Here is a 144,179-nt window from a genome sequence, read left to right as displayed (position 1 = left end):
TAGGAATGTGGACACCTACAATAAACCACTATCAACAACCTTTTGAGATATGGGGTCGGGTGGTGGATTTGCGAACCTAGCTAACAATCTGTTTGTATCTTCATTAGTGAGGAAGGTGTCTTCCATGCCAGGGAAGACATTACTTATCACTGAATATCTAATCTTGTCAAGGAGTTTTGGATGACAAGGGATAGCCATGACAGGAAACAAATAGAAAAGAAAGATACAAAATGAATGTACAATCTTAAAGAAATGCAGAAGGAAAAGGCACCTTGAAAGTGAAGGACTAGGGACTCGCCAGGTTTAGCACATGCAGATTTGTAGGAAAGTAAAGCTCAAACTATTGCCACATACATCCAGACAAGAAAAACCATTTACCCATAAGTGGAAATAATAGGGAATGAAAACAAGGCAAGTTGCTTTTAAAATGGGAAGCCTGGACTTAAAGGATACATACAGATGAAATGACTGGTGATAAGATAGGAGTTACGATCATTACCAATTCACCTAAGTTTGACACACACCACCACATACCTTTTCATTATTACCCTTAACTTCTCATTAATGTAGATCTTTTTCATAGATTTAGTAACTTGCACCGCTGTTGAGTTGTCTAAAAAATATGTGGCACTGGAAGCATGTATCTTTATGACTAGGTGAACATGAACAATTGAACTATGAGGCAGTTAAATGTTCAAGTTCAAAGGTCGTGAAATATTGGAAACTATTCTCATGACTTGACTTGTAATGAAAACGCACTAGTAAACCTTGAAGCTTGAACACCAAACAAAGTGTTTAATGTTCACGTTCATTCTAGCAATGAGCATTAGTATTCAAACATGACTAACTTCCTTAAAATAACTAAGGTACCCAGTGAACCTTGAACGTTGAACACAAAACAAAGTTTTCAATGTTCAAGTTCATGGGTTTGTTCAACCGAAGGACTTTTGAGACAAGAAAACTAAGAGGATTAATATTGACAATGGGAAATCTATAAGACATGACTCTTGGTTAACACTTATGTATTATTACATGACCATGCACCACTAATCATAATTGAGGACCATTCATGGGTAACAGTTAGCTCTGAATGGGGATTTGGACTGTGAAGGACTGAAAAGGAATTCAACTATCTCTAGTTTCGCACAAGACCAACAAGAAAGAACAAACTAAGCTAAGACACACAACAAAATGAAAAGAAACTAACCTGAGACACACAAAAAAATTGAGAAATGAGGCTTCTCAAAGCTGGAAGAGCTTCAAATCTTGCATGTTATAGAACAAGGGTAGGTCTATACCATCCATGTACCTGAGCCTGAAGGAATTTGGTCCAAGAACTTTGTTGATTTTGAATGGCCCCTTCCAAAGAGATTTGAAATTTCCATGTGTGCCTCTAGGCTCTCTTCTTTTGTCCCAAAGTAATACTTTGTCATTCTCCATAAAATTCCTAAGCTTGGATTTCTTGTCAAAAAAATTCTTAACCCATACTTGGTGGATAGTTATGTGGTCCACTACTCTCTCCCTCTCTTCTTCAATATTTGTGAGGTAGCAGATTCTCTTCTCTAGTGAATTTTGAAAAACTTCATCTCCAATCACCTTATTTAGTTTGATTGTGGCCAGCTCCAATGGTAAGGATAGTTGTGCTTTGACATACACCAATTCAAAAGGTGTCATCTTGATTTCTCTTTTAGAAGTAGTTCGATCAGCCCATAGTGCTTCATATAACCTTTTGTGCCAATCTTTAGCTTTTTCACTCACCAATTTTCTCATGATTGAAATTAGATTCTTATTGGAAGATTCTACTTGACCATTTCCATAAGGAAAATAATCAGAGGAATGGGATAGGTGGATTCCATTGACTTAGTAGAACAACTGCATTTCCTTTGAGGAGAAATTCTAGGTGTTATCAATTATTATTTTCTCAAGGACACCAAATCTGACTAGGATATTCTCCATTAAGAACTTACTCACAACTTCAGAGGTAGTCTTTTTAATGGGTGTTGCTTCAACCCACTTGGTGAAATAATCTATGGCGGTTGAGATATGAGTGTGGCCTGCACTCAAGGCTGGATTAAGTTGTCCAATAAAATCCTGACCCCATTGCTCGAAAGGCTCTTCGATGACTACAGGCCTCAAGTGGAGTGCTACTAATTTGGGTTTTCTGGTAAACAGTTTGCATTTATCACATTTCCCTGCCCACTTCTACGCATCCGCAAACATTCCAAGACAATAGAATCCACTTCTTAGAATCTTAAAAGCAGTTATAGTGGATGAGAAGTGTCCTCCACAAGCTTCATTGTGGAGAGAGTTGAGTAATTTCTCCTGTTGATCCTTATCTACACATCTTAGGAATGCACCATCGAGACCTTTCTTGTAGAGTATATCATCAACGATGGTATATTTAGCAGCTCTCAATCTCAATTTTCTCTTCATCTTACCAGTGAGGTGTTCAGGGCATTTGCCATAAGTGAGAAAATACGCAATGTCTGAGAACCAATCATCTTTAAGGCCTACCAGCAATGCACATGAATCATCTTTTGTGATGTCTCCTTCACCATCTACCATCAATTTACACAAGTCCTGGCCCCTTACTAGTTTTGTAGGTTTAATCTCAAGATCAAATTCTTGTACTTCAGATACCCAAGTAGCTCTATTATTAACTTACACCTCCTATCGGTAAGAATACTCTTTATAGCTAAACTTGGAACAAACACAACCAAATGTGAATGTAAGATATAATACCTGAAGTGTTTTACCACTTTTATGACTGAGAAGGCTTTCTTTTTTGCCAAAAAATACCTTAGTTCATGGTTCTTTAAGGGCACACTCATAAAGGATATGGGCACTTCAGATCCTATCGCATCTTCTTGTAGCAAGACTGTAGACATGGTATGTTCACTGGCATAATAGTGGATGGCGAAATCTTTCTTATAATTTGGGTGAGCAAGGATAGGCACTTTAGCTATGGCAATCTTGACCTCATCAAACGCTTTCATGGCCTCTTCACTCCATTTGGAAACCAATTTCTTATTGAGCTGATTGGCCATGGGCTATGTTGTTTCAACAAAATCTGGGATGAACCTCCTCAAGCAGTTAATCTGGCCAAAAATAGAGCGAATGTCATTTCTGTTAGAGGGGAGGTACAATTTTTGAATAGCTTTAACTCACTTTGGGTCTATCTGAATCCCATCTCTTAACACTAAATGGCCCAAGAGTTTCCCTTCGATAACGTAGAGTACTAACTTTTTGGGGTTCAAGGAGATATCGTGTTCTCTGCACCTCTAGAGAACCAACCTTAGATCATGCAAGTGCTTCTTACTTCTCTTGGAGAAAACTATCATGTCATCTAGATATATGACAATTATCTTGTTCAACAAGTGCCTGAATGATGAATTGATTGCCCTTTGAAAAGCAGCTCCTGCATTGATGAGGCTTAAAGGCATCTTGTTGTATGCAAAGGTTCCCAATGGCATGGTAAAAGCAATTTTGTGTTGGTCATCAGGAGCTACACTAATCTGGTTATATCCAAAAAAAACGTCAAGCATAGACATCATTTCTAAGCCTGCTACCATTTGTAGGATTTGGTCCATATGAGGGAGGACAAAATTATCCTTCAGGTTCGCTTGATTCAAATTCCTGAAGTCGACGTAGATTCTAATCTCCTCACTCTTCTTTCTGACTGGAACTATGTTTGCCACCCATGTTGAATGATGAACAAGGTAAATTATGCATGCCTTTAGCATCTCATCCACTTCTCTAAAGATTGCGTTAGCTACCCTTGGGTTATAAGATCTGAGCTTTCGCCAGAAAGGCGCAGCACTTGGTTTTAAGGGAATCTCATGTTTAAATTTCCCTTGGCGGAAGTCTTTCAGATCTTCATAGGACCATGTGAATACATCTTTGAATTCTTTCAACAACTTTAAAAATCTATCTTTCTTTGATTCTGTGCAACATTTTCCCAAATCGACCCACTTAGCTTTGAATTGGAAATTTACTAGAATGTAAGGGGTAAACTATTCTCTTTAGACTTGGCCAAGAGGGGGGGAACCACTTTAACCCTCACTTTCTCACATTCCCCTGAAATCTCTTTTGTTTCATCCATATTTTTATTGAAGCAACAGTCTTTTTGATTGAAAAGTGACTCTAATGCAACCGGGCCTTTGGAAATGTGATTGTCTTTCAATTGAATAATATCTTCTTCATATTCAAATTCAATCTTCGTGTGTAGTTCAGGATCTTTAGAGTCAGATCCTTTGGACTGTCAAAATTGAAATGGTGCAGATCCTTGGAGAAGAGCGTTGATGTGAGCGTTATTATCAAAAATTTGTTAAGAGTTTATATTATCAAGCACAATCAGATGATGAACCAATTCGATTGTATAGGTATCAGTTCAATATCAGTATTAATATTAGCCTTGGAATTATTATCTAATTTTCTTGATTGAACTGGACTTTTAACACATTCAAATAATCTATTTAGTTCATCAAGATTTGATCTCCAGTAATCAAAAGGGGAAACTTGAATTTGAGAGGACTTTAAAAATTCTACAATGTCAAAACTTGACTTGGGACCAGTCTTTTCTTCATGTGTCAGATTCTTTTGGATTTTGAATTCAGCTTTACGTTGTCTAGACTGGTCACGTCATTTGTTCGTAGGTATGCAGGAAGATGAAGTGAGAGGACCCTTGTCATTATGATTACTCTTGTTGAGCACTGTGCAAGAAGGGTCCTCTAGAGTAGTATATACATCACCACCTCGTTTCGAATTAGATTCGTATTTAAAGTAGTAATTTCCAAAGTCGCCAGGTCCTCTAGGGGATTCCTCACTGATAGGTATTTCTTCTATGACTTCCTTGTTCATTCTCATTTCTCTATAGGGAAACATTTCTAGACAAGACAATTCATCATGTTCATCAGCCAAATGAAAAATACACATGCTTGTCTTCTTTGGGGAAGCTCCTTCAATTGCTAGTCTCTAATTTTTGGGAAACATATATGGTTTCCTTGCTTGCATTCTTGGCTAATTATTGTTCCTAGGGATATCGTGATAATTCATCCTAGGCATCTTCCTTTTCATCTCTGAAACATCATTTAACGATTTCTAAACTAGAGGGTCATTTGGACCAAAAGTAGATGTTTGATTGTTAGGTTGTTACATTTAGTCTCCACTTCCCTGCGGCCAAAAAGTTATCTTCTAGCTACACTACTAACCTCTGTGTTGCATCAACGTTTACTACCCTATCTCTTCTCAAGTGGAAGCTGATATCGGGAGGCATAGCATTCATAAAGAAACCCTTTTAGTTTTTTCCATTGGGTCTTTTTGCGGTAGGGATTTTGTGAAGAATCTTGTTGAATTTAGCTATAAAATCCTACATGGGCTCTTGAACTTCCTTTTTAATTGTGAGAGTTGTAACAGAAGAGTGTGTTCATCCTCATCCACTTTGAACCTAGATTCAAAGGCAGTCCTAATGGTAGCCCAATTGGTGATAGATCCATTAGGGAGATGATGAAACCGGTCTGTCACGGCTTCTATTAGAGTTTGGACAAATAATCTGACTAACAACAATAACCCTGCAAGCGGTGTGGAATGCATTCAAATGTTCATCAATGGATTTGTTCCCGTCTCCATTGAACTTAGGAAGAATCTCTTGAGCTCCTTTAGGTAATAGATCAATATTTTCTCCTAGGGCTAAAGGTCTTAGTTGGGCACCCTAGGGATTGGCAGCCATGATTGGTAACCAAAAATTGATCGATTGACTATTAAAGTATGAAGGGATGAGGGTACCAGGTGAAACTAAAGCATGTAGAGATGTGGGAACGAGTTGAGGTTTGGTGGGAGAGGCGGGGCCACTCTTACACTAAATATTTTTCTTCCTCTTGAGGGTATGGTTGGGGGAAAAATTTAGGGATTTTACAAACTCAAAAAATTTGTTGTGGTGCCTTTGTTTTTATCATCTCATGTATATTTTCCTCTAGGAAACCTAACAAGGGAAAGACCAACTACTAGGCTTATTGAGCAAGATTAGGGTTTGGAGCTTTCTAAGCTAACCTTCTGACAATCACTTCTTCTTGTGCAATAGGTACTCCCCTAATTAGTTCATCCCTTTTTTCTTCACCTTCAAGGACCTGACTGACTTGCAAGTATTGTTCGTTGCTACTCCTACTATTCCAGGCTAGGGTATTTAAGTCAGAGATAATGTCTTCTTGAGTGTTATCAAATCCTAAACCAAGTTGGAGAACTGGGATAATGTCTTGATGAGGCAAGACCATCTTAAATCGATATCATGTACACTCCCCAGCAGAGTCGCCAAAAACTATTAGTGAACGCTTTTTCCCCCCATTTACTTATGCTTTATTTGCAAAACAAACCTACCAGTACAACAACTGAGTCTTTATGATTGCAAAGATTCTTTGTGCCTTTGAAACACAGAGAGTCTTTGCAATCATAAAGCCACAATTATTGTGAAAGTAGGTTTTTCTTGCAAATAAAGCATAAGTAACTTGGGGGGGAACCATTCGCTAACAATATGTATGAAATGGAATGTCTTGAAGATGATGAAAAAATATTTAAAATAAACATTAAAACCCCATTGAAGTACACAAGCAATTCCTCTTTCATGCAATATAAATTGATTTAAAATGTGTAATGTAAATATGAAATTGAACTAATTGATTCACTGACAATTTTAAGATAGATCTAGGTGTTGAATATATGCATTTAGCCCAATAAAAATATGAAAATACTTCTATTCTAAAAGATGAAATAAATGATGAAAGACTTACCTTGAAATGTGCAAGTGAATATACCTTTTTTATTTCAAAATTGTATATCTACAAATGTGACTATAACTACAGATTTATGATCACAACAAAAAACCCTATTATTCTCAAACCTCTAGGATCTATTCAACTTAGTGGTAAAGTATTCAGAAACTTTACAAGAAGATGGACATGTTCCCAGGACACTATAGTGAAGTCAACCCAACTTCTTCGAAAAGGTCTCGGTGAGTAGTTTCCATATCTGTGGTCACAATTCGAATATCCTACTCCTACACACTATAAAACTTTCTTTTGTTTTAGTTTGATTAGAGCTTGCATTGGTCAAGCCCTCGATTAAGGAATCAACCTCTAAATTGAGATGTAAAATATTGATAAAGGAAATGCTAGCATGTAATGAGACTGAATATATCAATGAGAAATACAATTACCTTTATCAATACAATGGAATTTGATATGTGATTAAGTATGAAAATTTAATAGCCTTAACTCAAAGAAACCAAAAGGAATCCATAGAATTCAAAACCTCATGAATAGAAATGTATGAGACATGCCATGATGAAGGATGGAAGAACTTGAATGATTTGGATGATAAATCTCCTCCTTAGAGGTTAAACTTCACCACCACCTTGATGGAAGAAGCTTGATGCAAGAAGGAAATGCTTGAAGAATTCCTTATGACGACATGTATGCTTGTTGTTTTCTTGTAAGATGATCATATGTGAAAATAAAATGCCCAAGCCTCCTTATATACTAGTTTTTGGAATCGAGAATTAAATAGGTTAACTTGGGAGAAATATTAAGATATTTAAAGACTTGGAACACTTCAGGCCCCAGGATTCAAAATCCTCAAGAGGTCAACCTGGGTCATCATCTTCCATAAAAAGTTGACCTAGGTTGAACTCTTCTAGAATAGGTCGATGTGGGTCAACCTATTCCTAAGGAGGTCCAAAAACATAGGTCCCTAAGGTCACGGAGGAAGTGCAAAAAGATCAAAGAAATAATGTGTTAGATTGTGGTGACTAGTCAGGAAAGTACTGTACATCATAAAAAAAATTGGGTCATGGCCGACGTTGTAGCCGACATATGGCCGACATGTTGTAACCTTAAAACGGCATAAAATACTTGTATAAAAGGGTTTACGGTTAGGTATTTTCGTTATGTTGTGATGCAAAATTGCTTCTTGTGGTGGTATTAAGCTATAAGGGATTACAGATTGTAATCAGGTTGTAATCACTAGATTGTAATAATATTAGACTTGCAGTTTGGTGGACGTAGCCCAGGGATTGGGTGAACCACATTAAATATTGGTGCCTTGTGTTCATTTCTATGTGATCTATTATTTTTTGTTATTGGTTATATTTGCATGTAGTTTTTATTTATGTCTGTGGTTTTATCCTAACAAGTTGCAGCTGGATGTTAAAATAGCCTTCCTTCATGGTGATTTGGATGAAGAAATATATATGGCTCAGCCATGGGGATTTGAGGTCAACGGTAAGGAGAACTTAGTGTGCAAATTGAAGAAAAGTTTATATGGCTTGAAGCAAGCACCTTGGCAATGGTATCTGAAATTTGACAGGTTTATGCATGAGCATGGTTATAACAGGTGTCATTCAGATTATTTTGATTATTTTAAGAGGTTGGATGATGATAGCTACATTATTTTATGTTTATGTGTTGATGATATGCTTGTAGCTAGGTCTAACATGGATCATATTAAGGGGCTAAAACGCCAGTTAGCACATGCATTTTCTATGAAGGATTTGGGGGCAGCAAAACAAATCATTGGTATGAAGATTTGTAGAGATAGGAAGAACAGAACATTGACGCTATCTCAGGCTGATTATGTTGAGAAGGTGTTGCAACATTTCTCTATGGAGAATGCTAAAGCTGTCAGCACACCTTTACCTAGTCATTTGAAGTTAACTAAGGAGATGTGTCCCAAGACATAAGAAGAGGAGGATAAGATGTCCAAGGTACCCTATGCTTCAGCTGTAGGAAGCTTCATGTATGCTATGGTATGCATGAGGCCAGATATTGCACATTCAGTGGGAGTCATTAGCAGGTATATGAGTCATCCAGGATTTGAGCATTGGAATTTTGTCAAGTGGATTCTCAGATATTTGAGAGAAACATCCAATAAGTGTTTACACTTTGGGGGCTCTACTACTAATTTACAGGGCTATGTTGATTCAGATTTGGCAGGGGATATTGATACCAGATGGAGTACTACAGGTTATGTCTTTACTATTGGTGGGACAGTAGTGAGCTAGGTTTCTAGGTTACAAAAGATTAATGCTCTATCCACTACAGAGGCAAAGTATGTTACTGCTATAGAGCCAGCCAAGGAGATGATATGGCTTCAGTTCTTCTTGGAAGAATTGGGACATCCTCAAACAGATAATTATTTGTTCACAGATAGTTAGAGTGCCATTCATCTTGGAAAGAATTCAGCTCTGCATTCTAAAACCAAACACATACAGTTGTGGTACCATTTCATTTGGTTAATTTTGGAGGATGGACAGTTAAAGCTGGAGAAGGTACATACAAATGACAATCTAGCAAATATGTTGACAAATGTTGTAACAAGGGAGAAGCTGAAATCCTCTTTAACTTTGGTTGGTCTTCTAGACTGAATATGAATAAAAGAACAACAAAGTCCAGGGTGGTTTGATCCAGTGGGAGCCCCATGTGGTAGTGGTATTGCTACAGGATCAGTCTCCAAGTGGGAGATTGTTGTTTAGTGTGGAGCTTGATCTATCCCCAAGTGGGAGATTGTTAGATTGTGGTGACTGATCAAGAAAGTATTGTACATACTTCATAAATTCATTGACATTGTAGTCAACATATGGCTGACATGTTGTAACCCTAAAATAGTATAAAATACTTGTACAAAAGGGTTTAGGGTTAGATATTTTTGTTATGTTGTGATGCAAAATTGCTTCTTGCGGCAGTATTAAGCTGTAAGGGATTACGGATTGTAATCAGGTTGTAATCACTGGATTGTAATAATATTGGACTTGCAATTTGGTGGACGTAGCCCAGGGATTGGGTGAACCACATTAAATTTTGGTGCCTTGTGTTCATTTCTGTGTGATCTGTTATTTTCTGTTATTGGTTATATTTGCATGTAGTTTTTATTTATGTCTGTGGTTTTACCCTAACATAATGAAATTGCCAAAAAATATGCACAAAATGGTTATAAAATAGCACCTAAAGGGCCATGGTAGAAAATGAGAGATGACCTAGAAATGTGAGCAAGATGGGGAGAAGAAATAGAGGCCAAAACCACATTAAGAAGGGATAAAAGGTCTCAAAATGAAGTGCTTCCATTTTGAGATGATACATAGGTTTAGGTAGGTATCTTTGTTTTTAGCTTTCCATTCTCTTATTTTTTATTTTAGGAGTTTGTGTTCTCTAGGATGATTGTCTTTATTTTATTTCTTTTGGTTCTTTATTTATTCATTAGAGTTTACTTATATATAGTTATATATAGATGAGTGAGTCTACACACAGACATATCTCTCTCTCTCTCTCTCTCTCTCTCTCTCTCTCTCTCTCTCTCTCTCTCTCTATCTATCTATCTATCTCTCTCTCTCTAAATATATATATAGACACACACACACACACACACACACACACACACACAGATCTTTTGATTCTATCTTCTAGCTTATTTTTGAGGTTTTTCACATATCCTCTCATGATTTGATATTTTCTTACACTTCTATATTCTTTTTCTGAATTTTGTCACTTACTTTGGTTAGCCTTGCTAATCCTATTTCCTTTATTAGGTTTTGTTGGCTCTTGTGGCTTGTTTTTAGTTATCTTCTATCTCCTTCTCATTAAACTGTAGTTATCTCCTTTTTGTTTCTTTTTCATCTATTTCTTGGGTTCTTACCTTTAAATTTGCATTGACTACCTTTAGACACTCTCTCCTTGCTTCAACCTTCCCCCTTTTAAGTGGGTTGAGGCTTGCAACTTATCTTGTTTTCTCCTTATTCTTTCCTTCATCCCAATCATGGATCATGAAGTGTGATCAAAAAAATTGATGAAAAAATACGCACACAATCATATCCATAAGAATAAATCAAATAAATATAATGAGTGATAAAACCCATGATTATTACATGGATTAGTAGGTGAACTACAAGGTTTTGGGAAATGAAGAATTCTAACACAAATCGAGGAAAAAAAGTTTTTAAACTATTCAAAAGTGAAAGGTTTTAAAATAATCCAAGCTTACGAGCATAATGTAGAGTGAGATTCTAGTGGATCGAGCCCCATTTTGGAAAATACGATCAAATGTAATGAAATATATATATATATATATATATATATATATATAATAGATGACTAATAAATAGATACAATAGGGGATCTTTAGATGGATGATACATGGAAGAAAAAACTTTTCATAAGATTTTTCTTATACCTTGAAAGACTTATAATCACCTTAAAATTTGCATCCTAAAAGTGTATGCTAGTGTCATTAAATATTACTCTACATTTTACTTAAGTTTACTTGAGATAATGCAGTTGCATGTTAGTTAACATGTAGACACCTAGGAGTTTTCATTTTATTTTAGCACATGATGTAGGAGAAATCCACTTGCACTTAGTTGTTGTCTCACACCTCATTGTTTGTGAGCTCCACTTGTGTTCTTATCACATTATCATCCTCTCATTGGTGCACAACTTCACATACCTAATTGCACAAGGGAGGATGATCCACTTTCAGTGGACATTTTATTACACCTTATCTCATTTATAGGTTATCATTTGTTAGAAATGCTTTAGAATAACTGAAAAGGCCGGCTAATCAGTTATTCAAGTTCCAAATGTCCAATTAAAACTTTTTCATCAAGCAAAGTGAGCCTATTAAACTGTTCATTCATCCAAGCTTTAAATGTTCCTACTTAGCAAGTTACTATAAATCAACGTGCAATCATAACACATGAAAAATCAACACATAACACAGTGATTTACGTGGAAACCCAATTTGGAAAAAATGACCAGTAATATGCTACTGAATTCTCACTCTTTTGAAGTGATACCCTGTGAAAGGTTTTTCCTATTAAGGCTACAACACACTGTTAAATGTGACCTAGTCAAAGGATTTAACCACCCTGTTAGAAGTGGGCCTGGTTAGAGGACTTTAGAACATTCACTTGGAATGCCACCCTGTTAAAGGATTTACAAATGGTTGTTAAACCAAACTAAGTCCATAGAATTTTACCCTAGCTTGCATAATTGTTTGAGAGTAACAACAAGGGCTTTTGACCTAATACAAGTCACAACTTAACTTGCGAATTTCAGATCACAGTTCAACTCATAACATTGCCTAGTTTTCAGTCTCTGTAGCTCTGACAGCTTGTCCTCTATTCAAGCATTATCTCCTTGAGTCTATATGCTCGATGTACTAGTGCAATCTTCTTTCTAACCACTTATCGAAGAAGAGTGTATGTGCTCTGTTCTTCCTTCTCCTCTTGATGTCTTCTCCTTGACACCCTTTCAACTACTTCGCAATTTGGCACACCAGCAACTCTTACTTCTTGGCCTATGACTCCTTAAATAGAAGTTTGGAATTGCTTTTCTTGCTCAACTCTTCCCTCCTGTAATTCCATTTTGAATAGATTAGGTAGGATTCATTGAATCTAACCCATATCTTATTTCTTCTAGAAACATCATGAAGAATCCTCTTGTATTCGCTCAAAAATGGTTTACATAAAATTATGTGCCACCAGCTCATCATCCTTATCCTCCAATTGGTTCACAAAATTCAAAGTAACAAATTTGTCGACTCAGATTTGGCGAATCTTTGACTTTTCTAATAATGCAGCAACTCGGCACTATTGAAATTCTAGTGCTCGACATATACTATGTTACTTGACATCAACTACATTTTACTAATGCTCAACATATTATGGATTCACTCAACATCCACTAAGTTTTACTGATGCTCGAAACCTATTACTTTGCTCGGCACCTGAACACGCTCGGCTCCTTCTGTATCACTTGGCACATACTAGATTTTGCGTTTTCTCGACACTAACTGAAAATCTACTTGGCTCGAACTAGCTTACTTGGCACCCACTAATGAACTTAGTTAAGCTTTGTAGATAGCCTTGCTGCAACTTATTCTTCCAGTGTTTCTAAGTGTGACCAACCTCTATATCTCCAAGTATATTATCAATACATCATTTTACCAGTGTCTTAACTGATCCTTGCACTTCATTACAAAACCATAACTCAACCTTTCCTTGAGGTACTCTTGTTACATCTTGTTGGTTAAATCCTCTTCATCAATCAACTAAGTGATAGTGCTTGGATCTTATAAGCAATTTTCATTCCAACAAATAGTAAGTTTGACATCAATGACAAAACAATAATTGAAAACATTATTTTATCAACCATCTTCCTTCTTTGCAACAATCTCCCTCTTTGATAGTATTCTTTTTCAATCAGATTTCCAACAATCTCCCTCTTTGACATTGATGGAAAACCAAACTGATCAACCAAGTTATCAAAATGCTAACTAGGTTAAAACAATAAATCAAATGCCAAAAAGAAAACTTTATTCAAAACTATTCATTCTAGTAGCAACATAAACTAGCTTATGACTCCCTCTAAATTATTTTTTGATAAACTGTCTTCTCCCTGATTGATCCTTGTCTGTATTGATTTCTCCCTCTTAGCTGCTATTTCTTTTTACATATCTAAACTTTTTTTTTCTGCTACACCTGACTCCCTCTTACATTATTTCTCCCTTTGTATGCATTGATCATGTTCTGCTATTCTGGTATCAGCTACTTCTCCCTCTGTCCATTTGATCCTGTAGATTGGATCAGTTTCTTGCTACTTCTCCCTCTATCCAATTGAATGTTGTTGATCAATTTCTTATTACTTCTCCCTCTTCGACAAAAATGCCAAAGACTTATTGTTTCAGCATCTTGACATGCAAGTGTAGCATCTGTAGGTACTCCAATTTCTCTCTCTGTCACCTTGCTTGTGACTAATTTGGAACTTTAGCACTTTGATTACTTTAGGCATGATTCTAAAGTAAATATCCTCTGCATCAATTTGTAATATGCCAACAATCAACTCATTCGATGCACGGCAGTCTTGCTTTTTCTCAAATAGCCTTAGCTAGGGGTATCACCCCTAACTTACCTCTAAGATACTCAAAAGCATCTTTGGGTAGTGCTTTTGTAAAGATGTCAGCAATATATTTCTTTGAGCTAATATATTCCATCCTTATTTGTTTGTCTTCCACCAATTCTCTTACATAATGATACTTGATTGCAATATGATTTGTTTTGGCATGCATCACAGGATTCTTTGATATGTTGATGGCACTTGTACTATCACAATAAAGTATCACAGGTTAAGTTACCTCTTCCTTCATGCGTTGCAATAGATATTTAATCCATACAATATTAGTGCAGTTGATAACAATAGCAACATATTCAGCTTCTGTTATGGACTGTGAGGTACAACTCTACTTTTTGTTGGTCCAAGTAATCAATCTTTTCCCTAAGAAAAGTGCTCCTCCACTGGTGCTCTTTCTGTCATCAATATTACCTACCTAATCTGCATTAGTGTAGGCTTTCAATTCAAATTTTTCACTCATCTTGTAGTATAAACCAAAGTCATCAGTTCCTTTTAGGTACCTCGGTATTCTCTTTACTGCCATTAGATGATTCTCTCTTGTATTAGCAAAAAATCTTGCCACTATTCCAACAGCTAATGCAATGTCTGGTCTACCATGTACAACATACTACAACTTTTGAATCATTGATCTATACATTGTCTGTTTCACTTCAGCTGACTCATCATTCTTGGATAACTTATGTCCTATTACCATTGGTGTATTGATTGGTTTTGAGTCTTCTAATCCAAATGTCTTGAGTATCTCCTTGATGTATCTTGATTGAGTCACAAATATGTCATGCTTCAATTGATGTACTTGCAATCCAACAAAGAATTTGATTTCTCCAAACATTGACATCTCAAACTCATGTTTCATTTGATTAGCAAAATCTTTGCATAGAACATATTTTTCTCCAAATATTATATCATCAACAAATATTTCAGATATCAAAATGTCTTTACCTTTTTTTGTCTTGATGTATAGGTTGATGTTGTCATCTATTCTCTCAAATCCTATCTTCATAAGGTATTTATATCATCTCTCATACCATGCTTTAGGTGCTTGCTTCAAACCATAGAGTGCTTTATGTAGTTTTTAAACCATATCCTTGTTGTTGTCATCAACAAATCCCTCTAGTTGTTCTATGTAGACTTCCTCTTCCAGTATACCATTCAGAAAAGAAGACTTTACATCCATCTGATAAACTTTGAAACCTTTGTAAGCAGCATATGCAAGTAGTGTTCTTACTCCTTCCCTTCTTGCAATGGGGGAAAATGTTTCCCCATAGTCCAGTCCTTCTTCTTGTGCATAACCTTTGCAGACTAGTATGGCCTTATTTCTTGTTATCTCACCATTCTCATCAAGTTTGTTTCTAAAGACCCATTTGGTACCAATTACATTCTTATCAGCTAGTCTAGGAACTAAGGTCCAGGTTTTGTTCTTCTCAATCTAATCTATCTCCTCTTCCATAGCTTTATGCCAATTATCATTTTGTAGTGCATCTTTCACTATTTTGGGCTCAATCTTGCTCAGTAGACATGATTCATTCCTTAGTTTGTTCCTTGTCATTGGTCCAGCTTCCTTGTCTCCAATGATTTTTTCTGCAGGGTGATGTCTTCTCACATACTTGGCTAGTCTTGGTTCTGTCCTTCTTTCCATGTTTGGTTCTTCATCTTTAGAATCACTTTGCACATCACTGTCTGGTATTTCATTCTCTCTTCCATGTGTACTAATTTTAGAATCAAAATGTGCATTTTCATCATTCTGCAACTCAGCTTCTGAATGCAACTTGGCATCCACTACCTGTGACTCGGTTGATACTGAGATTTTTTGTTGATTCCCAACTCGATTGGTATCATCATCTTCAGTTGGCATTCCTTCATAGAAGTATACAAAAGATCTATAATCTTCTGGTTTCTTGGATTCAACAACTTGGACTTTAGCATGCTCATCAAAATTTACATTTGCACTCTCCACAATCTTGTTAGTGTTAGTATTCAAACACTTATATGCTTTACTTCTAGTGGAGTAACCAAGGAATATGCCTTCATCACTCTTTGCATCAAACTTGTCATTTCTAACATCTTTAAGAATATAGCATTTGCAACCAAACACTTTGAAATGTTTTACATTAGGTGAGTGATCATACCATAATTCAAAAGGTGTTGCATTTGTTCCTTTCTTGACTTGTTCTCGATTTAGGGTGTAAACAATAGTACTTATAGCTTCTCCCCAATACTTCAGAGCAACAGTTTTCTCCATCATCAAGGTTCTAGCATAGTCTATTACTAGTCTATTCCTTCTTTCTGCAATCCCATTCTATGGGGAATTTCTTGGTGCTAATGTTTACCTTTTGATACCTTTGTCATTGCAAAATATCTCAAATTCTTTTGATGTAAACTCTCCTCCTCTATCTAATCTCAAGTACTTCAGACTTTTTCCTGTTTCCTTCTCAACCTTGGCCAAATACCACTTAAACATTTGAAATGCAGCAGATTTTTGCTTTAAGAACATGGTAGTCATCATCCTAGAATACTCATTCACAAATAACATTATGTATTTGTCTCCTTGGTAGCTTTGTACTTCTATTGGGCCACATAAGTCAGTATGCACTAACTCTAGTATTTATTTGGAAGTGTAGTCTTTACTTTTGAAACTTGACTTAGTCATCTTTCCTAGTTGACATTGTTTGCACATTGTTTTTTTAGGCTTCTTCAGCTTAAGCAATCCTCTAACTTTCTTCTTTTTACTGATGCTAATCAGATTATCAAAGTTAACATGACACAACCTTTTATGCCATAACCACACATCATCAAGTCTAACAATAAGATAGGTTGCATCTTCCATATCTAGGTAAAACGTATTACTTTTAGTTTGTTCACCTTTTCCTATCAAATTTCCATCAATAACATAGATTTTGGCAATTTTATTTCCAAATTCTACTTTGCAACCTATATTGCCTAACTGTGATACACTCAGCAAATTGTAGTTCAGTACTTCTACATACTATGCATTATCACATGAAATTTTCTCTATAAGTTTAATAGAACATTTTCCCTTGATTTAGCATGGAGCATCATTTTCAAATCTAACACTATTTCCATCATACTGGGTAAAGGTAATAAACTTACTTTTGTCTCCTATCATGTGATGTGACCATCCACTATCTATGATCCACTTCTCATTCTTGTTCACACAGGTTACTAGTGATGTTGCTTCATCTTCATCTGATTCATCCTTCATGACTACATAGACTACTTCATCATCATTCTCATCAGAATCTTCTTCAACAATGTAGCATATTTTTCCTTTGTCCTTGTAATCTCTGCTATCATCTTCTCTTTTGTTCTTGTACTTGTTTCCTTCTTTTTAGTTCTTCTTCTGTGTACACCTTGCAGCAATATGTCCTACTTCATTGCAATCAAAATAAATGATAAGAAGCTTACCTTTGAATTTACCTTTGCCTCTATGAAATCTTATGGCCAGTAATGCCTCCAATTGTTCCACATCTTCCTCATCTATGCTACTATCACTAGATGCATGTTTTCCTTTTCTACTCTTCTTCTTTGATTTCACCTCCTTAGTATCTTTCAATGATAGCTTAGCCTTGAAAGCAGATTCAAGATTCTCAAGTCTGTAGTTATCAAAATTGGACAACTCAAAAGCAGTGAGTCTCCCTACTATTCTTTCAAAAGTTAGCTAATTTCCTGGGACACACCTCAGCTCTTGGATGACTGAAACTCTAATAGCATAGATGGGGAGCAGGGTTCTTAAGTATTTGTTGTTGACAATATCATGTTCCAAATGACCACCTAGACTTCTTATTGCACTTACCAAGTCTTTCATTCTAGAGGCATATTGAGCAACATTCTCACCTTCCTCCATTTTCATGTCATCAGACTTTCCTCTAAGGCTTTCTCTTTTTTCTCTTTGAACATTATGATCTCCTCCATAGATGTCTAATAGGTCTTTCCACATCTTGAATGCAGAATCACATCCTTTGATATCATCAAATTTAACATAGTTGAGTGCAGAGGAAATCTCCAGCATTGCCTAATTATGCTCCTTCCTTTTGTTCAAATCATCTGCAATAAGGGGTCCAGCTGGATCTACATGTTCCACTCCAATTGAGGTTTTTGCATAATCACTTATTGATCCAAGGTGCAGTTTCATTAGGCTTTGCCATGCAGCGAAGTTATCTTTATTGAGCTTGGGAACTTCTCTCTTGGACATCTTGATCTTCCTGCTTCTAGTACCTTCAAACTAAATCAGCAGATGGCTCTGATACCAATTATTAGAATGCTTTAGAATAAATGAGAGGGGGGGTGAATTAGTTATTCAAGGTCCAAATGTCCAATTAAAACTTTTTCATCAAGTAAAGTGAGCCTATTAAACTGTTCATTCATCCAAGCTTTAAACGTTCCTACTTAGCAAGTTACTATAAATCAACATGGAAGCATAACACATGAAAAATCAACACATAACACAATGATTTATGTGGAAACCCAATTTGGAAAAAACCACCAGTAACATGCTACTCAATTCTCACTCTTTTGAAGTGATGCCCTGTTAAAGGTTACAACACACTATTAAATGTGACTTGGTTAAAGGATTTAACCACCCTGTTAGAAGTGGGCCTGGTTAGAGGACTTTAGAACATTCACTTGGAATGCTACCCTATTAAAGGATTTATAAATGGTTGTTAAACCAACCTAATTCTATAGGATTTTACCCTAGCTTGCACAATTGTTAGAGAGTAACAAGGGCTTTTGACCTGATACAACTTACAACTTAACCTATAGATTTCAGATCACAGTTCAGCTCATAACGTTGCCTAGTTTTCAGTCTCTGCAGCTATGACAGATTGTCCTCCTTTCAAGCTTTGTCTCCTTGAGTCTATATGCTTGATGTACCAGTGCAATCTTCTTTCTGACCTCTTATCGAAGCAGAGTCTCTGTGCTCTGTTCTTCCTTATCCTCTTGATGTCTTTTCCTTGACACCCTTTCAACTACTTCACAATTTGGCACACCAGCAACTCTTTTTGGCCTATGACTCCTTAAATAGAAGTTTGGAATTGATTTTCTTGCTTGACTCTTCCCTCCTTTAATTCCAATTAGAATGGATTAGGTAGGATTCATTGAATCTAACCCATATCTTGTTTCTTCTAGAAACATCATGAAGAATCCTCTTGTATTCGCTCAAAAATAGTTTACATAAAATTCTATGCCACCAGCTCATCATCCTTATCTTCCAACTAGTTCACAAAATTCAAGGTAACAAATTTGTTGGCGCAAATCTGGCAAATCTTTGACTTTTCTAATAATGTAACAGCTCGGCACTATTGAAATTTTGGTGCTTGGCACACACTGTGTTACTCGGCATCAACTACGTTTTACTGATGCTCGGCACCTACTATGGATTCACTCGACATCCACTAAGTTTTACTGATGCTCAGCACCTATTACTTTGCTTGGCACTTGAACACACTCGACTCCTTCTGTATCACTCATCACATACTAGATTTTGCATTTGCTCGGCTCGAACTAGCTTACTCAGCACTCACTAAGAACTTAGTTAAGCTTTGCAGACAGTCTTGTTGCAACTTATTCTTCTAGTGTTTCTAAGTGTGACCAACCTCTGTATCTTCAAGTATATTATCAATACATCATTTTATCAATGTCTTAACTAATCCTTGCACTTAATTACAAAACCATAACTCAACCTTTCCTTTAGATACCCTTGTTACATCTTGTTGATTAAATCCTCTTCATCAATCAAGTAAGGGATAGTACTTGGATCTTATAAGCAATTGTCATTCCAGCAAATAGCAACTTTGACATCAATGAAAAAACAATGATTGAAAACATTCTTTTATCAACCATCTTCCTTCTTTGCAACAATTTCCCTCTTCGATAGTATTCTTTTTCAATCAAATTTCCAACATGATTTTTGTCACTCCTAGTTATCATGCATTGCCTATATGCTAAGGCACATCTACATTATACTTATTTGAATATTGATGTGGTATTCATTATCATCTAATCAACACTGAGCTAATCAATTGATCATCTTTTTTGTCTCTCGTGTGCTATCTCTTGAGCTTCTAGATCTTGACATTTTCATTCTTTGTATTAGGCAAATTCTTACATGGACAGATCAATGCTAGAGGAGTTTCATTGGTTGTCCATTAGAGAGCTATTTGTCTCACATTTTAGAGGGTCGCAATTCAATTTTGAATGTACAACTTCTTGTGGGGGCATCTAGAACAAGATCTGACCTCGTCATTGTGTTAGGGTGATTGACTTAATGAATTTTGACTATAAATTTACCTAGATTGAATGAAAGTCAAAATTGAGGCAAAAAAATTAACAAATCAAACTTGGGCAACCCCAATATGGTGGTTTCTTAATATTGTTGAATTTTCAATTTTTTGAATAATTGACCGAAACCACCTTCAATTCTTTTGGTAAAATTGTAGCAAGCTTGATATTATACAAGCCAAAGAACAAATTCCTAAAGCCCCTCCACTACATGAACTTCTTTTGCGATCCCAAATTGGAAGCAAGTCATTGGCTCTGATCTATGTCAACAATCCGAGGCAATATTAACTTTAACTGCAGCATCCATCACCAAGCCATTGCAGATCCACGCATCTTATCCACAATGATTTCACCGATCTCTTCACATCCAACATTCGTTGAGCTGAGATCATACACAAGAAAATCAAAGTTTTACAAGCCAACCCGACATTTATCTTTTGCATTTATAAAGAATTTCATTATGTTAAATTTGATGCTCACTGAGGGGTCATTGGGCATTTTTCCCTTTTCCTATGATGAGCTTTCTACTGTCAATTTTAAGTTGTGGATCACGTAGTTGGTTCTACATTTAATTTGATGGTTATGTAACCACCATTCATGAGCACTTCTATTTTACTTCGATAGTTGTTACACCATCAAATTTAGACTTGTTTTATTAATGTCAATGTGTGGTTGAATTTTTGGACCCCGTACCATATTCAATTTTGATTTTGTAGTCTACCTTTGGGAGGCCATAACTTGGTCATTCAGGCTCCAAATTGAGTGCAATATTTTATTTTATTTTGGCTAAAATCTCCTCAATTTTCCAATGGTGCATCTATTTTCCAGTTTTTGTTTACAAATTTTTCAAAATTTACAATTTTGGTAACTAATTTCAACTTCAGAGGCTTCATTCGGGATCATAAAGGCATATTTTCAAGTGTTTTTCTTTAAAGTGCATGATTTTTTTGTCTACTTTCCAAATCTTGTACCGATTTGGAGTAATTTTAAGTGGGTATATCACTTTTAGCATTTGATCTATTTTGGCCTATTTTAGCACTTGTAATTGATTAGATCCTTGAGAGATCCTTTGTATTACTTTTTTGAATTTACTATAGCTTCATATTTTCTATTGTAATCATCAAAATCATAAGTCAACTTTGAGAGATCTTTTGTCTTACTTTTTTTAGTCTCTTATAGCTTCATATTTTCTATTGTAATCATTAAAATCATAAGTCCACTTTGGTCCATTTTGACAAGTGGCAGTTGTACACATATTAAGTATAAAGTGGAAAAAACATCCATTTTGAAAGAGTTCTTTGATTGAGTGATTTTGGGGGGGTGTCTCGAGTGGTTTTGCTCCTCTGTTATGTTCTTTTATTTTGTGTCATGGGTGTTTTAATTGACTTGGAGAAAGGGAACTATAAGCAATGGACTGATCTCATTCTTGCTCATCTTAGGGAACATAATCTATTGTCATATTTATATACAAAGGAAATTCCTTGTCCTAATAAACTAATCAATTTGGACTCTTTAGAAAAATTACTCAAATTCATTTATTTCCCATACGGATGAAGATATTTTGGATTCCCTTTATGGCATGAAAAAAGAATTCAATTCATGATCTTTGGCTCTTTCTTTGGGAAGTGTATGGAGATCCATATGTTCCTTCATTCCCAAAAGATCAAGAACCTCCTATTGCAACTCATACTTCACCTATTGAGATTACATCTACTTTTGTTCCTACTGATGCTTGTATTCACATAGTCATGGATTCAAGTGATTCTGTGTGGTCGGATATTCCTTGTCTTCCAGTCAGCGCCTTGGGATGATTTCTTGACACTCATTATAGGCATGTTCATGGAGTCCTATATTGAAGATTTGTGAGACATGGTTGATGATATTCATCTTCTCCTAATTAAGGATGATCCTTCTCCATTTGTTATGAGGTAACACTCTGACCCTCATCATTCTCCAATTGGTCATTCCTTCAAGTTTGACAGGATTGTGGATCCTTTTATATAGCAGTTGGAGGGGATCTTTTTCATTTCAAAGAAGAAATTTGAGTCTTTGGATATCGGTATTCATGAGTCTCAAGCTTCACTTGAGATGACACATTACAAGGTTTAGAGTGATCCTACTCGTGTTAGAGATTCCTATTTAGTTTCCTGAGGCATCCTACATTTTGAGGGTTCTTCCTACTGAATGGGGATGACTCTTTGAAACACTTATGACACCATTTCTTCCTAAAGGGAGGAACATCATTCAATTTTCTTCATGCAGCTTCTACAGATCTAGGAGCATCTATTATGGGTGTAAGGTTTCTTTTGTTCTCTTCCCACATCTTTTGAGGAGACGTCTTTGTTGTGACAACTTCTCGAACTCCTAAACAATGTCCTTGACATACCAAATCTACCAATGAAATATTTTTAGAAAGACTTTTAAATTATATGGTTTGTGTGTCATTTGAAATGGTGATCATATTGAGTGCCTAAAATAGGAGTATGGATTAAATATTAATTTGGTGTAGTAACCCTTGTAGTATTGGGATTCATTCAAAATCATCTCTTTCCCTTTTCTTAGAAAAGATGAAAGTTTATTTTACTTTAAGGTGAAGCTATAAGGGAACCAACCCTCTTTAGAGAATTGTCTCAACTCGCAGCCCACATTCTATGAGATTTTTTCATGTTTCAAGAGGTTACTAAGTTGACAACTTAGTGAGAGTGAAAGCCTTAGTGATAACACTTCCTATTATCCTTTATAAAATTCATTTGGTTCTTCTTTTTCCAAATGCATTCTTTTGTTTGGTGGTCGCCTTCTATTGTGATGGTTGTTGGGGTAACAATGTAACTTCTATATTCTTGGGAGATTTTATATTGTACCTTCTTTCTTAACTTCTTGCAAGTATTATCTCTAATGTGAGTGCAAGTCCTATAAAATTCTAGTTGGTTATATTATTTTTATAACCCGACCTTACTATGTTCCAATGCATTCATTTGTTCTCGCTTAGAACTAATTTACTTATCTAGTCATTTAAATAGAGCGCATAGCTAGTATAATATACATCTTTGGCATATGATGTTCTCAAGTCATTTCCATTGTTTGAGAGTTGGCTAGAATTTGTGTTATCCATGCTACATTAAGTGGAAGATTTTAATTTTGTGATAACTTTTTTTTTTGACCTCATTGTCATTAGCATAATCAATCCAAAAAGTCCTCTCCATTTTTCTAACATGTTATTTCACATTGTTCTTTATTTTTCTTTGAAAATCAAAACATGCTTTTGGTTGTATGGAAGAGGATACTTACTTGTCTATCTCAAAATCTCTGTTTTTCTTAGGAAATCAAAACATGCTTTTGGTTGTATGGAAGAGGATATTTACTTGTCTATCTCAAAATCTATTTCCTTGGTATTATGTAACATTGAGTCAAGCATATAATCCTATTATAATGAGGAGTTATACCCCTTCTGTATGTTTTCACCCCCAATTCCTTATGAGCCTCAAATAATTGTCTTGCTTATTCGAAGATGATTATTTTTATTACTTGGATGCTTGGGGAGTTTATGAGGATGTGTTATGAAGACATCTACTCAAATTTAGGAACTAAGAGAATTAGATATATCGATTTCATTCTTGAATGATTATGGTGTAGGCATTCACAAGTTTTCCCTTTTTAGGGAACCCTCTAAGGTTCTAATATTGTAGAGAAACAATGTACCATTCACCCTTTTGAAAAGTATTTTTTAATACCTTTAGGTAAATTGGGGTACTATTCATATACTTTCACTTGGACCTTTCTTAAACTTAGTTTCATTTAATCTTATGAATATTCTATTTTTTATGGGGAATACAATTAGAAAAAGTGAATGTAAATACCCAATACCTTTGCACTCTAGTCAAAAGATAATGAATGATTTTGTTGGTGTAAATAAGTATTTACTTATTACACTTACTTAAGTTTACTTAGGTTTAATGCATTATTTATTATTTTGCATTTTATTTTGTGAGACACTTAGGAGTTTGCACACCTTTTGAGTTGTCATGTTGACAACACAGGAGTACGCAACTCTATTTAAGCACGTGGTGTCTACAACACAATTTTGCGTGTCACACCCTTGTAGGCTTATCCTCACATCACCGCACTTACTTCTATGCTTAATGGAGGATAACCCATATCTGGTGGACATGTGCTTGGTTGTATGACACTTCATGGTGTTGATTACTAGGCATTCTAGAAGCTCTCCTGAGGCTTTTATATTCAGGCACTTCTAGTGTACTCTTAAATCCAGTTATTGAATACATTGCTATTTTGATCATACTCTCTCTCTCTCTCTCTCTCTCTCTCTCTCTCTCTCTCTCTCTCTCTCTCTCTCTCTCTCTCTCTCTCTCTCTCTCTCTCTCTCTCTCTTGGTCTACTGTGTGCTTGTGTTTGAGTTCATAGTTCCTGGGTGAATTTTTCCCTTAGGAAAATTCTTACATGGTATCAGAGCATAGAGATTTTCTCATCACAAGTCGTTCGAGACCTCTTGCTTGCTTCATCACCTCATCCTGAATCCGGAGTGCTATAGAAATTGGGAGTGTCCAGCACCAGATCTGACCTTGCCATTGCATCCAGAACGTTGAACTGGTGAAAATCAACTATAAACTCGCCTACCTTGGCTCATAGTCGACCGTGAGGCAAAATTGTTTTGCAAATCGGACCCCGAGGCCCCGATTTGTGGTATGGGTATGATCTTATTTACAGATCTGTAATTTAATTTTTCGGATCTGAATTTATTTTCTATATATTACCTATATTTCCGTCATATTTTTCTTGCAATTTTTCAAAAAAAAAATTTAGCCCTACGGGCTAGTAGCAGAGGAAAATATTTGTGCAGTACCGGGCTATGAGCTCCCGGCCTGCACAAGGTATATCTTATTTTATTCGTAGAGAATTTTATATCAGCAGGCTCCTTATAAACCCTCGGTCGCACATAATTTTCAGCAGATCAAGCAACCGGCTGGCGGCCCAATCTCCCCGCACACACCGGCTTATTCATAACCATCGGCTGAGCCTTCCAAACCAACCGATGGCCGAGCACCTCTTAAAATCGGCGGCCCCTACACTTTGCATTAGTGAGTGCGGCAGTTTCATTTTAAACTGGGCAAAGCGCATATAACTGGTGCATGTGGGATTAAACCACGCATATGGCGACCACTAAACCGATCTCTGGCACCCGCTACATCTTTCCCGGCAACGCAATGGCAAGCATCTTCGGCTCTGCAAATTCTGGCGCATTGTCAGATACTCTGCCCGCGATCTGTGACTTTTGGCCGCATTTGGAAGATTTCGGCCCTTGTGACGTGATTCCGGCCACAGTGAAATAGACTCTTGCGAGCAGAGATTACCCAGTGATCGTTTTTCATAATTCGATGGTCGCTGCACTTTTTTCGGTGCGATGTGCAAGTTTCAACAACGGATTCACAATTTCTGGCCTAGCATCCACGGATCTGACAGCCGTTTCACCTTTTTCGGCCAGCCTTCCCACCGCTGTTTCACGTTTTCAGTAGCATTTGAAATCTTTCGCCCCCACGTGGCATGTTGCTTGCTCGATAGACACGTGACACGTTTTCTGCCACGCAGACTGTAGCGCACAGTCAACCCACAGACATGCAGAACTTCGTCATGTCAGCCGAAACTGCCACGTAATCCTGTGGAATCCGGTCAACCTTCGCCACATCATCAGTTCAGACTGCCATGTGTAAAATCCGTACAGTACAGACAACCTGTCAGCTGCCACGTCAGCCAAAGGAATTTTTTTGCTGTCGTCGTCATTTTGGTGTCTTAAATTTGACGCCCGTCTAAACGTCATTCTCAGGCGTTTTAGAATTGCAGTGACGATCGTTTGACTGTCAAATTCAGACTCGCAGTTTCTCCTCCAAACTCCTCTCCAAATTGCTTTTCAGTTTGGCAGCCTGACTTTGCGAGCTCATATCTCAGACATCCGGACTCCGATTCAGGTGTAATTTTTTTTGAAATCAGGTAGGATTTCCTAAATTTTCTAGTGGTGGTGTTGTTTTCTGGTTTTGATGCACAGATTTTGCATAATTTGTGTTTTTTGGCGACTGTACCTGCATAATCCTGCATCTTGCAACTTCAGAAGCTCCGTACGGGCACATCTGGTCACTTTTTCAGGTTCCATTTTTTTTGAAAGTGCGTATTTTTTCGTCTACTTTCCAAATGTCAAGTTAGATTCTAGGGTTGTGTGGACAAATTTCTTACTTTCAAAATTAGGCCTTCTTTGGCATTGTAAAGCTTTGATTCTTTTCAGAATTGTTGTAAAACTAAGCTACAGTGCTTAAGTGACAGATTTCAGCCTTATAAGGCAGTTGTAAAAGCAAAATTAGAAAGTCCGCTTTGTTCATTTTGACAAGTGGCCCATTGTAAACGCACTACTTATAAAGTGCCAAAAGCATCTTTTTTGGGGGGGTCTTTTGATTGTGTTTTTCATGTCTCTCTATTGTGCTCTTTTCATTTATGCATCATGGGTTTTAAATGTCCTCCTTTAACTTCACGCAACTATTCTACATGGAAAGATATTGCATAGAGTAGATTAATGGAAAAAGGATATAGTTTGTATGTTGATGGTACAATTACCAAACCTACTGATGCTAAAGAACTCATTGATTGGAAAAGACAAGACCAACAAGATTTAGGTATTATCAGGAGTTGTTACATGGGGATCTTCTCTTTCACATTAAAAATTGTTCAGAATCTAAAGAAGCTTGGGATAAACTTAAACAGTTGTATGGTAAAGTGGATGAAGAAAAGGGATTTCAGATTAAGGATGATCTACTTCTCTTGGATCCTAAAAATTATGATACAATTCAGGATTATATCATCAAAGTCAATGAGTATAGGGCACTTCTTAAAGATTGTGGAAATCTCATGAAGGATGATAGGTTGATACATCACATCCTGAAGAAGCTACCTTTTGAGTACGCCAACTTTGTTTCAAGTTTTAATACTCACAAGTTGACCATGGGATCTGCTTACCAGAAGCCTTCCTTTGATGGATTTGCAGACATGTTGATTGTTGAACAATCTCACTTGGTGGATTTTGGACTTCTCAAGTCATCCAAGTCCAAAGCCTTGGTGGCTAGTGATGGTCATAAATCTGGTCATGGGGGAAAAAGCAACAAGAAGAAGAAGCAGTGGAAGCAGAAAACACAATCTGAGACACAACATGACTCCTCTCAACAAGGTGGTTCTTCTTCAAACAAGAAGGGAAGTAATGAAAAGAAGGACAAACTCTTTTGTGCATACTGCAAAAAGCCAAATCATGACGAGCATCATTGCAAGACAAAAAGAATCAATGAGTTAGAAAATCTACTCAAGAAGAACAAAATTCAAGTGCTAGGTACTTCCAAGGATTCTACTCCTACCTCTTCAAAGGGTAAAGGTCAAGCACTTATGGCAAACACAAGTTCTTCTTTGGAATGGATACTTGACTCAGGTGCCTCTTACCATATGGGTTCTTCAAAGGGAGATTTTTCTTTATTAAAGCAGTCAAAGGTACCACACATCTCCGTGGGAGATGATGCTAAGATGGAAGTTGAAGGGAAAGGACATGTAGAAATGGAAGATGGGGAATTCAAAGATGTTCTCTATGTTCCCAATCTAAGCTCTAATCTCCTATCAGTTTACCAAATCACTCACCTTGGAGATGGTCATAAAGTTGAGTTCCTTCCCAATTCAGTGATGGTGCAAAGTTTCAAAGATGATTCGTTGGTAGTAATTGGGAAAGTCAATGATAACAAGAGCCTTTATTCCTTCTCCCACTTTGTGCCTAAGAGTCTTTCCCAAGCCTCGTTAACTCACTCTACTTCAAACAACTTATGGCATGAGCAGTTTGATCACCTTAACTTCCGCTCTCTTCAGCAACTTTGCTCAAAACACATGGTCAAAGGTCTACCTAATATCAGCTTTTCTAAGGGAGAATGTTCATCTTGTTCAGTGGATATGAATCTCAAGGAGAAGTATGATAAAGGGAAGTCTTCTTGAGCTCCAGTTGTTCTTCAGCTAGTTCACATGGTATTAGCAAGACCATTTGCAGTGACTTCAGTCAACCAAGGCCGCTACATACTCACATTTGTTGATGACTTTTCAAGATTCACTTGGGTCTTCTTCCTTCATCATAAGAATGAAGTAGTTCACAAGCTTCAAGACTTCAAGACTCATGTTGAACACAAGTCAAGGAAATCCATCAAAGTATTAAAGGTGGACAATGAGAACAGATATGTTGACAGAAGACTTAAGAACTTTTGCAGAATTGAGGAGATTGATCTTCAGAAATCACCAGCATTTAGTTCGCACAAGACAGATGTTGCAGCTAAGAGGATTAGGACTCTCAAGACCATGGCAAGTTGCATGATTAAAGCCAAGTCTCTTGATCCTACACTTGAAGTTGAAGCCATTAGCAGTGCTACTCACATACTTAACAGGGCTCCTCATTTAGCCTTAGATGGCAAGACTCCTTTTGAGGCATGGTGTAGCAGAAAACCAGTTGTGAGTCACCTTAGAGTCTTTGGTTGTCCAGCATGGGCAAACCTTTCTTCCAGGAGTTGCAAGGCACTAGAACCTAGGCCTTGTACCTTTATTGGTTATGAAGACAATGTGAAGGCTTACAGACTTATGGATCCAGAGACTCATGAGATTTTTGTGGAGAAGGATCTTCACTTTGAGGAAAGTTCTCCTAGCTTGTCCTCTAATCCTCTCCTCACATCCTACACAGTGGAAACTGATAGTGACACCAACGATAGTGCTTCAACAGGTTTAGACACGTGGGATTCTATCGATAGTTGCAGTCAGAGGTCACATCAGTCCAATCCATGTGCTTATATTGCCAAAGTGAAAGGTCCATCACAGCATGGTACATCTCGTCTTCCAGCTCCAGCTTCACTTGACTTGGGAGACAGACTTTAGGACTTACATCTTCTCATTGATGATGATTCTTCTACAGTTTTTGCGAGGGCTCACTCTGACCCTCATGTCCATTCTCTGCATGATCAATCTACGCAGGTTGGTGTGATTGTGGATCCTTATGAACAGCAATTAGTGGAGGTCTCTTTGTCAGTTGAGGAGACAGATGGTTCAGTGAAACAGGTTCAACGGACATCCTTACCAAATCTGCATTCATTCTTTAGTTTAAAGGGGTGAACTTCAGCATCAGTACAAGGATACTTGAGCAGGTTTCAGGGCCACCATACATCTTCAGGACTGTACCTTTGCCTTTGTTTCTTCCTAAGGGGAGGAACACCATTTTGCATTCTTGGACCTACTTCTTCATCGGAGCAGCTTTCACCTGTTAGCATTCTTCTTTTGGGGGTGGAGCCTATTCTGTCTCTCTTCTTTCTTTCATTCTTTTATGTATATACTAAATGTATGTCATAATGGGGGGGTCTTGATTACTCCATCCATCGATGCATCCTCTTTTATCTCTCTTTTTGGGGAAGGGTTTTTCCCATGAGGTTTTTCCTCTTTCCCCGCTTTATGGGAGATTTGCATTTTCATTATGTACATGGGTACCTAATATGGCCTAGTAGCTGGGACCCATTATGCATCTTCATCCTAGATCGTAAGCTTAAGGGCACTCCCCTAAGTTGCACTTAAAGGGGGGTGTTGGTGTAAATAAGTATTTACTTATTACACTTACTTAAGTTTACTTAAGTTTAATGCATTATTTATTATTTTGCATTATTTTATTTTGTGAGACACTTAGGAGTTTGCACACCTCTTGAGTTGTCATGTTGACAACACAAGAGTACGCAACTCTATTTAAGCACATGGTGTCTACAACACTGTTTTGCGTGTCACACCCTTGTAGGCTTATCCTCACATCATGCACTTACTTTCGTGCTTAGTGGAGGATAACGCATATCTGGTGGACATGTGTTTGGTTGTATGACACTTCATGGTGTTGATTACTAGGCATTCTAGAAGCTCTCCTAAGGCCTTTATATTAAGGCAATCCTAGTGTACTCTTTAATCTAGTTATTGAATACATTGTTATTCTGATCATACTCTCTTTCTCTTTGGTCTAGTTTGTGCTTGTGTTTGAGTTCTTAGTTCCTGGGTGAATTTTGCCCTTAGGCAAATTCTTACAAATTTCATTAAATGGTTGTGATTAATCAATAATCTTTTTATCTTCCAAAATGGTAGTAATAAACTAAAGTATCCAAGGAACCAAGTGGAGTACATATTGCTATTTTTTATATAAAAACCACTCCTAAAGGTCTTTTGAACTTCACAGATTTTTTATTTTTTTTATTTTTTTTGTCTACCTTTTGTTTAGTGCTTGAATTTTTTTTTTTATTGAGGATCATAATTAAATAACTCTGACTTGAACTATGTCCAATTGGACATCTATGTGTCGGAAGTGGAAGGCCTCTTTAATGGTTGCATGTGAGATATTTAACAATTCTTGACCATGTTGACTTCCTATTTTTTTTGTATTCATCATATACCTTTGCACAAGCTATGACTAATGTTGTTGATTTATTTGAACTAGGGAGAATAGTTGCTTCTACATTTCCATTATGAACCTTCCTTAAATATTCCTAGCCTACAATCTCCAAGTTTATATCAAATATGGTTTCCATGTTAATTATATGTAGGTTTGTTGAACCACCTCTTGGAGTCTATATTACATTTGTCGAGGCCTACAATGATCAAAAGAGTTATTAATACAAAAAATTCAATCGATAGCCTGTATAAGTTTCAAAACATTCAAGTATTTCTAGTTTTACAAGACTTTCAAAGTTTGTTGAGACATTTGCACTTTGGGATTAAAGGTTGAAATCTAATGTCTAGAAAAACCTCTCTCTTCAACTCATTTTTAAGTAAATAAGCATTATTGAACATCTGAACAGATTATTGGGACAAGTGGACTTCACCAATTATATGAGAAGTGCTAAAAGATTTCAAAGAAGAAACAACCTTGTAGATTCATATTTAACTCGGTTTTAAATTTTAATTATGAAGAATAATTTTTGAAAAGTAGAAGACCTCAAAATTGGTGGACTTCAAAAGTAGAGTTACAAGGGAGAAAATTCTTTAAAACCCTACACCATTATATCATATCATTAGGTTCCAAATATTCTCATTGAGCTCTTTGAGGATGTATAAATCAACTAGGTGTTGAGAAATCTTGGTCAAAATATTGAAAGAACTAAAGTCTAATACAAATTGTAAATTATGCATGTGACATTTATTAACTATGAAAGATATAATAATCATTTGGAGATATGAACATCTAATTAAAAATATCTTTTGTAGCCTATAGATTTATTTGCAGTAGTTGTACATGTATATATTTATTTTATTTTTGTTTATATTTTATAATATTGTTACATTTCTATCTTCTCAGTTTTGTAGGCCATTTGAAGGATAGAGTAGGGTTTTCTCCACATTCCAAATATTTCTTGTTGGAATCCAAATGAGCTTACAACACACCACTCAAACATGTACACTTGCATACTTGGCTAAGATGATCAAATTTGGATTGAAGACTTTATATCATCTATATGGTCTTTCTATAATTGAGATCTTTACTTTTATTATCTATAGTTAGATATCTTCAACAAATTGACTAGCTAGAGATATCTAATGTATGTTGCAAAATTGGTGCTAAGAGGAACATAGATCTATATTGCAAGATTATTTATAAGCCATTATAATTCCCAATATTTTTAATAATATAGGAAATTGGATTTTATTTTTATTTTTTTACTATCAATTTTTATATAAAATTTAAATTTTTAGATTGTCAACTAAATTCATGAGTTCGAAAAACTAGGGTTAGGTTTGGATGTTAGGAAATTTAAATTGAAAGAAAAACATAGTAGCATATAAAATCATAAAATCATAATTCGAACCTATAACCTATGTAATTCAATCCATTTCCATTTCCATTTCCTAGTCCATTTCACGAGACATAATCCGCATCCCCTATTTCATTCCCTTTCAAAGTTTATTAGCTCATATCATTTAATTTAACATGTTTTCCACATCCTCACAATAAATCAATAAATGTATGTTTCCACTTATTATTCACCTCACATGTGACTAAATTAATTGAATAACAATATTATTAGGCTTTTGTTACCTCAACACAATACATGAATAAAAGGAACATAAAGATGCTTATCTTTATGGTTCCAATATTCTTTCCAACAAGCTTAAAAATCTAGTCCCCCTTGCAGGCACATGCAAATGTTCCTTTTTCCTCTATGCATGTTCCTATTTCCTCTCAAGTCCAATCCAACTGGGTAAATTTACTAAGTCAATCCCACACACTCATATTGTAACTGCCTTCATCTAATCCCTCCATTCCCTCCTCGATCCTCCGAAATTCCTTTCTAAAATTGTTCACTCTTCTCTTGTACAGCCTGAGTTGGCCTAGTGGTGGAGAACTTGTACTCTTAAAAGAGAGGTCATAAGTTCAAATCCCATTAGGGGGTAGGGTATGTACGCCTCGTTTGTAGTGCAGCTATTTACCTCCCAAAAAAGGAGTACGAAGTAGTCCCATATCACTGTCACCATATGTCAACCCAAAAACTATGGCTGGTGTTGTGGAATATAAAAACCCCTTCCCTTTCCACGACGAGAAGAAAGGGAGTAGCAAAGAGTTGTAACATGAAAAGATAATCTCATGCATATTAATGTAACATTGAAAATGAAATCATGGTGTACAGTTAGGAAATCATGTTGTACAGTTAGGTTGTGTATCTTCATTTCTATTAGTTTCAATTTGATGAAGTAACTACCAGATTTATCAAACTGAGTCTTATTATTTGGAGAGAACGATTTATGATTCAAACTAAGAAGCCTCGTTTGCTGAGCATCTATATTTTATTTTACCTTGCTCTTATCTAATTATTGAACTTAGTAGTGTTGCTGTGGAGCCTAAGTTGGATGTTTTTATTGCTGCTTAGTGAGCAACTGAGAAGGCATCATACATCAATTTAGAAACTCTTATCCCACAAATTACACTAAGTCTGAGAATTGATCCTTTACCAGAGAGCGTACAAAAGTCCATATAATGACAAATCCATGGAATTATTTATCATGTTACGAGTACATGGTAAAAATACAACGTTATGATAGCAATATTCTGTGCTTATAAAATGAAATGAAAACATTAAATCATGTATATCATACTCGACGCCTTCTCTTAGGTGCACTTGTGTATTCAGGAACAGCAAGCAGAGCTGCGGCAGATGATAAAGGCTCCCCTTGACCAAAAGACACAGAAACATTTGCTTCATCTAAAACTTGTGTTGCATCTGGATCAGTTGTTTCATTTTTTAAATTTTGCTTTTCATTTTCAAAGTCTTGCTTTTGTCTGTGTGTGACTCGCTTAGATGCTGGTGAACCTTTTTTATAGGCATTCTTCAGAGGTTTCTTTTTTGAATCATCTAGGTCTGTTGTTTCACTAACAAAATTTTGTTTTTCATTTTGAGAGTTCTGATTTTCTCCATCTTTGGCTTGTGGAGATGCTGGTGGAATTTCTTCACTCACATTGCTCATAGGTTTCTTCTTAAAATCTTCATGTGCAATGTTCTTCGAGTCATCATGTGTACTTGTAGGATCAGCACTGCTTCCTTCATCATTACTTTGGTCACTCTCCTTGTCTGTTTCTTCCTCAGAGAACTGCTGCTCATCGTCTTGAACCTTCTCGGTAGCTTGTTCAAAATGCAAACATCTCTGTCGTAGATCTCGGAGCTTTGCTTTCTTGGAATTAAGCACAGCAACAAACTGCACAGGAGAAAAACACATACAGATGATTTCGACAGCATCTAGGAAAACAATACTAAGAACATGCTTAACCATCAAATATATATTACATGTAGCATGCCAACATCTCAATAATTCATTTCAGATGGTCGTAATCAATCCTTTCACAATCTTTTACATCTAATTGGATGATGGACAATAAATGACTAAGCATGGCAAGTTCGGTTAATATGATGAAATTTATTTTGGAACGGCATAAAGTAGCTTGCCTAGAGTTTCAGATATTATTTTGAGTCTATGTAATCATTAGACTTACTTTCCCGTTATGATTGATCAGGACATTTAAGTTTGAGATTCTTTATTTATTGTTGATGTCATGTTTAGAATAATGAGGTATACATTGTGAATTTTGTCAAAAACAATTTTGGATTATTTACATTTACTTAGACACTTTCTCCTTGCGGGTGGCAGGGACACATTGTCCATTGCAAGAGTGCCATGAGGGAGGACAATGTCAACCAGAAACAATGAACGATAGAGATTTAGGGTGACCACAGCACACACAACAAATTTGACCGATTTGTTTGCTGATTTTGATAACCTTGGCAATTGTTGGGAATAAAAATATTGCTTGACAATCGCCTTTTGACTTTGCATTGATGTTCTGACATATAATTCGTTTGAGTGTTCAGTTAATGATTAAGAATTTCAGTATCTTTTAAGCTACATTACTGGAATCATGGGTTTGCACCTGGGTACAGATTCAGGTTTGTTCCAGGTTTGGGTTCAACGCGGGGTTTGAACCCATGTGCCCTAGCCGAACCCTGGGTGCATCCAGGCATTTCCAATGCCATGGGTGTCCAAAAAAGGGCCCCACAAATTAAAAAACCAATTAAATTTTCAAAATGCCACCTAGGTTCAAACCCATGGGCCCAAGCCGAGCCTGGGCATACCCAGGCATTTCCAACACCATGGATGTCCAGAAAAGGGCCCCAAAAATTTTTAAACCATTTAAATTTTCAAAATGCCCCCTAGGTTCGAGCATGTGTGCCCTAGCTGAACCCTGGGTGCACCCTGATGGAGCCTAAAATGTTTGGCGAATTTGGGCCTCCATTTAAGCACCTTATCTGACCTTTTTATCTCACAGATAACATTATATTTACATGTTTCAATGATTTCCCTATGATAGGTATACAGTGACCCACAGATGCAAACCAATTTATGGAAGATCAGATCTGTCAAAGGCTTTTTACAAAAATGATATGCAGTTTGGTAGGTCCAAGCTTTGCCTCAATATGGCTTGACACGCTAGCATGACAATGATGCTTGTTGGTGAACCCATGGTAGTCTACAAAGTTCTTGAGAAAAGTTATGAGTGGATTGATTTTACCAATGCACTTTTTCAGAAGGATGTATTCTAGGTGCTTGTGGCGATGTTGATGATATAATCAATGAAGCAAACAAACTTGCAACAGATGTAAAAATCAAACTTGTGTACATTACCAGCACCCAAGTCTTTATAAGACCAGTGACATCAGTCCATGCCCTGTCATGTGAAAATTTTCTAGGAGCAATTTCAGATTGCTATTAGACAGGGTCCTCACATGAAGATGTACGTAGAATATTACTACACCAAGGCACAAGACAGTTTCAGAAATACATATGAATGTACAATAACAATGTAAAGATGTATTCTCAGGAACAAGATGCAAAACACACAGAAATAAACGTATAAATCTGTTGTTGGGAAAAAATTTCAGATACAAAAAGTAAAACGCAGTCTACATGTTTCTAAGGTTCTGTGATGTAGAGAATGGTTGTTGAACATTGAAATCCCGAATAACAAACCCAACTGTAACACCAATTTGCATGGAAGTCTATATTGTGGGAGCATACAGTGGTGAACGGTGACTACATTTCTTCATCTACCAAGGTTAGAAATCCTGATTAAATACAAAATGGAGGGGAAATGTTCATCCGTTCATCAATTTGATGTCATTGTCACACGAATCCCCTGCACAAGAAGCCAGTGATATGAAGAATATACGTCATAAGAAGCAGCTCACCCACAACAACATTCAGAGATGGAAACAAAGATATGTGCGTCAAGCATTAAGGAGATTCTGAGAAAATTTGATGATTCTAGTATTCATTGCAACACCGGTAATGATCGACATGGGTGTCGTACAGATCCCTAAGTGCCATCGCTCACATAGACATCAACCCCATACTCCAGTATATTCCAAAAGATAAAGACTTCCATCACACTCGAACATCTTCTTCATCCGTGGCAGGAAGATATTTCGAAAGGGTCATGTCTTGCTCTACGCAAGGGTAAGAATACACCTTTGTGTGCATCGGCAAACCGAAGAGAAATGAGAACCTATCGAATTTAGGGCCCGTTTGGTTGCAAGCGTAGGAATTGAGAATTAGAATAGAAAATTTGAATGAGAATGGAGAATGAAGAATAGGAATGGAAAACTGCAATCCAATCTTGTTTATCCCTTGTTTGGTTACGCAAGCTTAAGTTGGAATAGGGTTAACTTGCAATCGGCGCCATTTGTAAAGAAACAGTGGTCGAGTTGATTAAAATTAACTAGATTTATCTATATTCTAGCTGCAGAATTTACACCTAATTTTATTTTACCTGCAACAGCATCCACAACGACGGATAAAGCCGAGGAACCCAAAAATCATCTTTCGCAAGTCTGAAAGCCGAAAAATCGCCATCAAATGAGTATATTGCCTCCGCAAAAGCATGTGCAAATGCTATATTTTTCTTCATAACGTATTCGATGAAGAGGGGGATGACGGGGCGAATTCGCACATGAGATTGTAAGAGCTTGTTTGCAAGAACTACAAGCGCAGCTCTGGCTTCTACTTTGCTCAAAAACGGTCCCTTTTCTTTGCTTAAATTTGCTTAAATTTTCTGCAGAGAGAGCCGAGCCTCTGCCACCCACCACCACAGTCGCCATTGCTGATTTACAAAGCTCTAGCCAGTTAACAAAACCCTAGGTTAATTAAAAATTATTTTAAGCCTTCGCTTTAATGGAGAAGATGCATTCGGCGCCATTGGAAAATCGCTGAAATATTTGAAAATATTGAAAACTTTTACCTGTCTGTAACCACGGACTTAAAAAATTATTAAATTTAGATTCAGATTTGTTCCCAGGTCAAAGCGGATTTGAAAATTTAATCAAATTTGAGAAAGTTAAAATGAATGCAAGAATAGCAATTCTAATTACAAGTATTTTTTGGAATAGACAAAAGCTCATTTTGAGGCTAAAATGAGAATATGTATTCCTATTCCACGCACCAAACAAAGAATACAAATCATATTCTAATTTCCTATTCCTATTCCAGTCGTATTCTAGCAACCAAACGGGCCCTTAGGTGCTCGCATGGAGAAGTCATCAGGAGTTCGGATATCGTCCTATGCTTAATACTAAGAATCAAAACCTTTTAAAAATTGAAGATTACAAATATTATTAATTTATTTTTAATATATGGTTCGGTTAACAATGTTTAGGAAAATGATTTGTTAACGGCAGCACAGCTTGGCATGATCATTGGTTAGAAGGGATGTAATTTACATCTGAAGAGAAAAGGCATGCCTTTTTATGAATAAGATATAAAAGATATATGAATCATTTGTTGAAGGGGGACATTGTAAGATTCAATATCCGAACATTCACACCCATATTCTCTTAGGAGAAAGAATTTTATATTTTATTATTGTATGAAGAAATAAGGAGCTCATTATGATTTTGTAATATAAATTTCAGTATTTTATTTTAATAATAAAATAAAATAAAAAAATTTGTTTATTATTAAAGACGTAGAGATTTAAACTGTAGGCGAATTGTCCTTTGTAATTATTTTCTGGAATTTTATATACAATTTAAATATCGGATAAGTGGACATGGCCATTGGGCCTTTTAAATTCAATCATTATAGATATTGTGAAATATTTAATTGTTTATGTATGTGTATAGTTTATCTCCCTACCAGAGGAGTTAAAATTCAATCTGGACTAATTTAAGATTGCGTATATATTTGATCTGTCGCATCTTGATTATTTAATTGTTGGCAGTAAAGTGTGTAAAACATTACAAAGTTGTACATGATAATTCATTGAAGTTGACTCTATTGCCCGGATGAGCAAAGGCAGTAGTCTTTTTATCAATGAATTCAGAAAAACTGTAACTTCCTTCCTACAAGTATCAAATTAATTATTATTCAATTATACAATATTCGATATGGGAGTGATGGGGTAGGCACACTATCCAAGCATTTCTCTCTAATTGCAATCATCACATTGGTGGAACTAAACTACCGGCTGATCCGCTCCATTCCCCTCCATCCATCCATAATAACATTCAACCATTATCCAACATCCAGTTTTCATTTTGATCGAGTTCGAGGACCTTGCTAGCCGGAGAACTCCAGAGGTTTAAATTCGCTATAGAAAAGCCTTGGACCAAACGGTCAGCATTTGAGGTAAAGGTTTACCCACCTGGGTGAAGTGGAACCTGAAGTGCAAGGGAATCGACTAATATTCCCGTTCGTTGGCGAGAACTGATTGAGAAGTCCTATCGAAAAAGTGGCAAGATCTTGGATTTCCAATCTATGGTTTTGGGAACCAACACACCCAAGCATTTCTAAGCCGTGGGTGTCCAAAAAAGGGCCCACAAATTAAAAAAACATTTCAAATTTCAAAACGACCCCCCCCCAAAACCCTAATTTTGCCCTACCTTTCCATTTTGTTATGCTTGATGAGGACTCGTCCCCTACCTTGGTATCCCCTAATGTCCTCGAAACACTTTGAGGACTTGGTTCCATTGCCTAAGACAGCCCTTTATACTAGTAGTGACTCAAACTCAAGAAACAGAGGTAACAATTGCATTTTGAAAATTGAACAACAGAGGTAAAAATTGCACTTGAGGTATTTTAGAAAATACCTTGACAGTCAGACAAAAATAATACTGTACTGTCAAAAATAATACTATATCTGGATAGTTGTAGACTGTTTACTGTACTAGTAAAGAAATCAACACATATAGACAATGGAACAGAATAGCAGAATTATATTCGCATATGCCACACATACATTATGCTTCCTAATATCAGTAATGGTAGATCATCATTTACAATGATCCCAGACGGGATATAAATACTACCGCCGAACCTTCCCGAAGGAGTCCGTCGACCACAACATTACATCCGCTACAAACTATTTACCCGTCGGCTACAAAATACAAAACACCGACGACAGTCAATCCGTCAGCTACAGAAACACCGCTGGAACCATCCAGTCGGCTGATACCATCCCCCCCCAAAAAAAGTCGTCTCCTGACGACTAACAAAATTAGGAGACAACTTACAGACAACAGAAGAAATACTAGAGAGAAGGGGGCGTCCCAAAAGTGTGCTGCTAGCGACGTAACTCATACACCTGCTCTGTCCTGATGCGGAGATCTATCTGAATTTGAGAATTAACCTCGACGGCCTCCTTTAGAAGAAGCGCCGCATCCATAGCCTACCTCCTAACTAACTACATCTCGTGCTCAGTCGCATCCTTATCTCGGACCGCCGCCTCTGTACCTTGCCTAGCCACGTCCCTCTCCTGCACCACTGCTGCCATATCTGCCAGTAGTGTTGCCCGCTCTGCAGCCCATGCTGCCTACTGGTTGGCCAAGCCAACGGCTAGCTTCTGTCTAGCCTCACTCTCAACTGCCAATGATCTCTCTGCTGCAACCCTGTCCGCCTCTGCACACCGACGACCATAGTAAACATCCTTGTACAATCCCACAATCTCATGTGCCAACTTCATCATAGGGGTGTCACTGGGTCCCAACTCCGACTCAGTAGCCCAATCTGCCAACATCTCAGCTGTCTCCATCGCCGGCCAGCCCCTGTCTACAAAACAAGTCTGAAATCGTCGAGGACAGATCCCACACATATATGCTCTAATCAAATGCCACTCCCTTCGCCGAGTCAGGGCCTGAATTGCCACATCGTGTCCATTCTTCAACGCATACTTCATAGTACTGAGATAATCCCGGCACATGTCCTCATCCGACCTGTAATCCTCCTTGGCGAAGTCCTCCAATGACCATTCCGCATCACTATTCTCCTCCTCATCAGCGAGAGCCATGCCCACATCTGGTGCCGCCTTCTCTACTGTCGACACAACCACGGCATGTGGCATTCCCTCCTCCTAAAGCTAAGGCTCTGGTACTGTCGGTGATGTTCCTGAATGCCTAGGAGACTTAATGGACGGACCACGCTTGGCCGGAGTGACTCGAAACTGCTGCCTCAAAAACACACTAGCTCTATCCATCACCTTCGGTTGGTCTGACTGCGCGAGCTCCATGTTCTCCTCCGATACTTGTTGGGCTGACTCAGCCTCTGCTAAAAAAGATGACGAAACAGTGACAACTGCATCACAATCAATGACCTCCAACCGAACTTGCGGCTCAAGCTCTGGCGGTGGCAACTGTGCTCTTTGTGAGACTGTGACGGTGACATCTGTTGGTTCAACTGGAATCACCTCCAGTACAGCCGTCGGCAATATCTCAGCGACTGTCCGTGGGACAATATCTGTCGCTGTCTATGGGACCATCTCCGTCATTGTCCGTGGGACATCTGCCTCCGCTGGAGGAGTCATAAGGACCGCAGCATGGCGCTGACCAAACGGCGGAATGACTGTCGAAAAGGTAGTCAAGTGCGCCGAAGTTGACAGCTGAGGAGGGGTAAAGAATGTGGGCCCACTACCCGCTGCCTCACCACCAACTTCCGCCGATGTGCTCACCTCTTCTTCCATGGACTCATCCCCGTCACTCACCGAAGTGCCCTCCCGTCCGCTATCTGTCTCTCCGGAAGCATCCAGTCCGCAGAGTACTTTCTTGTGGCCTACTGCTAATCCTCCTGTATCCAAGTGTCGCCAATAGAATATGGGAGGCTCCCCGTCTGCTAACTTGCCCCTTGGAGGAGCCTCAAAATCATCCAGTGGAATCTGGTTAGCTGCAGCCTCTAGAAACAGCCCGATGGCATGGTGCGGCATAAAAAATGTTCGCTGCTGAAGGGTCATAAATTCCTCCATCCTGTCAGCTAGGACTGAGGCCCAATCATATACCACTCCCTGCATGATACCATTCATAAACACAACCTGCAGCAATGCTATATCTGAAGCTTGAGTGGCACCTGTCAATCGGCTCTTGATGACGTCCACGATACATCGCCGGTGACCCTCCCAAATAAAGTCCCTGCAAAGCCCTCTGCACTTTGTCCCCTGAACCGCTGCCTCCCTCTCCACGAGTGTAAGATCCCGGCACACTAGATCTATCCAATGCTCCTTCCGTTCCCGTGAGAGTTTATGGTTCTTGATCTCCACTTTCTTGCCATCGAGGCCAGGGATGCCGAAAACTCTAGTAAAATCTCTAGGTTTAAAGGACACCGTCATCTGCTAGTTCTTGTACAGGAATGTACTTGTTCTGCTCCGCGGGTTATATGTCTTTATCAAAGTGCGCAATACTGACTCGAACAAACAGATGGAGAAAATGGGAAGCTAGATGGCCCAATGAACCTGTGCCCGCATCAGAATTTGCTTAATCTGGTCTGCCTCTGGGATCTCCTGCCACCACCACCGGCATTCGCTCCCACTAAGACTCTCGAACTGGACGGTGAGATAAGTGAGTTCCTCCTTGGTCTTCTATTTCTTGCTACTGGAACTGGAGGGGCCTGCAACTCGAATCCCCGATGCCAAAACCCTTGAATTCTTTTCCATATTTGCTGCCAATTAACTCTTCCACTGCTTCCGTTTGCCTGTTGATTCCATACCAAAGTAGCTCTGTCCTTGCCTTTATAGATATGCCGATGTCTATGTCTTAATGTGTGTAGCAACAAGCTTGCATCTCCGTGGAAAAGAGTGAATGCACGGGAGAAGGCCCGCAGAAAACCTCTTATGGCCGAGAAAGATACTCTGCGGGGATGGTTACAGAGTCCGCGGGGTGCTGAATTTGGCCTTCGGAATGGCAGTACTAACACATCCAGCACCAAAAGTGGTGGTTTGGCAACTTATCCTCTTTTCTGACGGCTGCTATAATTTCCCTTGTGATTGAATCCTCCCTAACTCACCATTTTTGCCCCAATCAAGAGTCGATCTTGATGTCTTGCTGGCACAGCTCTTCTACAACCGTCAAGGTTATCTTCTCCAACCTACTCGAATCCTGAACAGAGGATTATGAAGCTGAATCCCCTCGAAGTTATGGCTGCAGAACACCTCCAGCTATGACTTCAGAATTTCAAATGTATCGCGTCAACACCACCCAATTTGAACGCCGTGAGTGAGGAAATGAAGGGGAAAAGTGGGGTACATGCTGCATCGATCCTCCTGATACGTTGGAATAGATAACAGTTTTGCTTCCAACCGCGGGCCAACAAAGGCAAGCCGTCTACTGTTATCATCCATTACCCACGAAAGAAGAAAAGGTTGCTACAAAACTATCAAGACCGGCTTTCAGCGGCAGTTTATGTATATCTGCGAGAAAAAGAAATCCCGCAGAGAAGTCTTCCGCGCTATGCCAGGCTGGAGGAGGGAGTTGACCACGGACAGAAAAAAGGAATCCCCCGCGAAGAAGTCTTCCACGCTACGCCGGGCTGGAGGAGGGAGTTTGAAGTCTGGCGAATTTTTTGTTTTTATGCCCGCGAGGCTTTTCACTTTGCTTCTTTTTACACCCGCGGACAAACTGCTCGCGGGGCCTTTCTTACACCCGCAAACAGACTGCCCATGGGGCCTTTTTTCACCCGCGGACAGGCTACCTGCGGGGCCTTTCTTACACCCGCGGACAGACTGCCCGAGGGGGCCCCCTTTGTTTTTTTTTTTTTTTTTTTTTTTATTTGGTTCTTTTCTTTTTTTTTCAATTTTTTTTTTCTTTGTTCTTTTTTTTTTTTCAATATTTTTTTTTTCTTTGTTCTTTTCTTCTTTTTTTTTTCAAATTAAATACCAGAGGTACCTCCAGTTGGCGTCGTCGCCTCACAGTCCTTTAATGATGACAACGGAGGATTCATGTGAGCACTAGGTGACGACGACATCCTTCTTGCGTGGTATATTTTCAATTTAGATCTGTTAACTGACTGAGCCATCTCCTGTCCGTCCAAGGTCGCCAGTTTGATTGCTCCATTGTCGCCAACCTCCCGGATCTGGTATGGTCCAACCCACCGCACCCTAAAATTTTCCGGCTTGATTTCATTGCGGCCATCATACTTCAATACTAACTGTCCCGGCTAGAATCTGCTACGTTTCAAATGCTTATCATGCCAGACCTTGCGTTTGTTCTGTGCCACTTCCATTGCCCACTGTGCCAACAACCGTTTCTCTTCCAGCTTATTCAAATTATTTAACCGCTCTTGTAAGCTTCCGTCGTCATCCAACTTCTTTTCCAACGCTATTCGGAGACTCAAGATCATGAATTCCACTGGGACTACTGCTTCCTATCCAAACATTAACTGGAATGGTGTATGCCCTGTCAGCACCTTCAACCGCGCAGGATTTGTAGATGATGGATACTAGGATTTTATTGGTGGCCTTCGCCTGTCCGTTTGCTCTTGGATAGTACGGACTCGACAGTGAATGATAAATCTTAAACTGAGTGGTGAGCAGTCGAATAACATGATTAACAAAATGACCTCTCCTATCACTTGTTAATTGTAACGGGATTCCACACCTGGTAATAATCTGTTCATAAATAAATTCCCAATGCTGACGGCCGAGTTATCTGGTAACGCACGTGCCTCCACCCACTTGGTTAGGTACTCTGTTGCAACAATGATGTACCGGCACCGTCAACTCTTGCTCACCCTCAGTGGTCCAATGAAATCTAATCCCCATCTCTCAAAAAGTTCCTGCGCGTGTGAGGGATGAAGTGGCATGAAATCTCTCTTCAGCGACTTCTCGGCCCGTTGGCAAGTGTCACATCCGACGACCCATTCCTATGCGTCATTGTACACCGTCGGCCACCAGAGACCTGCGAGCAATATCTTCCTTGCAGTGGTGTCGAGCCCCATGTGTCCTCCCGCGAGACCCTCATGTGCTTCTTTTAACACCTGCGGTACCTCCTCTTCCAACACACACCGCCGAAGAATATGATCCAGCCCCATTTTGTAGAGCAATCCATTAATCAATTGAAACGTGCGACTCCTGATTATCAACTTGTGCGTATCATTTGGTGACATCCCAGTGGGAAACTGTCCTGTTGACAAGTACTCGCCAATACTCCTATACCATTTCGGCAGTACCCCAATCTGAAACAGTTGCACGTCAAGGAAGTCGTCATTCACACCCTCCGCTAGTTCCCCTATTTTGATCCGCGACAGGTGGTCGGCACTGACATGCTTCTTTCCTGGCCAGACAATGATTTTGAAGGTAAATTCTTGCAACAGGAGTAGCCATCTACTGATCCTCCCTTGGATGACAGGTTTATTAATCATGTACAACAGGGCCTAGTGATCAACATAGAACACGAACGGTGTAGCAAGCAAATAATGACAGAATTTTTGCACAGCATAGACCATTCCCAACGCTTCTCTTTCAGTCGTGTTGTAGTTCTGCTCGGCCTTTGATAGCAACCGGCTCGCAAAGTATATTGGATGATCTAATCCGTGATTACCTGTCTGTGCGAGGGTCGCGCCGATCGCATAGTTGGAGGCATCCACATGAACATGAAACTCTTTATTCCAGTCCGGATATGCCAGGATGGGTGCCGCAGCCAATCGTACCTTTAGCCCTTCAGATGTCTCGTCCTGCTCTTTATCCAATCTAAATGATTCTTCCTTGCAAGTTAACTTATCTAACAGTTGGGACACCTTGGCAAAAATTTTAATAAATCTCCTGTAATAACCTATATGCCCAAGAAAAGATTTTACCTCCGTCACATTAGTAGATGGTTGCATTTCAAGAATGACTCTCACCTTGTCGAGATCCGTCTTTAACCCTTCCTTACAAACAATGTGTCCGAGCAGTTTCCCGTGCGGAACCATGAATCTGCACTTCTTGGAATTCAATGCTAGCCGGGCTCTGCAACATCTCTCCATACATTCACTAAGTGCTGCCAAGTGTCCGTCCTCTGTGCTAAATATTGACCAATCATCCAAGAAGGCTTTGAAGTTTCCCACGGACATCCTGTCAAAGATATGCAGCATAATCCCCTGGAATGTGGCCGGCGTGTTACACAACCCAAATGGCATCCAATTGTACGCGTAGACCCCATCTTCGACGACAAACATTGTCTTCAACTTATCCTCCTCCGCTATAGAAATCTGATTGTATCCGGAGAACCTGTCCATAAAGGAGTAGATTTCATATCCCGCGACCTCCTCCAGAATGCTATCTGTGAATGGAATCGGAAAAGGGTCCTTGATCGTTACTGCATTCAGGCATCTGAAATCGACACATATCCGGATCTGAGTAGTATCCTTCTTCAATGAGATGACTATCGACGACACCCATTCGCTAGTCTGTACCTTAAAGATAATGCCAGCTTCCAGCATCCAATTGATTTCCTCCGTAACCCGTGCCGCATAGTTCTTGTTCATCCTGTAGGGTCGCTTTCGTATAGGTACAGCTCCCTCCACCAGCGGAATGTGGTGCACACACAATTCCGGCGGTACTCCCTTGAGGTCCTTGTATGTCCATGCAAATGCATCCTTGTATTCCATAAATATCTTGAATGTCGCGGCCTTGAGTACTGAATCCCAATTATCTCCGACTAGTATGTTCTTCGGCTCTGCCTCATCCCCCAAATTCATCGTTTGCAGCGTAGCTTCATTATACTTGATTTGTCTCCCCTTCACTGAATGCATGGGCAGGTGTAACATCCAACGGTGCCTCCCCCTCCTTTACTTCACTAAACTCCTTCGGATATTCGTTCTCAATCGACAGAACATTGCAGCTGTGAAATAATTCATAGTCCTCCATTTGCCAGTGGTAGAGACCGTTGACGGAATCCAAGTCGTCATCTGTTGTTCTCCCGTCCAATCAGAGTACGCCCTCCTGATGCAGTTCCATCCGTTGTCTACCTTCATCCTCCTCAGAATCTGACAACAGGGCCTCTTCCCCTACCATTTGGGTATGCAAATCAATGACGAATCGGCGGCCTTTACTTTCCAGTGATAAGGTGTTTTTCTTCCAGTCGTGTCGAGCTCTTGCTTCGATAAGCCACCCGCGGCCCAGGATGGCATCATAGCCTCTCCTCTTCAACAAAATCACCACAAAATCCATCAAGAATGGCTAAGTGCCAATGGTTACCGGCTGTGCCATGAGAATACCCAGTGGTTTAATGCCATGTTGATCGACGGTCAACAGCTGAAATCTCGGAGGCCACAATGTCAGCTATCCAAGTTTCCTCCAGGTTTCTTCTGGCAATACATTTACGCCGGACCCTCCATCAACTATTGTGTCTGTGAGAACATGCCCAAGGATCCCCATCTCGACAACTGCAAGGTGTCGTCCGGATGTCAACGCCAGCAACATCTGATCTTCTCCTCCTACAGCAATTTCCTTTTCCTTCCCTCGACTTGGTTCTCCCGGTGACTTTTCGTTCCCTTGACTTGATTCTCCTGCAATATTTGAAAGAGCAGATCGAAGTTGAGGCATGGTGAGAAGCAAATCATTTACCTTTACTCGCACCTCCGTTTGCAAAATTTGCCGTACCATGTTTTGTTCTGCGGAATTCCTCGTTGAAGTGTTGGCGGTGTCCGGAGTTGTTGCTGCTTGGGATGCTTTTCCAACCTCCGCCCGTGCTTCCGCAAATTTCCTCTTTTCTTCGGTAGGGTTCGGGTATTCTTTTGTTTGTTGCCGCGTAATTGCCAGAACTTCTTCCTCATCCGCCCCGACAGTGATCAAGTTCACTACAGATTTTGGACACTTTGAGTCGTCGTGATCGCCAGGTCCGCACCATCGGCACAATAGTTGAGGTGTATTCGTTGTTGAACACTCCCATGCAAAATGCCCCCACAAGTTACATGCGCAGCACGGGATAATCGGCCGTCCATTTGCATCATACTGGATCCAGCTTCTGCTCGTATTGGTATTGTTATTGTTGTTGTTATTGTTCTGTCCACGCCGATTATTCCTATATCCTCTGGATGTAGCACCGGCGGTATTCGTTTCCGCTACTACCCAACGAGGAAGCCTCCTGTGTGAGAAGCACCTGCGGAGATCCTCTTGTCTTCATGTTAAAGGGGCACTATTTTGTCGAATGGCCCATGATCTGATAAATGTAACAAAATTGGTTCTTTGGACACGATCCTTTAGTATGACCGTCGGTCTTACACTCCATGCACCACAGTTCACTACCTTTTGGCTCCTTCTGCATGTTTTTAAACTCCTTCATCATGCGAACCATATCCTTCTGTAGGGCACGAACCTTCTTGCTGCTGCCTTTGTCGTCGTTGCTATCATCTCCGGCAAGCTCGTCGTCATCAGAATCAGAGGAGCTAGTTTTCTTCTTCTTTGTCTTCTGCTCACTTTCAAGGTCCAGTGCTCTATTATACGCGTCCACATATAACGACGATGGCAAAATTTTCATTTTCCTCTGCAATTTCGAGTGTAGGCCATCCACAAACCATCTTTTCTGCAATCCATCCGCCGGCTTGCTTTCCATTTTGCTTATTAAATCTTTTAATCTCCTAGCGTAGACGCGGACAGTTTCGTGCTTCCCTTGTTTGGTATTGAAAATCTCTGCTACGATTTCATTATCATCCCGCAAGAATTTAAATTCCACCAGGAACTCCTTTTTAATGTTATCCCAGCTATTTAGCTTTTGTGGATCCGTATCCGAAAACCAATCGATCGCCACACCCCGTAGGGTTGCCAGAAATTGCCTGACCCATTCGTTGGCATCTGTGATTCCATTTGCCCGCCAAATCGTCTCACATGTCTTACAATGTCGGATGGGGTCGGCTGTACCATCGCCTTCAAACTTCGGTAGCTTTTCTTTGGGTCCTGCCATCACAACTGAATTTGGTAAAGAGGCGTTACTGGGTCCTGCAACACTGGCGTTGTTTCCTCCAACAGCGAAGGTCTGCACTCCCGCACCAACGGTCTACACTCCCACACCGGAGGTGTCGACAACTGTGAACCTTGGTGAAGAAGAAGGATCTTCTAAAGTTGTTTCCCGCGGAAGTCTATCTCGGACGAAGAGGTCACTCCACGCTATAGGAGGCAACATTGTTGAAAATGTAATAGGGAATTTAATGTTATGTTTTAAATGCTTTTAGTTTTTGAAGTTTGTAATAACGTCCTACATGTGGTGGCATACCTAGAGTAGCAGTTCGATAAGCTCTCCAGATATAGTCACCTAGGACCAGGTGTGTGGATCTTAAATTAGAATAGTTTTTTTAAGTTCGTAGGTGGAGTGTTTAATGATTTTTAGAATCCAATAATAGGTAGTAGGCAGTTTTTGGAATATTCCTGACTTAGAAAATGACTGTCTAATATTGGTAGAAAAACGTTTCAGATTCTTATCCTTTTTTTGGATAGAAGACATTCTTCTTTTCTAAAATAACAAGAAAACGTTTCACATCCTTTAATAGGAAAAAGAAAGTCAATTTTAAGGGTGAGCCAGTCGGCTATGTAGGACACGAATCGAATTTGGAGAGATATGGAATGTTTTTTTCATTTTGTCTTTGTGCAAGTTTTCGATGGTCTGAGTTTTGAACGGATTTTTCTTATCTTCTCACTGGAAACAAGTTGATAGTTTGCAGAAGATTAAAAAGTTTTAGTTTTGGGTCGAATTCGGTATGTTTGCAAAAAATTAGTCTCAGTGCATGGGTAATATCTCCCAAAGGCACCGTTGGATTTTCATGAGCTTTGGATATGTTATTATAGGCCTAATTACGCCCATCTTCACCAGAGCGATTGAAGAGTTTTGATCTAGTTCAAGAGTTATTCATGTCTGAGTGCAGGCCTATCTAGAGACAGCAAGAAGCAATGTTTTGCAGAAAAACGTACTCTGATGCGGGGTCAATATCTCAAGTTTGAACCGTTGGATTTCTCTCAAATTTTTATATGTTGTTTGAAACCTAGTTACGCAAAATATCAACGGTTGGATTGAGAAAATATTGTCTGGTTCAAAAGTTATACATGTCTGTTCACGGATCTATCTAGAGACAGCAAGAAGTAATGTTTTGCAGAAAAATGTACTCTGATGCGTGGTCAATATCTCGGGTTTGAACCGTTGGATTTCTCTAAAAAAATGATATGTTGTTTGAAACCTAGTTATGCCAAATCTCAACGGTTGGATTGAGTAAATCTTTTCTGGTTCGAAAGTTATTCATGTTTGAGTGCAGGTCTATCCGGAGGCAGCAAGAAGAAATTTTTGGGGGGATTTATTTTCAAAGTTTTGAATCTAGTGGATGGTCTAAAGTATCTCTGGTTGTGTTTTCATAATAATAATAATAATGATAAGAACAGTTGGTTCAAATCACGATGGGTGGTTATAATATATTGTGTGTGATCCTGAAGGTTGTAGATGCCCCTTGAAGCAACTCAGTTGAGTGACTGATTCCTCCTGAGTTTTCCAAGGTGTAGCTCTGCATCATTTTTGGTATCAGAGCTTGAGAGTTGCAGGTTGTGAAGTTATATGTTGAACGCCCTTGATCAAGATACCTCAATAGGGTCAAGCAAGATGGTGACCAATGCAGAGTTAGTGAAGAAAGTCGAGGAGCAAGAAGAACTTATCCAGAAAGAGAATAGGGAGTTGAAGGGGATAGTGGCAGAACTAGCCAGTAAGTTGGAATATAGTTGAGAAGAAAGAAATGAAAGAAGAAATGGAAGAAGAGGAAGACGTACCCGACAGTGAAGAAGATAGAATATCTGAGAACAAGAAGCCATTTTTTAAAGCTTTAAAGGCTTTGGGAGGAAAACCCGTGGAGTTACCTATGTTTATAGGAAAGATGGACGCTGAATTAGTGTTGGAATGGATTGAAGCCTTAGAGAATCATTTTGAATGTGAGAAAGTTTCAGAGTCGCAGCAAGTTAAGTTGGCTAAGTCCAGAATGAAGGGAGCAGCCCTTACATGGTGGAATTTTGTGCAAGAAGAAAGGGTAAAGGAGGATAAAAGAAAATTTTGTTCGTGGAAGAAGATGGTGTCAATGATAAGAGAGACGTATCTCCCTGAAGACTGTGAGGTACAGTTGCATCAGAAAAGGCAGAATCTCAGACAAAGGGATATGGATGTCTGTACTTATACAGAAGAATTTCAGAAGTTAAGTCTAAGGTCAAAATTTGCAGAACCTGAGAGTATCAAGGTAGCAAGATACCTAAATGGTTTGAGGATCAACATACAAGAAGAGTTGCAGTTGCTGAGTCCTAACACCGTAGCTAAGTGCTATCAGTTGGCTTTAAAGGTGGAAGAGAAAATCAAAAGGAGACAAGAAAATAATAACAAAGGCAGAGAAAGACAACCATTCAGAGGAAGAGGTACATTTAGCAGAAGGAGTCCAAATTTTCAGCCACAAACGGAGATGCATAATGAAGATAATAAGTTTGATAATTTCAGAGGAAGTTTCACAGTTAGAAGGCCAAATTTCAGAGGAAGATCACCAGGAAGGACAAATGGACCAATAAGATGCTACAACTGTAATCAGGAAGGTCATATGGCACACAAATGTCCAGCAAAAGCAAGCTCTAGTACTCATGGTGAAAGGAGAATACACCTGGCACAAGAAGCGGATTTACAAGAAGATTTAGACAGTTATGGTTATCCAGAAAAGGGGGAAGCACTTATGATGAGAAGAACACTGTTGAAAATGCCTGTCAAAGAAGAACCACCACAAAGGAAGTCCATTTTCAGAACTACCTGTAAATCTAGGGGAAAAGTTTGTAAAGTACTGGTAGACTCTGGTTCTACAAAAAAATTTGTGTCTCTTGAAATGGTGGGAAAGTTAAAGCTGCCAAGAATACAACACCTGTATCCTTACAAAGTATCTTGGTTAAATAAAGGACAACATACTATAGTGGAAGAGCAAGCTTGGGTGGAATTTCAGATTGGAGCCTATAAGGATAGATTATTGTTTGATATTGTTAATATGGATGCATGCCATTTACTTTTCGGCAGACCCTGGCAATATGATCTCAAGGCACATCACGATGGAGTGAAGAATACGTATACCATTACATAGAATGGAAAGGTCATTGAACTGATACCTTTAGTTGAGCCAAGTCAAGAACAATCAAAAGCCGCAGAAGCCAAAGTTATGGTGATGGTTAAGAAAGAATTCTTGAAAGAGGTGAAAGGAAAGAAGAGCCCACTCTTTGCACTGGTTCCAGTACTCAAAGAAAAATTACAAAATGATGCTGAAAATCAGACTGAGGAAGAAAATTCAGAGATGGAGTCTTCAAACTTGAAGGTGGAAGTGATAGAAAAGAAGAAAAGAGAGGAAAAAGAAATGAGAAAACAAAAAGAAGAGGTAAGCAAGATAGAAGAGGAAATAAAAAGTTTGAAAAGGAAACGTGAAGAGAATGAAGCTAAGTTGAGAGAAAATAAAATGCAGAAAGGAGTGCAGCAAGTAAATGTTGATGAAAAGAATAAAGAGGAAAGCCCTATGGGATTTGAGTGTGATAAAGTTATGGTTGGAACAATAATGTGTCCTTTGAAAATAGAGAAGAATACAATGTTGGAAGGTACTCCTACGGAAAAGATTTTGGAGGCAACTGATGAAGCCTTAAATATGCATAATGAAGAAAAATGTCAAGAGGAATGGCATGAAGATGAAGCTAAGGAATGTGTAACAGCAAGTTCTAAAGAAGAATCTAATTTATGGAAAAAATTTGCAGCCATTATGGGAGAATGGAAAAGGCATGGCGGTAGTACGGAAACTCAGCTTGAAGAAGAAAGGAAAGAGTGCAATACTGTTATTGTTCTTGAGCAAAGTTGTAATAAGAAAGAGATATTTGAAAGTGAGATTACTACAGAAGATCAAGATGATGATAAATGTTTAATAAAGGAAGAAGAGATAAATACGATTCTTAAGATTCAAGATGTGAAACTGGTTGATAGTCAAGAAGCAGATAAGTTTATGGTTACTATTGATGAAGATAGATATGATGCACATTACATGGTGTATAAGGAAGCTCATATTCAAAAGGAGAACTCAAATAATCTTAATGCTGATGATATGTTTTCTTCTAATAATGTTTATGCAGGGATGCAGATTTCATGTATAGTGAATCATGCTGGAGAATTTTCTGTGACATTTACAGCATTAAAGAATCAAAGCTACAAGGTGGAGAAGTTGGATATTATTTTTGTTTTTCTTGTAGATATGCTCATCCTAGTTCAAAGAAATTGGAAAGTTCGAAAGAAGAATGAGATTCATTTCTATAACACATCATCTCAAGAGGACTTGAGATTCATTCTACAGAGAGTATGCTGCAGTGGCAGAGAAGAGAAACGCTATAGGAGGCAACATTGTTGAAAATGTAATAGGGAATTTAATGTTATGTTTTAAATGCTTTTAGTTTTTGAAGTTTGTAATAACGTCCTACATGTGGTGGCATGCTTAGAGTAGCAGTTCGATAAGCTCTCCAGATATAGCCACCTAGGACCAGGTGTGTGGATCTTAAATTAGAATAGTTTTTTTTAGTTCGTAGGTGGAGTGTTTAATGATTTTTAGAATCCAATAATAGGTAGTAGGCAATTTTTGGAATATTCCTGACTTAGAAAACGACTGTCTAATATTGGTAGAAAAACGTTTCAGATTCTTATCCTTTTTTTGGATAGAAGACATTCTTCTTTTCTAAAATAACAAGAAAACGTTTCACATCCTTTAATAAGAAAAAGAAAGTCAGTTTTAAGGGTGAGCCAGTCGGCTATGTAGGACACGAATCGAATTTGGAGAGATATGGAATGTTTTTTTCATTTTGTCTTTGTGCAAGTTTTCAATGGTCTGAGTTTTGAACGGATTTTTCTTATCTTCTCACTGGAAACAAGTTGATAGTTTGCAGAAGATTAAAAAGTTTTAGTTTTGGGTCAAATTCGGTATGTTTGCAGAAAATTAGTCTCAATGCATGGGTAATATCTCCCAAAGGCACCGTTGGATTTTCATGAGCTTTGGATATGTTATTATAGGCCTAATTACGCCCATCTTCACCAGAGCGATTGAAGAGTTTTGATCTAGTTCAAGAGTTATTCATGTCTGAGTGCAGGCCTATCTAGAGACAGCAAGAAGCAATGTTTTGCAGAAAAACGTACTCTGATGCGGGGTCAATATCTCAAGTTTGAACTGTTGGATTTCTCTCAAATTTTTATATGTTGTTTGAAACCTAGTTACGCAAAATATCAACGATTGGATTGAGAAAATATTGTCTGGTTCAAAAGTTATACATGTCTGTTCACGGGTCTATCTAGAGACAGCAAGAAGCAATGTTTTGCAGAAAAATGTACTCTGATGCGTGGTCAATATCTCGGGTTTGAACCGTTGGATTTCTCTAAAAAAATGATATGTTGTTTGAAACCTAGTTACGCCAAATCTCAACGGTTGGATTGAGTAAATCTTTTCTGGTTCGAAAGTTATTCATGTCTGAGTGCAGGTCTATCCGGAGGCAGCAAGAAGAAATTTTTGGGGGGATTTATTTTCAAAGTTTTGAATCTAGTGGATGGTTATAGGAGTCTTATGAGTTGAGTCTAAGGTATCTCTGGTTGTGTTTTCATAATAATAATAATAATGATAAGAACAGTTGGTTCAAATCACAATGGGTGGTTATAATATATTGTGTGTGATCCTGAAGGTTGTAGATGCCCCTTGAAGCAACTCAGTTGAGTGACTGATTCCTCCTGAGTTTTCCAAGGTGTGGCTCTGCATCAGTTTCCCACGGAAGTCTATCCCGGACGAAGAGGTCACTCCACGCTTGTGCTCCCTCGGCACTGCAAGCCGTGCTAGTTGATTTTCTTCCATCTGAATTTTCTTTCGTCGGCGAACACAAATTCAAGAACTCCTCCCATACTTCTTCCACCAATTCCACCCGCTGCCGAGTCTCCAACAATTTTTCGGCACTCCAGTTTCCGTCAGCAATCTTCTGAAATCTCCGTCGACGTTCGGCTTGCTGTGCCAGAATTAAATTCTCTTGCACAGTATGGGTTCCATCTTTTTCCTCGACCTTATTCCGATCTTTGTTAAGCTGATTTGGCATTAATCTTCATTCCTCCCACCTTCCAGGTTCATAAGGCAACGGCGCCAAATGTTTACCGCACTAGTAAAGAAATCAACACATACAGACAATGGAACAGAATAGCAAAATTATATTCGCATATGCCACACATACATTATGCTTCCTAATATCAGTAATGGTAGATCATCATTTACAATGATCCCAAACGGGATATAAATACTACCGCCGAACCTTCCCGAAGGAGTCCGTCGGCCACAACATTACATCCGCTACAAACTATTTACCAGTCGACTACAAAATACAAAACACCGACGACAATCAATCCGTCGGCTACAGAAACACCGCCGAAACCATCCAGTTGACTAACATAGACAGCATGGTGTACAGACTATAACACACCAGTGCATCAGCCAGTTAACTAAAATGTTCTATCATATGAACTAGAAATCCTTATAATTATATCTTTGTAGCTCACAAGTGAGCAATTTTGAGGTTCCAACCCATGTGTGGTGGATCTTTTTGCTAGAAACATTTTTCTTTACCTGTATTGCAAACTCCTTGATCCCTCTTTCAACTGCAGTTGAAAGGATTATTTGAGATTTGACTTGAAATATGTGATATGAACATTGAATAGTACTAAACAAATATGATATCATGTTGATGATACACTCTGTGATAACTTGTCCTTTGACTGTTTTTAAACAATTACTTGTGATGTTTAAGGCACTCTAACTATCTTTCACCCATGCTTGATTTCAGCTGTTTTTAAACAGTTACATGTGATGTTTAAGGCACTCTATCTTTCACCCATGCCTGATTTCAGCTCCATGTAGAATCTTCAGAATTCGTTGTCTTGAAGCATTTCCTCTATCTCTTTTGCTTCATTGCTTTTCTTACCCATCTGTATTCAACGATCATGACTTCGTATTGTTCTTGAACAAGTACTTTGTTAACCCGGGGTGGACCTTGATTGTGAATGCATACCGACCTGAACAATGGTGCAATCTAGAGGAGTGTAGTCCCCTTCCACATTGAATACATATTTAAGGACAGCACTCCCCTCACCATTATCGAGATACTATTGGAGCTTAAAACTTTGTAATAAACAAAAATTCTTCCTGGAACTTATGCCTATAAGCAAATCCAAAAACTAGGAAATGAATAAAGAACTTCTCTATTCAATATAATGGAGCATACTTATAAAGAGAACTGCACAAATATATAGATGACATGGCTGACAAGTGACAAGTGAGAGGTTATATCCTAACCACTCCCAATCACAAGGTGAGTAACTCAATCTAACCATGTCATATGCCATTTTACAAGTGAAAGAATTTAAAAATAATTAGTGGGTCGAATCATTTTATTTTCAAAGGGCAACTTAAATTTTACTAGAAGTCCTATATAAGTCCCACGTAATGTTTAAACTTTAAATAACTACTTTTAACACTTATTCAAAAAGTATTCAACAGGTCAATGGGCCCTTGGTCTACTGGTGAAGTTGAATGGCTCACAAAGAGCCCACCAAGTATCAAGTCTTGCTAAGTGCAAGGCTCTTACATGATAATGGATGAGGCTGGGATCGTGTCTCGGGTGATTTTGACGCCATTGATGCCCCTCAGTCCTTGGCTCTAAGCCGAAGAGGTTTCAAACACAAGTGGGCTCATATCAAGTTCCTAAATCGTCTGTGGTGGCCTTCGCTAGTTGGTAGCTTGTAGGCTTCGTGCCTCGTTGGGTTGCCTCGCAGGTTTGAACCCTCTATCAAAAAAATGTATTCAGCAAAGGTTATCTGTAATGTCCCTTTCCTAATGTGCCCTAGAAATTGCCCTAAATCACAATTTCAACAGATTAGGGTTAGGGTTTACCATAAATATAGTGTTTTTCAATCATGTGATTTGTAACTTGAAATCTTGCAACACAATTACAGTTCATTTCTGATCATAATATTGGAATAGATTCTTTAAAAACACACATGAGCAAATCAATATTATGCCAAATTTAAAGTTAAGGTGATTAAACCATAGAAAGTGTAGGGTGATTTGATGAGGTGCCCAAGAAACCGCCTACCATAGGCCCAATAGTAAATACATTTTTCCCCTTGGCCTTATGTGGTCCTTGCCATACATATGAGGTGAGCTACCTAGAGTGAGGTCCCATCATCGTTCTCCTCCATCTAAAAACCTCCTACCCTAGGCCCAAGAACAAATATTGTTAGCATAATTGATGTTGTGATGGCAGGTGATGTCCAGTGGTGTTAGGATACACATTTGATCGTATGATGATCATACTGTGTTGTCATTGATGTCAACTATTGACCTAGTTACACCAAAAGGCATTCTATACAATGGCAGCACAAATCCAAATCCAAGCACAGGAATATGCCAAAATAGATTCCTTGTCAATAAAAAAGAAAAGTTTTAAATTAAATATAAAATTAGTAAGTCATAAAACAAAAAAAATTCCCAAAATAATAGCTGGCTGAAATATTAAGAAGCCAAATGGAAAGGCCCAAAAAAATAAGGCCGAAAAGTGGGGCCCGAGAAAATAAGAGCCCAAAAAAAATGGTCCCAAATAATTTCATAATAAATTTTAAATATGAAACATTTTTTTTAATATATTTATATTTGTTGTGGGGAGTGGGGGAATTTGAAACGAATTCGTGGAGTGTCAATAGACATCCATTGGGGGATATGAGGAGCCTCTCACAAGTTATAAAGAAAGGCACCTCTTTTCATTTTCATTTTATGTTTTTGCAAGGAGGAAGAGATGGAGATTTTTGGAGGAGTTGATTGGAGTATTTGAACAGGAGCATATTGAAGTTTTGGAGTAATGTTTTTGCAAGTGAGATTTCTATTTTTATTTTCTTTGATAGTTTTCGAATTAGATTTAGATTTAGATTTAGTTGTCTATTTAGATTTTTAGTTTTAAAATTAGTTATAATGTTCTACTTTGATTTAGATTTCAATTTCAATTAATTTTATTTAGATTTGGAATTGCATTCAAAAGTGTTTAGATTTGCATGTAATAGTTTAGCCTTGCATATTTAATTTAGATTTAGAACTTCATTCAAAATATATTTGAATTATATATTTGATAATACTTTTCATTTGCAAGTTTTTAATGTGCGCATTTCAAATTAGTTTTAGATTTGCATACTTCATATTAGTTTTAGATTTGCATGTTTCATATTAATTTCAAATTAGTTTTAGATTTGCATATTTTATATTAGTTTTAGATTTGCATGTTTCATTAGTTTCAAATTAGTTTTAGATTTGCATATTTTATATTAGTTTTAGATTTGCATGTTTCATATTATAGTTTTAGATTTGCATATTTCAAAATGGTTTTGGTTTGCATGTCTTAGATTTGTATATTTCATAATAGTTTTACATTTGCATGTTTCAAAAATTTTATATTTGCATGTTTCATTATTAAATTTTATCATTAATGTAGATGGTAATATTGCTATGTCAATGAAATTTTTATTTTATTTTATTTTAATGATTTGTTTAAAATAGACTAAACATATGTTTAGTTTATATTTGGTCACTATTTAATTAGATTAGGTATGTGTTTTATTAAAGTATTTTTTATGACACTGTGTGTGTGATGTTTGAAAAGTGGAAGGCAATGTCACCATATTTCAAACATTATAATCTAAACATTTCATTTAAAATAGTTTTGATTTTTATTTATCTTATTTTGAACATTATTCATTTGAAAGAATATATGTTAATTACTGATACTTTTTAAATATGATTATTTCTATATGTTGATGTTTGGTTATAAGTTTCCAGGTTAGTATTTCAGTTATGGATGTCTCGAATAGAGAATTAAACATTATTGATAGTAGCCTAACTACTTCAGTGGCTTCAAATTATTTCTTTAAGACTAAGTTTGACAAGTGCCTACAAATAATTAAGAATCGTACACAACTATAATCAAAGTTATCAAGAATACAACATTGCCAATTAACTATGTTGAGGAAATGGAAATAATGCATATGGAAGATGCAAAAAATTCCTACGTGACACATTTGCAAAACTGGATGGGTTTCCCTCAATGATGAAAGAAGAGAACAAGAGAATAATAATTTGTTTTTGCAAAATATATCTTCAATGGATGTGGCTACTAAATATGTTAATTAAAGAAGAAAATACTAAGTCTACATAGATGTCCAAGTCATAATCGGCATATTTATTGATTACAATTCTTAATCATTGCAATAAAACTTGCATTAGCATTATTAAAAATTCAACAATAGATAATGCTCCCACATCATTATGTAGAAATGTTTTTCATAAAATTGATTCTTTCACACTTTTTACATCATCAAAATGGTTGTGTCGAGACTTATAGTTCCCCTTTCATGAACAAGATACAATTAATTTTTTCCACTATTGAAGTTGTGTTTAAAACCTATATCCTAATTTTGACCATAGTTCTACTCCAAATACTCCAACACTACACCTAAATATCATACTTCCCTTAACCACGTCCCTTATTTTAGTGCAACATTTAACCACTTATTAAGCCTAATTATAACACTGTCCTATAAATGAAATCATAAACCTTGGATTGTAACTCTATATGTCATTGTACTAAGCACTTAGTAAATTATATAACCCTAACCCTATATGTACTGCTAACTGCAATAATATTATATTTTTAATAGAGAGAGATAATAATTAGGGCGCATATCTAGAGACAAGAGGGGGATCATATTATGTTTTTATAGAGAGACATTTTCAGTAGAGAGAGATATTAGAAATAAGTAGAGACAGGCGTGTGTGTGTGTGAGAGAGAGAGAGAGTGAGAGAGAGATTATGGGGTATATCTAGAGAGCAGGGAGAGGGATTGGGGGTGTATCTAGAGAGAAAGATAGGGGGGAGAGGCGGAGAGAGAGATTAGGGGGTGTATCTAGAGAGAAGGGGGGGGGAGAGAGAGAGAGATAAGGAGGTGTATCTAGATATTAGAGACAGAGATTAGGGGGTGTATCTAGAGAGAAGGCAGAGAGAGATTAGGGGGTGTATCTAGAGAGTAGCGAGGGGGAGAGAGACATTAGCAGATGTATCTGGAGAGAGAGAGAAAGAGAGAGATTAGGTGTTGTATCTAGAGAGTAGGGAGGGGGAGAGAGACATTAGCAGATGTATCTGGAGAGGGGGAGAGAGAGAGATTAGGTGTTGTATCTAGAGAGTGAGGGAGAGAAAGTGAGATAAGGGGGTGTATCTAGAGATTAGGGAGGGAGAGAGGGGGGTGATTAAAGGAAATCTCCAAAGAGAGTGGGAAGGGATGAGAGAGGGAGGGAGTACATAATAAAAAAAGTTAATAATAGGTGTCACAATAACACTAATCGTGGGTGTTATAATAGAACTAACCCACATAAAAAGATTAACCTGACAGTTACCCTAAAACTAACATAAAGTGTAATAATAGCACTAACATTAACTATAATAGGAGCAGTAACACTAAAAATAACCTTAACCGCAATAATAACCTTAGTAAACTTCTTAAATAGAACCCAATGATTCCCCTAACAATAATGTTAGGTGTAATAATAACACTAAAACAAACTGTAGGTGTCACGATAGCATTAACTCGCATAAAAAAGCCTAGCAGTTAATCTAACACTAAACTTAAAGTGTGACAATAGCACTAACGTTAACCGTAATAGGACAAATAACCCTAACAATAACCTAAACTATAACAATAACATGAACCCTAACAAACTTATTAATAATGTAATAGTTCCATTGACACTAACCTTAGGTGTACAAATAACACTAACACCAACCATAGGTGTCACAATTCCACTAACCCACATAAAAAAATAAACTAATAGTTACACTAACACTAACCTTAATTTTAACAGTAACACAAACATGAACTGTAATAGGAGCAGTAGCCTAACAATAACCTTAACCGTAATAATAGAATGAATTGACAAACTTCTTAAACGTAACCTAATAACTCTCATAAGATTGCTGAAAGGCGCTAGCTCGTCTGGTTGAGAGCAGAGGCTTAAGGCTATGGGTTACCCCAATGGTCCTGAGTTCGAAACTCTCTCCAGATTTAACTAGTGGGACCATAGTGCAAGCCTGTTGCCCTACCCATAGAGGATTAGTCTCACCCTAGCTCGCCTCTTTTGGGTTTTGGGCTCTAACTTCGCAATTTGTAAGACCAAGGTAAAGGTCGATTGGGAGCTAGGTTGGGTCGCGAGGATACTTCTGTAGTTTTTTTTTTTAATAACTCTCATAAGACTAACCTTAGGTGTAACAATATAACTAAAACTAATTATAGGTGTCATAATAGCATGTTGAGCATCATTATAACACTAATAATCCTAACATTTGTCCTATTGCAATTGTACCCTTAACCATAACTCTACATCTAACCTTAACTCAATGAGTAATCTTGGTCTTAACCCTAATCCTATGTCCAACCCTTCACTTATCCTATGTCTGACCATAATCCTAATCATAACCATAAGCCTAATTCTAACCCTACGCCTAATTATAAGTCTACCTCTAACCCTAGCTATACTACTAAGTGTCACCCTTTCTCCAATTGTAATTCCTAATCCTTAAATCTAACCCTAAACCCTAACCTTAATCCTACTCCTAATCATAAGTCTAACTCTAACCCTAACCATACTACTAAATGTAACCCTTCCCCCAATCATAATTCCTAAGTCTTAAATCAAACCCTCCCAATCAATATTTCTTGGTCCTTATTGTAATCTTATGCCTAATCCTTCACTTATCCTAAGTCTAAAACCCTAACCCTGTGTCTACTACTAAGCATAACACTAATTATAATCCTAACAATTGTGCTATCATAAGTGTGTCATTAACCATAACTCTATATCTAATCCTAACTCAATGAGTAATCTTGGTCCTAATCCTAGTCATATGTCCAACCCTTCACTTATCTAATGTATGACCGTACTCCTAACCCTAACCCTAATACTACTCCTAATCATAAGTCTAACCCTAACCCTAACCATACTACTAAATGTAACCCTTCTCCAATCATAATTTTGAAGCCATAAATATAACCCTAACCCTACTCCTAATCAAATGTCTAACTTTGACCCCAACTCTACTACTAAATGCAACCTTTTCCCCAATCATAATTCATAAGCTCTAAGTCTAACCATAAGTAAATCAATATTTCCTAGTCCTAACCCTAATATTATGTCGAACCCTCCACTTATCTCAAGTCTAAAACCCTAAAACAAACTCTACTCCTAAGCATAACAGTAATTATAATCCTAATAACTGCCCTATCGTAAGTGTGCCCCTATCCATAAATCTACATCCAACCCTAACTCAATGAATAATCCTGGTCCTAACACAAATCCTATGTCTAACCCTTCATTTATCCTATGTCTGACCATAATCCTAACCCTACCCTAACCCTAACACTACTCCTAATCATAAGTCAAACTCTAATCTCAACCATACTACTAAATGTAACCCTTTCCCAATTGTAATTCTTAAGCCTAACTGTACAGTTGAGTCTAAACCTTAATCATAAGACTAACACTAATCATAACCCTAACACTAATCCTAATCATAAGGCTTACCCTATCCCTAATCATATTTATAATATTGGCTTTAATTATAACCCTATCTATAACTCTACTTTTAACCCTAAGCAAAACTCTAACCCTAATTATAAGCCTATGTATCACCTTACCAATTACCTTATTGTATGTATGGCTAATCCTAACCGTAAATTCTTCCTTATCATAACTTAACCACTAACTCTAACTTGAAGCCTTATCATAAGTATAAGGCTAACTATAATTTTGTACCTAATCGTAATCCTAATTTTAAATTTACCCCTAACCTTTAATGTAAGCATGGCTTTAACCTGAACTCTAATTGTAACCACAGTTGTACTCATATCCATTACATTTCCCTTAATCCTAACCCATTCTCGAAGTCTTATAGATAGCTTAATGTTGGTACCCATATGGACCCAGTATTTTTAAAAAATTATTTTATGGTTTTGAACCTCTTTGAACTAAAGTTCAAAGCAGTTCGAAGTGGTTCGTTGGTTCGAAGTGGTTCAAGATGCAAATTTGTTGATTAATAAATGTTCAGAATCCATGTTCAATTTAATACCCGAATTCAATCTTGGTTCATAATTCAAGTCCAAATTCAAAATGTCAAGTTTCAAATTGAGTTTCAAATCCCTAACATGCAAATTTGAGTGGTTCGAAGGTTCAAGTTGATTTAAATGGGTTTCAGAATAACTCTTTTTCAGAATGGAGATCATGTGTTGATAGCCTAAATCCAGTAGTATTGAAAACTTTGAGAGTTCAAGTCTCTAATCCATGAAATTGTAAGTGTGAAATGAACACTTCATTGATGATTGACACTCACTAAATGTCTTCAATTGAAGACAAGGAACATGTCAGGTGATATGTAGAAGCCTTAAATCAAGACTCTAATGTTTCATAGATTATTCAAATAAAGCTCCAGCATCATCAAACTCATGGATGAGTTGGCATACTAATTTTGGGGTATTAAATCAAAGCTTCCCATTGCGATACCTTAATTGGTTCACAATATAAGTATGAACTAATGGGTGTTATTTAGAGGTGTGGTATTGTGTATCAGCTGCCCTTGTACCATGTTTTCTAGTCCAAGGTAGTTAAAATTTCACATGTACAAGAGACATGGAAACTATTTTACCAAATGTTTGTATCACCACAATAACCACCTTGTACGGCTAGCGGGTTGTATAGAAGCATTCTGAATTATAGACCAAGGTGGCTATAGATACATGTGCCTACAATGTGGGTAAGTTGTGTACTTCTATTTGAGAGGCACATCAACCCACCAAATTTTATCAAAAGAAAACGAATGTGTGGTTGGAGATGCACACCAACTGCTAGACAAATGCTTTGAAATGGAATGTGAAGATACATGCAAAGGACCAAGCCCGACACACTTCTTGGCATCTTCAAACAACGAAAAAACATAGTGAGTTTTGAAGATTATCATGGGCAAAAATGATCAAAATCTCAATTCCCTCTGTTTTCCTCGATACAAATACACCATGATTAACATCGAGTTAAAAGGATTGAACTCAAATCAAGACATTCGCTAATGATTAGCGAGAGAAAAGATTGACTGAATTTACAGAAAAACCACGGGTGCCGACATATCCAAATGGTGTAAAGCTCAAGATTCAAGTCCGAGTTTCATCAATCATGTTGGGCATCATCATTTCCGCAAATGGTGTAGTGTCATATTGATGGTGTTCGATCTCTCAACTACAATATCCAAACAGCGGCCGATACCTCCCAAAAACAAACTCGTGGCCGTCAAGATTGAAAACCACACCTTATAAGAAGTATTTTTGTATCGTCAACCAATGAGATGATCTTTCTTTTGAATCACATGCTTTCAATTTGGAAGACGTATTCTGAATAGCATATGTTAAATGTCGGTTACATTTGAGAGGAGGCATGAATTTGAAATTCGCGAGATGGCAATTGGTGGTCAACACATGCAGTCCAAAGTCCAACGATATCTAGGCGGCATCAAATATGTTTCAAAATGCCGACAATAATGGATGTAGGAATTCTATCAGATATTTTGATAGTTCAATTATGAAATCCCGCAATGAGTTGAGGAGAATTTGCCCAGCGAAGCAATGGTGATCATGCATCATTTTGAGATGGAACTCACCAAGTATTTGATAGAAAGACCGACAGCAATTGAATCTTGAAAACCGCAGGTAGAACAACTTGAGGAGATTACATGGTTTGATACGACAACACCCCGACTCATGAAATACAGAGGAGCTTAAATGTCAAGTTTTTCCCATGCAAGTTATCAGATTATAAATGTGAACACAAATTAAATTCAAAGAAATTCCTCCATCAATATGTAAAGACCGACAATGTGGTGTAAAAAGATAAAACATGATGCTAAAAGTACAGTCGTGGTGTCTATTGACTTATACTAAGAAGGTCTAGACCGCTGATGCTTGCGAAGATCTTTTTCTTTTGTCTTTATATCTTTCAAAGTCCTTGACTTTGGAAAAACTTGAAATGTTGACTCGATGCATGAAAATAATCAAGGCATCATGAAGATCAGAGGTAATATTGATTGAAATACCATCGTTGCCAAGGACACGATTATTAGAAACTATTGGTTCATATAGTAATTGGTTCCTCCAAATAAGCGCCCAAGTGTCAATTATCCCATATTTTTGAGATAGAACATTGCTTTACTAAAGAATCTATATATGCCTTCTTATGACTTGAATAAAGAGGATATAATGTGGCTCGTAAAGGAAAAGGGGAGGCGTCCAACATTCAAGAAACAGTTGGAGGAATCAATTGTGTAACCGGTAACCATCAAGGCAAAGAAATAAATATGCCAGCGAGGGAGAGAAGGGGGGTTCCAATTTTTCCAAGATTTTCCAGTTCTTCGAGGAAGGAGAAGCAAACTTTGGGGCTGTAGATAGAGCAAAGCTCTTGTCTTTTCGTTCTAAACTGTGTGTTAGGAAAAGGGGGGAAAATTTTGATTTTAAGCACAATGTAAGGGAGAGAATTTTTGTTTCTTCCAGATAGTGATTCTGATGCAAACATGTAATGAGATTTGTGTTATCTTGTACATTTTAGAGAAGGGAGACTTGGGAGATAATTGCACACCAAAACTTCGAGTTTGAGCAGTTTTCTTTCCACTAATTGTTATCTTTGTGTAACTTTCAGTTTTCTCTAAACGCATTTTAGTGTCATTTTCTAGATACGTTTAATTTCAAGATGTCTTTGAAGCTTTGATTCTTCGCTTCCTCAAGTTTTCATTCTCATTGTAATGCAGCATTCAGGTAGATGAACTATGTGTCATTTACTGTTTATTTCGCTTCAATCAGATTAGTTTTTCGAATCTATTTCGTATTTACAAATAGATGTTTGTAAACCTTTTGTGCTTTTTGGTTAAAAGCATCCATATTTGTACATTTGTGAATTCATTATAAATCATACACGAGGAGTTGTACCCAGATAAATTCAGAGGGCACTTACGCTTTTCAATAGCAAAGTGACCCAACTATTAGTGCATATTCAGTCTTCCAACTTGGGCTTTGGGGTTAATTCATATTTATTTCTTCGGAGAACAATCTATTCACTAACACTTAACTAAATCAATAAATAAATATGAAACCCTAACCCTAACTTTACTCCTATTTATAACACTGATTATAATGCTGAACACCTATATGTTTGATCCTTATTGTAATTATAACCCTAGCTCTAGCCCTACTCCTAATCATAAGTCTAATTCTAACTCTAACCCTAACCCTAGTTTTAAATGTATCCCTTTCCCCAATCATAATTCCTAAGCCTTAAACATAACCCTGACTCAATCAATACTCCTGGTCCTAACCCTAATCATATGCCTACCCCTTCACTTCTCCTAAGTTTGAAACCATGTCCATAACCCTACTCCCAAGTGTCACACTAATTAGAATCCTAACAGTTGCCTTATCATAAATGAACCCTTCACTTATCCTAAATATGAGACCTTAACCCTAAGTGTACTCCTAAGTATGACACTAATTATAATCCTAAAAATTCCCCTATTTTAAGTGTGCCCCTAACCCTATGTCTAACCCTAACTCAATGAGTAATCCTACTCCTACCCCTAATCCTTTGTCTAACCCTTCACTTATCCTATGTCTCACCCTAATCGTAATCATAACCCTAACCCTAACCCTATTCCTAATCATATTTGTAATGCTACCTCTAATTGTAACACTATTTATAACCCTACTTCTAACCCTAAGTGAAAACCTAACCCTAAATATAAGCCTACCTATCACCTTAACAACTACCTTATTGTATGCTTGACTAAACATAACCATAACCCTACCCCTATCTATAAACCTAAGACTAACTGTAACTCAAAATATATTTCTAATGTTATGTCTAACAGTTAACTGTAATCCTTTCCATACCCTTAACCCTAACATTTTTTTGTAACAATATCCTTACTATAAAAACAATTTAACATTACGCAAATAACACACCACATATAGAATTAAAAATAAAATTTTGAAGAATAATTTTGGACCAACTTAAAAAAAATATACAACTATAATTAGAAATTAATTAATAATTTGATACTAACTTTATGAAAATAATAAAATAATAAATTGGTTTTCCTGTTACGTCACAACTGCCACTAGCTTATATATATATATATATATATATATATATATGCCAAGAGTAATCATTCTTGAGGCGCCTATTTTCATCAATCCCAACTAAGAAAAATAACCTTGGGATTTAATAAAAATAGGTGCCTCGAGAACTATTACTCTTGCCGTATTATATATAGGTATATATAAGCTAGCGTTCCTAGTATGTTGCCAAGCATAAACATGATGAACAAGATGTTGCAATGAGTTTCACTAGAAGTAATCGTTATGAGAGAATTGGGAATCTCTGAAGGTCCGTGGTATACTGCTACAATTGAAGTGAAGGAAGGTATGATTAGGTGAATTGACAGTGCAGCTGCTAGAATAGTTAGTGACAAGCAATAGGTGATTTGATTGGTTAGTGAAATCTACAAGGAGTTAAGTGGAGCAATCACAAGAGAATGTCATCAACATAATTCAGATGATATAGTTGTGACTGCACATCATTAGGGTGATTGGTGAAGTAGTGCTAGAATGGATAGGTAATTGGTGAAGTAGTGCCAGAATGGATAGGTAATTGGTGAAGTAGTGACAGAGTTGTTGAACAAGTTGAAGTGTATTGTGTTCTTCAATGACAATCAGTAAATTAATGATCTGTGATCGGTGTTGAAGTTGCAATGAATTCAATTGAGTCGGTCACAATCTAGTGAGATGTCTTCTTGTTTGGAGGTGATGATCTAGCATCACATTGATTGATAATAGCGTATGGAAAAGATTTTGGAGCAAGTAGTGTTTGGTCAAAATGTGCTTGATCTCTTGACATAGAATTCTATGTAAATCAGCAAATTGGCGTGGTGTTGGAAACGTGTTTCATGGTTTGAGTTTAGTCTTGTGGCTCATTGGATTTGAGCAGGATATTTGAAATTCATATCTATTTCAAAATTAGGACTTGAAAGTCCAATATATACTGGTTGGAGTCGAACAATTTGTGTTGTGGATCGTGGTTGGGCAAGTGCAATAGAAGGGTGCAAGTTGCAATCAAGCCAAGGTAGAGTTGAGTATGTTGTGAAGTGTTTTTTAGCTTCAGTGGATCTGATCAAGCAAAGGTAGTGCTATTCCACATATAATTCTTTCAGTTGTTCCCTAGCAGTGGCAGCAGTAAAATCTCTTAATCACGTGGATCCTAACAGGTCCTTTATTGTAAATCCTTTAACAGGGTGGCACTTTGATTAGTGTTTAAAGTCCTTCAACTAGGCTACCCCTAATAGGGTAAAGCTCTTAACAGGGCAAGAGGTAAATTCCTTAACTTGGTGACACCTAATAGTGTGTTTGCAATTCCAAAAAGGGTTAAGCTCCTCACAAGGCATACTTCAAAAGAGTGCACAATTCGTGGGTACTAATCCCCACAATGATTTTCACCCAAATTGGGTTTATGCAATACCAAATCTCAGTGTCAATTTTGCTGATGTGTTTGTGTTTAAAATTTTCATATACTGCTTTTAAGTTATTCTTGCGAAAGGATTTAAAAGTTGTTTAATCGGTTGATTACTGATTTACATATAGTTATCTCTACCAATGATGAACTTCTTCTTGTCTGATATCTTCGTTAGAACACCTAATATAATATATAGAACTGCTTACCTTATTCAATACCCTTTCTTGTCTCTGTCTGATGATGCTTGCCAATAAACAGTGATGAATTTGTTTCTTCTCTAATATCCTTCCTTGAATAGCTGATAAAATATATAAAACTAATTTTTTTTCCTTTATATTTATTTCTGCTGTTGGTTACCAGCAAACAGTGACCAGATATGTAATGTTTCTTCCTTCTCCCATGTCTTCCATCTCTGACCTTTCCTGATTCAATGATCTTGTTTTGTCTCCCCAGATAATGTCCTTTATGTTTTTATATAATCAAATTGTCCCCTAATAACTTAATTAATATATAACACTGAATATCTAATCATTGGTTAGGAATGTTTGCCACTAATGGCTATTACCTTGATAAATTCCTATTAATATTCAAATTGCTGTCTTGGTTAACTTGTTGGGCAGAATTAATCGATGACCCCTACGAATGATAATATGTACAATACTAACAGCATACTCAGACAATGATTAAAAATCTCCTCATGCTCCTTAGCCCTGCAAGGTGGTTGATTCTATTGGTGTTGATTTGATATTTGTCTCTCTTGGTGTATCCACTGGAAGCACCTCATTTAAAGAGCAATATCATTTTGAATAATGGAATCTTTGTAGCCACAAGGTTATTCCTTCTTGGTTGGTTCTTGATATTATAATAAAAAAAAATTACTATCACTATGCTTAACACGATACTTTGCATTTAAGCTCTGTTGGAACCACATAGCTTCCATGTCGATTACCCCTGCTGAGGTGGTCTTCAATATAAAACATATAGAAAAGTGCTTAAGTTGTTTAAATCCATAACTGACTATGGTCAAAGGCACATACAGGCACCTCTCCTCTTTGGAATACCTCTATAACTCAATGGATTGATTACTGATTTACTGATTTTCTGGAATACCTCTATACTTAGGTTCGATATTCCCAGCAATTCGTGAAGTCTTTACAAGTAAAACAATTTTCTGATGTTTTTATGAGTATTTCATTTTGGGAACACGACATCTTCGGATGCAATTTAAAAGTACTTTGAAAGGGAAAAATAAATTAATTAAAATAAAATAAATGTCCCTAAAGGGATGCCAACTTAAGAAGAGGTCAAGACTCATTTGAAGCGTCGTATATTAGTCATTTCTCACTTGTTCTTCCAATTTGGAGTTTTGAAGCATTCAAGGGCAAAGCCAAAAACCTTTGGTGTTGGAAATCTAGAGGATGAAAACCCTGGTTGAGTTTCCATAGCTGGATTTGGAGTCTGAGACTGAAATACAACCCATTGAGGCAAGTCTAATCAATGAACATATTTGGGCTTATTGATTGTGGTTGTGCGATTCATATTTGCAAGCAAATTGTACCATATCACATATCAACATTTTTGGACCAATTTACGAGTTTATATGTTAATGCTACACTGATATCATTTTTGGGCCAGATCTCAAGTTTACATCTTGTTTCTAGTTCTACAATGTTGCTACAACAAATATGTTCCATATCCATCACTGCTTTGTGAAATGTTAGCAACATCAATCTGATTTGTGAGTTGCATATGGTGTGCTTCCGGCTGTCTGTTATTTTTTAAAATCAACATAATATTATTGAAAATTTAGGTGATTTCATAAGATAGTTTAGAAAAATCAAACTTGCTAGTAATTTTAGTCATAAAATATTGGTCAGTTATCAAGAAGACTTGATTGTTGATTGTGGCATTAATACACGGAGTGATGTTTACTAATATTCTGATTTTCAGCTACTATAAATCAGATTGATAATTACAAGACTCACCCAAACTCAGCAAGTACCAAGGCAAGCAGGTCAAAACAATATCATGTCCTTTTCATTCAGATGACTCGTTAGTGGATTCTGAGATGCAAGAAGAGTATCAAAGCATTACCAAAATCTAGGATCTATGATTGACTCAATTCCAATGAATTTATTCTGGTAAAACTTTCCAAAATTGGAGGGAATCAAAACCTAAAAGGTTGAAATGGAATCACAAGTGGTCCAGAAGATTATCTACAGCTTCCACTATTTATGTTGACTATCCATGATTAAAGTTTCCCCTGAGAGATAAACAAATACCATAGAAGATTTGTAGCAGAAGTTGTGCATGATTCCAAAATATATGAAGATGACTGTGTACTTGGTGGTGCAAAAATAATACAAGAAAGCATGGGATGGGTGTTTAAATATCCCTCTACTCCTTCTCTGGGTGTCGTAATTGTTCATACACTAATGATAGATTATACAGGGATTTATGAAGTGGGTTATCCTCGTCTAAGAAGAGACCACAGTATAAATAAACACAATCACCAAATATTATAAGAGGCTCTTAAGGGAAAACAATCACCCAAATAAGGATCATGGGTCATTACACAAAGCTGATCCCTGACTTTATAACAAAATTTATTATTCGTCAGCATCCACCAAGGTTAGAAAACGATGAGCAATTAAGAAGAAATAGTATCATTTAACAATTGAAAATCAAACAAAGTTAATGAATGGTCATAATACATAAAATTAAGAGGTATGACTATTGAAGGACTAAAGATATAAGAGGAAGATCATACATGAAGAGAAAAAGATCATCATGGTAAGAATACATTCTATATATCCCAAACACGCCACGAGTTAGGCGAGTTGGCAAGCAAAGTCATGCTGGCCAAGTTTTGCTGACTTGGTTGCTTGTCTTGGCAAGTTATGCCAAAACTCACCAAGTCCGAGCTTGATGACTCACTTCGACTACCAAGTAAATTTGGCATGGGAAAAAAGTCCCACTTTTTTTCGGTATTTATTTTTCATTTGACCCTAAAAGATCTTCTAATTGCTAGTTATGAGAAGAAGAGAGGAAAAGTGAGACAGAGGAAGAAAAACAAGAGGACATAGGTCTGCAACCAGCAGGAAGAAGAGCATCAAGGAGAACACAAATCACTTTGGGGAGGCCATAGGCTTGCATTGAGAGCATCAAAGAGAGCACAAATCAATTTGGAGAGTCCATAGGCTTGCATTGAGAGTATCAAGGAATCCATAGCAAGACTTCTCAACTCAATTGAAAGAGGTAAGTGTTAAACTTTGTAGATTCTGTCGGTTTTTTTTGGTGTGTTAATGGATTTTTCATTTGGTTGTTAATTTTGTTTAGTTTAACTCTCCAAAACTTGAATGCTTTTTATTAAATTGCATACCTCAATGAGAGAATGTAGAATAATAGCAAACACAACATTTTTTTAGAAAAAAATTGTAAACATGTATTTACAAAATTTTTTTCAAATAAATGTACAGTTTGCTGATTTTTTCTATTAGTTTATATTTAGAACTTTATAGAATTTTCTTATTGCAGCAGCCTTCACATTTTTAAAATACTCATTTTTCATAATGCCTAAAAAGGATGAGGCTTGGAAATATACCAAAGATTTTCTTGCAGACAAAAAAATCAAACAATGAGTTTTTTGTAAAGAAATCATCTTTAGTGGCATCAATAGATTCAAATACCATATTGCTGACATATTTGGCCATGATATTCAGATATGCACAAACAAACTCCCAAGGCAAAATGTTCCTATTATGTCCAATTAGAACCATATGAACAAAAAAAGTTAACTAAAAAGAGACAATTGGAAAAGGTACGTGTTATTGGCTCCCATTCACCTACGTCTGTAGGCTATGTTGGAGAGGGTTCTACTAGGCCTCCCTTTCATCCTAGTGCTAGTGCTGATGGTAGTGTTAGTGCTTCTACTCATGTTAGTAGCACTATTACATTTTTTCCTAGAGTGTAGAGATTGAAGTTGGAAAATTTTGTGTCATGTAATACTCTTGGTGCATAGCCCTCGATTGAGAGCATGGGTTGGATCAAGGAGATTCATTATGTAGCAAAAAAACAAATTTGCAAGAGTGAGTAGTTTTGCAACATTCAATTATTTCAGCCAGATAATTCTTTTTTATTTGATTGCTATTAGTTTAATATTTTATTTTAAAATTTATAGTTTGAATTTGAAACTTTGAAGATCATCATCAATTTGTGACAGGTCTCCTTATTGACAAGGCATGATAGATGTCGTAACCATTTGTGGTACGGGGTATAAATTCCCTACTGATGCTGAATTAAGTGGCCCACTCTTGTTCCAAATGGTTGAGGATATGAAAGTTGAGCTAGAGGACCACCAACAATCTTGGAGCCAAAATGGTTGTACCATCATGACAGATGGTTGGACAAATAGAAGGAATAGAACACTCCACATTTTCTTGTTTCTTGCGAAGGTGATAGATCATTCTACTTCCCTAATGTTATGGTAAATTGATGTTGATGTAGTTGTATTAAACAGAGGAGATGAAAGCTCCTTATATAGATTTACAAAGACGATGTTTCTAAAAGAAACAATTATGAACTAAAGACGGAAATAGAAACTACCTAATAAACTAAAGACTAACTAAGATGAACATTAATGGAACATTATAACATTCTAATACCCTCCCTTAATGGTCATTGTCTAACTATTGTCTTTTGGTCACAAATTCTTCAAAACATTTTGTTGTCCCTCCTTGGATCTGCAAAATGTTAATGATCAAGAAACCAAAATTCATCCATAAAAGATCAAAGAAGGGTGTGCCCTTCTTGAATGCTTTGCAAAATGAGACAAGAGCCTGCCACTGACTCTGTCATTGAGATAAGTCTACCACTAACCCTCCCAAAATTAGCAAAACCTCTGACTATAAATCATCATAAAATATCCAACCTAATGTTGGATAACTATAATATCCCGAAGGATATTTTCCTCACAATAAATTTTCAAAACATAAACAGATGAAGATGCAATATAAACCAATAGATTCACATAAAATACCCCAAAATATGTTATTGCATTATACATCAGCAATACAATAACTAGCATTAGAAAATTCAATCTTAAACATAGCTTTAAAGACAAATTGGAATACTAGGAAAACAACCTATAAGCACATGTGAGACATCCAATGTGACGTCTCCACGGACAATGGATTTGCATCCACTATCTACTAGCACGAGGGCTTTCGTCCTCAAGCTAGATGAAAGATGAAGCTTTCCAAAAGGCTCTCCAAGAGAGAAAACATAAAATCTGAATCATAAACCAAGCATAAAGAAATGAGCTTCTCCTCCTCCTTTTAAAGACCCAACCTGTGACTCTCCAACTTATGTATTCTTGCCCCTATCCCTCATGCCAATTCATCTCTTATTGACTCTCCTTTAATTAAAATTGACTTAATAATCCTGTATTAAGTCCTCAAAGATATTATATTGAATTGGCCTATCAGTTTTTTAATGTCCCAAAAAAAAGGGACATTGTAGTCCTCCCCTCTTGAGATTGTTTGCCCTCAAACAACTGCAACCATGCAACCACGATACCTGGGTCCCATATCAACATCATGAATAATGCTCTAACAATTTGTTGCATTACTGTGATATTAACAAAGGACTGAGAACTGCAAAGTCATTCACCGTCTTCCCATAATAATAATACATCAAGCGTGCTACTGCCAGGATCCCAAACCATGTTGTCATGACCATCAAATATGATGAGATAGAAATGTATCAAGGAGCTATGTATATCACAACAGATGGTGACAACCTGGCCTAAATTGTTGATTTAAGAAACAAGCTACTCAATAGTTGAAACCATAGTTTAAAAATTTGATTTTGGCAATTTCTCGACAGACCCAAAGTTTTTGAAAATCTTGGAATCGGCAAAAACTCGACAAAAAATTCGACAATAATTCGACACTTCTATCAAACATTTGAAAATATACAATTTATTAAAATATTTTTTAAAAAGCACACATACACACCAAATTTGTAGAAGATATAATGATTTGAGATATCCACCACATATTAATCAAAGTCTTGAGTTAAATAGTAATTCATAGCAACTAAAACTTAGTAAATTAACATAATGAATTGTGATAGAATCATAGTAACGAGAATCGCCCAAAAATCGCCTGAATCAGTGATTCCGCGACCCGATTCATCCTGGGCGATTTTTTTTGAATCGTGAATCGGTATCGCCGATTTCTGGGCCATGAATTGCTCGAATCGCCGATTCAGGCGATTCATGTAAAAATCGCCAAAATCGGCTATGAATCGCCCGCGGCATGTAAAAAGGGAAGTTGAAATTTTAAAAAAAATCACTTGTTTTTTTCACTTTGTTTTTGACCTATTCTCTTTGTTATAACCCTAAAGGGCCTTCTATTTGTGAAGCATGAGAAGAAGAGAGGAAAAGTGAGAGAGATGAAGAGAAAAGAAAAGCCATAGGTTTCCAACCGGCAAGAAGGAGGAGCACCAAAGAGATCAGCAGGCCATTTGGGGAGCCCATCAATTGCTTTGGGAGCATTAAGGAGCCAAAATCAACACTCCTCAACCCATTTGCAAGAGGTAAGTGCTTTTTTTTTTTTCTTGCATGTTAGTGTATTATGCATTTTTTGTTAAATTTTTAGTGTATTATGCGTTTTTTGTTAAATTTCTATAGTTTTCAGAAATTTTAGTGTAAATCTTGAATGCTCTTTATTTTTACTAAGTTGCAAGCTAGGGTTTGTTGTTTTCTAATTTTTATTAGCTTCAAACTTTGATATTTTACATTAAAAAAATTATTGCAACAGCCTTTGCTCTCATTTTTCGCAAATTCCAATGGGTAAAAAAGATGAATGTTGGAAATATAATGAAGAGTTTCTTGGAAGAACCAAATATCAAACAAAATGCATGTTTTGTAAAGAAAAAATAACTTCCGGGGGTATTTATAGATTGAAATTCCACATTGCTGCTATACCTGGACATGATGTTACAGTTTGCACTCACCAAACTCCTGAGGCGAAACGCACTTGCTTAATGGCATTAGAAAAAATTGAAAAAGAAAAAGCAAATAGAAAAATGCAAATTGAAGGGTTAAGGGGTATTGGCTCCCATGTTCCCGCATCCGCAGCCGCATCCACATCTGCATCTGCATCAGCTTCCGCATTCGTAGGTTGTGTTGGAGAGGGTTCTTCTAGGCCTCCTTTTTATCCTAGTTCTTCTGCTAGTGCTAGTGCTAGTGCTAGTCGATCACATACTGAGACAGAGTCCCACACCAACCTATTGCAGCCTAGAGTGCAGAAAAACAGAATGGATAGTTACTTTGTGCCCCGCACTACTCCTGGTTCCCAACCCACGCTTGAGGGCATGGGTTTGAACAAGGAGATTCACGATGCTGCCAAAAAGGAGATATGCAAATTTTGGTACTTTTGCAACATTCCATTTATTGCAGCCAAGTAATTGATTCTTTTTTCTTTGTTTTCTTTAAAGCTAAAATTAAAAGTAAAAGTAAAACTTTAATTATATCTACTTGTTTTATAATTTGAGTCTTTGACATCTAAACTTTTATTTGTGACAGGGCTCCTTATTGGCAGAATATGATAGATGCGGTTGCTATTTGTGGTCCGGGGTTTAAAGCCCCAACTGAGGCTGAGTTGAGCGGATACCTCCTGGATGAGATGGTAGAGGACATGAGGGTTGACCTCGAGGAGAACCGAAAGGAATGGATTGCAAAGGGTTGCACCATCATGACTGATGGTTGGACCGATAGGAGGAATAGAACACTCCTCAATTTTCTTGTATCCTGTGGAGGTGATTGATCATTCTACTTTCCTACATACATTGTAAATTTTGATTTGTTGAATGCTAATTCGTTAATGATCCATTTAATATTATAATTCGTTGTTTTGTTACTTGTAGGATATACCATGTTCATAAAATCCATTGATGCTTCCGCACATGTGAAAAATGCCACATATTTATGTGAGGCTATTGAGGAAGTTATAGCAGAGGTGGGAGAACAAAATGTGATCCAGGTGGTGACGGATAATGCAGCAAATTATGTTGCAGCAGGTAAACTTTTAACTTTGCAAGTTTTGAAAATAAATTTATTTGAATTTTGAAATTTGAGTTTCTAATTGACTTAAAATTGTTGTAGGTAAACTTTTGATGGAGAGGCACCCCACCATATTTTGGTCCCCTTGTGCGGCACACTGCATTGACCTCATGTTGGAGGAAATTGGCAAACTTGAGTTTGTCAAGTCATGTGTGGAAAGGGCAAAAAATATATGCAAATTCATTTATAATCATGCATTTGTCCTTAGCACAATGAGGAAGTACACAAAAGGCAAGGAGTTAGCTCGCCCAGGTATCACGAGGTTTGCCTCGAATTTCATCACCTTGCAGTCCTTGTTGACATCAAGGGATGGATTGAGGAGCATGTTTGTTGGGCAGGAGTGGATTTGCTCTTCTTATCCTACGACCACTGTAGGGTTAGATGTGGCGGATTGCATATTTGATGAGGATGGTTTTTGGAAACCCGCTAGAGAAATCCTTAAGGTAAATTTATTGCAATTTAACATTTAGTATTTTGCTTTTACTTTAAGTAATATTATTTTATATTTAAGTTTTGACTCAAATTTTTTGTTTTACTTTATATGTAGGTCACTGAGCCCCTTGTAGCTTTGCTACGAACTACTGATGGGGAGAAGCCCTCTATGGGCTACATTTATGAGGGCATGGATAGGGCCAAGGAGGCCATCAGAGCCCAATATGCAGGAGTGCAAGAGAGGTATGGCCCTATTTGGGACATCATCAATAGGAGATGGCAGAATCAGCTCCATCGACCCATCCACGCAGCAGCTTACTATCTGAATCCGGCATTTCGTTTCCGTCCTGACTTTAAGGCGGATGCGGAGGTTCTCACTGGCTTATACACAGTGATTCAGAGATTGAGTAGCGATGAAAATAGCGTTGCTACGATTGTTGAGCTAGACCAGTTCAACAATAAGGAGGGGCCACTTTTCTCTAGCAGGATGGCCATAAATGCTCAGACAACACTACAGCCAGGTAAAAATTAAATAATATATTCAATGTTCATGAATCTAGATTCTAAACTTAAAGTTGATTATATAATGCATTAATTTTAGAGTTGTAATTTGTAAATGAGAATAATTGTTTTTATTTTTTCCTTATTTCAGATAGATGGTGGCAAATGTTTGGGGCCACAACCCCAAACCTTCAAAAAATTGCCATCCGCATTCTGAGTCAGCCGAGCAGCACTTCTGGATGTGAGCGTAGTTGGTCCATGTTCGAGCACATCCACTCGAAGAGGAGAAACAGGTTGACAGTGCAGAGGTTGAATGATCTTGTCTTTGTTCATTACAACCTTCGTCTTAGGATTATACAGATTTTGGGCGCTGACTCCTCTCCGATCATTCTAGAGGAGATTGATCCAGAATTAGAGTGGATCACAGAGACCGTGGACCCAGTCTTCACTGAGGAAGACCGCGCGTGGGTTGACCAGGTGGATGTAGAGGCTGAGGTTGTGGCTAGGGCAGAGGAGGCAACTAGAGCACGTTCAGGCATTGGTAGACGCACACGCGCACGCACAGACGCAGGCCCTAACGACGTTATTCATGAGCCCATTGCCCATGCAGGAGACATGGCTCGGCGGTCCTCTAGGACCTACCTTACACGCCTTTCTCATAGGCAAACTGGATACTCAGAGGCTGAGGTTGAGGTTGCAACAGAGCTAGAGGATGATGATGAGGATGATGAGGCTTGAGCTGGAGCCTTGTTTTTATATTTTGTTTACACTGTATAGATATTGATAGTGATACTGAATCACTGATAGACATATGTTTCAAACTTTCATGAATCTTCATCTTAGATTTATACATACATTTATGATTTGATGTCTTATAGATCTTCATGATTTCATCTTACTGATTCTATGATTTGAATCATTATGATCATTTGATTTTTATTTACTTCAGCTAGCATACAATTTACATTTTAGTACATAATGATAACATAGTTACGTATGTGATGGATTTTATGTTTCATGTTTATGTATGTTAGATTCTATTTGATGATGTTATAGTGTTTTTAAGTTATATTCAATAAAGGGTGCATGAAATAAGTCTTAAATTGTTAAAATCTTTACATTTAAAGGGTTTTTTCAAATTTGTCGATTCATCGCCGATTCACCCCCGATTCACGATTCGATTCGGCTGTGCCGATTCCGATACGATTCCGATTCACGTTACTATGGATAGAATCATATATCAAAAAACAAGTTAATCTAATAAAATATTTTACTTAAAAATTATAAATTTGTAAAAAATATACAAGTCAATATTGTTATTAATATATTATAAGTTAACAATTACTAAAAATGAACATTGAAAATAAAATAGTATTATTGTAAATTAAAACAATAAATTTTAAAATTAATTACAGTAAATACTTTAAATTTATTGTATTTACTTAATTTATTTTGATTAGAACTTAATGAATTTTAAATTTACTATAAATTGTAACATATATTATAACAAATTATTTACATGTTAAGGTTATATTAAATTAATATGTAACAGATACTGTATTTTAGTATTTATTGTGTTTTACTATTTTAAATTTTTAACAAAACAAATTAAGTTTTAGACAAAGTTTATTAATCAAATATATTCAAATTTAAAATAATAGAATTACAATATAAAATAAAATTAATAAACATACTTAGAGAACTCTATATCTGCCCAATCGACGGACAAATTTGATTGTGAATGGATGCAACTACATAACCGAATGAGTTGAATGCAAAGCCGAATGTGGAGTTGAATGCTTCAGTCGTCGTCAAATGCAAGGAGTTGTTGAGAATTGCAGGAACCATCGTTTTTCTTCAGACTTTCACTTTTTCCTTCAAACCCAACGACTTCTTTACAGCTCGCTTGCTTGTTTTGGCTTATTAGAAACAAAACAAAACGACAAAGGATAACCTAATATCCTTTGTCTTTTATGTCGACGGGATTCGTTTTTGTCTTGTGTGCTGACACAGCAACAAACCTGAATATCGCAATTTACCTCCGTTTAAAATAATAAAACACGCTGTGATTTTTTGGTATTCCTCACCTACGATATTTGCAACGTTTATTTTGGCTTCTCATCTCAGTCGCGAGTTTTGCGCTATATCGCAATTTTTTTTAAATATGGTTTAAACTAACACCATGAGCACATCAAATACCATACTATCATCATCAATCTGGAGAACCCCTGAGTACATAGGTGCTATGAGAAAGAATGAGGCTAAAAAACCATCCCCTATGATCAAAACATAACTCTCATCAATCCTCCACCAAGATCTATTTAATGGCTGATGCATGAAATCCATCCAACTCATATATAGGTTAGAATCAAGAACCATATATGGCCTGATCAAAGGATGAGCGACCGTAGTCAATTCACCACACCAATCCTGTGACCAAGATTCACTGCTAGGAATCATATCCGGATCCAAAATTCTGAAGTCAAGATCATCCTCTTCATGACAATCAAAAAGAGCTCCCTCATTTATCTCAAAAAGGGGATTAACAGAAGTCCAATCAGCATCTACTTCAAACAAGGGATTGTCTACAAGCTGAATGTGATCTGAAATTTTGGTACTTGGTCTTTTGGGACAACTATCCAAGACATAAGTCCGTTGAATGCTATCAAGTTCATTAATCACTTCTTAGAAAAACTCCTGCCTCTCTTTACTCTCATGCTCCCTATTATGATTTGTGACCCTAACCAGATTTTCTGCTTCATGAAGAGCAATTTGTGTATCATCCAATGCCTCATGAGCATACTTAAGCTCCTTGTTGAGCTACATAATCTCATTCTTTCCTTTACTCAACCAATCAACATATATTCCAGCAACCTTAAGAATATAATCCTTGTCGGAAAGCAAACATAAATAATCTGATTTCATAGATTCAAGGGCTATTTTGACTACCTGCAAATCAATAACAAGCAAATCTCGTTTCACTCCCCTTTAAGCCTTCCTGTAGAGATCCTCAACCATCCTGTGAGTGTTGTCATAACGTACCAAAGATGCCACAACCATGTCTTCACTAACCTTCAACTGTTTTTTTAAGGCATGCATCTCATTATTCTCATGTTGATACAACTCATCGTCTTGTAATGTCATCTTGGGCTGTTCCTTGAAGTTAATATCATGCGTATAAGAAACACATGGTTCATCACACCTCTCAAAAATATAATTATAGGCCTCAATTTCCTTGTTACTTTGATTTGCATGCAAAGGCAAAAGTGTTACTATGTTATCATTTTCATGCAAAGGCTCATCATACAAAGACTCCAACATGTTATTACTTTGAGTACAACCAGCCTTATCAACATGTTTGCTAGGGCTAACCTCCAAATCACCAACGTAGAAACTTGTATGTTCCTTATCCACAGCTGAAATCATCTTATCTACATTTTTCTCAGCGCTGGTCTGAATTTTTTTAGCCTCCTCTTCGTTATGATGATTCCCACAATCATAATCAGGTGTACTAGTGTCCTCACATGTCAAGAAAATTTGTTCTTGCCTCATAGGGGTCCCTTTAACTTGTAAACCCATGGAGATCAACTCACTATCTGTCATGCGATCTTGAAATCTAATGATTCTATGCTTAATTACTTCCTCCACGAACTCAAAGGTTGCAAATGAGATCATCAACTTAAACAAGCCTTTGCAATATCTATGTTCCCTCCTCCAAAAAGCTAACAAGGTTGACTGCAACCTCTTGCAAATTTCAACATCTACATCAAGAATTGAAGATATAATAGTGTGCATGCAAGTCTATACAGTTCCTGAATGGTAGCTCCTAATTTCAAACAAGAAGCATTCTAACAATTCAAGAATTAAATCATTGCATTCAAGGTCAATCATAATATAAAATAATCTCATTTTTACCATAATATCCAAAATCTGAACCCTCTTGTCAAAAGCAGGGTCTTTGTCATCATGTAATCCCTCCAAGTTCTTCACTATCAGCTAGAAAACTTTGTTCAACACCACATCATTGCAGGCCATTGTAGGAGATGTTATTCGCATAATCTCATTGAGACAAGAGGCTACTGCAAGCCTCACATCTTTATGTGGATGTTCCATAAACTTGGGTTGGACCAAGGTAACCATTGAAGGTTGTAAAGCCCAATTCGCGAGCCTACAATCTGCCTCCTCTACATTGGTCAAATATGTTTTCTATCTCTTCCAATTTGGAAAGAACATCATTTAAGGATTCCATGTGTTCTAGTTGCAACCCAAGTATGTATAGCCAATCCAATTATTTTTCTTTCTGCAAGTTTCTTACCTGTTCACCATTAAAAGTGTCACTAAATTCTAAAGAAAACACTTGATTTTTCAGACTTTCCATGACCGCTTCAATTACGTATGCTTTTGCTTGATTAAAGAATGTATTTCCTTCTGAACTGATTGTTGGAGCAAGATTTCACTGTTGTAAATCACCAAACTGCATGTTGCTTATCACCTAAGTCCTAAGATTACCTCCAATTCAGAAAATAAATCTCTTAGCATTGTTGTAGTTGTTCAATCTGTTGGTATGCTCAGTCTGAAAATTAATGACCCCTCCCAGTGCCACCTGTTTCATATAGTACTTGGGCCAAGCTGCTAGTTGATGACCTTCCTCCAATTTTTCTTGCCCACTGCAATGCACATACGGCTAGAACTCCAATACTTACAACCCCAATGGCTGTCACAATTACACCAATGTAAGATCCCCTTCTACGATTGGCACAAATTTTCAATACAAATCACAAGCTTACTGCCCAGGGATTAAATAAACACTTTGCAAGGAGATGGAGTTTACATTTATCACTTTCTCAAATAGTTTGCTTGCATGGTTGTTGTAGTGTTCTTTGAGAATACTTTATAGTGATGTTATCAAAGGAATATCCTGAGTTTTTGAGTTAAGTTACTCTATTTAAAAAATGAATGAAATTCTCTACTCCTCTCTCTTGCAGACATGACCTTAGATGCAAGCACCTATTCTGTGATGAAATCATAGAACTCTGGCCAAAGACAATGACTACTGAATAAGTCCCTTAACAAATTCTATTACCACCAAAAACTCTATAACTGTTGTAAAATTTGTCAAATCATTAGCATACTTAAAAAAAGTTTCCAATTCAATGTTCAGATCTCTTCACAAGTCATTCATTTCATTTGAAATTCTGAGAAAGTAGCCACATCCTTGTGATGTTTCTAAATGCTCCTGATGGTATTATACTTCATAAAATTATTGGTGATACTGATTAAATGTCCCAATATTATTATTGGTTAACATTATTGCAACCTAATGGCGTTGAATTATTTTTCCCAAACTCTTGTCAACTGCGTTTCAACTTATAGCAATAATTATGCTGTAAAGTTTTGAGAGAATTATGCTCAATAACATTTTGCTCCCTTTGTCCGTTTTGTGGAAAGTAACACTTTTGGAACTTTGGTACCATTTTCAATTCACTACTTTGTCGATTGCCAAGAATAAGAACTCATTCAAATATCGCAACGATTAATGGATAAACTATAGTGTTCAAGCAAACGTTTGTTTTCCCAACATAGCTTTGATAATCTCCTCTATACTTGTATAGCCGTTCAAATAAAGGTTGATTCATGCAAAGAATCAACTGCTCGCTAATATATGAAGAATATCATCTGCCAATCTTATATTCCACAAGGCCCAAAACAAGGGTGAAGTTGTTTGATTATGAAAGCAAGTGACGATCAACTCTTAGAACTGAAAGAACAAGATGGTATTGCTCTAATCTTTGTATAGGCAATAATCATCTCCGCTTTATTTCTCCCTACTTCGATAAATAAAAATTCTTAAAGTTGTCAAGTTATATTACTTGCTGCACAAAAAATATTCAACACAATAATAATCTTTCCCACTATAAATATTGTGTTCAACAAACCCTGACTAAAGCAACAAAAAACAACCCGATAAGTGCCCAAAAAGACTTGTCCTCGATGTGGTAATAATGTTCAACTTCGATATATAATCATTTTCTTGTAACGGTTCTTGTATTGCTACCGTTTCCAAACTGACATTCTCAGTGTTTTCAAACAAGAGAAAATTGACCACTGTTGTCCCTATGGTTTTGAGCTATAAAGTTTGCCGACCTCAAAAGAAGTTCGAAAATTGCCCCAATTGAGAAATTATATGGCTCAAGTTAAGTATTTTCCTCATCTTTTCCTCTACCACTTTTGCACCGTCTACATCATACATTTGGCTCCAACCTGTAACTTCTGCAATGTCTCCTTTATCCTCGTAGGCTCTCTTTACTATTACTACCAATGAGTCGTCATACATTAGGAAATGAATATCCTAAATGAATTGTACAAAAATTACTTCCTATGTGGTTAATAATGTTCCATTTAGTCTCTATACGTACATCAAATCAACAAAAAGACACTATCAAAATATTTTCAATTGATAATTGCTATGCCACCAATAATACCCTTCAGATTTGAGACAAATCATTGCTTACACTATTAACTCCAGCCAATTATTATTATTCAATCCCAAATATTTGGAATTAGGCTTGTATAATCACTCCCATATAGTTTGTGGCTCAAGTCCTAGAATATGCGATGCCAAAAACAAAATTCCCTTCACTTTTTCTTTTTTTTTTTAAATTGAGGATGTTGGGTCCACCTTTCTTGTCTAAAGATTCACAATCCAACCAGTTTAATGAAATCCCATGGTTGCTAAATTTATTCTTCAAATGATCTTACAGGCTGGGACGTTATGCGGCTCTGATAAAATTCTAATAAAAAATTTTGATAAATGATTTCCAGCTCTGAAAAATGATAAATTCTTTTTGCAAATTGTTTCTCAATAAATTGTACAGGCTGGCACGAAAAACCAGCTTTGATGCCCCTGTGATATCCCGAAAGATATTTTCCCAATACTTTCTTCACAATAGATTTTTAGAACATAAACAGATGAAGATGCAATATAAACCAACAATATAAACCAATAGATTCTCATAAAATACCCCAAAATATGTTATTGCATTATACATCAGCAATACAATAACTAGCATTGGAAAATCCAATATTAAACACAGTTTTACAATCAAATTGGAACACTAAGAAAAGAACTTGTAAACACACGTGAGATACCCGATGTGAAGTCTCCACGGACATGGGTTTGTGTCCACTATCTACCGACACAAGGGTTTACGTCCTCAAGCTAGATGAAAGCTGAAGCTTTACAATAACAGAGCTGCTCTTCCCTAGAGACAGAGACAAACACTAAGAACAGCTAGCACAATTTTGCGGAAAAATCGTCAAACCCTCCAAACTTTGCATATGAGCATGATGCCCCAAAATAGACTGAAAAAGGCATGATTTTGTGGAGAAAGATTGGAAAATTTGGACACGATTTTTTAGGTGAAAATTCGATCAAAACCCACCATGATTTTTGAGGTGAAAAATCAATCAAAACCAAACAATACAAAGCTTTGTTTTTTAGGAAAAACGATAAAATCCACCAGATAATTTTTGAGGGAAAATTTATAAACCCACAAAAGAATCCCACGCAACTTAGCAAATTACAGAATTATTAATTTTTCAAGGAGAAAAGTTATGAAAAGCCATCAGATAATTTTTAAGGGAAAATTTTATGAAAACCCATCAGATAATTTTTCAAGGGAAAAACTTATGAAAACCTATCAAAAAAATTTAAGGGCAGCAAAACATGAGACTTCACATGGTAAACCAGCACATGCAAGTACATGTAACAAACATGCAAGTATATGCAACCCTCAAAAAAGAGACTTTTGCTGCAACCAAGAAATCGCAGGACCAAAACCTTAACCAGGCTTGCGATTTCTAGCAAAAATCCTTGATGAAGAACCACAAAAGTTTCATAAAGTACCTCCAACAATTCTTATTTCTAAAAATTGAAAAGCAAATTTCTGGAAAAAATTCCAGATCAAAAGAGGCTCAAATTTACTTAAACAATTCGCCAAATTTTATGAAATCCCATCAACCTACTCTAGTATCATGTTATGGTAAATCGATGTTGTTGTAGTTGTGTTAAACAAAGGAGATGAAAGCTCCTTATATAGATTTATGAAGATGGTGTTTCTAAAAGAAACAATCGTGAACTAAAGACTGAAATAGAAACTACCTAATAAACTAAAGACTAACCAAGATGACCATTAAAGAAACATTATAATATTATAATACCTAAATGCACTAAATAAATGAAATTTTGATTTGTTGATTGATCCATGATAATTGATCATTAGTTTGCTCTATTTTTAGGATCCACCATGTTCTTGAAGTCTTCCTCACATTTGAAAAAAGTCACATACTTACATGAGGCTATTAAGGAAGTTATACAAGAGGTGGGGGAAATAATGTGGTGTAGGTGTTGACAGATAAATTAGACTAATATTAATTTTCTTTTCCTTATTTCATATAAATGGTGGCAAATGTTTAGGCCCTCAACCCCAAACCTTCAAAAAATTGCCATCCATATTTTGAGTCAACCAAGCAACACTTCTAGATGTGAGCGCAATTGGTCCATGTTCAAGCACATCCATTCGAAGAGGCATTATAGATTGGATGAGGAGAGGTTGAATGATCTTGTCTTCATTAATTACAACCTCCATCTTAGGACCAGACAGATTTTGAACATTGACTCCTCTCCAATCACTCTAGTGCAAATCAATCTAGAGTTTGAGTGACTCATTGAGCCTACCAATCTCATCTTCACTGAGGAGGACCAGGCAGACATAGAAGCTAAGGCTATGGTTATGGCTATGGCAGAGGAGGATAGAGCACAATCTTACACACACACACACATAGTTGATGTTGATCATTGTGGCACCTCATAGGTGGAGATTATGGCTTCTCAATCATCCAAGACCTACCTTAGAAACATTTGTAGGAGGCAAACAAACTTTTTTGAGTCTGAGGCCAAGGTTGAGGATGAGCTAGAGTCTGAGCCATAGACTTGTTTTCATTTACAATTACACATATGTTTGGGAACATTTAAATGTCATCAATTTCGTGGATTTTATTTACATTCAACAACATTTATAATTCCATAGATGTGTGTGTGCGTGCGCGCGCACTTTCTATTTACTCCAACTAAAATTTACATTTGCACGTATGTAATGGATGTATATTCATTGTCTATGTATGTGATCAGATTAACTTCTATTTGATGATGTTATAGTCTATGTTACCGGATTCGCACCCTGGAGCTCAGGTCCGAGTCCGAATTCATTCGGGTCTAGATTCGAGCTCGGGTCCGCAACGGATCCGAGTAGGGTCCGCATTTTGGCCTGCGGGTCCGCTCGGGTCCGTGCCCGCGACGGATCCGGGCAGGGTCCGCATTTTGGCCTGCGGGTCTGCCCGGGTCCGTGCTTGCACGGACCCAGTGAATCCGGGCGGACCCGCAGCAGGTGGGGCCAAAAAGTGGCCCAAAAACGCATTAAAATTATGTTTTTTTCATTTTTTTTTTGCCAAACCCTAAAGTAAGGCCTATTAGATGCATTTCATTCATCTAATCTCTCATTTGCTTTGTCATTTTCCTCTCTCATTTTGGTGTGGCCATTTTGCAAGTTTGAAGAGAAGGTTGTAGAGATTGTTTGTGGAGTCTCAAATCCTTCAAATAATCAATGCTGAGTGTTCCAGGTATGCATTTGATCCTTCCTTTTGCTTCTTTCGTAGTTTGTTTTTAGTTTTTTAAATTTTTTATATTTATTGTTCTAAATTTTTATCAAGTTTTGCATAAGTTTTGAAATATTCTTTTAAATTTGTTTTTATAGATTGCAAGAATTCAAGAATGAGTAGTCAGGGTTCAGTGGGTGGGGTGGGATCCCAAAGATTTAAAATTGATAAAGGCTCTCCTTTGTGGAAGTATACAACAAGAATTGAGCAATGTGCTAGTGGGGGAGGGTATATATGGAAATGCAATTTTTGCCAAAACCAATATAGAAGTTCCTATTTTCGAGTTAAACATCATTTGATAGGTCCACCAGGTCAAGGGATTTCCATGTGTGAGGGGCCTCCAGAGGGAGGTAAAAAAGGGTTGCCGGCTCCTCAAATAGCAGGCATGTTAAAAGAACAAGAAGAGGCTGATAGGTTAGTGTCAAAGGCAAAAAAAGATAAGTCAAAGCAAATACCACCAACACCACCCTCTCAAACAATTAGTAAACCACATCCCTTCCTACCTACCCCATCTATGGATGAAGATGAAATAGAAACACCCGCATCCCGCAAGAGAGGCCCATTAGATACGGCATTTGAAAATGACAAAAGAGAAATTGCTGACATAAAGGTTGGGCGTTGCCTCATTACAAATGGTGTTTCATTCAATCTAGTGAGATCCCATTATTGGAGAGAGATGGTGAAAGCAATAAATGATGCACCTCATGGTTACCAATCCCCTGGATATGAAAAGTTGAGAACCACCATATTGCATAAGGAGAGAAAGAATGTAGAAAACCTCCTCAAACCAATAAGAGATTCTTGGATCCAAACGGGGGTGAGCATTGTCTCTGATGGATGGAAAAATTGCAAAAACCGTCCATTAATAAATGTGATTGCTGCTTGCCCCAAGGGGGCAATGTTTTTGAAGGCGGTTGATTGTGAAGGGCAAGTAAAGGATGCAAATTTTATTGCCCAACTTCTCATTGAATCCATAGAGTCTGTGGGAGTTGACAATGTTGTCCAAGTACTAACGGACAATGCTAAAGTTTGTAAGGCTGCAGGTGCTTTGGTAGAAGCACGATATGAGCATATCTTTTGGACACCATGCACTGTCCACACCTTGAACTTGGTGATGAAAACAATGGGCAGCCAAATTGAATGGATGAAAAATGTGTATGAGGAGGGTGAGCAGATCCAAATGTTTGTGACAAACCACCATATGTCACAAGCAAATTTCAGAACTTTCTCCCGCTTGGAATTATTGAAGGTAAATTTTAAACTTTTTTTAGCTTCATTTACAATATTAATTTTTGTGTCAATACTTTACAAAATTTAATACATATTCTTAAATTTTTGTGTTATCAACTTATCATATTAACTTACAATTTGAATTAACGTGGTAATAGGTTGCTGAAACAAGGTTTGCTTCACACACAATCGTCCTTAGACTACTTGTGAGGGTGAAAGAGGCATTGGGTCAAATGGTTATTAGCAACAAATGGGGTGGATGGAAGCAAGCTGATACAGAAAAGGCCAAAATTGTAAAGGATTTGATCTTGAGTGATAATTTTTGGAATAGGGTGGAATATGCATTAGAACTCACCGCGCCCATCATGTCTATGCTTCAGTATGCTGACACGGATGAGCCTTGTTTGGGGAACATATATGATGCCATGGACTCTATGCTAGAAAGAATGAAATTAGTAAGTTTAAATTTTTATACAATACTTCATCCTTGTTTATTGAGAGATTTTGATTTTTTATTTTAAGTTATTAACACTACATCAAGATAACTTACATGTACATCATTTGACATCCCAGGTCATTCAGAGGAGAGAGCAGGATCCTGATACCTTGTACACTAAGGTGGAGAAAATTGTTCTACATCGTTGGAACAAGATGACTACACCTTTACACCTCTTGGCATATGCACTTTCTCCTAGATATTATAGCAGTGAGATACTTGCTATTCCTGGTAGAGTGGCACCATATAGAGATCTTGAAGTTGCTGTTGGGTATAAGAGGGCACTTAACAGGCTCTTTAGTGATCCTGATGTGGCATCAAATGTTAGGAGAGAGTTTGTTGATTTTGTCTCAAGCAAAAATGCAGAGCCTGATGCAATCAATGACCAAAGTAAATTGGATGCCATTGGATGGTGGTACTTACATGGGGAAAGTTACATGTACCTCCAACCTCTTGCCATTAAGATCTTGTCACAAGTATGTATTTAAGTTTTTTTTCCTTTTCTTATGTCCACTTAGCTTGTCGAATCAGCACTCTTAAATTCCTATTGTATTGTAAAATTACTTAGCTAATTTTTAAAAATTTGTTGGTTGTCTCTCTAGGTTGCAAGCTCTTCTGCTGCACTCCTTTATCCACTCAGTGAAGCATAACCGGTTGGATTCGAAGAAAGCAGAGGACTTGGTATTTATTCACAACAACTGGCACCTTTTATCACGCAAGGATCCAGGATATAGGAAGGGACCAGAGAAGTTGTGGGATGTACTACCTGAGACTTCTAACTTGGATATGACTGTCCAAGATATATCTAGAATTGCCTTGCTAGATGTTGAGGAGGACGAGGAGGAGGATGTGGCTGCCTCTGGGGCTAGTGGAACCGGTTTGGGTTCCAATGATGTGGAAAATGTCGATGATATAAATGAGCATGAAGCCATTGATCCCTCATATTTTGATGACCCATTTGACCCTTGAAGGGCATTTGCATCTTTGATAAACTATGTTTAAACATTTGTCATTGACTCATTGAGTCATTTATGATTTATCACTATGTTTCACAGTTTCAAACTTTATTAAGTCATAATTTATTATCTATCAATCTAATGAAGTAGTCTATGTTTTGAAATTCCATTTTGCATTTTAGTAATTCAATGTATGATTTTATTTACAACATTAGCATAGATTAATGAGTGAGTATTTAATGTTTATCTTTGACATTTGGCATTGATCAATAATCAAGTAACATTGATATATTCATACTATGGAATGACTTAGTTTTACTTTTACAACTATATGAGTTTATATTTTTTTTGCATATATATATATATACTAACGAACCCACCCACAAACCCAAATGGGAAAAAAAAAATTGCCCGAACCCACGAACCGAACCCCGAACCCGAACCCGTCCCCGAACCCGAATCGGCAACTTAGGTTATAGTGTCTTTAAGTTTTATTCAATAATGGGTGCATGAAATAAGTTTTAAACCGTCCAAAATCTCTAAATTTCAAGGGTTTTACTTTTTTCATTTTGCCAAGTCATAGCCACACTACTCAATTCGGCCTCACCGAGTCCAAGCCTAGGAACAATGGTTATCAGTCCTTGTGGATATTAAAATGTAGTTAGCTTGTACTTGAAAACTTGATCTCATTTCCTTGTTTCTATAACTAAAGAATTTATCCCAGGAAAATATACTGCTTGATGTCATTTTCCATTACTTTTTTGGGAAAGAAAAATTTTAAAATTCCTTGGCAATTTCCTACACTAAGTTACACCCACAAACTTGAACATACACTTGCATGTCATCTTGATACCTAGAAGATTCAAATGGAGAAACTATCATTTGATCAAGCATTATGGCACTCTTCTCCTTAGCTCCTGACATTTTTAGTGAACTGTTGAATTTTGACTGCAATAATCTGTAATCTTGAGATTTGGTTGACTGTTATTTCCCAGTAAATAAGATATATTCATACTGAACTTCTATTTGAAATATTAAAGTAAGTCCCCCAATTAAATTACAATAGGTGTACTTGATACATATGCAAGCATATATTCTAGCCATCTCTACATACGTTAAGTTCAGAATTCAAATAATGAAGGGTTTATAGTTGATCCAACAATTTTAACTTCCTAACATTCCAACAGGGACTGAAAATAGCATTTACTTACATTAACCAATGAAGATAAAAAGGGTAGACTAGCAAAATAGACATTCATTTAGATTAATACCAATTAAAAAGATCTGTATGTGGAATTTGCTCCCCTGTCTTGATAAAGGTCTATTTATTTTTTCTTAGCCATGCTAACAAATATTGCAAGTCAACTAACCTTTGCATAGATAGCAGATTCAAACTCGGTCTTTTCATTCTTGAATTTCTCACTCTGTGCCAGGCATTTTTCGGCCTCCACTTTCATTCTGTCAAATGAGCGTGTCTTCCGAACAACTTCTTCCTGCAATAGAAATAACAAAATAATCTTTAAAACTATTGTATATCCCAACAAATATCAATAGTAAATATCACTAAGAATTACAGTAGTTGAGTCACCTTGAATATTTTCTGCTCTAAATAGAATACTTAGAAAATAAAAAATTAAAAATGAATCCTAAAGCCACGATCCAATTGCTTTGAGTGGATAAAAACATAACTTAAGGAAAATGAAGTCTATTATGTGGCAAAACAAAATATAGCTTTAGTGGTCTTATTCAGTAGAACACACAATAATCGAAAGAGAACCTATACTGTTGATTGCTTTCCAAGAAAATCTGTATCGAAGTCATTTCGTTTTTATATGACATGTCACCTCTTACCACAAAGAAAAATGCAAATTATAGAATGAACAATGTCAGAATTTAGTAATAAATGAAGGACAAACAAGAGTGCATCGAATAACTCCTTGACAATACAGAACGCTTTTAACTTCTTATTTAATTGGTTAGATCCCATTCAGATCTTAAAAGTTAATTTCGTCTCCAATTTTGTAAACAATTCTGCAGGCCCTTTGCAGAGAGATAATAATATTTAGCATATTTGATATTGCATCTCTGTGCCTAATTTTATACGTGTTAGATGTTGCTAAGGAAAAGAAGACCCGCAACAATGAAGTGACCTGAATCTAAAACAATTTCACAAAAGCACATGTTCCCTTCATAATCCATCATATCACTAAATGAACATGTCCTTACACTGCTAAAAAACTTGAAAAATAAATTATATAATTCTGATTTCTGGATCAACCTAAATTGATTACAGTGCCATTTTGAATATAAGTAACAGAAAAAATGGTCATTCATTCCTCATTCTCATTGAGGAAATTCTGATTTCTGGATCAACCTAAATTGATTATAGTGCCATTTTGTATATGAGCAACAGAAAAAATGGTCACATGCAGGTAGCATATGAGGAGCAGGTATAGGTGCAATGATCCTGTAAGTGTATGTCAAAAATGGCCTTGCCATTAGAGTTTTATGTCTTGAGTTAAAAATAATGGGCGGTGTCAGTCCTAACATCCACCTTGGCAGAGTCTCTCCTAATTTCTGCCCTGCATTCAAAAAGTAGTAACATCACTTCAGATTTTCCCCTTGCACTTGCAAAATGACTAAGTTAAAATTCTGCCAAGCATCCAAGCATTTAAGTCACTCGAGTTTTCCACTTGGCTAAGTCGTCAAATAATTTGACCCAGTTAAATCATTATAAAACTCGGCCTGGAACATAGTATGCACAGCTTTGCCAATGAAAATCTCTACCATTGCAAAAAATTCTGGCAAGAACATTAAGGGTGCACAATTTGGGCTGGCAGAACCATGGCAGATTCCCGCCACACCTCATAAGTTGCTAAGTTGGTTCAAATTGCACCTGAGGTTTAAAAAAAAGTGGCAAACATAGCATGAAATTACTCGTGGCAATAAGATTGCACAACTCTGCCCAAAGCCAAAAGTGGCGGTAAGTGATGTAAACTCCAATCATGATAAAAACATAGGTCAAACCTTCCAGATGTACGCCTAACCCACTTTATCCCAGCAAAGAATGCAAAATGTGTGCCTGGCATGTGAAGGTTGTGTCTAAGTGACAGAAATGATCAAAAACGGGTGCTTGAAGGTCAAAAAGGGTGCTTGAGAGACCTAGAAGCAGCTAGCCATCAAGTGGTGTGCTTAGAGGGTCAGATCAGGTATCATGTGTCAAGAAAGAAGCAATAGGTGAGTAAAAGATGTTTAGCAGGGTTCCCTAATATCAAGACAGAAATCTGATGTTTGAGATTGCCACTGACAGCAACTCATTATAATTTGTATGATGGCAGATCATGCCCTTTTATCATTACTCCATTTAATGTATGTCAGCAGTAAAGCATGGATTTTGGTTGAATATGTCAAATTTGAAACATAGAAATGGTGCTCATACATGTGTTATCAAAAATAGTTTAATTTTATTATTTGTTTACATGTGTAGCGAGACTGTTAACTCCTAGAGAGACCAGAGCAGTGCTTCAGTTTGCTTATGACAGCAATTCGTTGTAGCAGCTTAGTAACCTTTTACTGTATCCCTGTTTTATTGCATGCACCAGTAGATCGGTAGTTTAAGCAACAGAAGTTTGCTTCTTCATATTGTTATATCCTTTGATTAAACAAAGAGACAAACAAGGGCATAAAAGATTTTCAGCCTGGCATTATGAGGGCTAGTTGATAGCTGAAAGGGACCCTTTGGCTGATATTACACACATGCCATGATAACTTATAGATATAACAAATCAACACTAAATTCCTACTCATGTACATACAAGGAACAATAAACACAAAAATAAATGTGCACAACTAGCAAACGATTATACAAATGATGGTTTCTTACACTCAATCTTGTATTTGCATCAAGCAGGAAATCCAATATCTCAGACGTCACTTTCTGATCATTTGGTGCTTTTTCACATTTCCATCGCCATTCCAGCTTGGTGCCTTCCTTCTCTAATGTCCATGACAACTGCAGTTCACGTTTTAGTTCTCAATTCTCTCATCTGATTAATTAAATATCATGAAAAAACATGTATAAACACGTCAGAGACAATCATCATAACACAAATTATACATGTTTCTAATTTAGACTAAATCACTGCACTGAGATTGTTAACTTTAACTTTTAACAGATTACTCCCATTTCTACTGTCATCATTAGCCCAAGGCATTTAACCTCTTTGATTGGGAGTTTATTATAGAACCAAAATGGAATCAATATTTTTCCATGTAGGCTAACTTTAAGAACTAAATATGTAATTTTATAGAATGCGGCATTACACAATAGCACTCAACCCAAAATATAGGCGAAAAACTCAAGAGTTTTAATTAATGCAGCTGCTGCAGAAGATTCATTAATAAATAATATATATGCATCTTTATAATTCCATGCATTATGTGCCTGCAATTTTCCCACTTTCTCAACACTGATAAATTTTTAGTACTGTTTATCTGTAAGCACTGCCCATCTTCAGTGTTTGCTACATTAGGTTTATCTGATTTTCTAGACTCTAAATATGTGTTTATTTCTCAATCTCAAATTTAGGGTAAATAATATGTTTGTCACTAGTTATGTACATTTCTATATTAGTGTGCTCTTTTCTCCTATTCAATTATAAAAAAACTGTGATTTCATGGACGCCTGTATGCATGTTTGCTTTTATTCTATTTTTTCTGTAATAAATACAAGTAGCATTCAAAAGAAACCTATATGTTTCTGTCTTCATTTCCTCCTTATATGTGAATATCTACATCAACAAATGAATCTGTGAGTTTGCTTTTTCCTGTATGTTTTCCGCAATGATATTTGTGCTCCCTCTTTTTTCTGTGTTACCTAGTTCTTATTGGCTTGTCTGTGGTACTAAGGGGTACAATTGCTAGTTAATGCCATACTGGGCCAATAATGCTTCTGATGCACTTAAATTAAAAAAAGTAACTTTGTTTATAAATAAAAAGTACAAATGTGAAAAAATGATTTTACTGGCTTGAAAACATTTTGTGGACTTCTTGAATCAACAAGACAAGAATTGTGCATGGTCACAAACATGGCTCGGTAAGACATGGATTTGCCAAAATTAGGCCCTTCCAAGTGACAATTAAGCATCTCCATAAACACAGCAACGTCAAAACATTTGACTAAAATCCACTTTCTTTTTCTTGTGTACAAATTCAGGTCAGACAAGAGTCGGTGAGTTTAGACATATTGAAGATTCTCGTAGAACTTGTACGGGTTGTATTTGCTCAATGACAATTGCAGTTTAATGCATAGTTTGCAGACTCGGACTTAACTTATACTCGTGATCATACAGTATGAAGGACTTGAGCTTCGAAGGAAAGAGGCAGAATGAGGAACAAAAAGAAAATTCACTTACCCTCATGTCACCATTCCCAGCAGGCTTGAAAGAATATATTGAGCCTTGCTGCTGGTGAGTAAGATGCTTTTGTGCATCTGCCAGATACTCTGAGGCAGACTGGTCCCATTGGCTTGCACGATCGGCCACAATTTGCTCTGCACCTGCTCCAAGCCCCAAAGAAAAAGAGATATCTTAAAGAAAATAGTCATGTAGATTGTAGCCTAAAGCTACTTCCAATGGACTTTTATGTCAGACAGAAATATATTCGTCCATGCAAAGACTAGATGCCTCGATCTCGAGAGTAGATAAAAATTGTCAAATTCAATTGCCTAAAATAATTCGCATGAGAGTTTCATTTTTGGGATTGTGTAAATGGGTTTGATTGGAAACAGCACGAATACAGAAAAGAGAAGAAGATAGTGTTGCTGCTATTTAATGCACCGGGGAACTCTTCTGAAGCATGTTGACATTGGCAAGTACAAGGCAGAGCTGTGAAATGTCTACTCACATTCTGCAACAGATATATTATCTGCTAATTGCAATTTTTTCTCCCCAATTTCATCAGATATTAGATAATAATCATAACCATTCCAAATCATTGAATTAGAATTAGTGATTCCAATTTTGTGCCTGTCAGTTATCGGACGGGTCAAAACTCAAATATGGATTGAACAAGGAAGCTTTTGAGAAACTATAATTTATCAATGACATTAAATAATTGGTTAATCGTTTCCCGTATCAAGAATATCATTTAATATATATAATCATGTGTATGAGAGTTTCACTCTATTTATCTTTCAATACTTTATTCAGAAAAAATCCTATTAAATATGGGTACACAGTGGTGTCTCACGTGCACCAATTTAAATAAAAATTAAAAACTAAATTGGACCGATAATGTCCCAGTTTACTGATTAAGGGAGGAAGGAAAAAAAAGGATTTTACAAACTGAAGAAAAACTGGTTTGGACTCTACAGGACCAGCATAGAAAGTGGCTACTAACAATTTCGGGGCAACTATGGGAGCTCAAATTATTGGTGATTTAATCAAAAATGCATAGGCAAGTATAGTTACCATTGCAAATCCAAGCGTGAAGCCCGTCTGTTATTTGGAGAATGAAAGAGACGGGTAACCAGCTGCCCTTTACATATATTATTCTTTCCTTGTTTTCTGTTTCTATACAAACACACGTATCTGCGCTCAATGTCTCCATTGACTTATTTGCTGAAATCGCTTGATATCAGAATCCCAACAGATAAAAATTGGGGATTTAAATTGATTGATGTCGGAATCCAAACGGATGAAATTAGGGTTTAAATTTGCAGATTTCTGTGTGGGCCGACGATTTTAGCATAGAAATTAAATTCCAACGAAATTTATCTGGCGGTGAGTTTTGGCGGGGCGAGTTTTTCATTCCTCGAATTGTAGTAGTTTGGATATGCTTACGTGTTGGCGAGGGTGCATAAAGCTATTCCGCTAGTATGACAGGTGTATGGTGATGTGTCCATTTTTTAAATAATTAATAAAAAGTCCATAATTGAAAAATAATTCTTAGTTGTCATATTCTATAACTGGAAAAAAAACTGTAGTTTTTACTCTACAGGACCAGCATAGAAAAAAAAAAAGTTGTAGTTTTTACTCTATAATTGGTTCGGACTCTAGAGGACCAACATAGAAAGTGGCTACTAGCAATTTCGGGGCAACTATGGGAGTTCAAATTATTGGTGATTTAGTTAAAAATGCATAGGAAAGTATAGTTACCAGTGTAAATCCAAGCGTGAAACCTATCTATTATGTAGAGAATGAAAGAGAAGTGTACCCAGTTGTCCTTTGTTGTCATAAAAGTTTGCACCCCTGTCTAAAGTTTTTACCTAAACGCAACCTTGTGAAACATGGAAACAATCTCCACGTTGTGGAACTTGAAGTGTGAGATTGAGTTTTCGCACATGACCGACTTCCTTCCTATGAGAGTGCACCTAACTACTCTTTGAGAGGGAAAGGGAGAAGGAATGCATTAAAGCAAACTACTTGATCTAGTCTAAATTGGGTGATACACCAAAATAATTTGTTCAAACTTATTTTTGCCTAACAATACACTATTCATCAACATATTCTCAATATACACTGATTTAACCTTTGTTTCAATCCGACAGCCACAAATAGATTTGAAACCAAACAAAATGCTATGAGAAAGGAACTTCACCCTATAACATCTGAGGCAAAATAGATATTGTTATGCAATCTTTGAAGGATAGAAAACAAAACCATCAGCAAAGGCAAGGAAGTTTTGTACTTATATTAATGGGGAAATGAGGTAAGATAGAGAATACGTTCATGCATAGACAAAAGGAGAATTATAGCAGCAGAGCATGGAATGCAATACTAATGAATTAGAAAAAGGTCGACTCTAAGAAGGGTTACAAAATTTGCTTTTATAATGCAAGCATAACTTGGATAACTTCTACCCCAAGGTAAAGCACAACAACTGCATTTACAATTGCAAAGAACAATCACTGCAAATTTGAAGAAGATTTGATCCTAGTACAAACTTAGATGTAGGAAAATCATACATTTCATAGCCAACAGAGCCTTGGGAAGACAAAAATGGTGGCCATTAATGCTTTAACCAAGTAGGTGGATAACTAGGTGGCGATGGAGTGCCCTTTTCCATTTATCAGTCATGGGGATTACTTAAAATAACCAATAAATGGTCAAGAAGTTTTGATTTGTCATTAAAAAATATTTCTTTCTTGCTATCAGCCCACCAAGTCTGGAAATCAACAAGTCAAACATTTTCAACGTTCACCCTATATCTTTCCTGCAATTCCATTGGTCGAAGACCCTGACACATTCCAACTTGGATAAATGTAAGACCTTGTCTTGTTCACCCAAGGACTTATGATCTCACGAACATCAAAGAAGTCAAATCCCTTGTAACATCTCACGTTGAAAGCCTAGCCCTTACGATCTCAGGATCACCAATGTATCTTATGCTCATGGGTCTCCATTTAAACATTTACAATCTCATGACAGGCAGTTATCATTAGTCATTTTGTAACTTCGATAATTACCCAGCAGCTATCATTGACCTTAGACCACACGACAACGGTCATCTTTCCTTGGTGTAGCATTGATAGCATCAAATTCTCCTTTCATGATCACACGACAACACATATTTCATAAGGTTGCAGCCCTCAGCATCCACTTCTACAATCTTACGATCAACAGGTACTTTGTAGCATTGGAGAACCCATCATTTATCTTTGCAATCTTATGATAGAAGGTCTATCGTAAGATTGTAACGCCATTTGATTTGATTTATCGGCTGAACTTGTCGAATGAATAACTTTGCCCTTTATTCAATGCATTTGTCCTTCGAAACTGGCGCTTTACCTTTTAATTATGTCGTGATCCTACAATCATACGACGACACGACCATCACTCTACCCATAGCATCAAAAGCTCTTTAAATTGACCTTGAGATCTCATGAACAATAGGTTCATCGTAAGATTGGAACATCCCCTGATTTGCTTCATCAGTGAAATATGTCGAATGAATCATTTTGACCTTTATCCGATGCATTGGCTCTTTGAAATTGGAACTTGCAATGCTTCAACAATAGGAAGTGGAGAAACTAGACCCACCTGAACATGTGGCGGCTTGTTGTTATGCCACTATGGCTAATAACCTTGCAACTTTGTGTTGACAATTGGCTATATGTAGTGATGTAATTATTGTCATTAATGGCAACACATGATGTACATGTTGTAGAAAACCTCAGAAATAAAGAAACTTAGCTTTTGGTACTAAGAAAATTGTCTAAGTAGGAAACTGGTTTACAACAATGATTGTTTTGATGTATAACTTGTTTATACGATGTTATCTAAGAGAAAGAGGTCAAATGGAAGTAGTATACATATTGATGATGATGTATAGAACCTCAGACATATGTACGGATTGTACGGGAAAGAGATATTCACGATTTACTAGTGAACAGAACAACAAAATTAAAGGTAAAGGAATTATTTTGTTTACAAAATAATTACTTGACCAATTTGGGCCGACATCCTAGATGTTTACTCTATGTTGGAAAAGTATATTGTGGTCTTAGCCGACTGAGCAACAATTTGAGAAAAGGCATGGTGTTTATGCAAAGGATATCTTATTAGATTAAGTGTGCAAGTGATGTGGTTTTTTTACTATGCGAACTTTTTGTGAAGCGATATATGAGAAGTTTTTGAGAACCTATTTTTGTGATCCAAGATCGAACTGAGGTTAGAGATCAACCGAGAAGAAGGTACAACATCTATACATTTGTAGTTAAGGAACTTAAAGTTCAATTACTTGTTTAGGCAGTGAGCTCTTCTTGTAATTGAAAGTGCATGTTTGGGCATTGAGCTCTTCTTTCATCCATTGTACTACAACTCCTAATAGGGTTGGAATCTTCTGACAGGGATTCAAAGTCTCCTAACAAGGACTCCTATGTACTAAATGCTTTTATAGACTCCTGACAGGGTACATCCTCTAACAAGGAACATTTATGTTAGTACATCATCTAGTGGGTATCATCCCCATCGGGGTTTCCTAGTTAACAAATATGGTGTTATGAGCTCTCTTTATGCATGGATATTATTATTATTTGACATTACTTGTTTACTTTCTTATGCATGCTTCAAAGTAACAAATAATATCTAGTTGGTGAAAAAAGTTTGTAGAATACTGATTCACCCCCTCCCTCTCAGTATTCTCTATTTCTAATAATTGGCATCAGAGCACAATTACTCTAAAGAGGCTTAACAACTTGAGTAAGATCCCTATGGATATGGAACAGTTGATGAAGAACCTTGAAGAGACACTTGAACAAATTGATCTCCTTACTGAAGAAAGAGATAAGTTGAAAGATATATATGAAGACTCCAAAGTATACATTGGACAATTGAACGATAAGATTGAACATCTCAAATCCAAACCTGAATCTACTAAATCTGAAACCTGTGACAACGAATATTCAAAATTGAAAATAGAGTACAAGACCTTGAAGCATGAATTGAAGATTACCAATCTGAAGTTGAGTTTGAGGAATGATCCTAGCAAAGTTGAATCTGAATCGAAGACCAAAAAAAAAAGATCTTAGAGCAAGTCTAACGAGGAAGACATCTGAATTTGAAGCATTAAAAAAAGATCATGATGAACTTCAAGAGTACAACACTATTGTGAAAGGTGAACTAACTCAAAGTAAGGTACAACTTGAAAAACTTTATCTAGCAGAGAAAAGCTTGATGAATCAATGTCAATACAAAGACCTACCTATGATAAGACTGGTCCTGGTTATCTATTTAACATGTCTACAAAGAAACCTGAAAGTAAATTAGACATGAAAGAGAAAGAGAAATCTAATGATAAGATTAAATCCAGTCAATCTTCTGATAAATCCAAAGAAGTTGAATAAGAGAAGGAAACAGTGAAATTGGATGAACCTAAACAGGTGGAATCTCCTAAGGAAACCAAGTATGAATTTTGAGGTAAGTATTTTTCATGTAATGAAATTGGTCATATGAAAAGAGATTGTACAAATTAGTTATTTAATCATTTTATGAATTTTTATTGTTATAATTGTCGTTGTATGGGTCATAAAGAAAATGATTGTAAGAAGCTTAAATATGATAATGATAGAAGAAATAGTAGAATGTTTGAAAATACTAACCCTGCAGATAGAAGAAGATCTAATGAAAGGACACTGAGAGAAAAAAGACCTTTTGATGAAAGAAAGTAGATCGTGTGTTATAAGTGTAACAGCTTTGGACACATGGCCCATAATTGTCAACCACCTATTGATCAACAAAACCCCAGTATGTCAGTTATACAACAACTTCAGACATACAACAAAGTATTGTAGAATGGATAGAAGGAACAATGGAAGGAACTTCGGGAATAATAGAAGGAATCATGAAAGAAACTTCGAAAACAAAAGCAACAATGGAAGAAAATTCAAAAATGACAGAAGGAATCATGAAAGCAACTCTAGAACTAAGAAATATAATGAAGATCAAACAAATGTAGTCAATGAACTTTGAGAACTTAATGAGGCATTTATTAAAGGATTAGATATCTCAGAGGAAAAGTTAGATGAAGATGAGACAATAAAATTGAAGTCAACAATCGAGTTTGATTCAACCAAGTTGAATTAAGCTTATTTACAACACCAGAATCTAAAACTTCATTTAGATATCGAGCTATGAGTAGCAAGGTTGAGAAAAGACGTATCTTGATGAGTTAGATGGTAGCTAAGCTCGCTTGCAATTTGAAGCTAATTGTAACAAGTTATGTAGGAAATAAAAGTTACTATTACAACAGAGAAAGTTTATTCTATGACAAAAGATGAAATCTATGCTTCTACAACAAATTTTGTGGAGCGAAGTTTTGTGGAGCATTGTCGTGACGAAGAAAGCTATGGTGAATCTCAGATAGCATTTGAAGATCAAACAAAAGATCTTGAACAGATATTTTATTTCAGAGTGAAATAACAACTTTTTTTGAGTTAGTGAAGTACGCAATTAATGCAAGTTCTAGTTGAATAAATAGAGTACGAACTTGATTATTTCTAAATTGTGATTATCTCAAAAGCTTAGAGCACCTAGAAGTGAATTAATAAAGTGATTTTGAGAAAATCCCTACTTCGAGAAAAAGGTATTTTATCATTTTCTGCGCATAAATTCTTCGATTAAATTCTATTTGGTGTAAACATGGATATGCCTGTAGTGCAAAATGTTGAGAATATTGAGAGACCCAAATTAAAAGGTGTTCTTATGAAAACCCTAGAGGAAAACCCTAATTCAGCTTTATCAATTACTCCAGACAATGTGGTTTTCTTGGAAGACGTAGGAAGCTACTTGTGTAGTAAGTTTGAATCTATTGGAAGTGAGTTTATGAACAAATATATAGAATTATTTTCAATCATGATATGACTACTAAGCCCGATTATGAACATTTGAAGGATTTAGACTTAGTCAGATATCACTTTTACCACGAACTTGATATTGAAGAGTGGACTCAGATTATACTAAGCATAATTCATAATAGAAAGATTTGGATGGGAGAAGATGTAGTTGACATCTCTGTCGACCTTATTCATGAGGTCATTGGTCTTAGCAAATAAGGCAGTGTACCTATTAGTTCAAGAAAAAGGTTGAGAATTATACTAAGGCAGTTTATAATGGATAGGCAATAGTGATCAACACCATCAAACAACATGATGTAAGATTTTTGAGTAGAATCATCGCATATTCTATTTGTGCAAGTTCTAAGAGTGATGAGTTGTCAGCAGGTTTTATCTATGCAACCTATAAGATATGTGTTGAGAAGGAGCAAGTAAATTTAATTGAGATTCTAAGAGTACAACTCCTTGAGAATTTGGAAAAGATTAAAAGAACTAAGAATGGTGTATTTTGATTCCAATCTCTGATTAATTATATTTTCTTTCATATACTTAAGAGATTTCCATTTTTATCAGTTACTGATATTATGAGCAGTGAAAGATGCACAATGGACAAGATAATAGATGTGTGCAAAAGGTATCTTGTAGAGAAAATCTTGGATAGCAAAAATTTGATTATGAGGACATTTCAGAATGAGATGAAACATAGATTAGAATTGCCCTTGCGATTGTTGACAGATTTAAGAATGATATATGTCTTATGGTGGACATAGATCTGACATATATTGAAGCAATTGAACCTCGGGAAACATTTCTTGAGCCCTTAAGATATGAGTTAAGTGATTTTATAGCTATTGGTTATATTGATTTATTGTTGAAATCCAATATAGATCAAGCATCATAAAAATTTGGAATGTATGAGGAAGTAACTCAGTAAGCTTATCAGGCATCATTAGAGAAGGCATCTCATAAGAAGATTGCAACTATAATGAATAAAGCACTATTTGAGGCTAGTATGTTAGAAGAAAAATCACAAGCAGTTAGATAAACAATCTCTAGTTTAAAACAAACTGGTGAACAAGGTGTAATGTATGTGACACCTCTGTTAGTTGGCCAAACATCCAATGTATTTATTGTAGAAATTCCTATAGAACATAGCATTTCATATGTTGTTGTATCAGCCGAGAAACCAAGTGGATCTAAACGGTAGTAAAAAAGGGTTAAGTGGCAAGCTACTAGATTAGAGAAAAGAAAGAAGACATTGTTCACAATTAAAGACTCTAGTGATGATGAAGAAGCAGAGGAACAAGAAGACAAACATCTAGAAGAATTTATTGTTTCCAAGCAGCCAGTAGGTAAAACAAGGCAACCCTAGAAACCTAAGATAGGGAAGATTAACACAACCATTGTTAGTGAAGGAAACTTCGTACAAATGAATAAGTTTTATGGTTTGTATAATGATATTGACAAAGATCATATTGATATCTCTACTATGAGATATATGATTCTTATTAACTTGAAATTTGAAGACATTAAAGGTTTTGTCAATCAAGAAGTCTATAAAGGACTTATAGCTAAGAAGGCATTAGTTTGGGAAGAAGATATGGAACTTCAGAAATCAATGATAAGAACTATGTGCAAGACTGAAGATGAAGAAGAAGTAAAAAGACTGATGGGTAAACTAGCACCCTATCTACAAAACAAAATGAGGCCAATTCTATTTATGGGCGGTGATAAGGATGTAATAAGAAGTGAAACTGTTGTAGCTATCAATAAAATGATGATTGAGGTAGAGACAACTCCTACCATTGCAGAAAAAATGTTGGAAGTATCAATAAGTGGTGATACTATGCAAATTGATCAAACAAATGTTACAGTTAGCATTGATGATAACCCTTTTGTAAGCTACGATCAGCTTGAGCCCCCTTCCGAAGATATTAAGGATTGGTTGAGACTAATTGAAGAAGAGAAAAGATAGCTTGTAGAAGAGAAGAAAAAGATTGAAGAAGCCAAGCTGAAATTACTTGAAGAGGAAAAGAAGCAGAAAGAAGAATAAAAGAGGAGAGAAGAAAGAAAAGAAAAAGAAAGAAAAGAACGAGAGGAGAAGGAAGAAGAAGAGAGAAAATCTAAGTTTAGGGAGGGGAGAAGAAACAAGAGGAAGATGAGGTGAAAACATCTAGCTCATCCACTCCTATATCTCTTACCAACCTTGTAGGTGATGATGACGATAAATCTAACATGATCTTTTCCTTGACAAATTGATTGAGAAGAACAAAAAAGTTAAAAGTCTATAAAGAGCATTAATGGAGGTGACTGAAAGATTGCACAACGCTCTCACAACCAAGCATTCAGAAGCAGACCCTGAACTGAGAGCTCAAGTAGTTGTAAAATTATTTGATGATGAGTTTACAAATTTGTTGAATGTTGTTGAGTTTAAGGCTCAAATTTCACATGATGCTAATCTTTCTGGTACCATTTGTCAAAACATTCGAAATGATTTTCTAAGTCTTCATACCTTTGTCAAGGAACTCTGAAGATGTCAACAAGTTGGCAAGGTATAGTACATAAAGTGTACTTTATCTCATAAGTTGACCAAATTTTTGGATAGCAAGATTCAAGAGAAGTTGAAGGAGCTGGAAGCTCTAACTAGTCAGATACAACAACCCTCTTGTAGAGTTGATGGGTTTGAAGGACAAGTTGTTGGTGTTCACACAAACATTAAGAAATTAGAACTTGAGAAAGAGAAATTTTTGAGAAGACTATCAAAATGCAGAGAGTCTATTGCTCTCAAGATATCAACTATTGAGAGACAGTTGGAAGAATGTGCCAAAGCAACAGACACTTATGCCAATTCATAGGAGAAAGTTATGAATAGTTTAAAGGCAAATTTTGATGATTGTATGAAGATAATAGCAACTTGAGGCAAAAAGACATAAATTTTGACAATGTTTGAAAGTTTTTGATAGTTTTTTGGACTTTTCGACCTTTGTCATTGATGTCAAAGGGGGAGAAGTGTAGAAGAAAATTGTGTAGTAAAGGAGAAGTGTAGAAGAAACTGTGTAGTAAGTTATGTATGTAGTAATCATATCAAAACAAGGAGCATTTTTAATATGAAATATATGTAATGTAATAGATGTTATGTATTGTAAGTTTTGGTAAAGTTGTCACTTAGCCAATTTTCCTTACTTTGTTGCCATCAATGCCAAAGGGGGAGGTTTTTGACAATTGGCTATATGTAGTTATGTAATTATTGTCATTAATGGGAACACATGATGTACATATTGTATAAAACCTCATAAATAGAGATACTTAGCTTTTGGTACTCAAAAAATTCTCTAAGTATGAAACTAGTTTACAGTAGTGTATTGTTTTGATGTATAACTTGTTTATATGATGTTATCTGAGAGAGAGAGGTCAGATGGAAGTAGTATACATATTGATGATGATGTGTATAACTTCGAACATTAGTACAGATTGTATGGAAAAGAGATATTCATGATTTACTAGTGAACAAAACAAAGAAATTAAAGGTAAAAGAATTATTTTGTTTACAAAATAATTACTTGACCAATTAGGGTCGGCATCCTAGATGTTTACTCTAAGTTGGAAAAGTATATTGTGGTCTTAGCTGACTGAGCAAAAATTTGAAAAAAGGCATGGTATTTAGAGAAAGGATATCTTGCGAGATTAAGTGTGCAAGTTGCAAGTGATGTGCATTTTTTATTATGCAAACTTTTTGTGAAGTGATATATGCGAAATTTTTGAGAACCTATTTTTGTGATTTGAGATCAAACTAAGGTCAGAGATCAACTAAGAAGAAGGTACAACATCCATACATCTATATTTGAGGAACCTGTAGTTTAGTTACTCGTTTGGGTAGTGAGCTCTTCCTGTAATTGAAAGTGCATGTTTGGGTAGTGAGCTCTTCTTGCATCCATTGTACTACAAATCCTAACAGGGTTGGAATCTCGTAACAGAGATTCAAAGTCTCCTAACAAGGACTCCTATGTACTGAACGCTTTTATAGACTCCTAACAGGGTCCATACTCTAACAAGGAACATTTATTTTAGTACATCATCTAGTGGGTATCATCCCCACCAGGGTTTTCCCTTGGCCAGGGTTTCCCTAATTAACAAAATATGGTGTTATGAGTTCTCTTTATGTATGTTTATTATTATTGTTCAACATTACTTGTTTACTTTCTTATGCATGGTTCAAAGTAACAGATAATATCCAATTGGCAACAAAAGTTTGTAGAATACTGATTCACCCCCTCTCTCAATATTCCATATTTCTAACAGTTTGGATAGCGACATAATGACAACCAAAAATTTGTCTTCAATCTAATGGTGGAGATAAAACAAAACTTCCTACATATTTAAGACCTTTTGACCAATCAGGGTTGGCCACCTGTTCATCATTTCATAGCACTAGGCACTTAACAATTCAACTCTATGATCTTATGATCGTTACAATGCTATGATCATCATGTCATCTTACCTCTGTCTAGCTTGTTTGACAATTTAATGATCCATTACATATCATAGCATCGAGATCCTTATATCTTGCATTGGTTGGTCTTGCCACCTCCACACGAAAAGTTGTCATTATGTCGCCATGGCTAAAGATCTAACAACTTTCTATGGCGACAAAACGACAACTGTATATTTACCTCCAATTTGACAATCACAATGTAGGTGAGGCACCTACATAATCTAAGAACCTTGACCAATTAGGTTTAGCCACATGTTTACCTTTTGCACACAAAGACTTAGAACCTTAAAATTGTTCCCTTTTCATAACCTTAGAGGCTTGACAATTCAACTGCATGATCTTATGATCATTGACCATTTTGTAGCATTGGGTAGGCCCTCTTCTTAGTTCACGATCCTACAATCATTATGATGCTATGACCATTGTATCATCTTACTTTCACTAGCTTTCCTACTAATCCTATGATGCAACTGTCATCGTACTATCGAGACTCTTCATTATTTGCATCTGTGATCACTCGACCCTACTATGTTGCAATTATATGATCTTCCAATAACCTTCATATCATAGCATCTTATGCTAGAAGATTGTTTGTTGCGATCCTACAATTGCCTCTTTGTTGTAACATTGAAAAACTACCTCGTCTTTTCTATGATCATCTAGTCTCATGATACTTTGAGAACCCTTTGTATCATAACATCTCTAGTCTGATGCCATGACAACCCTTTGTATCAAAACATCTCCAATCTGAAACCTTGATTCGACTATCTCATAAACCACCTTGTTTTGTAGCATCAAGATTCCTTTACATAGCTGCACTTTCCATCATTATGATCCTAAAATCACTTGATTCTATGACAACTTGATGCTACAACCACCATTCAGTCTGTTTTTTCTTTGAAACCTCTAGCATTTCTCTTGATGATAAACAAGCTCATCGTTTGGTTGTGGGCCCATGAACTGCTTCATACAATCACCTGTCTCTACGATGTTACAACAATACTGACCATCGTGACATCAAGAGACCCTAAAATTGACTCCATGATCCCTTATTGCATTCCTTGTCGTAAGGTTGCAATCCTCAGCCTTTCTACGATCTTATGATCATCACTTGTTGAATGAATAACTTTAACTGAAAGATTGACCCCTACAATGGCTCATCAACAATAGACTTTGTATCATTGAGAGAGGCAAAAGGAAGACCTTCGACAGGACGATGAAACCCTTGATCCTAAGATCAAGACTCTTGGCAAGAAATATGAAAATTTGAAATATGGCATGAAAAGCTAGGGTTTAGTAGATTTTGACCAACTGGGTAAGTTTGACAACATGAAAGTTTTCATTGATTGATTTTTGATGATGATGTCAAAAAACATGCAAATAGGGGGGAGGGGAAAAAATGGTTAACACCCTTTACATATAGTATTATTTCCTTGTTTTCTATTTTCATACGAATTGCGCTTAATGTCTCCATTGACTTATTTTCTTAAATTGCTTGATATTAGAATCCAAACAGATAAAAATTAGGGATTTAAGTAGATTGATGTTGGAATCCAAATAGATGAAATTAGGGTTTAAATTTGCAAATTTTTGTGTGGGCCAATGATTTTAGCATAGAAATTAAATTCTGACGAAATTTATCTAGTGTTGAGTTTTGGCAGGGTGAGTTTTTCATTCCTCGAATCATAGGAGATTGGATATTGTTGCATGGAGGTGAGGATGCAACAAGTTATCCTGCTAGTATGATAGGTGTTTGGTGATGTGTCCATTTTTTAAATAATTAATAAATAGTCTATAATTGAAAAATAATTCTTAGTTTTCATATCTCCTACTTATCAAAAAAAAATTAGTTTTTTAAAAATATTGCTAGCAACATTTAACTTTATGGTTTTTGAGTCATGCTTATTGAACCATTTTTTCACGGGTAGTGGTAGTTTACAAAAACTTCTCTCATGAAAATGAATAAAACACTTATCACTCATTATATCTAGGTAATACTCAAAGAGGTGAACAACTATGTATGTTACATGGTCAATGAGTTTGAATCAAAAATTATAAACTTGAATTATGCTAACATCATCATAATTTTACTTGTGAAAAATATCGTGTACTTTGATGAGTAAAAGGGGCTTTATGATTAATGGTTCATTAGATAACAATTGTTGAAGGTTTTGCAAATGAGATGGCAAGCTAAGTGTGCTTGACCTTGGATGAAACTCCATAGGTAATTACAGTTGAGCTAGCATCATACTAGGATGGGTGACTCTCGGGAAGACCTAAAACTTCACCTTTGTGAGCATCACCTAGATGTAATGAATGTTAAGTGTGTCATTGATTCTTATAAGAAATGGATTCTTCTGAACCACTACTCCATGGAACATGGGACACTGAGGTTGACTTGAAAGCAACAAAATTGAGTCTTGATAAAAATATCATAATTTTACGTGTGTAAAATATCTCTTACTTATTATATAATTTCTATTAATATTGAGTACTAAATAAAACAATTACAATTTTAAATCAAGAATTTTATATGTTGTTCTAATTTTTGTTTCTATTTTGTTATTGTTATTTTTAAGAAGTGACAACATTATATAAAGAAATTTTGAAAGCGTGCCTTAATGAATGAAAGGGAGATTTCAGTGACCTCCACGAGATCAAACAACCTATGGGACCAAGACAAAAATACCCTTAGTTTATCAACATTTTTTTTTTCCATATAGGAAGTCCTATTCTCATATTTGACATCCCACTATAGATATTACTTTTTGATGAATAGGAATTTCCATTAACGAGCATAAAAATTTAGACCATTTAAAATTAAAGTAAGGGGATAGAGGACCGCCCCTTAGGAATCAATCAAACAATGTCTAGAAAAGTTGAAATTGGAAACACGTGTTGATTAAAAACCATCCAAACTCACCAACAAACTAAGGATCCATTGAGTATTTTATAGTATTTATTTGAGATATATTTTAAATATAAAATCATTTAAAAGAGAGAATGTTAAAAACATGGAGTTTTTAATATAATATTATCTTGAAAAAGGGGTTGATCCTACAATGTAATGACAAAGTTGTCATTGCAAAGTCGTGTTGATGTGGCGATATCAATTAAAGTCCCCTCCAAATATATTGTACACATATGTGTTTGCTCGTGAAGGAGATAATTACATTGGTGAAGGTTACATGTCGCTTGAGTTACATGGAACTTCATTCATGGTCATGTTGATAGCATATCAAAGGTGTTGCAATAAACAAATGTGACATACACTTTCCCAAAATAAAAAATACAATTTAGTATTAAATATGATTAATCATTATAATGAGAATCCATAATACTAATATTATTACTAATAAATTTAAAATAAAAAAAATTAAACTTCATCAATAGGAAGAGGAAGATCAAATTTCAGGGGAAGAGGAAGAGGTAGAGTTGGACAAGTGAATATTGATCAAGGAGGAAGGAAAAACTAGTCTAATCAAAATTTCAATAATAGAGGACGTATGAGAAGTTAACAATCATCAAGGTTTTGATAAATCCAATATCCATTGTTATTATTGAAAGAGGTATGGTTTTTTGGATAATGAATGTAGGAAGAAACAAGCAGATCTGGAAAATCCCAGTGCAAATTATTTAGATGTATCTGATAATAATTTAGGCAATTTATTCATAGCACATAATGTGATACAAGAAAGCTCTAAAGATGTATGCTTTTAAAGTAGTGGTTCTAGTAACCACATGACTAGAAATGGAGAATTGGTTCCTACTTTAGATTATTGTGTGAAATGTGAAATAAAATTGGGAAATGATAATATAGTACATGTAATGGGGAAAGGTGTTATTCATGTATTGGCCGAAAATGGAGAAAAGATGTTTATTCTGGTGTTTACTATGCATCTGCATTAACATATAATATAATGATTATTGGTCAATTAGTTGAAAGGGTTATAAATTTATTTTTAATAATAATGCTTGCACAATCTTGGATGGAAATTCTAGAGATGGTTTGATTGCTAAAGTTGAGATGAGAAAGAGCAGGATGTATCCCCTGTGAATCCATTGTGTTCAAGGAATGATGGAACCTAATTTCAAGGTAGAAACCCTAGATCATACATGGCTCTTGCATTTGAGGTATGGACACCTTCATTTTGATGGCTTGAGTTTTTGTAGGAGAAGAATATGGTAAAAGGTTTTCCACCTATTATACCACCTATTAATTCTTGTGTAAGTTGTATAATAGCAAAATAACATAGAGAAATTTTCAAGTAGAGAATTCAACTAGAGCAAGAGCTCTTTTGGAGTTAGTTCATACTAACATATATGGTCCTATGCAAACTCCATCTTTATGAGGATGTTTATATTTTCTAACATTCATTGATGATTTTAGCAGGAAAACTTGGATTTATTTTCTAAAGGAGAAATCCGATGCTTTTAATAAGTTTAAGGTGTTAAAATCAATGGTGGAAAAAATAAGTAGATTAATTCATCAAGGTACCCATATCTGATAGAGGTGGAGAATATAGTTATAATACATTCTTGGATTTTTGTAGATATCATGGGATAAAGAAATAATTTGCAACTAGATACACACCACTGAAGAATGGTGTAGCATAGAGGAAAAACATAACTATAATGGACATGAAAAGGAGTATGTTGACGACAGAGAATTTGTCTAATGAATTTTGGGTTGAAGTTGTTGCATGTGCAATATAAATCCTAAATAGAAGTCCTACAAAGAGTGTGAAAGACAAAATCTCACAAGAACCATGGAGTGGTATGAAGCATTATGTATCTCATTTTAGATTTTTTTTTTGTGATGCATATATTTTAATTCTTGTTAAATTAAGAAAAAAATTGGAAGATAGGAGTGAAAAATGTATTTTCATTGGTTATAGTGAGGATTCAAAAGTTTATGTAGATTGTATAACCCTGTTTCAAAGAAAATGATTGCAAGAAGGGGTGTCATATTTAAGGAGGAAGAAGCATGGGATGGAAATGTGAACAATGTGATCACAATTGGAACACCAATACCTGATGAAGAAGAGCATGAAGAGCAAGTGGGTGAGCCAAATCAAGGAAGAGAAAACACTCCACAAATAAATCATTTGTAGGGTCAAACATCAAATCATGAAAATCAACCCACTCCAATTGTAAGTAATACACCTTCCGCAACAAAAGGTAGAAAAATGAGAAGTTTGAAAGATATTTATGATCAAGGAGAAGATACTTTGGATTTTTGTTCAAACTTTGTTTTTTTCTCTTGTAATCCATTGTGTTTTGAAGAAGTAGTTAAGGAGGAACATTGGGTCAAAATCATGGATGAAGAAATTGATTCCATTAAAAGAAATGATACATGGGAGCTTGTAGATATGCTTGAAGGTAAGGATTGCATTGGAGTTAAATGAGTCTTTAAAACAAAATTTAGTAGCAAAAGGTTTTCCACAACAATATGGTGTACATTATAATGAAACATTTGCACCAATTTCTAAACTTGATATAACTGGAATGGTTTTAGCTATAACTATGCAAAATAGTTGAAAAGTTTTTAAAATGGATGTGAAAACAACTTTTTGAATGATTTTCTTGAGGAAGAACTTTATATTCAACAACCACTTGGTTACGAAGTACATGGCCATGAAACTAAAGTGTGCATATTGAAAAAGGATCTTTATGGTTTGAAACAAGCCCCTAGGGCTTGGTATGGCATAATTGATTCATACATGAAAAGCAATAATTTTTACAAGAGTCGTAAAGAGCACACCATATATACAAAGATCAATAAAGAAGCTCATATTTTGATTGTATGCTTATACGTTGATGATTTAATTTTCACTAGAAATTTGTTTATAGATATGTTTAAGAAAAGAATGACGAAAGAATTTGAAATGACTCATTTGGGGTTTATGAGATATTTTTTTGGGCATTGAAGTTGTTCAATCTAATAAAGGAATTTTTTTTGTCAAACAAAGTATGCCAAGGATGTGTTAAGAAGATTCAATATGATGGATTTAATCCAACACCAACTCCAGTTTTAATAGGAACAAAACTTAGCAAAAATGATTTTGGGTCATATGCTAATTCAACTTTATTAATCAAGAAACTTGTTGGAATTTTGATGTATCTCATAGCTACAAGGCTTGACATTGTTTATAGTGTTAGCTTGATCTCAAAATTCATGAAGTCACCAAAAGACTCACATTAGCAAGTTGTAAAAAGGATACTTAGATATATAGCAGTGACAAAATAATATGGAATTTTATATTCCAAAACTAATGATTTTGGTTTGATTGGTTATTCTGACAATTCTAGCAAAGCAGCAGAGACAATTTTGTTTGGCATAGTTTCTGGTTGTTGAATTAGTTAATGAGTTACAAAATATTTGCAAAGGACTAGTTGCAAGATAGTTTACAAGAAATTATATGTTGTTGTTTGTGCTGTATCTTTTTGACGAGGTTGAAGCTTGGTTAACGAGCTTAGATTTTGGTAAAAGACATGTTGGTGAAGTTATGTTTGACACGGTAGAATCTACTTTTTAGTTTGCGAATATATGTGAAGGATTATTCCTTGGAGGTCAATTTAGTTTTGTAATTGATGTAAGATTGATTTGTAACGCATGGAACCTAATTGTAATATCTTATGATGTTCCTATATTATTCATTGTACATTGTGAAAGTTAGTGCATGATTATACTGAAAGGGGGCATGGATTAGAATAATAAAAAAATTCTTAATTGTGAATCTTTTATCCAAGTAATTAAATTTAAATAATGAAATGAGCACTTAAGTTAATGAACACAATACACAAATTTTACATAGAAACTCAATGCAGGAGAAAACCACAACAAATTAATTGATTTTATATAACTTTGATCTTTTATAATATTTGGTTCCTCCAACCTCTAAATTTATGAGCACCGACTCACTGGAAGCACCAACTCCCATAATTTGGAGGCTCCAAACCCACCAGAAGCACCTACTCCCATTGCTGATGAAAATTTGAAGCTCCAACTTTATTTAGTTTCTTATTCAACCTAATAGTAGATAGAATTTATTCTCAAATCTAAATTTTTTTTTTCTCCCTTAGTCTTAATATTAACCCAAATCTACAAATGTAAATTCTTCTTCTAGATTCCTCTGACTTCCTATATATATACACACAAAATCTAATTATATGTATTCCATGATCTTGCACTCACACTTCTCAATATGTTGACTTGCTTATTTACCAATGACTTGTCATCTATTTATACTCAAGAATATATTAAGAGATGTGACTTTTCACACATAGGAATCATGTCATTTCTTAACCAAATTAAATAGCACAAGCATTATTAATGATTTAATTAATTATATGATGCTTGCATATTTTAATTGCACCCTTTCATAACTTTTTTGACCTTATAGGGCATGTCTTATAGCTAAGGCAGGGTAATTTTCAAAAACTTCCACCTTTCATTAACTTATTCATTTCCCTTATCATGATGGAAAATGATGCACCTACATATGGCAGTTAATGTGGATCATGTTAAAGCATTGTTGATTATAGTCCATATTGGATGTACTATTATTTTGAATGCATAGGACATTCATGCTTCATATGCATCCATATTCTCTTTGAGTCTGGAGGTTCACGGTAAGGTTGAATATGTGTGTCTGTAGATTTGGATTTTATGAAAAACATACTCTTCAAATATCCTTTAATTGTAATGGTAGAAGACTTTGGTTTGTATCAACATTGAGATTAATTGTTCTGCTTTCCTCACTCCTGGGCGTCTTGCAAACAATATCTCATTTGCTATGTTCTATTCAATGGATGCTAACTTGTGCATCTTATTATTTATTTCATGATTATTGTCATTTGCTTATAATTTTATTCATGAACAAATTTATTTCACTGCTCTTTATTATTTCTTACAATCAACCTTCACTGTGAGAGTTTTGATTTATAGATATTGTATAAACATCTATGTGGTAGGGCATACTTCATATCGTCATTCATCTTCATATTGTGATTATTATATAACCATTTTTTGTCCTTGAGACCTATATATAATTTGCAATAATATTATATATTAGATTTTCTCTATCCTCTGTCTCGTGATTAGTCCTACAATATTTATTATATTCAAGGTATGAGATCTCCTATCTACATCAAGTAGGTGAAATATAGTGCCAAGGATGTTATCTTTGATAAAACCTGTGTTTTCATGAATCTCTTGCAAAAACAACAATTCTTCAATCCTCTCTTTACTAGCTAATGGATGCATATATCCAATTATAAATGACATCAATGAAAACCTATTCATCAATCTCCCCCTTTGTTATTGATGACAACTTCTCAAATATGTGATCTTGACAGTGCAAGACTCCCCCTAGTTTGTTGCTCCCCTTTTCTCCAATCTCTCCCCCTTTGTCATCAATGGAAAGGGTCCCCAAGGCAAGAGACTATCTCCCCCTATATACATGTCTCTCATGAAAAAATTTAGTGGATGAATGAGAGTGACACAACTCCTAATTTCTCCCTTTAATACTCAAAAGTTTCCTTTGGAAGGGGTTTTGTGAAGATAACTGCTATTTTTTTCTCTTTGAATTGATGTAATCCAACATGAATTGCTTCTCAAGTAATTTTTCTCTTAAGAAAGGGTATTTGATTAATGTGTTCTTCATTTTAGAGTGCATGATTGGATTCTTTGAGATGATGATTGCACTTTATTATGATAAAATTTAGGAATGGGATGCTCAAATTCAATATTGATATCTCCTAGATTTTGTTTCATCCATAGCACTTGTGTACAACTTGACATTGTTGTAACATACTCATATATTATAGTAGATAAAGATATTGAACCTTGCTTCTTGCTTAGCCATGATACTAGACAATTACCATGAAAAAATGCACCTCCTCTTGTACTTCTCATATCATCAATATTGCCTACCAAATCTGCATCTATATAGGTAGTGAGACTAAAGTCCTTTCCTCTTGGATACCTTAAATTAATATCCATAGTAAATTTTAGATACTTGAATTTTCTTTTAACTGCTAGAGAATATGAGTTTCTTTTTCGTATTTCTTTAAAATGGTCCACTATTATAACACTTGCAAGATATCAAGTCTTGTAGTTGTTAGGTTCAACAAAATTCCAATCATGGATCCATATTGGGATTAACTTACACTTGGGGATTCATCTTCTTTACTAAGCTTGCATCCTTTAATCATAGGGGTGATAAAATAATTAAATTCTTCCATTCCAAAATTCATCAACATTTCTTTGATATGTTTACCTTGAGAAATTAATATTCCCTTACTTGTTTTCTCTATTTGCAACCCAAGAAAGAAACATATTTCTCCAAGCATGGACATTGTTGTGATGTGGAGCCCAGTCAGGCTTAAAGGTTTATTCAGTGCAATTTATCTCCAGATTATTTCTATGGGGTTTTGGGGGGCAGCACCCCCAAGACAGGGTCAAGGGGTAGTGCCCCAGGTGCCTTCCCTGACATAGTATAGGGTGGGGTCAAGGGGCAACACCTTGGCAAGGATTTGTGGGGACAATGCCCCCGAAGCCAAAAATGACTTTATATTGTAAAAGGTGTCAACTGTTATTTTTCTATATGATGACTTATTTTAGCCCTAATTTTGTAAGTGACAAAAGCTTGTATAAAATGGCTTGGTGTTAGGGATTTCATAATGTATGTATGATATTGTAGCTTCTTGTGGTAGTATTGAGTTGTAAGGGATTGTGGATTGTAATCACTAGATAATAATAATATTGGACTTGTTGTTTGGTGGATGTAGTCCAGGGATTGGGTGAATCACGTTAAATATTGGTGTCTTGTGTTCTCTTATGTGTGATTTATTATTTTTTAATATTGGTTATATTTGTATGTAATTTTTATTTCTATCTATGGTCAATCTTAACAAACATCTCAAATTCTTGTTGCATGTTTATAAAAACCTCTTTACATATTTGATCACTTCCTCCTCCAAATATTATGTCATCCACATTTACAACTACTATCAAAAAGTTTTTCATTTTCATATTTGATGCATAGATTACTATTTGTCATTCCTCTTTTGAAACCTTGATCTTGAAGATACTTATACAATCTAGAATACCAAGCTCTTGGAGCTTGTTTTATGCTGTAAAGTGCTTTTCTTAATCTACACAGTTGATCCTCTTTTTCTAAAAATATAAATTCTTCAAGTAATTTGACATATACTTCCTATTCTAAGTCTCCATTTAGGAAAATTAATTTTACATCCATCTAGTAAATATTGAATGCTTCATGGCTTGCAAATGCTAAGAACATCCAAATTGCTACCAATCTTGCAATTGGAGTGAATGCCTCTTCAAAATCCACTCGTTATACTTGAGAATAGCCTTTACAAACAAGCCTTTCTCTGTTCCATGTGACTTCTCCTTTTTTAGTGATTTTATTCTAAAATACCCATTTAGTTCCATGAGATTTTTGTCTTTTGGTCTTGGAACAATTTCCCAAGTATTGTTCTTTTCAATTTGGTTTAATTATTCCTCCATTGTTTTATCCAATGTTGGAATTTTTTTTGCTTCTTGTAAGTTCTTTGGCTCTATTTTTTATAAAAGACAAAAGTGTGCATGTTCAGTATTATTAACAGATCTTGTTTGGACTTCCTTTTCTAGATCTCCTGTTACCAAGTCATCAGGATGATTTCTTTGGACAAATTTTGATGGTGTTTATTCTAGTGTCTTTAAGGTAATTTTTGTTGGTGTCTTTAAAGAGGCTTTTATTTCAAAGATTTTTTGGATCTTTCTTGTTCAATTTCTCCTTTATCTTTTGGATCTTCTTCTTCTTCACATGATGCAAGGGCATCCTAGGGAAGTCAACAATCACGTATGTAGGGGTTTTGAGCTTGGACTTGTGGAGTTATGGTTTTCAAAGTTGAGGGTGTGTTTGAGACATATTTGGGAACCTTTTCCTAAGTACGCATAAATATTGGAGTTATCGTCATGGATTTGGAGTCATTTTGGTGACTATTGATCACATGTTCCTGATTTACTAGACAGACTTTAGAGATTATTTCCACGAGCTTTGATTCATGGGAGTTGGCATGTGCACTCTTAGATTTGGATTTTTGGATGGCATGTGGGCCTATGCTTAAGGAAACACACTCTTATGTGGTCATTTGAGTTAGTTATGCATTGTAAACTTGGGCCCTGTCCTGAATATTTATTTATTTCAAGTATTTAATGTTTGTAGCCAAGCTGACTTGTGGCTCGAGGGTATATTTAATGTGAGTCTTTATTTAATGTCTATTATGCTTGGCCAACTTCTGGCTTATTTTAGTATAAGTAGAGGCTCTTATGACGTCTTGAGTCATTGATGATATTCATTCAGCATGGAGTAGCTGAGAGGAGTGAAGTTTAGCAAAGATAGTAGCTAAGTGTGGACTTGGAAAACAAGAAGGTTATTTGGTGGCTTGCAAGCACACCTTTAAATTCTTCTTAGGGTTTTCTACTATAATATGGGTCTAGGCTAGCTAGTGGTTAGATCTTGCAAGGTGTTGCATAACTGTTATTGTAATTATTGATGTATTTGGTCGTAACTCATAAGGACTTACAGTCAGGCGTGTTGGATGCAAATCTTATGACTATATTATGAGAATTTGAGTTATTTTTATCTAAACCTTTGTGTTATTATTGATATTATATTGTGTGGTTATTAGTTGGGGCTAGGGCATCTCCTTTAGAAATTCTCCTGCCTTGTACTACATCAAGTGGTATTAGAGAGAAGGTTGGTCTGGTCGATCTTGTGGATTTATTGCTTTGGGTTTGCAAAGATCTTGGAAGATATCTCCAAGAAGAATTGGACCTAGGGAAATTGATGATCTTTGTGATTCTTTGTAGAGTAGGATTTTAGAGAAGATTAGATTAGATTTTAGATCTGAGATGGAGTTGATGAAGAATGAGATTACGAGAGCTATTGTTGGTGTACCTAGGAATGTGGGTACTAAAGATGGTTATGAGGAAGTTGTTGAAGACTTTGAGGATACTAGATCTAGTGGTGAAGACATAACTAATCACATGGAGGGACCTATAGAAGACAAAATTGGTCAGTTGGATAGATCTGGATCTTAGTTGAAGCTGAAGCAAAAGATGGAGGTTTCTAATTTCTCAAGTACTTTTAAATCTTGAAGACCTGATTGATTGGATTGGTTAATTGGAAAACTAATTTGAGCTAGAGGATATTGGAGATCCACTCAAAGTGAGATTGACACAAACTAAGTTGAAAGGACATGCTACTTTGTATTGAAAATAATTACAAAGAGATGGAGAAGAGGAAGGTGAATTAGAGATCACTAGATGAAGATTGATGGTAACAAAATTGAATGCTAAGTTGTTCCTATTGATTATAAACTTGAATTATTCAAAAGATTGCAGAATCCAAAACATAAGGATGTGACTGTGAATGATCTTATTCTAAGGATTTTTACAAATTGACTCTTTGGTCTAGGCATAGAGAGTTGTCTAAAGAAAAGGAGGCTAGATATATTAATGGTATGAGATTCAATATTCAAGATGAGATTGGTATGTTGAATATTGCTTCAATCAAGGATACTTATCAGTATGTTCCAAGGGTAGAAGAGTAGTTGAAGATAAGACATCAAGGTGATTCCAGAAGTAAGGAATAGAAAGATAAACAAATTGTTGAAGATGAACCAAATCATGTTCAGCAGAAGAGAAGTATAGGTAAGGTTGCATATAAGGGTACTTACTACATATGTGGTGAAGAAGGACATAGATCTTTTGCATGTCCCAATAGTGATAGGAAGACTGGTCATAAAATAGTTGTTGTGTTGAATGAGAGTGTGGATTTAGTGAATGAACCTAAGGTGGAGGGGGATAATTTGTTGATTCAAAGAGTGTTGCTCGATAAGAAGACATTGGAACCTTGTCAAAGGTGGAACTTGTTCATGACCCATTGCAAGTCTAGAAGTAAATGTTGGAATGTGATTATAGATGGTGGTAGTACCAATAACCTAGTTGTGGAGTAGATGGTTTAGAAACTTAGTTTGAAGAGGGTGAGACATCCTTGTCCTTATAGGATTGTTTGGTCATAAGATGAGCATGCTTTGGAGGTGAAGAAGCAATGTCTTGTTGATTTTTAGATTGGGAAGTATGTTGATCAAGTGTTGTGTGACATTGTGGACATGGGTTATTGTCACATGTTACTTGGTAGACCTTGGCAGTATGATTGTAGGGCAGTGCATGATTATGTCAAGAATGTGTTTATTGTTGAGAAGGGTGGCATAAAGCATTCCCTATTTCCTTTGTAGAATACAAATCTTGGAAGGAGGAACTTGATTTTTGGTAGATGAGTTGAATTGAAAAATTCTCAAGCGGTTAGAGATCAACATGGAAAACAAACCTGTGACACAACAAAGATAGTTGTGAAGATGGCAATTGTAGGGAAATATTTGTAAAAATGGAGAAAAGTAAAGAGCACATAAGTTGATAATTTGGAGGACATGTATGTGAAGAATCAGTTCAGTTTTATGCATTAAACCACAAAAGATGTTATTCCAGTTACAGAGAATATCTTTCTTCACACCTAGGGTGTTTGATGCAAGAGCATCCTAATGTCATAAATCTTGTGTGTGAGGGCTTCAAGCTCAGATTTGTGGATTTATGGTTTGCATAGTTGAGGGTGTGTTTGAGACATATTGGGGAACCTTATCCTAAGTGTGCATAAATATTAAAATTATCATCTTGGAGTTAGAGCTATTTTGGTGACTCCTAGTCGTGTATTCTTGATTTACTAACAGACTTAGGAAATTGTTTTGCAAGATTTGATCAGTAGGAATTGGCATGTGCACTCATGGATTTGGATCATTGGATGGCACATGGACTTATTCCCAAGGGTGCATACTCTTATGTGGTCATTTGAGTTAGTTATGCATTGTAAACTTGGGGCTTGCCCTAAGTATTTATTTATTTCAAGTATTTAATATTTATATCCAAGCCGACTTGTGGTTTGATGGTGTATTTAATGTTGATTATTCTAGGCCAACTTGTGGCTTGGTTTAGTATAAGTAGAGGGTCTTGTGGTGTCTTAAGTCATTGGTGTTATTCATTTAGCATGGAGTTCAACATGGAGTAGTTGAGAGGAGCAAAGTTTAGAAGAGCTAGTAGCTAAGTGTGGCTTGAAAAACAAGAAGGTTGCTTGGTGGCTTGCGAGCACAAGTTAATATTCTTCTTAGGGTTTTCTACTAGATTGTGGGTTTGGGCTAGATAGTAGTTAGATCTTTTGAGGTCTTGTAGAATTGTTATTATAATTGCTGATGTATTTGGCTATAACTCAGAAAGCCTTATAGCCAGGTGTGTTAGATGTAAATCTTATGATTCTATTATAATAATTAGAGTTATTTTGGATCTAAACCTCTATGTTATTGTTTATATTCGGTTGTGTGGTTATTTTTTGGGGGCTAGGATATATCCTTTAGGAATTCTCCTAGCTTGTACTACATCATCACATGTACTTGGTATTTCTTTTACCTTTTCAAAATGTTTTCCTTCATCTATCTTTACATTTGCATATTACACAATCTTTCAGAGTCTTTTGTTGTAACATCTATATGCTTTACTCTTAGATGAATATCCAAGAAAGATTCCTTCATTTTCTCTAGCTTCACATTTTCTCGAGTCATCTTCATCCCTTATTATATAGCATATGCTTCCAAAGACTTTGAAATACTTTAATGATTTTGGCCTTCCTCTCCACAATTCTTAATGAGTCCTATCATGGTTTAGTATTATTTTTCAATTGTCCAATATGTATATTTTTGTATGTAATAGCTTCTCTCCAAAAGGAGATAGTTAGATTCATTTAGCATTGCCCTTGAAATTTCTTGATCTATCTTGTTCTTTATTTCAACAACTCTATTTTGTTGAGGATTTCTAGGTGTTGAAAGTTGTATTTTATTTCCATTATTTTCGCAATGCACATTATAATAGAAGAAAGGAGAAACATAATTAGTTGGAGAAGCATCTAGAGCAATAATGTTGCACATATCTTTTGGAGAGAAGAACTGAACACTGCAATATACATAATAAACAAAGTGTAGATTATACAAGGCAATGGTAAGACACCCTATGGACTTTGGTTTGGATATACATCTACTATGAAATATTTTAAAATCTCTGGGAGAAAGTGTTATATCAAAAGAGATGATAATATTGGGAATTTTGACTCTACAACTGTTGAAGGTATGTTCCTTGGATATTCTTTAAATAGTAAGACATATAGATGTTTTAATCTGAGATTAAAGACTATTATTGAGAGCGCCAATGTAAAGTTGATGAAAAATTCAAACTTTGGGAAAGAATGATTGATTATGATTATGATGAAAATAATAATCAAAGGAGTAACAATTAGAATGTTGAATAGAAATTATTTTATGAGACCGACATTGATCTGCAAACTAAAATAAAAAAGGAATAACAAAAAGAATGACCTAGATTAGAATCAAGATCATAAATCAAAATAGATAAAGGAACACCTATTTATGTTGCAAGGAATCATCATGTGAATCAAATCATTAGAAGTGAAAACAAAGGAGTGATGACAAGAAAGAAGGTTAATGAAAAACTTATTGGAAACTACAATTGGAACAATTGTTATGTTGTCCTTGATGTCAACCCTTATTAGTGAGATAGCTTTCTATCTAATTTGAGTGTCATATCTATTTGATTGATGAAGAGGATTTCAGAAGTTTGTCATAACAAAAGCACCTAGAGGAAAGGTTGAGTTATGAAGAGGAAACTAACAATGGACTCTTGATTGGTTATACTTTGACAAGATATAGTGATTGTTTAATCATATTAGAAGAGAAGAAGATAGTTATACTACAGCCCTGAAGAAGTGATCAAATATATACCAAATGCATAGGCTTGACTAAGCAATAGAGCAGAAGATTAAGGAATTTGTAATACATGTCTAGTGATGTTAGTGTCAATTGAGCCACAATATAAGCCAGGCAAAAATAGAGTTGACTGAGCATCAATATTGTCTAAGTGACAGTATATGTGTTGAACATGAAATCTAGTAGTGAACGAGTAATCCAGTGATGACCAAGTGTCAAAACATAGTGATTATTGAGGGACAACATTTTAACAATTTATGAGAAATCGTAATTTTTAGTCGACAGAATTGATTTCTTGGGATATGGAAAACATATTGAAGATAAGGATGGATGACCTAGAATATTTAAATCAAGGGAAACCGTGTTTGCACATTTCTATACAAGGATTCAAGCAGAAGCTTGAATAATTTTCTATAATAGAAAGAAGGAGATGAAATGTTGGAAGGACTTAATGAATCAAACCTAATTCTAAGATCTATCGTGATGATTAAGCAAAAAAAGATCAAAATTACTCATTTAAGGAGGTATAAGGGCTAAATTTCATGGCAGTTGAAGGTTGGAGCAATTGCTGAAGTCATTAACTAGAAAACTTAAGCAAGAGGATGAGAAGAGTTGAGAAGAGGTGAAGAGTGATTGCTTGAAGGTTGCCAAGTGAATCAGAGACTAAAATGACAATGAATACCAAATAATGAATCAATATTTGAGCCAAACTAAGATCTATAATTTCAGAGTGAGTTGTATTTGTTAGATCAAACCTATTGTTACTTACTAACCATTGTATCAACATTTTAAATCCTTTAATCAAGGTTTACCTAATTGTCACATGTAAACCCTTTAATCAAGGTGGGATTCTAATGGAATGCTCTAAAGTCCTCTAACAAGGCCACTCCTAATAGGGTGATTCAATCCTTTAACAATGTGTTTTGCAACCTTTAATAGGGTTGGATCTTAGTAGAGCTCACTTTAGAAGAGTAAAAAGTTAGTGACTTGTTACTAGTGGTTTTCCCCAAATTGGGTTTCCACGTCAAATCCTAATGTCAAATTTGTGTGGATGTTATATGTTGTGATTTACTATTAATGTTTAAATTCTGCAAGTTTTTTATATTTAGGACAGTGGACTGCTAATTGATGTTATTGAAAGTATACTATCAAGACCGAGCTAATGAATGAAAAGGTTTGAAGTTGTTTAACTGTTTGTTTGTTCAATTGGTGCATCTAGACCTTGGATAATTGATTAACCACCTCCCCACCCCCTCTTAGTTATTCTAAAATTTTTAACATGACTATGTTTGATATCTCAAGTTAAACCTGAGGCTAGAGATGAAGCTTGTAAAGATGAATTTTGGATAAAAGCTATGAAAGAGTAACTTGAGTTGATTGAAAATAATAAAACTTAGTAGTTGGCCCCTAGACTGAAAGATAAGAATGTTATTGGAACTAAATGGGTATTCAAAAGCAAGATGAATGAGCAAGGATAAGTGGTAAGGAACAAAACAAGGTTAGTATGAAAAGGTTATTCACCACAAGAAGGAAATGATTTTGTGGGAACTTTTGCCCTTGTTGCTAGATAGGAAGTAATAAGAATGTTTTTGGCATATGTAGCCAACAAATTTTTTAAGTTTTATTAGATGGATATCAAATTTTTTTTCTTAATGGAGATCTTGCGGAAGAAGTCTACATTGAACAACCTCGTGGATTTCTCCTCATAGCTAACATAGATATGGTTTGCAAATTGAAGAAAGCAATTAGAGATTGGTATGCAGGATCAGAAAAAAACCTAAAGAATTTGGTAAAGAAAGGTAGTATTTAGTGGGAAAAGGGAGAAACTTTAATAGCATTTTAGATCTTTGTTGTTTTATAACAATAAGCCATTCAAATATTTATGTGAGGGAAAGAGGGAAATTTCCTAATATGATTCCACTCATAATATAAATTAGATTAGATAGAACCCAAAGAAAGAAGGGTGCCAATACCAAATTCAAATTGTGAAGGAGAATGTAATACAAGGAAATACACTCTTTCGCCCTTATAGGATAATGTGTATGTAAAATTGAACCAACTGCTTAAATGATGTAGATCTAGATGTTATGTGTATACAATAATCCCAATTAAGATTTAGATATAAAATATGAAAGACTCACCTTGAAATAAGTAGAGGAAGATATATTTTAGCTTCAAAAGTCATGGATTTGAGCCTATTTCTAAATATCCACTAAGGGATTCTTGAATGAACTGATGAAAGGAGAAAACCTAGAAATTATTCGTTAAGAAAGCAAAAAGGACTAGGTCAACCTAAGGAAGGATGTCTTTTCATGAAGTTGATTTAGTCTAACAACATTGCAACAAAGTTAAACCAAATTCTCCAAGAAAGCTTTCGAGAAGCTATTTCCAAATTTTCATGCAGAATTCTGTTACCCTATTCCTTGCTTGTAAAAGCCCTTGTTAATAAGGATTTTGCCTTGTTGTATGTTTTAGATCTTGAATTTAGTATACATGATGCAAGATATCTCAACAATTTCAATGGATCTTCCATAACCACATCATGGAGTCATGGATGTAAATGTGCATCAATGAAGAAGATAATGAATGCTTCAATGTTGATCTCCTCCCTTGATGGCCAACAGAATGCTAGATATTGAAGAGAAAATGCTAAAAAAAGATCCTTGAATGCTTGAAGAAACTTTCTTCCTTGAATGCTTTAATGATTGAATGCTTTGATCTCTGTAATTCCTTAAGTGCTTGATGATTTGTGAATGCTTGACGTGAAAATGAAGCCTCCACGCCTCCTTATATATGATTTTTTGGGTGGGAAAACAATACAAGCTAATCGAAAATCATAATAAAACTAATTAAACCCCGTAGGCCTTTCAGACCCTGAGCCCTAAAATTATCACGGACTAGGTCAACCTGGGTCGACCTAGTCCATAATGAAACAACCTAAGTTGACTTGGTCAGGGGAGCCATAGAAAGATCAAGAAGTTACCAAAAGAAATAGAGGAGAAAGTGAAAGAAGATAGGGAAAAAAAGACATCGAGCATAGTCCATCCATGGTCCAAGAAGTTAGTAAAGGATAGGTGCTAAAAGGTCTTAAAGGCAAGCACATCCATTTGAAAATGGTACATTTAGCTCCCACTTTAGCGGGAGCATGATTTTCCTCAAACTCTATCATGCCCAAAATTTACTGTAAAAAAACAACAATTTTTTTTTTTGAGTAGCTATGTGTTACCTTAATGCATCTACTCAAGATACTTTATTAAAAGTTATGTCTACTTGATCTTGCATGTTTTTAATCATTTGATAGATTATGATCCTTATGTTCGTTGATAGGAAAATACAATCCTAGCCAGTGCCATGTTCAAATGATTCAGGTTAAACAATACCTCATGCTTCCACAACATCGTTGCATTGTCAACACAAGTTGTCTAATAGTTTCATGATCCTAGTATAAATGTTCGTGACATTAACATGATATAAGTGATTCTTTAGTGAATTTCTTCTCCAAAATACTTGTACATACATACTACATTTTATTTTATCTTATTATGGATTATTGCAATTACCATTATGCTCCACAAAGGTGGATGATACTGAGCAAACTCAATCCTAGGTCAAGTTTATGGACAACATGTATAATGATGAGGCTAAAATAATGACACCTATATCAACCTCGCCTTCATACTTGAGGCATGCTGATATTAAAATTCTAGTAGTGTCCACATCTGTTTAATTATGCGATATAAGGATTGCTTAGATTTCACTTAGTGTCAAATGTCTATCCTAAATAAATGCCATGACGATCGAGTACTAATCCACACTTATCTCCACTTCCATTGTATACTAGTTCAAGAGTACATCTATGTGCACACATTTGGGATGTTCCTCCACCCATAATAATTTATATTCCACTGTAACACTAGGTATTTATTTTTTTATACATTTTGTTAGTGTTCGTTAAAAGCTAAGCAAATTTATGTGAAGTACTATTCTGTTACACCTTAATTATGTGATTATATTAATCTTGTTCAAATGTATTATTGTAAACAACTAGTTTCTTTTATCCTTACGAGTTCATTATGCATCCTATTAACACAAGGAAAAAGAATTTACTCTAATTGAATTAGTCATATCTATAATATAAATCTACTATTATTAATTATTACCACTTTCTTTATTTATTATTTATTTATTTATTAAATTAGTAAATGAAACCTATTAATAAATGGTTTATCACTAATACTAGAGTACCCCACTAACTTAATCCTATCTACTTGCTAATACCCAACCACAAATAACCTCTCACTAATTTCCCACTAACACCATTATCAAGACCCCATTACAACCCCTAACATGGCTTTAAACTTTATCACCCTCACCTTAGACGTCTACCTATCATGTCCTGTCCAAGGACCCTTGTTTCAAATGCCTAATTTACACAAAATAAATTTGTTCCATGCCTAAATTGCTAATTCCTAAGCAAGGACACATGATGCGTCCATTACTCCAAGGGAAAAAAAAGTGGGGAACAAGGTACTTAGGAAATCTGACATATGTTAGCCTTGCCCCAATTCCCATGCCATCTTAAATGCCTATGAAGGTGGGGCGGTCTATTTTCAAGTTGATGTATTTAAAAAAAAACTAAACTTTTGGACTTGACTTGAAGTCCTTCCCATGTTGGCGCCCAGTGAAGACACATTGCCCAAGTCTACCTGTGACATGTGCTCACGTGATCCAAGGGAGGGAAAGGCTTATCTCGTGGGTCCCACGGATTTACTCTTGCAAGTCCCCTTGGGCTGATCTGACCATACTGAGGGTGACGCCTTGGTAGGATTGGTCACCAATAGGATTTGTCATGATATTTATTTATTTATTATTTTGTTTGCATTCTATGTTTAATGATTATTTAATTGTTTTATTTTCTATCATTTTTGAAAGTGTTATGAGTGGGTTTAGTACAACTCTTAGCATGCTGTAAGGGAGTCACATGTTTTTTAATCCATATGGTAATCCCATTAACTCATAGGTTCCTACTAGGGGTACTAAAGCTTATTCCTATATTATTATATTGGCCTGTATTAGCTAAGAGTCACACTTCTTAATTCCCATACAAATTCCAGAAACTAAAAATGCATGTACAGGCATGCTTTCTTATGGAGACTCATCTATTGTTCCTTCCTTTAGATTAATGAGGTTATTGGTTTGGAAATGGGTGATTTATTATTATTATTGTTTCTCTTCTTCAAAATTGCAATGTAGATGTATAATAAGCAATTCCATTCAAAATCACCTTTGACATGAATATTAACCCATGAAATGTATCTAGAAAAAGATAAAACACAAACTAGTTAATTAATTCTACTCTTCCATTGATAAAATTGACTGACATTCCGTATTTCCCAAAGAATAACTATGAGAAATCTGTTTTAAATACCATCTCTTAAATCAATTGATAAATTCCAAAGATCAAGATACCAACAATGCATGGTTAATTTCTTGAGTATAAGTTATCCTTAAAGAGAGAGAGAAAGCTTCCTTTACATCCTTCCTAAAAATGTTATGATTCATAAAATTCTTTCCAATGAAATCCAATTAGATGCTTGTTACTGAAACTACAATACAATTATATATGTAAAACTTCTCATATTATTCCCTCTACATATCAGATGGTAACAATGGCACAATATCTTTACATTACATTGAGACAACACAATAGACTTTCAAAATGATATCCACTTAAGAAGACATGAACATTGAGCTTTCTTTACACACTTAGATCTTCTCCACTTGAACAAGGGAGAAACCCCAATACTTCATGGCATGCCCCTTCACATAACCTGCAAAACAACACAAAACTTGGAACCATGGAGGCTCACCTCCCAACCTAGGCTTCTATGAAGCCACCCACCGAGCAGGGGAAACAAGAACCAAACAGGTTACACACATACTTCACCAACCTCTACATAAAGACACATCACAAACACAATCAAAACCCTCCCATGGCTTGCACAATGATTCACCATTGGAATCATAAAAAGTTGGGTGAAGGTGGGCTCTTCAAGGAGGAGAAATTATAACAACATATATATCATATTGCCAACGCATTTTGCCTCTCAAGGCCACCACAACATAAAGAACATATTGCCACTGCATTGCCTCTCAAGGCCTTCAAACCACCATCTTCTCCTCATCCACCAAACCTCCTTATACCTCCCAAACAACAAGATTCATGGCCATGATGGAGCCCATGCTCCATGATAATAACAAACCTCATCATGAGGTAAAAGAAAAAGATTTCTTTTCTCACCTGCAATGTCAAGCCCAACTTGTGCCCTTCACCCAAGGCTTCTCTGCCCTCCCAAGGGTGAGTGAAGCCTTCACACCCATAATCACAATCAACACCCACATTCAACAAGAACAACAACAAAACAAATGAAGAACAACAAAACAAAACCAAGAAAGGATCTCCAAAAGCACAAAACACATTCACTTTCCATTCCAACAAAAACAAAACCAAGAAGGTGAACCAAGAATTTTACAAGAACATCACACATTCTCACATTGTCACAATACATAATCAATGCTCATAATGCAACAAGAACACCACACTTTCACACAATACCCAAAAATCCATATCACAAGATTTACAATGCAAATGCACACTCTATTAATGAACTCTCACACTTGCAGATTTGTTTAACCATGCTAAAAGCAAGAAATGAGAAAGAAACAAGTTTTGAGACACCAACCTTGGTCCAAGCTATGGTAAGGATAGTTGTACTAGAGCTCCCTTAATCTCCCTCCAAAACCTAACAGTCTCTAAAATTAGAGAGTGGGTAGACACCCCACTAGTTTGGCCAAGACCCTCTAATAAAGCCTTCTCACTAACTTATTTTAGCAAAAACACTAAGCCACTACTTCTTACAAACTTGTCTCCTCTAACTTTTCTATTTTTGACTAAGTGGGAACATGGGGAAAACACATATGACAACTCCAAATTCGAATTGATGGAAGAATGCATGGGTAAAGGGGCCTCCTAGGATATCTAGGCACTCACATGATCAAAATTAGGTCCCTAACATGATGTACTATCACATGGGTAACTTATTTTCACCTAAAAGACACTTTGGGATCACCTAATGACCCCTCAAAACCCTAGTCAAGTCCAAATTCGAATTTATTATGATTGAGACCCATCCTTCCCTTGTCAAGTGGGTTTAAATTACTTATTAATAGGGTAATTAGTTTTAGGGTAAATTGCCACCATGGTCCAACCCAAAATGACACATCAATCACATATAAAATTCACAAGTGTCAAGTGACACATAAAGCACATTCAACTTACCATGACACACTCCTAATGCACCTAACTTATGATTAAACATTTCCTCATGCAAACAAAGTTACATTACAAACAACACATTTTCACAATGAAGCTTTTTTTTGAATCTTCCAAAGATTCGCCTTGGTTAAACTGTGTTCACAAAGGTTTGTTTCCCCCCAAAGTATCCATGGTTCCACTTCCTGCACATTCAACTCGAGCATTAGTAGTCCAAGAAGGTTACATGAATAAATATCATAAATGTCTATAATTTCAATCATTACATAATCTTATTAACATAATTCAAATAAATTTCCTTTCCTAATCATTTCAAGTAAATCATTCAAAATGTTAAAATATCAGGATCTACATATCAAAATCAAGTCAACATATGTCTATGCATCATAACTCATCATAATCGAATTAACATTTATCTGCATACCACATTAAATCTTAAATCATCATTATCAAATTAAAATTTATCCGCACTTACATCATAAGCCATTGTAGTAAAATTATCATTTATCTACATATCATAGATCATCGTAATTATCATATTATAATCTAATTTTATCATGTCATTAAGTTGCATCCATATGTGTTTAATCATTCCATTCACAATATAAGTTTTGTTGTGCATATCGTAGAAGCAGAACACTACTGTAAGTGTCAAAATCAAGTGATAAAGTAAGCCATTGTCCTACTAGATCTTGAATAATGTCAAATATCCAAATACCAAATATAAATAATGAATTACAAGCATTTCTACAATTTAGCCTCTATCAAAGCAATAGAAAAGGTCTAGTTCATGAACATAATCATTAATTATATAATTTAGGCCTTAATGTGCAAACATAAATGTGGATCATCAAAATGTAGATATTAAAATACCAAACTAAAAGTACCACAATGCAATTATGTCATCTATACTAGGGCGGATTGGGTGAGGTCTCACAAACTCATGGTAAAGTAGATCAAAAGTAAAAGATGATCTTATCGCAACTTAGTAGATAAAGAAATAAAGCTATGAAAAATACATAATTTGAAGATAATCCAAAAATTATACCAAGCCAAAAAGGCTAGAGTACTCTAAGCCACAATCAAAATTCGTATTTACCCTTAAGGAACTTGAGTCTTCATCATATCCCAAAATCATAATAAGAGATATATCACTGAAAATAAAGAGATATAAGGGGGTGTGATCAACTTGCCCAATAAGGTTTGTGTTCCTTATCGTGAATCACACAAAAGGGGATAGGATTGATTGGTCTAACGAGTTTGTGTGTGCAATAGTCAATCCAGTGAAAAGGGGTAGGTTCAAATGGTCTCAAGGGTTTGTGTGCCCGATAGTTAATCCATTTTTTTTTTGATATAGTACTCATATATTAGAAGAATAGTTTGTGCTTGTGATAGGATATGTCAAATAGTATAGCAAGTGTGTGTGCCATTCTAGTCAACCAATCTAAGACATGTAAAAAGAGAGAGTAGTTAGCCCTAGCAAGTTGTGTCAATGCTAGTGTATTGTATATGGTGCAATTGAAAAATAATAAAATAAGGGGATTTTTATGACCCCTCTCCTAAGATGGAAAAACAATTTCTTATTTTAACATCTTAAGGAAGTGAAGGAGGATAAAGCAATTTCAAAATCAAGACAGTATCTACATGCAACACCTAGACAAACCAAAGAGGTCACAACTCATATGAGGTCATGGAAGGGTAGAAGGTCACAAGACACCATGAAATAAATAAAAAAGGAAATCCTTTTCATCCATCTATCCACTTGGAATATATTCCTTGCATCGAAATGAGATTTCCTCAAAATCTAAACCTGATTTCTGGATCCTAAGACTTTTTTTGGAGCCTCGAAACAACACTAAGGGTTTGTGCACTTGATTTCAAGACTAAAATTCACCCCTAACCAATTAGGGTCATAGTATACCCCTAATGGACCAATCATGGGTGAGAGAACCCCTGATGAACCCCTATTTTGGCTCCCATCTTTGGGTCATGTATTATGGGATGTTTGGGTCTTAACTTCTAGGTTGGTTGGCCTGTTAGAGTTAGTTAATCCCAAGCTCTATATGAACCCTTCCATTACCTCATTTTTCATATCTCATCTTCAATTAATCAAGCATTCTATATCTAATCATTCATGCATCCAAGTTCTCAAGCTCTCAAGCATTCTTCAAGAATTCAAGACATTCAAGCATCCAAATTCTCAAGCTCTGAAGTGTTCTTCAAGTAGTTAAGGCATTCAAGCTTTCCTCCATTGAAGATCAAGGATTTATGCATTCAAGCCATTGAAAGAGTTCATGCTAGATATTCTATTGCATTTTAAACATTTGAGATCTCCCTTCATACATTCAAGATCCTTTGTTACATCTTCTACATGACCCACAAAGTTTGATTTCAAGTACATACATTCAAGAAGGTTTTGGTTTCACTTCGATTTTTCCTTTCAAGGGTTTTTGGAGTTGAGTCAAAGCTATTACATCTATTGTTAGAAAGTAAAGTCCACCAATATAACTGAGAGGGTGGGTGGGGGGTGAATTAGTTATCCAACTGATAAAATACTTATCAACCTTATTAACCTTTAAGCACATAAACAATATAATCAACAACCATGACAAAGTACTCATACACAATAACACCATATATGTTAACCACGGAAACTCTTGATTAGAGGGAAAACCCCGATGGGGATGGTACCCATAGAATGATGTACTAATATAAATATTCTTTGTTAGATGATGGACCTTGTTAAGAGTCAATGAAATACATTCAGTACATATCAGTCCATGTTAAGAGAATTTGAATCCCTATTAGGAGATTCCAACCCTGTTAGGAGTTGTAGAAGGCAAATGGACCCACTGTTCAAATAGCTTCAAGGGCAGGACCACTGAACTCACTATCCAAATGATCTTTGTATTATTCCTTGTCGAATAATAGAAATGAACTATACTTGTACTTCCTCTTTCTTTTTCCTATCAACCAAACTTCTCTTCTTCTGATCTCGATACTAGATCACCAACTTCACATCCAATAATCTCTTGGATCACTTATTTGCATTTACCAAATACTTCGCATATCACCTATCGAATTCACACTTCACCAAAAAGAAAATAAACTTCCTTTATACTATATTTTCAAAATAATTCCTTAAGTTAGCCTTGACACTTTCCCAATTAATTATAATAGGACCTCATTAAGATATTACAATTACTTTACATCTTTTCACAATTACAAATCATTGTCGGCTCACAGTATTTACAATTTCTCAAACACGTGACCTCAGACCTTGTGCATTCACTAACGCCATCACCAGGTTGTCTATTGCTATTGTCTAACCTCACATATCATGATTCTATCTATGTTAGGAGATACAATCCATACATCATAAATTGCTTTTCGGGTACTCTGTGTGTATACTATTCTCTGTAAATCAAGCACATCTTTTGTGTGTCTTTGATTTTTTTCATGCACACTAAACCATGTCATCAAGACACAATGTAGAATAGGTCCTTAACTATGCTTGACCTAATCATCAGTACTCCATCCATACAACCTCATTCTTTTTTCTGCTACTCTACTAGTCTTCACATAAATAATGCTATGTTGACATTGATGACAAACATAGTCATGAATGCAACATGTCAATCATAAACATTCTCTCCAATGCTTAGGATACTCCCCCAAAGGAATACCATCAATATTTATGCTAACATCTACATACTTTATTACATTCTAAATTCAAGAGCATATTCATAGATTTATATTGTTTCATATTAGATCTATCACTACTACTTTCTAGCATTCCATTTCAATTATTTCAATTTAAGGTTATTTCACAAACTAGGGTTTGGATAAGGTGAACTCCCCCCCACATCCGCCCCCCCCACCCCTACAACAACAACAACAAAAATAACAACAAAAACTATTCCTTTTTTTTGCAGGCTTTGGATCTCAAATTTTATAATGACTTATGGGTCTAGATACTCTTTTTGGCTTTTTACAAAATTGAAAAAATTAAAATCAGCATCATGCACATCATCAGGGGTACATTGGACCCCTAAAGACTCCATTTCACCTCTATAGATCCAATTGTCCCTTGATAGATCGCCAGAAGATTTTTGGGTTTTGTCTACTTGACCAAGTTTAGCCTAGATCTTGGCTTACAACAACTTCTTACATCATTTAACAAGGAATTTTTAGGTTTGTGTTCTATAAGTTATTCTCTTCTTCTTTCTATTTTCATACTTTCCATTTTAGAATTACTTTATCTTTACCTAAATCCTCTTAAGGAGAGGGTGAGAAGGAAGTAAATATGAGTTATTCATTCCTTTGGCCATTAGGTTTCGTATTGATACTCCTCCTTGTATCAATTAAATATAATAAAAATGGGTGGATCTTGATATTCCCCCTTCATTTATGTTAGGTTGTTTTGCTTCCATTACAAAACTATGACACTAATATCATATTATTTCTTTTGGAGGATGATTGCAGGTTGAATTTTCAGTACCTCAATACTATTGTCCTATTGAGCTCTTATCTAACTCAAAATTTGAAAGCTTCTTACATAGGTAACAAAACACAAAGAAAAGTAGCTCACAGTTTTCTCACGCACACCGCTCTATTTCTTAGCATCACTAGCATTTCATTTCTATATAAATGTGATTGTAGAAAATATCTGGAATATATTATTTTTTTAGCTTTGAGCTCTAGTTTTGATCCAATACTCATGGTCAGAGTTCAAGTTCTTCTTGGAACCAATTCATTTCTAGAGATATTCAATTTATTTTGTAATTTGATTAGTGTAATCCCCTGCAAAGGGATCCAAAAGAACTAACCTAAAGTTTTACTAAGTTTGCCAAACTTGTTTTTTTTTTTAGAATAAGAAAGAATAACATACACATAAAAAATAAAGTAGCAGAAGCAATAACATACAATCATAATTAAGCAAACATAACAAAATACATTCCTTAAAGATCCCAAGACGTTGAGTCACATTTAAATTTAATTAATACTAAGTCTAGAAATTACCACATCCACATGAAAGAATAATTAAAAGTCCAAAGTCCATTTAAATAATATACATTTGTTCTAAATGCTACTTGGCAATAAAATTTGGAATGCTCAATCATCCACTGTACATGTCACAAGGTATGAAAGGCTAAAAGAATATACATTTATACAAATAGAATTACATCATCCTCCTCGGATCCATGATAAAAAGTACAATATCATAAATGAAACCATCCATCATAAAAGATATAGCCATCCATAATAAAATATATAAACATCCATCATAATGATACAAAGATAGAATGAAAGGAAATGTAGATAAGGAAACTCTAGCCACGGTATTAAAGGACAAATCTCAATGGTAAGAGTAAAAAGCACTACCACTTGACCTCGTGGAACCTAAATGGCCCACTCCCAGTGCGTTGAGGAGATAGTCTCAAGTCCCAAATAGGATATCAATCCAAATATCAAAAGTACTCTCTAAGTCCAGGAAACCCTAAAAGTAATCTAACTGAAAGGTTCTAAGATAAATCAACATCTAGACCTAGAGAAAAACATAGACATGTAGGAAATCTATACTACTAGTGGGCAAGTGTCATCACACGAACCAACGTTGGGGTTACCTGGCTAGTCTTTTAATCCTCCGGCCCCCTAGTGACCCTATGTGGCACTAGTATCTTTTCATACTAACAAGGCATACTAATGAGTCAACTCTAAGGTTAACCAGCTAGTCTTTTAATCCTCTAGTCCCTTAGTGACTTTCTATGGTACCAATATCTTGTTAATTCATTTTAACCCCATTTAATGAAATGTTATCAATTATTAAACTACTTATAATGAGTTACCCTAGCAGCCACTTTGGGCCCTGGCCCCCATTGCAAGCCACTTCCCAACTTAACATACAGATTACCTACCCTAGGCTCATAAAAGTACAAATCAAAAATCACAAATTTCACCTCAGCCCTATACAAGTGAATGGAAAGCATCAAAATATAATCACAATAATCACATCAGTTCTCTACGAGCAACTAGAAAGCATCCCCAAAAATATTGATCGAAGACTCAAAATGGTTATATTAGATAGGTCACACCTTTTACCTCAGTTTCACTAGAGAACACTGGAAAGCAATAATAATCAATAGACCAACACGCATCATAGAGAATACCAGACACATTACCATGTTTGGGTTAAAAAGATCAAGATCAATTTAGCATAATACCACAATCACAAAACCCCCAAGCCTTTGGTAACATCCTAAGACTGGTCAAAGCTAGGTAAAACCCAAACCCAAAATTATAAGATATACCTCACATTTAGAACATACAATGTAGCTTACTCAATACATTATGTTTTGAAGGCACAAAGGTATAATTTTACTATAGGTCTCAAGTTTACATTTTTGTATAAATCCAACTAGGAAATAAAATTTCAATTTCACCTATTAATCATTCACAACTTACAGTTCTAATTCATTTTAATAATAATTTAATTAATTATAATTAAATATTATTAAATTTTGATAATCAATTTTTTTTATTCCCAATAATATTTTATTGATAGATAATTAAAAAAAACCTTTAATTAAATATTATTCACTTCTTTAATAACTTATTATTTTTATTATTAATAAAATAACCATTATAAATTATAATAACATCAATAACAATTAAATTAATTGTTATAACTATTCTTTTAAAAATAATCCTTCCTAAATTTATTTATCATATATTAATAATATATTAATAAATAAATTAATAACTACAGTAACAAAACCTTATTAAATTAAACTCTTAATTAAATCATATTTAAACTAAATCAAATTATAATTAAATTAAAATTTTAATAACTTAAATATAATATAATTAAAGCTTATTAAATAAACTATTTTAAAATAATAATAAAAATTAATTTACATTAACTAAAAATGAAACTTTAAAAAAAAATTAATTAAGCCATGCAATTTAAATCGCAGGCCAAGCCATAAGACATGCAGTTGTTGTTGCAGTCGTATCGCGACTGCAACAACCATGTTGCTACTGTCGCAGGCACGACTGCGAGCAGCACCCTCGACATTAAAAACCACACGGTTAAAGGTAAGTAGGGAGTTGGGGGTGTCATGGCCTTGCCTCCTCATATATATATATATATATATATATATATATATATATATATATATATATATATATAATTTGTATTTTATTTTTACATTTTGTTTTGTTTAAAAAAATTAAAATTAATTCAAACAATAACCCCCTCCTTTAATAAATTTTAATATATATTATTTTTATAAAAAGTTCAAGCCTTAATCTGATAGAGGAAATACGACCAACCGGTCGAATTTTCAATTGAAATTTTTGCATTTAATACAAAACCCTTCCCCGTTCAATTTCCATTTTTTTAAAGTCTACTGAAGAAGGATTATATTGATCTTTAAATCTTCCCGTGTACAAAGATTTAACATACATACATGAAATTCACAATATTGAAACATTTGTCACAAGAATCATTCATAAAACCAATTGACAATCACGATGAAGACAAGAAAAGAGAAAGCATAGTAAATTGTGTGAATAATCATAAGAATCTACCTGAACTTTGATGCTAATCGCTATGCCCTAAAAGATTGTGAGGGAAATTTCTCCTCTGAAAACCTTCTCTCTTCCAAAAATTCCTTCCTATTCCAAAATTTGTGGTCCTTCCAAAATGAACCCTCAATTGGTAATAAGGAGTTCTCTCCTAAAATCAGGGCACTAATTGTGTGACCACTCGAGAGGACTCCCTGCTCACCAGACTTCAACTCTTTATTATCTTTTCTTTATCTTTTTCATGCACGTTTATTGAATTATAAAACAACTTTATTTAATTTTCACTTGACTTCTCTTTTAATTAATTTATTAAATTTTAATCTCATGCACACTTCATACAAAACTTTTAATAAATTAATAACTTTTTCACTTCTTAATTTATTTTAAAACATTAAATGATAAAATATTTATTAATTTAAATAATAATAGTATTTAGCATTTATTTAAACATGAACTCTAAATATATTATTATTAAATTAAATAAATATTATCACATTCTAAAATTATTCTTATAACTTTTATCTTCAAATTTGATTTTTCTTATTTAATTAATTTTCCAATTAATTAAATATAATTGAATATTAAAATACCATAATAATTTCCTATTAAATTAAATTATTTAATTTGACTTAATTAATAGAAAAATCACCAAGGACTCACAAAACAAAATACAAAAATCCATCATAGAAAAACATGTACAAGATCAAATTGAAGGGTTATAATCACAAATCAACGTCATTCGACGCATTCAGAAGGTAAGCAACTCAAATACTTGTCCTAATTTTCTAGGACAAATGGCTTAAAGGTTTGGGATTTGGACTTAAGAATTTATCTCCCCTCTCTTACCATTGAGATAATGTGATAGGGTAAGCCCATCCTGGCAATTCAGGGAAGTCGATACCTGGTACATGCAATTTGCATAAAATCCATGCATGTACAAACACAATATTCTAAACTAAATAGGCAATGGAAGGAAGTGGTGCATCGTGTCGATCTCAACTAGTAGGTGACTATGACTCCCTTAACCACATCAAAGATGCCATACATAAAGAAAACATACACGCACACTATACACATGTAGTATGGGGTAAGTATCCATCAAAAAACACATATGATAATCCATCTAACTGATCATCATCAATAATTGAATACATTGCAATAATCATCATGCATACATGAAGTATAGAATACCAAGTTATCTCATCATAAATCATCTCAATTTGAAACAATATCTGATAATCTCAAAATAATGCTACTAATCATTAAGCATAAAACTAGCCTAAAAGAGTTCGACAATAATAACAAAATGCAAACTAGGGGCAGGCACTGCAATTAGATCTTCATTCAATTCAGATATAATATATTTGTTTTCATGTTCACTTTCGTATGCTAGACACAAATTTCATTGATTTTCCAGTAGGGAAGTTATGCTTTATGAAATCAAAATATGCCTCAGTAATGTATTATTTTCATTATTTTTTGAACCAACATAAACACTTTTTTGTTGTTGTTTTAGGGATCAAAGTTTTTCCTAGTACTTAAAAGGTGGAATGGTACATTATGGAGAAGAGCACAATGATCGATATGGCCATCAATATATGCCTCGAAATTGCATAATTTTTCTTATTTTTTGCACTAACATAAATACTCTTTTTGTTGTTTTTTTTGCAATTTTTTTAGGGATTGAAATTTTTTCTACTACTTAAAAGGTGGAATGGTAGATTATGGAGAAGAGCACAATGCTCAATATGACCATGCCCAATTTGGCAAGACTTATGAGCAAGAAATATTTATTCTATTATGTGAATGCATTATTTTAAGAGAAATATGATTGTTAACATTTATAATTATATTCATTGACATGATTTGGAGTTTCACAACACTTTGTTGGTCACTTTTTCGATGTCCAAGTAATTAGAATTCTTCAACAAATATTGGCTAAAAAAGTAACAAATTGCCCATGGACAGACTCTTAATTTATTTGTATTGGTATAATAGACAAAGAACTGGCAATTCTTAATCTCCATGATTTCTAAATTATGTTGACATGCAAAAATTGAAGGGCTATGAAAAGAACTCTGAAGATTGAGTAGTGAGTGTTGTCTCATTGTTAGGTGCTCTAAATGGAATGACCTGTGTTTACTAGATGGGATTGGGTGAGTTTTTCTTATCTGTACTTGTAAATATTAAATATTTTTGTGGTTTGGCTTATGAAGATAATGTTTTGACATTGTGAATGTGAATTGGTAGTTTATTTCTATCTTCTTTTAACTGATTTCTTTTATTCATTTTCTTGGGGAGCATCTATCAGGCCAGAAGATGGAAACACACTTAAGCCCATTTGACTCTTACAACTTTATCGAGGGCATTATTATATATGGTTTGCTAGATACACTTGGCTAAAAAACCACTATAATTTTGGGTTTGACCATTTTGATATGGCTTTGCATAGGATTGGAATTTTAGGACTTGTGGATTGTCTTTTGGAAAATATTGGGTCCTTTTGCTTAAAAAGATTGGATTCTTCCAAACTTGAGCCTCCATCTTTTAGTAGAAATGAATAAAAAACTCAAGACTTTCCCAAACAACTAGTATTTTAGGTTAGAACTATTTATATTTTGGTCATCTTTGTGAATATTCTTTTATTTAAATTAGTTATATTTTAGGTTTAGCAACAGTTACATTATTTTAACTAGAGTCCATGCAAAATCTGAATTGGAGGGTTTCAAATTTTATTGATCTTGCAAACCTTTGATCTTGGCTTTTCAATAGCTATTCTACTAAGAAGCCTACCAAATTATTTGGGGCCACTATACCTTCAAGTATTTTTGGAATTCATCATCTATTTTTCATTAGGACATTGTAGATGAGTCAATGGTGTTAACCTATAAATTTAGAGCCTCCTTCCAATTGCTATAAGTAAGTGACAAACTGAGGGGGAAAATATATTTGTTCTCCACTCCCCCTATACAATTTTCCTTAGTGTTGTTGCCTCTAACTTTGAGTCTCTTAGTAATGATGAGGATTGGAAATATAAGGACGGAGCATTAAATACCATCTAAATACTTTATCCCCATTTTCCTAAGGTTCCTAAATAAGGTAATGAATAATTACATATATATATATCCAAGATTCCAGACACAAACATCAAAATGAGGTTGTGTTTCAAGGCACTGACATAGATTTTTTGTACAATAGATTCTTGTGTACATCTATTCCTAATGAAGATTGACTTGACTTGTTTCTTGAGGCCAAAATGCTCCAAAGTACCAAATTTTATTAAGGAATTCCTTTGTAGTCATTGTCCTACTACGATTGTTCTAAATTTTTGTTGGGAACTCAAAGAATATGTGACTAGTGTACCTATGCCTTTTCTTCCCTCAATGCACAATTATAGTTTTCTTCTATAATTTTAAAGTTCAAAAAATTATACAAGCAATCAATACACCTTCCAATCTGTAACATTCTACTTAGTTATATTAACATAAAAATATTTCATGGTAATCATACGATAAATAGAGAATTCAAAAAATGGTTGCTTCATTCATTTTTCTTTAGAAAAAAATAAAGTAGACACCCCTAAAGATTATTGTTGTCTTTTTTTTTCTAGTATCAATGCTTTTCCTAGATTTTCTACTTTCTAATTTTCCATGATAGTTCAATTCCCCCATTTAGCATCGAATGTATTGGACTAAAAGGACTACTCACTCTAAAAAATTTCATTCATTTCTTATCTCATATATCCATTTGAAGCGTGCAACATGTTGTTCCTAGATCCTAAATAGGGGGAGAAATAAAAAAGACTCTTTTCTTGTCATGATAGCACTTCTCCTCTCTCATTAACCACTATTGGCTTCTATGTAACAAGGACTATAACTTTTCATTTTAATTTCTTTGTGATGTTGTGTCTCAAAAGATGATAATAATATATATGAGATGGTATGCATTCTTACAATGTATGTTTAACAACACTCCTTCAAATTCTTTACTTTTCCACTTCATCTTAAATCTACATTTTTTTTGCTTCATCTCAAATTTATGGGCATTACGCCATTAGCAAGAACATGACTCTGTGCATTGTTGAGCAGTCATTTTTCATGATGCTTAATGGCAGGAATCCTTTTGAACTCCTCTCTTGAAAAGTTGATTTGGGATCAACTCCAAGGTTCAGGGCAATCTTGCCACCTACTAGAATCCACTTAGTTGAAGATAAATGTGAATGTTCATGAGGAGGCCTTTGTTGGTTCTAAATGATTTGGATAAGATGTAGAATCTACTTGCTATCTCAAAAGAACAACCACATAAAAAAAGAAATATATTTTTCTATTTTTCTATTTTTATGATGAATGCAATCTAATAATGTAACTATATGAATTTCTAATTCAACCAAGGGGTTAGTAAAGAAAATAACGAAGATAGGGGTAACAAGAAATTTAAGCAAATAACATGAAAAGTAAAATCCTAACGGACATAAGCCACGAAAACAACACGTCTGTGAGTTAAGCCTTTGAATGAAAATAAGAGCAGTGCTTCCTTAATTCCATTGATTCAATTGTTGATGAGAATTTAGTACCCGTAAGATGTTTCACTTTTCATCAAATTGCAAGGCCACAAAAAGTATGCTCATGCGAGATGAAAAGCTATGTAGGAACAATATGATGATCTCTTCTTGAACTAAGTACGTCAATAAAATCAGTAGAATCGTAGCAAACACCAAAATTAAAAGATTGCACAACCAAAATAACACAATAAAACTATTGGCTCAATTACATTCCATGAAAATACATTGACAAAATATAACACACTTAGGAAAGAATCACTACACTCCAAATGCGAGCACCAAAAGCATATATTATTGCTTCAAAATAATGGTGGCCTGGAATGCATGTTACATTCCTGAATTTATAAGAAATTCCCTCCTCAATTTGTGTTGAGAGTGAGATATTCCTTCATGCAAATATATGCTTAAAAATAATAAAACAATCTATTTATGTACAAACTAAAACTAGTGCTAAGTAGGACTCCACCCTTGTTTATATCATTTAATGGGTACACGAGTCTTTACATGTATTAAAACAAAGAAAGCATGAGAAAATAAGAAGAAGAAAGCTATCAGATGATGTAGGAGTCTTTGGAGATGCCAAAAATAGAAGCTCAACCTTCTCTGGATGTTTGTAGGACTTAATCTGTCATTAGAATACATTTTCAATGCATGGAAAGCTATGGATTTAGAATTGGTAGTTAATTGTCAATGCACATCATAAGAAGCACACCTTGGGAGAAGCACACCTTGCATACCAGTATACCTATGCACCAGCACACCTAGGAGAAATTTGTACAAGGTGCTTAATTGACCAAAAAATCAAAGTTCTCAATTTTGAAAATGGTTTCTAGGTTTTACTCAAATGGGGCTTTAGATCTAGGTTAAAAGTTATGGCCCCGACAAGTTAAGGATGCCTTTTTATTTGCACAAAGAAGCAAACATTAGTCCAGAAAGTTGAAAAATTAATTTAAACAAATCCTAGATATGACAAAATAAAAAATAGAAACCCTAAAACCTAAAACTTTGCCAAAAAACCCTAAAAACACTGAAACACCTATAGAAGACAAAAAGTCACACCTTGCGCACCTCAGAGGTGTGTTAGGTGTACCTCACCCTACAAATAAACCCTCAATACTAAGGGTGCACACCTAGCACACCTTGTGGGGTGTGCTAGGTGTGCACCCTTACAGTGTGCTTAAGAGAAAGAAGTGTTGGAAGGGGTGCAGCCTGGGGTGGAGCATGCTTTTTGAGGTGTGTACTTCCAAAGGGAAGTGCTCCTACTAAAGCATTTGGTGCACTAGTGCACCTTTTGGGGTGCACTAGGTGTGCCAAGTGTGCTAATGTGCCCCCATATACATATAAAAATTTGAATATTCCTCCTTAGAACCTCCAAAATCTGGCAACTGGGTTTTTAGGCAAAGACCTAGATTAAGCCAAAACACTAAAAAAACCCTAAAAAGACTCAGACCCCAAACTAGGGATTTGGAAAGCTAAAAAATTATACTAGGGGATCCCCATATCTAGGTGAAATGGGGCGTGCATTATGAAACCACAACAAATAGCCCCACAACAAAAAGGAAGAAATGAGAAAGGCATTTCTTCATCAGCAAGAATTCATCTTACATGTGTCAAATAACAACTAAATTCCAAACACTTCAAACAATTTTCAAGTTCCTTGATAGTTAAAATTTCAAAATCTCGAGTCTTCAAGCTTAATGTGTACACATTGTACTCATTTCCTTTGACATTTCAAGATGAAATCTATCATAAGTTTGTAATAGCTTGGAAACAATCTTCCACTCCATTGGTTTATTCATCGAGAATTCTTGCAGATCATGTGTATCAATCACTATCTGACCAGATGAGAGAATCCATTCATAGGGCTCTTGAAGGGTTATCATATTTCTCATTTCTAGTCCTGAGTAATCTTTGAATCCTACTTCACAAAGCTTGCATGTTTCCATTTGATTCTTCCATGAAGCAATTTGTATAAGCACTGGATAGCCATTTTGGAGGGCATATCCCTATTTTTGAATTATCTTTCTTAGAACTTTTTAATCTTTCATTCTTAACATCATCATTTCCTTTTTGTTTTCATTCTATACCTTGACCACACTTAGACTGTGCAGCCAAGGCATTAGTGCCATTTTAGATTTAGTTTGATAACCTTTGTGTTCCTCTTTTAAGAACTTTGGAAACTCTCACACCTAAACAGTGACCTTAGCAATTCCTTGAAAAGACCTTTTGTCTGAACCGACAAGTTTTGAATTATCCCTTGCTATCGTCAACCTTAATTTGAAAACACCAAGATAGTAAAATCTTTAAATTTTCTAAGTGTTAAGAACTATTGATCTACAATTCTGAATTCAAGACTGTAAGTCCTTTACGATTGAAAGTAATATTCGTTCTCCAATTGGTATAAGAAACAAAATTATCTGAATGCTTTGACAAAGAAATACCTCTTCCTAAAAGTTGAAACCATAAGGAGTGGTTTATGAAATATGTCAAGAATGAGTCTTGATTGCACCTAATCCCCAGACTGACACAACTAAAAAAAAGAAAAAGAAATAAAAAGACTCGACCCAAAGAAAACTAACACCTAACTAGAAAAATTTAAAAAGACTAAGAAAAACAAAAACAAAAACTTATATATAGAAAATATCGAATCAAAAGAATGTGGGGTGGTTGTCAGTAGATATTTCATTATGTGCAGTAGTAATGAACCACCCCGTATAGTCGTAAAAAAGGCT

General features: G+C 35.8%; 3 protein-coding genes across 4 annotated transcripts; 2 read left to right on the top strand and 1 right to left on the bottom strand.

Annotated features, from left to right (window-relative positions):
- Positions 1–33,245: 33,245 nt before the first annotated feature.
- Positions 33,246–96,071, bottom strand: LOC149569856 (DNA repair protein XRCC4-like). The gene is made up of 5 exons (XM_089822573.1): positions 95,708–96,071; positions 94,652–94,794; positions 93,121–93,249; positions 90,608–90,730; positions 33,246–34,028 (listed from the first exon to the last, which is right to left on the bottom strand). Exons 1-5 carry the CDS (start codon positions 95,844–95,846, stop codon positions 33,426–33,428), a joined length of 1,137 nt encoding a protein of 378 aa, XP_089678699.1. The 5' UTR covers positions 95,847–96,071; the 3' UTR covers positions 33,246–33,425.
- Positions 75,251–76,411, top strand: LOC149569858 (uncharacterized). 2 transcript variants are annotated; one of them, XM_089817798.1, is made up of 3 exons: positions 75,251–75,604; positions 75,713–75,865; positions 75,951–76,411. In XM_089817798.1, exons 1-3 carry the CDS (start codon positions 75,391–75,393, stop codon positions 76,376–76,378), a joined length of 795 nt encoding a protein of 264 aa, XP_089673924.1. In that variant the 5' UTR covers positions 75,251–75,390; the 3' UTR covers positions 76,379–76,411. The 2 variants fall into 2 exon arrangements, with proteins under 2 accessions (XP_089673924.1, XP_089673925.1); XM_089817799.1 differs by having other exon boundaries at positions 75,713–75,828; positions 75,951–76,069.
- LOC149569857 (uncharacterized) lies at positions 76,398–78,768 on the top strand. The gene is made up of 3 exons (XM_089823433.1): positions 76,398–76,861; positions 76,993–77,423; positions 78,622–78,768. The coding sequence occupies exons 1-3, from the start codon at positions 76,510–76,512 to the stop codon at positions 78,766–78,768; spliced, it is 930 nt and encodes a 309-aa protein (XP_089679559.1). The 5' UTR covers positions 76,398–76,509.
- Positions 96,072–144,179: the final 48,108 nt, after the last annotated feature.

This window comes from Cupressus sempervirens, chromosome 3 (assembly GCF_028749045.1).
Source record: "Cupressus sempervirens isolate cs-2001-9-10 chromosome 3, ASM2874904v1, whole genome shotgun sequence".
NCBI lineage: Eukaryota > Viridiplantae > Streptophyta > Pinopsida > Cupressales > Cupressaceae > Cupressus > Cupressus sempervirens.
Note: the sequence above shows the minus strand (reverse complement) of the source record. Positions and strands in the feature narration are given on the sequence as shown.

Bases quoted from the DNA above. Each gene is read 5' to 3' on its own strand.
- LOC149569857 (XM_089823433.1), top strand. From the start codon at position 76,510: ATGGGCTACATTTATGAGGGCATGGATAGGGCCAAGGAGGCCATCAGA. The intron at 76,862-76,992 runs GTAAAAATTAAA...TCCTTATTTCAG, and splicing joins TCAGACAACACTACAGCCAG to ATAGATGGTGGCAAATGTTT. The intron at 77,424-78,621 runs GTTATTCATGAG...TTGAATGCAAAG, and splicing joins CAGACGCAGGCCCTAACGAC to CCGAATGTGGAGTTGAATGC.
- LOC149569856 (XM_089822573.1), bottom strand. From the start codon at position 95,846: ATGGAGACATTGAGCGCAGATACGTGTGTTTGTATAGAAACAGAAAAC. The intron at 94,795-95,707 runs GTAACTATACTT...GGCTTGGAGCAG, and splicing joins TCACGCTTGGATTTGCAATG to GTGCAGAGCAAATTGTGGCC. The intron at 93,250-94,651 runs GTAAGTGAATTT...CGTGAACTGCAG, and splicing joins CTGGGAATGGTGACATGAGG to TTGTCATGGACATTAGAGAA.
- LOC149569858 (XM_089817798.1), top strand. From the start codon at position 75,391: ATGATAGATGCGGTTGCTATTTGTGGTCCGGGGTTTAAAGCCCCAACT. The intron at 75,605-75,712 runs GTGATTGATCAT...TGTTACTTGTAG, and splicing joins TTTTCTTGTATCCTGTGGAG to GATATACCATGTTCATAAAA. The intron at 75,866-75,950 runs GTAAACTTTTAA...AAATTGTTGTAG, and splicing joins AGCAAATTATGTTGCAGCAG to GTAAACTTTTGATGGAGAGG.